Source organism: Clupea harengus, chromosome 2 (genome assembly GCF_900700415.2).
Source record: "Clupea harengus chromosome 2, Ch_v2.0.2, whole genome shotgun sequence".
NCBI classification, from domain to species: Eukaryota; Metazoa; Chordata; class Actinopteri; order Clupeiformes; family Clupeidae; genus Clupea; species Clupea harengus.
In genome coordinates this window covers 26322202-26466380 of record NC_045153.1, presented here as the reverse complement: position 1 = coordinate 26466380, position 144179 = coordinate 26322202, and the positions used below count along the sequence as shown (strand labels likewise).

Below are 144179 nucleotides of genomic sequence, written 5' to 3'. Positions count from 1 at the left end.
GATGTCAAATTGTGAATCACAAAAAACAAATCGTAGGCTGTCTGTGTTATGAATTTGGAATTTAGCCTCCAGTCCACTTTAACTAACGCAACGTCTTACGTAGGGTAAACACTCTTCACACACAAGTTTTGAAAACATTCCAAATTCCAATTTCACACAAGGGTTTCGCCAGAAAGATGCAATAAATAGAGTACAAACAGAACATTGTTCTTGCAAGAGCCACAGAGCTGTTCTGCTATTATTGTGTAGTTGTGTTGAAGCCTGCAGTACCGACAGGGCTACATGCACAGGTGCTGATTGGGGCATATATTCACTTCATTATGACTCACAGAAAGCAAACTCACTTTTTTCCCCCCATGGGAAACCTCCCCAACTCCCAAAACCCCCCCAGGAATCCGGCACATTCTCCAACCCCACAGAACTTGTCTCACAGCGACTGGGAGATTAAAAATGCCAATCGAGCTTTTGGCTCCCCTCCTGCCCCATCCCAAGCCAGCAGATCCAGCAGCACTCAGCACTGAGCACTCATCGCACCTCCCTCTCAAAACGGCCCAGCATCGATCCAGTCCGCCCAGGGACAGTCTGTGCTGTGGGGGGGCAGGATGAGGAGAACGCTGGAGCAGTTCTAGAAACAGCAGCACGGGCTTCACTGAGAGCAGAGCCAGGGCTAGGCAGAGGTTATGTGGCTGGAGCTTAAAGGGACGCTGGCTGGTAGATGACACACTCATCAAAGCAGATTAACCTATTCGTCTAGACTTCTGACTCCAGCATTACCCTGCCTGTCTGCAGCTCTCAAAGCACACCGCTTTTTTTTGTAATCAGCAACACACAAAACCTTTTTGAAAAATAATTAACATCACCATCACATTAAAACGAGAGGGAAAGTAATCAATAAAACATTGAAATCCTGTCCGGTTGAAGCCTGAAAACTGCTTTAATTGTGTTGAGAACAGAGTTTGATTCTGCCACTGCTCTTTACTAACAACAGGCGATTTGGGGAAGGTAGGTCTTAATTACTTCAACAGGGGGAGGGAGAACAGATGACTGGAGATGAAAGTGACTGAGTGTGGGGGCTCTCCCATTAAGCCCAAGGGCTACTTGTCTGGGCGAGCCATTAGAGGAAAGATTTTGAGTCTGTCTCTCACACACACACACACACACACACACGAACACTTTTATTGTGCTGACAAATTGAACCCATTTCACACTGTGGCAAGCTGGCTATTCTGTTTAGACCTCTAAAGGGAAAAATACATTGCTTTTATGGACATTTTTATAGAGCTGGAGGAGCACACCTGCCCACAAAACCCCTTAATGAAAACGTTTTCCCCTCAGGCCAGTGGATTTTCCTGTGAGAAACTTCCCTCTCACTCCTGCAGCCTCCCCCCCCCCCCCCCCCCTGCGCTGGCATATTCAGAGGCGCCGCCGCTCACTCAGATTCTAATCCCAGGAATTTAATCTGAGACGGCCATGTCATATGTGCAGATCAATGGTGAAACAAAACACGGACACGACTCCCAAACTCATCCAGCGTCACTGCTACGCCTGAAGGTGATCGGTACCTTTTGAGTATGTATGTGCGCATGCCTTGATAGGTGTGTGCGTGTGTGTGTTTATGAGTGTGTGTGTGTGTGTGTGTGTGTGTGTGCGCGGAGTGCACTTGTGGTTGGGTGGTGGGCAGGCCACAGTCATCCACCAATAATGCACATCCTCCTGGTGTTCCCCTTCTTCACTTCCTGCATCCTGCTGTGGACATGTGAGGGCCTGCCGCTAACAGAGTCACTGATGCGCACTGACACCCAGACTCACGGCCCCTCAGGCCGGCACGTCCTCCTCTGAGGTGGGAACAGGATGCTTAATCATGTCAGAGAAACACACCACTCATTGGGTTAGACCTGCCAGGGATCACAAGGGGCTTTCACAACAGAGGGCAGCCACACCCAGGACACGCAGTGAAAAGATGTACTCTAAATCATCTAATCATGACTCGAAAGCTCACCCAGCTTGACACACAGGTGATGGTGTGTATAACCTCATACCATTACTGAAGTCTGTCTCAATATAGAGGTATTTATCAAGCTTTCCTGATTAGATTAGTCAAATGGAAATCTCAAAGGATGTGACTCACACACTACAGTGTGCAAGAGCCCAGTTGAGTCTAGCTTCCCCGCTGCAAATACAATGGATCTGCGTTTGGAACATCTTCATCTGATTATCTTGTTGCATAGGGATGATGACATCCCCAGTCGTAAACAACACGCAGCAACACCAGATGTTGAACCAGCTCCTCCAGTGTAACAATGACAAAGGTTCGGCTGGAATGACACCAAAACCTCCCTACCAGCCATCTGAGGGAGCACTAAAGGTCACTAAAGGTCACGCTCTCACTGGCGGAGCGCCGCAGACCACACCATACAGAGAGCCGTCAGACAATATTTGGCGTCGGCCAGGACTTTTCAAACAGCAGTTGCTCAAAGCGCGGAGGGAGGTGTGAGGCCCGACGTTCCGGCACGGCTCCTAAATCATCCTCTATTTGGATGAGAGTGCACCAGTCAGAGCCCTCGGCAGGAACAGCAGACAGCCAGCCTCTGGTTAAACAAACCTCACTGCAGGCACGCACCTCTCACAGACAAGCCCTGGCTAGACGCCTGATCTGTCCCACATGCACTCTGTTGGGGCCGCAGTTTGTAAACAGTCACACTTGGGCATCCACTCGAATCCTTTCAGTTTCATTTGACATTCAGCCTGCAATCGTGTAGAAGTTTTGAAATACAGAGAGATGTGCTTGCTTATGCTTTTTCCAGGTCCTTTTTATACCAGGGTTCAACTTTTACACTGTTTCGAAGACTCTAGTCATAATGGGAAGATACGTAGGATTGAAATGAACAGAAGCCTCCAATTCAAACAACTATATTCCTTATTTCTTTGTCCAAATCTCCTTGCAAGAAAGGGCACCTCCCCAAAACCAATACAGGACCTCACCTCAAACCAAAAGCTATGAACAAGCATTGGACGATTTCATTTTCTGCCTCTTAGTATTCCACTGGACGTTGAAGTATCAAAGGCAGAAGCAGTTTTAACATGCCGCGGAGGGAAAGGGAAACATTTTCCAGACCAGTGCCTAGCACTTGCGAACAGGAAAACACACAATCTGCCCAGCCTCTTTAGAACTCTGCCACTTTGTTATGGTAACCTCCCCTGTGTTTCATAACAGTCGGGTCCTATCGGAGAGAGCCGTCACAGTGGGCGGTTTTCTCATACACAGTCCCGTTCTGCGGCAGTGGGCCCAGCTCAGGGAGAGAGAGAGACGGAGAGCTGTGCTCTATCTTATTCTCAGGGAGTCCACTGGAAAAATGACATGAGAGGCAGGAAGCAGTGGGCACTTCCTGTTTTGGTACGGGTGACTTTTAGAGCAGGGCCTATTGGGGAGGGTGATCTATTTACAAGCCAAAGAAGGCTCTAATATTGTGACACTGCAGTATTTACCCTCAACCCAAGAAGAAAAATGAACCAGAACATAACCTCCAGCTTAATTATTTATTCTGATGGTTCCTAGACAAAAATCTGAACCCCTCATTTGACAAATGAGACTGAACTAAATCCCTGTTTATTATAAGCCTGCATTGAGCAGAATTACATAACTGATCGTGACCCGAGCCTAGACTGCCTGGGAAAACTGTGAGAACCTAGCACTGTGAAATCTGTACCGTCCCAGGGACTGATAGCCTGGGAGTTCTCATTCTGAGGTCTCATTCACCACTCTCCACTTTTTAGATTTGAAACTGCACGGATGAAACAATGGTCAGTTTGGCCTTGATATAAACATTCCACTTGGCTGAGGAAGCTGTAGTCAGAGGCTGAAGAATGCAACTCAGAGAGATTTTGGATGAGTCCTACATCCTCACACGTTTGGACAAGCTCATCTAACTCATTTCATCCACCACAATGAGGAATCCTGCAGCCAGTCCCCCGGAGATGAGTTGGATTGGATTAAAACCTCAACAGCAGAGACTCCTGCCCAGTTCTGCACAGACATTATTTATGGCTAGTCTTCTGGGTGTGTTACACATAGTGGGTTTAATACCTCACAGCATTCATTCACAATGACTCCATAAATCTTCTGTGTTTGGAGAAAATATCTGTCGGCCTGGATTTTTGTCATTCTTTTAGAATGTATTTTATATATTTTTTCTATCATCTTTGGATTCAGATTATGTTTTATAGATTTCAGACACAAACATGGTAATCTCCACTCCTCTTTTTAGCGCCCATATAATTATCCAGAATGACTTTCTGAGTATCTGTGCTTTCAGACAAGCAGGAAAACAACATGCAATTGGCCATATAATGTTTGTGTATTTCCACATTCATCCACTTCAATCAGATAATGAGCATAATTGTCCTGGTAAACATCAAGAGGAAGGAAGCTAAGCAAGGTTGGCTGTGGCCCCACACCGCACCGAATCAACAGCCACTGGACACACAGGAGAGATGGGGTGAGCATGGCTGGACACACAGCACAGGAGAGATGGGGTGAGCATGGCTGGACACACAGGAGAGATGGGGTGAGCATGGCTGGACACACAGCACAGGAGAGATGGGGTGAGCATGGCTGGACACACAGGAGAGATGGGGTGAGCATGGCTGGACAGGGAGCTACTTGTAGCTGGCATCTGAGGCACATTAGGCATCTGAGTGCTTGAACCCAGTCCCCCCCCCCCACACACACACACACACACACACACACACACACACACACACACACACATAGAAAGGAGTGGGCCGCTTAGATGGGCACTTGCTCTGTGGACTCATGAATTATTAAGCCCATCTGATAACCCTTCAGCAGGGAATTTCTCTCGCCCAGGGGCCATCGTCTACTCAACATCTCCCCTCAGTCTCCAACTCCCACAGGAGGCACTGATGACTTTACAACACTCATTTTAGCAGCCAGGGCCAAACCATATTCTTTTGTCCTCCTGTAAAGTCATTACTCTGGTGTTGGGATCCTGCTGATTCTCACTTGTACGGGTTGAGAGACTGAGGGAGGTGTAGGTTTCCCGCTTGGCTCTGCAGCGGTGCTGCCAAGAACACGTGTGGCCAACTGCTTAGTGCCCCAACTAGTTTGGAAGCCCTCTAATCTCCTGCTTACAGCACAGTAACCAACTCAACACCATCCAGGGGGAAGAGTAGAGGATACTGGTGCAGCACGTAACACATAGGCTTATGATGACAAAGTGCATATTACTGTAAGAACAATGTATTGCTGTGGTTACTGTTGTGATGTTTTAATTTCAAGAGGATCCTTAAATAAGCATATGTATGATCCTGAATATTTGGATCCAAAAGACACCCAACACTAAAGACAATTACGATCCTCCAAGAGTCTGAATTCTCAATGTAATCAGGTTACTCTGCCAACAAAGCTGTCTCTGTCCTTGGCTCCATCTTTAGGTCCCTCTCAGCCAGGAGAGGTCAGTCCAGTCATCACGTGTCTATTTGCGGTGTCGATCACGGGTGGCAGGAGGGTGCCAGGGCAGGTGCTGGGAGGAGGGAGAGGGGGCACTGGACAGCTTCAGTAAGTAGATGATGAAGGCGGGCGGGCCTGTATGAAGGAGAACAGGTCCCGGTCTGTGTCGCTGACCTTACTGCAAATGTCAGGAGTCTTCTCATCCTCCACGGACGCAGCCGAGTTTGCTGGTGAACTGAATGTCAAATCATCTTTGAACAGGTTCATGCCTTTATGACAGCCACATAGGAATCATTTGGCTGATACAGGAGGGGCATTACTCACTCCGCAGTTACAGATGGCAGGGTCAATATCCTGTATCAGAGAACAGCCAGGCATGCTGGCTATGCATTGACCTCTGGCGAAGAGGTAACTGAATGAGCAATGACAGCACACTGAGAGAGAGGAAATACTATTGTCTTATTGTCGATGTCATTTTAAGTCATTGGCCAAATGCAAAGGTGAACTTAAGAGGTCATAAAGGATGCAATGAGTGACAGACTAGAGAGAAGGAGAGATATTCCATATTCTACCATTGTGGGTGTCTTTTGTACTGTCTCACTGCTAGACATACTACTGGCTGACTGATTACTCTATCGACATGTGCAACACACACACACACACACACACACACACACACACACACACACACACACACACACACACACACACACACACACACACACACACACACACACACACACACACACACACAGACAGAGTCAGTGTAACTTTCAGTTTGTCTTCTTTACAGGACTTTGTGCTTTTGTGTTTGTAGATTGGTTCTGAGATTCAATTTTAGCTTGAGGACTGTGTTACAATGTCATTTGTAGTGCTACAGATGTAAAGTTGTAAAAAGCAGGACAAGTATCTTCTTAACACACACAATACCAAGCAGTAATCACACCAACACCTGTACTGTTCTGCCAATTCTGGACAATGAAGCAATCAGTCATAATGCTGTTCGATCCCACACTGTTCTGAACACAAACATGATGTGAGCTGCATCTGAGACTATTAGACTAGTCCGAGTGGCTGGACATGACAGCTGACCACTGATCAGTCAGATGATCTAGTCCCTCAGTACAGTAAGAGGATCAAAACAATTGTGGTGGCATCAGTCAGTTTGGCTAAACAATGGCAGGCTTCAATCAGCCCCAGGGCCGAGGAGATTATTGATCCAGTGCAGTTAGCTGTGGAGCAACAGGGCATGGGATTGATCACAATTACACAACTGTCCCCGGCTGATCATTTCCGAATGCTCAACTGATAATAATAATAATAATAATGCAACAGCTGGTCAGAGGCCGATATTCGTACTGACCATAGCCTTTCTTATTCAAAGACCAGGTTTGTAAGGAACCCTCATGAAAAAGAAGCATTTCCTTTAATCCAATTTTGATGAGACCGAAAGAATGCAACATGCTGTTTTGTTTCAAGGAAGAAACAGTGGTGCAAACAGCACAACAAATTCAAAGCTGGTGACGGTCATTAGAGGACTTTAGGCAGGAAAGACTTTGAGCCGGGACAAACAGAGAGACATCCATGTTGTGAGCCCTGGGCCTTTCCACCTCTGCAGCCCTCCACACAGAGAACAACCAGGCTGTGCCCACTGCCCCACGCCGAGTGCTAAGGCCCCAGAGATTCGGCCTCTGGTCAGTGACAGCCATCTTTACTTGGTCTTTCGGTGGAAATAGGGACGATATGGTTATGAAGGCCATAACTGAGTGCAGACAACAGCAAACACTCATCTGCCTAATGCAATACACCTAAACGCAGTGACATCCTGTCAATAAACGTTCTGAGTTTTGAAAATGACATATTGTAACAACAGCCAAACCAGACCTTCGTGAGATCTGATGTCGGTCTCTCCACGGCAAGCTTTTGGCCACAGCAAGTAAACAATACATTTGTGTTTCTATGCTGGTTGAAATACAATCGAGCTCCACTCGGAGGGATTCATGACAATCTCCTCTTTATGTTCCTGAATGGGATCCTTCTTTCCCTCCGGCCATATTTACATGTATCATGGGGGCATTCATTACTAACTGTGTGGTGGTCTTGGTCACACTAACATTCCTGTCCCACTTGAGGGTTTCACCAGTGTCCCTTACAGATGGTCTAGTCAATGTTTTGTTGCCCATGACATGGGGCATGATGCAAGGCTAGTGTTACTTTTCACTGTAATCATTTGGGTACAACCCACCATACACTACACCACATCACTGACTTTTATCGAGGTAAAGTACATATAGTAGGTTTAGTAAATTAACCATCAAGCCCTAATTAATCTATGGTTTCATGTTGTCAACAGAGTGATATAGTAATGTATTGAATGCACACATTAATAACTTTGGATGATTACTTCAACGTTCTCTAAACTTTGTCTGGCAACCTTATTTGCACAGCTCTCAGTTAATATCGGGGATAACAGCAACCGCATACCAAAGAGCAGAGTAAACATTTAGTGTTACATGGAGACTGAACCCACAGCAGGATATCTGTGCTCAGTGTTGTGTTGTCAAGTTCAGAACAATTCTGATAAGTATGTATTATAGGGTAAGGGATAATTATACTAACCTACTTTCAAAATCCTTAACCATACCTCAACCATCAGATAATACGAATCATTTTTTTTTTTTTACATGACTGAGAGATGATCAGAAATCAACAAAATTACATGTGAGCTTAATATCATGAGATCAGATTAATACCATGAGTGTTCTGGGTAAAATGTGATGAGATGTACCCATTAGATGGTGTCTAACTTTTTACACAGGTACACCAGCGGGCAGAAACACACGATTACTGCACTGCACCGGCAGACCTGGTGGTTTGTTTAACTTAATGACACATGGGGCAGCTGACCAATACTGTGCAATTCTGTAGGCCAGTCAGCAACAACAAAACAAAACGTTCGAAGAGAAACCATCCACATTCAAGTAACATTGTAAAGTGGAGAATGTACTTACAACAAATACTGACGTCCTGACTACCTCGGAGACGCTTTGGCGGAGTTCTGCCGCCGTTCCCAGTTTACTTAGTCCCCGTGTAAATTTCCTTGTTTCCGCATGTATTGGAAGAGCCATGGTCGAGCAGACACAGTCATTAATTCGCGTAGGAAAAACTAAATTGTTCGTGAAAAGTGAGAGGAGTTTTCAGACACATCCACCGGCTTCCTCTCTTCCGTTCCAACTAGCATACTAGCGCGCACCTTGAGTTTGTAATTTTATCATGCCGTTTCAGACTCAGAGCCAACCCTTTCAATTTCATAATGCAGTCAGTTTGCAGAAGAAACAGCTAGGCATCCCTCCGGTATGGCCTTTCTCTGACACTTTGATGTCACAACAAGTCATGGTCGCCTCCAAGTGCTGTCACCGGCTCAGTATGAAATCCGCGTCGGCATACACGCTGCGCCAGGCACAGAGCATAATCTGCGTGCCTCGTTCCCTAAACAGGTCGGCGCAGCTCCCTCCCCCCACTACAGAGGACTGCCCACGACTTCGGCACTGCCCGTGGACTCTGTTGTTAAGTCATCTAAACATACGGTGGTGTGGAGGTCTACTTTTTCTATGAACAGCCTATTACTTCATTTTGTGTAGGAAGTGTAGACGACCAAGCTAAAGTAGAGCCTTGCTACCTCACGATGAATGTTGATAAGGGCCAACCTGTCATATCCCTATGCAGGTAATGCTGTTTATAGATGTATGGGTCTGTGTATAAGTGTGGGGCATCTTTCAGATATCCGACAGCTTCCAGCAGAGTGAGTGAGGATGACAAAGCTCATTACTTTGGTGCCTTCCTTGTTACTTTAGCAGTACAGAAACCCTCCTGTAGTAAACAAGGCCAGCTGTTTAAACGTCTCAAACATTTACTAGATCTTGTTAAGCTATTAACTGACCAAAACCCACTTTGGAGATTTAAGTTGAACTAAATTTGTCAAACCCCGAGGATATGCAGTGCGCTAAGTGCACACACTTCTCATATAAAATCGAAAGGGTCTGGCCACTGTTAGGTCCTGATACACATTAACACATACAGTTGTATTGGTAATATTTCCCCCTTTTAAGAGTATTAAGAAAGCTACCTAAACGGAGTTGGATTCTGTTACATTTCTTGAGTAATAGTGCCCTCTACAGGACTAAATTAAAATAACATCTCAAAAATATTCTCTTTCAGTCTTGGAATTTGTTTACATAATAACAACACAGATAAGGTTCAGATGAGTTTTTATTGCTTTCATCTCCAAAAGGCTCTCTTAACCTGAGGAAGCAGGGCTTCCCCGCCACAAAATGGACATCCACATGAACACGTCATTCTGAACCTGGTCTTACTCATCTCATCCATGGCATTTTCACAGGAGAAAGACTAAAACACGTAAGAGGCAGTTTTGTATATGTGGGGTTTCGTAGTTTATATCAAACTAAAACTTCGTGTTTTCTATACATTTTAAAGCTTCAATTCTCTCAGGGGGTTTAATATAAATGTTATTTTTAATATCTTAAAGGTAATGCCTTAGGTGTCAAACTTTTACAAACTTTCTGGTTGACCTCTGGCAACTATACACAATTAGTTAGATCAGTGTAGGAGTTAAAACCTTTTAAATATAGAGTTAAAATGGCAGCCGTGATGAACTAAATATAAATTAAAAACAAATGAAAAGTTCCTGAACTGATCAGAAATGGAAACGGATTTTAGGAAATATTACATTTTCCCTAACAATAAGTTTGTTAATGGTACTGTTACATATTAGTTTTCAACTCTTTTGTGGACATTTGTTGCCCTATAAAGAGTCATCATTTTAAGATGCCTACAGCATGATCGTGTCAAAAATTCTCTTTACAACAGAAATTTACGGAGTCTGTGTCCTCCCACATTTTAAAAATGAATTACAAAGACCACACGGCAAAACAGTTTGGCACTCAAGCTGTTGGACTTCAAAGCAGCTATCGTTATTTAACATTAACAACAGACCATTAAAAAGTTGTGTGGTGTAGCAGTGACATCTAGCTACCTATGAAAAATAGTCCTAAAAATGACAAAACTCTTATTGACAGGTTTTCCATTGTAAAACAACCAATGAGAGAAATGCAAAAACCAGACTGAGAGAAACTGGCATAGACCATTAAAAAGAGTAGAAAATGAGATCCTATAAAAGAGGCTTGAAGGTCCATAAAAATGCAGGAAAAACAACGCAGCGTCTGATGCAGTCTAAACCAGCGGACATGTCACCATTTTCAAAAAGCACCAAGAGTTTGCATGGAACGACTGTAAGAATGTGTCACAGCTTATGTGTGTTTTGTTTGTGTTTGTGTTTGTGTGTTTGTGTGTGTGCGCGTGTCTGTGTGTATTTCAGAGATAGAGTATGTAAGAGTGTCTTCTACTGGTTTTTATGTATTAACAAAAAGTAAATGGATATGAACAAGAGTCTTATTCAAGGAACTGAAGTGTAGTGGAAGCTTAAAAGAAGTTGGAGGAGCCTCAGGAGTTGGACCCATGTGGATAAGGATAAAAGCAGGAGAAGAGGGATGCACAAGAGGAGGTCACGGGGAACACAGAGGAGGGCGATCCATTTGGCTCTTTGGGTCAATGAGCCTGAGCTTCTTCCCGGCTTGACACTGCGCCCCGCCCACTAGTGGCACTTTGGATCACCTCAATCCACCTGAGGGAAGGAACAAGAAAAGACAAGGATCTGTCTGCTGTTTACACAACACATCTGCAGGCAACAAGTACTCAGGAACATCTAGTCATCAGCGTCTAGTACTCTCCTTTTCACACCACCATCCATCCATCCATCCATCCATTCATTCATTCATCTCACAGCTTCCACACCAGCATCAGTCTATGGGCATGACTACCATGATGACTTGTCTAAGTGAGCATTATCCCATGAAAGCCACAGGCACTTAATGAACAAGTTTCACCTGTGTCCACGATCCTCCACTATTACTGGACTACAGCACCAGGCACAGTCATGCACCGTGAAGGGAAACAAAGTGGAGAGTTGAGTGTACCTCTCAAAACTGTATTCACTCTCTGATCTGAAGTAGTACACGTGGGACTTGAAGTGCAGTTTGAAGACGTAGTCTTTATGGATGTTTTCTGACTCGGTAGGTATAGTGACGGAGTAGCCAAGGAGGGGGAGACTGGCCAGTGGGTAGTCATCCTGCGGAGGGGAGAACAGAGAGCCTTCAGCAGCCACCACAGGCTAATAATACCACTGAAAAACATACTTGGGAGAACTAGTGAGGCCCGGCACAAATCCCATGCATCGCAAGCCATTCTGAAATTCCACAGGAGGCTGTGAATGTCTTAGTTGAATGGGGACTAGTGTAAACACTGTTGGAGCGGCTCTCACCTGATGGGTTTTGTAGAAGAACAGGCTGAAGTTTGTGAACACCACCCAGAGCTTCTGCCAGCCATTGCTGTTCTTGAACTTCCTCAACAGATTTCCAGACAACTGATTCTACAAGAAACATGGTTGACTTCAGTTGTTGGTTAAACAGCACATTTAAACAGATAGTATATTAGATATAGAGAACCAGAATAACATCAACAGAAGCTTAATTTCGTATTCAGTTAAATTTCGATCAATTTTGATAAATTAGCAATATTTCCGTGTTACAGCAGCAGACTGCCCTCTCCCATCTTGAACGAAGCAAATACTAATTTGGAATATTGGAATGGAAAATTTGGTGCCATCTAGTGGAGAAAACTACAGGCGCACTTCCCCTAAAAATGACTGCTAGGTCAGCTTAAGCATACCCATTCAAGGGAGCAACAAAAAGCAAATGGACCCAGCTATTAAATGCTTTCATCTAATATGGACCATTTCACATGCATGTCTTGATATCATTTAAACAGCGTGTACATTTTGAAGTAGGTCATTGGGGACTGAGTTGCAGAGATCAGCTCTGATCAGCTGTGATAACCACCAATGACCCTAAGAAGCTTGCAGTGGTGCGGTGCAGCAAGTCTAATCCTTTCCAGGCCTGGCTCTTTTACCTCCAGACTCCTGCAGGTATCACTAAAGGAGAGGCTGTGCAGCCTGTACCAGCAGATTAGAGAGAGGGGCACGGGTGCCTGGCTCTGGCCCCTGCTGGACCCACTCACAGAGGAGGCCTCAGAGTCACTGACTGGACTAGGGTCCTCTACCACAGAGGACAGAGAGAGAGAGGGAGAGGGACAGACAGCGAAGGAGAGAGAGACAGAGCCCAAGAGAGAGCAGAGAATGTCAGAGAGAAACAAGAGAGAAGACAGGAAGACAGAAACAGAGAGACGAACAGATGGGAAACACAAAGACAGAGAGGGAAAGAAAGGAATAAGAGGAAGGACTGAGTAGACATGTCCACATGCATGGAGGAGACAGTGGAGCCCAGGCACTGTGGGCCTGCAGGGACAGCCGAGGGAGGCTCTGGAGCAGGAGGAGAGAAGACAGAGATAGCCCCACCTAAGAGGAAGAGGCTGGGTGAGGCCAGTATCCCAACAGTCACGCTTATTGTGTTTAGACATCTCTTTAGAGTGTGTGCTGTCATGGCGTATGGTTGAAGGAAAAAGCAAATTGTAGAATTAAAACTGAGCAGCACCTGAGTGGATTACAATAGAAACGTAAAAGGTGCTATCTGCGTTTCTGGCGAAATGTTTACACCCCTCCCTTCTTTGCTCCCGAGGCAATGTTGATTGGCTGGAATTTGTTGTGGCTGGGTCTGAGCCACAATGTTTGTTTCCCATTTATAGAGCCAGGAGTTAATACAAACACTGGAGTTTTTTGTGGCTGGGAGATTTAGTTTTTCAACACATAAGGACATCTAGAGGACTGTGGCGCTGGATTTGGCAAAAAGCATATTGGATTACATTCGCAGACTGCACCTTTATGAAGGTATGCCTGGAAATATTCAGACTTAAGCACCACACAGATTACAGAGAGCTCAAGAATGAGCCTGAGGAAAAAGCCAAGTTCTGTTCCACACTAGGGTACAGACCAGGGTGAAGGAGTGGACGTGACTGTCTGGGATACTGCTCTCACAGGAGAGAAACTGAACAAGGTTAACATAGATATACACCACACAAAGGCAAGAAGGGAGAGAAGAGAGGTGAAGGGAGGAGACGGTAGGTGCTGGGGCTGGTACCTCCACAGCCATGCTATAGTCCACCATGGACACGCTGGTGTTCCTATGCCAGCACACGTGCACCATGGTGTTACCACGGTGAGGCGCCTGGCGCTCCAGAGACGACCGCGAGGCACTCAGGTCGTCCTCAGACTCCGGCTCCAGGGCGGAGTCCTCAAGAAATTCTGGGAAATTCAAGACGCTGTTATTGTCAGACAAAATAACTAGGAACAGATGGGTGGATGTGAATCACGGCACCATGACACAATGAGGACTCATTTTCAAGGGAAGATGAGAGCAAACTTGCTGGGCAGGTTCTAGGCCAATGGCTGAATGACAAAAAAAAACAAAGCCTGTAGCACTAATCACTGGATAGGTCAAGGAACAACTGAGTGTCATTTGGCATGCCCAGGCAGATCCATGAACTGGTACACACAATCAGAGAGAACTTTACCTCTGGGTGGACAAAACGAAGAACTTTCTATTTTTTTGTTTTTAATTCAATGACTTCCAAAAGCATGCTGAACACCGTAAAGGGCACAGAGAAGAGTGCAGAGAGCACACAGAATGCTCAGATTATTCTCCCCACCCCCGGAGACTGCTATAGGACGGGGCCTTGTTCTTCAGTGAGGGCCAAAGGGGACTGGACACTACTTACTGTGATCGTTCATGCTGCTGGCCATCAGCTCGGACGTCAGCCCGTTGGACGTCTCCGCCTGCTCAGCTGCCGTCTTTATGTCCTCCATCCACTTTTCCATTTCCGACAACGAACTGAGCATGGCAAGAGAGTGAGTGCAGAGAGTGGATATTAAACCATAAGCTTTCAGCTGGCAGACAAAACATAGGATGTTCTCGTCCCTAGTCCTGCCATCTATTCAAGCAGCCCAGTGTGTGAAATATTTTTAATTAATTCAGGATGCAGTACAAAATGGCTTTGTGGAAATGAGCAGGATGGGGACGAGACTTGGATTGCCTTTATCAGACATAGAGTCTTTTTTTCTCCCCTAGACCCCTGGGTTTGCCCCTTATACATATTTCATGCAGTTATTTCTATGAGCATCTGTGCATCATAAATTATGAAAGTGCCTCTGGAGTCCCACAAAGATGCCATTGTAGAGCCTATAGCTATGAGGAGATCTACGCTCCGTGTTCCTGAAAGCACTGCCACCGCAGCCTGTTCTGGGCTCGACCTCTACACAGCGACGCGTGCGCGGGCGGGTTGCTTTACCTTGCTGCTACCACCACTGACTGGCGCTGGGCAACCAGGGTGAAGGCGTGAGGCACACCCCACTCATCCTCACTCCCTCTTATCTGGAAAGAGCCAGGGAGAGAGGACATCAGTAAAGGTCTTCAGGGAAGGACAAGTAGAGAGAGCACATGATACACAACACATCTGGCAAAAAAATCATATTTCTAAAAAATTTAATAATGGCTAATATTTGAGAGAAAGAGATAGATTTGTGGAGAAGTCAAGAATAATGAGTTCTACTTACAGTCATGCCACGTAGTGGCAGTTGACCATGTACTTTAAACTGATTCGTAGCCGTCATCCCTCGACTGGTATATAAAAGAACATCATTAAACTGTGAAAAAGAACAAGAACTTTTCAGCACATTGTAAGAACAGGAGGGAAATATATGCCAACACTTTCATTAAACATATATAACCAGACATTACCAGGAAGAACATGCGCTGTTGGAGGCCTTTTCCGGACAACTTGCTGAGGCACCCTAACCTGATGAACTCCTGCAAAACACAACCCGTCTCAGCATCAAACCGTAACAAACACATCCTGCAATATTAACAGGCTTCAGTATTAACCATAAAACATCACTATGCTCAATGGCCTGAGGACAAGATACAACGCTTTAAAGAGCACAACAGTTTGTTGTACATCTGCAAGCATCATCCACCCCTACCCCCGCATCTCTCATTCCCCATCTCTTTCACTCACCCTTCCTGCGGCAGCGAGATTGTCGGTGCCAATCAAATCTTTCTTGAGCTCCAGCAGCTTCTGGTAGTTCTCTGTCTTGACCATGCTGCTGTGCAGCTGGGTGACCATCTCAGACACGTCCGCTAGAGCCGCTGGGGAACAGGCCAGCACACAACCACAGCTTTAGCACAGAAAACTCCCTTAGGGGCAAAGCTACAAACAAATTACTACCATCTCTCTCCTTCTCTCGGTGGATGTAGGTGTGTGTATGTAGGTGTGTGTGTATGTGTGCACCTGTGAGGGTAAAATTGCAATGTCATCTCTGGTCTGAATGTCCAAGAGCTGTATTGTTATGATTAACAAATCAATTTTCCCAATCACGTCTTTGTCTTGTGCCAAACCCACCCAACTACCCTCCATCTGTGTGTGCAGGCCTGCCCTTCCCTCTGGAGTCTGTGGTTGCCCTCCCTCACCTCGGCAGTCTCTGAAGTCGGCGTGCGCGGGGGGGTAGTGTTTGCACAGGCGCTCCAGGATCTGCTTGTAGTGCAGCAGCCGGTGCAGCGGGCGCAGCAGGAAGACGGTGAGGGGCACGTAGCACACCTTCTGGAGCTCAAAGTCTCGGCACAGCCCCTCCAGCTTCCGCGAGGCCCGGCACGCCTTCTCCAGCTCCAGCAGCATCTCCGACTGCTTCTGCAGGTGAGCGGCCATTTGCTGCAAACGGAGCGAGACACGAGTTAGAGCAGCAGCCACCACTCTTTGGAAATGGGGATGGATTTTTCGGGGATGGAGTCCGCGTACCTTTATGCCCTGAATGTTCTTCAGCATGACGTCACCGATGCACTGGTAGTCTCCTTTGATGTGAGCGTTGGAGCGTCCCTCCCTAACAGAAAAACAAAACATAAACATCATTAGGATTCCAGCAGTCATTTTAAGCAGTCAGCTTTACAGCAACTACTCATGAAAGCAAACAAGTCATACATGATGATTAAGTACCATCACCCAAATTTATGTTCCCGCTAACCTGCAATTTACAAGAGTTCAACCGACAAATGAAAAATCTGTCACTATCTACTCCTCTTCATGCCAGTATAATTCCATATTAAATCTCTTTTCCTGTCGAACACCAAATATCTTAGACTGCACAGTGATTCACAGCACAGCTCTTTTTGACTCTCTAGAAGTGAATGGTGGCCTCTTTTTTGATGTCCGTGTCCATTGATTATTCACTTTCTCCTGACAAGCTGCACTGACAGGCAAAGGGTGACAGCAGGCGTGAGGTTGAGGAAATTATGGCAGAAATGGGGCAAAGTCCTTCAAATTGGCCCCCGACACGAAGACATCAAAATCACCACCAGGTGTCCCACTTGAGCAGAGCGCATAATGTATTCCCTCCTAATGATTCATGCAAACAGATAAGGCAGTGCTTCCTTCAGCACCACCACCCCCCTGCCACGACACGGAATAACCCCTCACAACAAAGGACACATACAGTAGATCTAAAGGAAGACGTCCATAAGGAAATCCTGCCGCATGGCATTTTCCCCTCTCTGCTCTCCGCGACTCCAAACGAGCGGAGCATGTGTCCGCTGTGAGGACGCTCATTGTCTCCGCGGCTGCCGAGGAGGCTGGCTCTCTGCCTGGAGCCTCTCCATGTGTCACCATAAGGAGGACTGGGGTCCGGAGCCTCATCCCCTGCGACAGCCAGACAGAGGGCACCCGGGGGCAAAGGGACCCAGCATTGTGGCTCGGCCTGTTACCGTGGAAACCCCTTCACTCCCTGGGGTCATGTGGTGAACCCCTCTCTGATTGCACGGCGTTGAAAACAGACAGAGCTACAATAGAACCCCGTGCTGGGATCAATGAAAGCAATCGTGATTGTCCTCAAGAGACGAGTGGAGAGCTATCTGTGTGTAATTGAAAAGGGGGGGTGATTTTACCTGGCTAATTTTGCTGCATTTCTATAATGCATGTGATTAGGCATTTGTATTGGAGAACGTAATTGCATCCCTGTTAATTGTGTTTAACAGGGGGCTTGAGCTTGGTCTGTTCACATGCATGACAACGTCATGGACACACACTCACCATAGAGCCAGTCTCTGCTCCACCTCCCTGAGAAAGCCTGTGTGGAACTTGTAGAGGGGCTCAAAATTGGACAGGATCACGTTCTTTAGAGAATCAGGCGTTGCTTCCTCTTTCTCCAACATACTCTGAAATGACTGCAGTGAACAAATAAGGAGAGACAGGGAGAAAGAGAGCGTGAGAGAGAGAGAGAGAGAGGTTTCCCTCAGTGATGGTAATTGTTTAAATTAGGTAGGGTTCAGTTACAGCAGGCGCAGCGCAGTGTTATCTGTTATCTGACGGGGGGAAATACTGCAGTTTTGGGCTGAATTAGGACACCATCTGCTGCTGGGCCTACACTACCCATCCAGCACCCTGCCCGATGGAGTTGGCCGCATTCGCTTTGGTTCAGGAATCACATGTTTATCCTGTGACTTCTCCTGAAATCCTGTAGCCACCATGTGATCGATGCACAAATCAATAGCGCAGCCGTTCCAGGGGCTGCCCATGGGGACAGCTTTCAGTTGTCGCTACCTGATCTAATTAAACGGGGAAACACTGTCTGGTCTGTTATAGTCAGATGGGAAGGGAAGGAGAGAGGTGGGAGGAGAGAGAGGGGAGAGAGGGAGAAAGAGGCAGGGAAATAGATAGACAGAGAGGGTGAAAGAATGAAAGAAAGCAAGGCACAGAGAGATAGATATAGAGAGAGAGAGAGAGAGAGAGAGAGAGAGAGAGAGAGTGTTGAGACTGGGAAAAGAACCCTTGTAAGCTGGTCTGTGGAGAGCCTCCGCAGCTGTGAGGAAACAGGTTGCTGCTGGAAGAGAATCAGCCGTTGAGCAGCAGCTGCCACCCAGATGAATTCCCTTACAACTGGAACCCTCATTGTTAAAAATAGAAGAGGAGTGAAAGGGAAGGAGATGGAGGGAGAGAGAGAAAGAGAGAGAAAAAGAGAGAGCAGAAATGCAATTAAGGGAGGGGGAGAAGAACGTGCTGGAAAATATGATGAACACTGATTGTACCATCTAACATGAAGGAGTGCTTTACAGGAGCTTCCAGTACAAAATAGATCTCAGATTCTGTTCACTCTGACACGCCTTTGTTGTGTTAAAAAGGCACTGCTCTACAGAATATGGTAAAGGCACCGTTTGTTTCCTTCAGACTTATTTACTCTTAAACAAAATGTGGACTGCGCAACCCAAAAACACTATTAGTTCAATGACTTTTCGCATTGTAGTGCTTGATTGCATATTAATAAAAACAACCAACTGAGACGACTATACTGTTATACTGTATTCTGTCTACATTTAGCCATTTACAACAATCATTTAATTCATTCAGTCATTCATTCTTCCATTTGTCTAAAGGCACTGTTGACTTTTCCACTTATCACTGGATAATATCTTCATTCATTCATTTTACAGCGCAAACTGACACAACAACAACAAATCACTACAACATATTGCTCCCTCTGCACAGGCTCCATGCTTGGCTTTCCCCAGTGCAAGAGGCGGTGCCACTCTCTGCCCTGCAGCAGCAGGAGAATTGACCAGCTGTGCTGCCATCACTGCGGGGGCTTAAGCGAGCTCAGTCTGAGCGCCACACCAACACGGCAGGTCCTTATTAACCACAGTTATTTTCACCCAGCACCAGGTCCTGCTCCTCCATCTCGTCTTTCTCCTCTGGGACTGCAGTGACCAGACAAAGATGAGCACAGGCCAGCAGCTTAGGCTAAAAAAAGAAACGGGTCTGGGAACCTCAGTGGCTGGGGCCTGCCAGTGCCAGTGTTCCCGTCCGTGGCTCCAAGGTCACAACCTGCAGTTATCGCCACAATCAGAGGAAGTTGTGCAAAACAACACCTGTGCTCCAGTACATCATTGGGATAACTCATGTGAAGAGTGTTTCCTGTGTGTTCAGTGAACTAGAGTGTACAGGAACAGATTAACTTTTGGCAAGAATGTATATGGCTAAAAATATATAGTGGGACTATACTGCTAGTCTCTGGGGAGAGGGTTGACCCCTGGGTGCCTTACCACTGTTATCACTTCCAGGTCCTTCAGGTAGGTTCTCTCTGTGGTCAGTAGCTCCTTGGCAACGAAGTAAGCTTTATCTGTTGGGAATCGCTGGAAGAAGGGTTTATAAAAGGTCAGGGCTTCCCTTGGAACTCAACACCACATACTAATTCACACACAGGGTACAACACAGCAAGGACATTCCCACAGTGTTTGTAATTGTGTCCGAGTCTCTGCAGTGCTTTCTGGCACGTAATTTAGGCCAACCAGGTCCTTACGGGTAAAAAAAAGATTCAAATGACCCACATTAGACACGGAGACAATATGCAGAAGATTTTTGTCTCTCTGACACACACACACACGCACACACACACACAGAGAGACAGACAGAGAGAGAGACAGACAGAGAGAGAGACAGACAGATAGATAGAGAGACAGTATACACAGAGAGAGACATACAGAGAGAGAGACAGACATACAGAGAGAGAGACAGAGACATAAAGTCCAGTGAGCAGACCCCTCTCTTAATGGCTGACTGTCTGACTCACCTTCCTCCGCGCCTCGTCCTCATCATCGGTACGCGTGGCTGCGTCATTGAGCAGCGGGCTGGTGAGGGGGGACGGCTGGGGGCCGTCGGGACTGTGCCCAACCCCGTTGGCATGGCGCTGGCCATTGACCATGCCCTGAGCTGCCCCTAACAACCGGGGGCTGCCGGAGACCGGCTCTGTGGAAACGATGGAAAAGAGAGAGACCGAGTGAGAGAGAGGCAGAAAGAGAGAGATAGAGAGACATCAGATAGCTGAATTAAGCTGTGTGACAAACCATCTATTCAGAATGAAGTGAGTGGTAGAGAGTGACTACGCTGCAGTGGAGCGCCAGGCTAGCCTACAGCTGCTGATGTGCATTCATGCAGCCAGACGCTGATGAGTCACCGCACCCAGCCCACTGCTCTGGTCTGAACTCAACACACAGGCTGTCTGGCTCATCAGACCGTCGAAGAATTTAGCTAGAGTGTGTCTGAGGCAGAGACTGCAGGTCGAACAAGAGAAGACTTACCTACGAGCCCAACTACTGTACTGCACGCTGCTACTACTACTACTACTAGCCTCTATGGCACAAGGTTGCATACTTGCCCATAACTGAGTCCTGTCCTCTGATTGCACTGATTGTGTTGACACAGACAAAACAGTGATTAGACAACAACATCTACTACCTTCTATGGAGAGGATATCCACCATAACCACGAGACAACACTATGCCAACAACAAGACACACGTACAGACACAGACAAATGTATGTATAATTCACACATTCACACTATACATACATTGCTCCAAAGGATGATAAACAAAACAAAGCCATAAAACTAACTATGACAACATGAGGGACATGGAGAGGGGTGGGGTCTACGGTCTACAGGTGATTATGGGATCATGGGGTGATCATGGCGATGGGCTTTAAAGAAGATTCTTGAGTCCCACTTCACAAAGGCCAGCTTTATTGACACTAGTGCACAACCGCATACAGGTTTCTTTAAAAAAGTGTAGAAAGTTCTTTCAGTGAAGAAGAGAGATAGAAAGAACAGTGGCAAAAGTCCAGTGTGTGTCAAAAAGAAGCACAAGACTACAGTACATAAGAGTGTTACAGTACTGAGTGTGAGTGAGTGAGAGAGAGAGAGAGAGAGAGACAGGAGGGGAGATAAGGAAGGTGCAGTCCCATGGGGTCCAACACAGACACAACATTTCTGTGATATAAGTCCCATTTGTCCCATTAGTCTTCTCCTTTATCTTAATTCTGCACATAGAAAAAAGACTGAAGTTTCTGGCTTTTATGTATTTTGCCTGTAGAAAATGTAGGCCGGAACTAATATTTTGCTACAATGTTATCTGAAATAATTTAACTATTGTCACATATATTATTAAAATTGACAACATTCTTTACCACAGAAACATAACCCACTGGAGGATGTTTTATTTGCACAATGAGACCCTGATGCCACTGACTGTACTCGTATATCAGCGGTAGCGTGGGGGGGCTGGAGAGGACAGGGGTTGTGACAGTGCGAGGTGACGATACAGTGTGAACAGCCAGGGGAGCAAAGAAACAGAACACACACACCACACCATGCCAGTGATCTGGCTTCCCACCCTGGCACTCTACCGCCAGCCGAGTGGGTAACACAAGCTTGCCTGCTGCGCTGGGGACTGGCACAGCAGTTTAGTACTTCATACAGTGATGTGAGTTACAATGAAACAAAGCAGAAGCAGCCAGGATGGGTAAAGCAGTAACCTTGACAGTTTTTCCCTCTGGAGTTTGGTTTGAAGCCATAGAAATGTAAGAGCATGCAAATGGATGTACACGTTAGCTGTGTGCAGTGCTTCCCAATACAACAAAGCCAGCAGGCAAGGGCTTGGTACATGTGTCAGGATTCTCTTAGGAAAATGCAGTGATCCTGTAATGAGCAGAACCCTTTGAATCCCTGCCTGGAGTTTCACATGTCGCATCTCAACGCTAGTGTCTGCGCCGGCCAAATGTAACACGACAGAGACAATCAAAATATTGACCCTGTACTTGCGTGTGAGTGTTAGAAAATGAATGAGGCAGGGCATGCTGGAATGGATGTGAGACAGGGAATAGTGACGCAGAAGAACGCGAATATATAGACGCAACTGTAAATGTATATATGTCCTGCTATAAACATGCTGATTATAACATTATTCTATAGTGATGCTGATTGCTAAAAGGATGTTGCCAATTTGCAATTGGAGCTGTAATATTAAAATATGATGCAGCAGACACTGACCTAGATAATACATAAGGTCCATCTAATATGGAGTTTCTAATGAGGATGACGTGCATTGAACAATGGCTGCCGTCAAGCCCTAAGGCAGCTCAGCCCTCTCAGAGCTACACAAGCCACGCCTGCCGAGAGCTGTCCTTTGCCTCACTCGTTCGCTTCACCCTTCCACTAACTGCTCTTCAGCAACATCACGCTCCAATGTCATGGTCAACTGGCCCTGCGCTCTCTGGTTCCAGGCTAACAGGATCACTGCATTCAAGGGAAGCCAGGTTAACCTTTTCTTTTTTCTTTTCGAACAAACAGTGAGAGAACAGTAAAAGGTCAAGACAGTCGAGGAGCGGGGGGGATACATGCCTGCAGAACTGTGGGGAAGGGGAGAGTAGGTGAGACGTGACCTCCAAAAGTGCATGCTGACAGAACAGTGCTTTACATTGGACAAAGGAAAAAGTCTCTTTTCTGAAAATATTAGAGTGTATTAGTGTGTCCAGATGTTTCATTCCATCATTTGAACCAGCAGAACCACAAAAGAAAAAACAGCAAACATACAGTATGACAATGACAAGAATGAAGCCCAAGCCACCTTTGTTTAATGAAAGAAAAAAGAACAAAGGAATCAGGGAGGAGGAAAAACAAAGAAACCAAAGAAAAAAAGGGGGTACACAGAGTGCCAAAGCCAAAACTCCTTTATGCTGTTTGCAGTGAATGTCTGTGGGGATAGGGGAAAGGTGGGGTGGGGTGCAGAGGGGTGGGGTGTGGAGGGGAATAAGTCCATGTGTTGTACAGACAGGAGGTAAAGGAGCAGACAGAGCAAGCCACATGAGTGGTGGGAACTCAGAAGCAGGATGGCGATGCAGTGGGCCGTCCCAGAGTGGCTTTCCACCGCTGGCCAACAGACCGGCATGTTGTGTAAATCAGTGACAGTGTGGTGTCAACAACAGAATTATACTGTGCACGCCTACAATATGAACGTTTGATTCTATGGTCCCCTTCAATTCCATCCGTGAATCGACTTAAATATAACGTCACAGTGCGACACTGAAAGCCAAAAGTTGCAATACATATGCACACTAAATGGAAAAGCAACCAACCAAGACCTTCGCCGATGCACCATATGTGCAGAAAAAGGGTTATAGTAAACATTAGATATATTGAATATCAATCAATGACCATTGTTAGGATAAACCGCAGACTGCAGGGCGGCTTTCCCAAAGCCCAACACAAACGAACACACTAGAAAGAACTGCTGAAACGGATATGTATTCTTGTTGATGTAGAAGCTATATTAGTTGTCCTCATGAACACTAGTAGACATACAATCAATACGACATGTAAACATTCTAAGCTACTGCATAAGCTACCTTTGTGTAGGCAATATGCCTGATCCCTCCCAAACTCATTCCTCTACAGTGCATGCATCTAAAACATACAACAAATATCACGAGAATGTAGTTGAAAGTACAAATAAGCAACAGCAGTCAAATGATCTAAAACTGAAATCACTGTCCTGTATTTGTGAAAAGAGAACCATTTTACCAAAGAGAGTTGAAGGCATCTGAGGGATGTGCTCTAGTCTACTAATGTCAAAATAGTGTGGAGCAGCGCTGCTCCACAGGATAATATGGCACTAGACATTCTTTGAGGCTCTCTGGCAAAGACAGAGCCGCAAATACAATCAAAATGGAATAAACATGCAAGCCTCATAAAAAAAGTTTCTCATACAATAAAAAACAGCCTGCTCCAAGCATCTGCAAAGGTCCACAATATCGGTCTCATGGGACAGAGCCCAGGAACAGCCGCTTCATGCGAACCCACAACAAGTGCACTGAAACCGGGATGCACGCCCCAATGCTCCCATGCAGGGAGCCAAGCCTCTCGGCCCTCCTGACCGAAACCACCCATCTATCTCCTTCCCACTGGAATGACATCTCTGACGTCCCTGAGCCAAGAGGCTCAGCCACTCTTGTTCCATTCCACTCCTTTTCCATGCTTACCAAACCCAGCATGCAGGCAGGCCAAATGCCACGACAGCTTATTGCTACTCTTTCCTCGGCCGTCTACTAACAACTGAACACCTGCGCCCCGTCCTCTTCACTGAAAGTAAGGCAGCCGTCCTCCTCCGTCTCCTCATCCAGCTCCAAGCTGCCAAATGAGTACTTACTCCGGGGAAGGCGGGGCGAGGCGTTCATGGCCATGGGATTGCCGTAGGCCAGAGGCTGGCCGCACGAGCTGCTCGACTCGGCCTCGGAGTCGCTGGACTCCGTGCCGCTGCTGGTGGAGCCGTCGATCATCTGCACGGCCCCGATCTGCTCCAGCCCGGGCCGGCCGTGGGGCCTTAGGGAGGGGCTGGAGCGGAGCATGCCAGGGGGCGTCAGGCCATTGGCCATCATGCGGCGCTCGAGGGCGGCCATGCGCTCGACGCGCGACAGCACAGGCCGGGAGTCGCGGGCCGGCGTGGAGGTGGCGGGGCTTAGTAGGTAGGGGTCGGTGTCGGAGCGGTTGCGCGCGTTCTGCAGCTTCTGCAGCTGCGGCGCTCGGCTAATCATGGGGGAGTAGTTGCCGTAGCGCTGCGCCTGGTTGGCCGGGTGGCCAGGGCGCACGTTAATGCCGTGACCACTGCCGCCAACGTAGCCGTTGTGCTCGGCGTGGCTGAGCGAACCCGTCCTGTTGAAGGAGCTGAGCGCAGGGCTAGAGGTCAGGCTACGGGTGCCCGCCGCGTGACGGGACGGGCTGTTCCGCAAATCCGCACCGGCACGCAGCACATCGTCTATCACCGTGCTGTGGAAGGGCCCGCGGGCGTAATAGGACACGTCAGACAACTCAAAGTCGTCGCGCTCTTGCCCTGGGGCGTCTGGACTCGGGGGGAAAGGAGGTGTATGCCTGCCTTTCATTTGGCCCGTGCCTCGCTCCCGCTCATATTCCCGCTCTGCGTGGCGCTTTCCGTTTTGGCTGCCACCGCGGACGAACCCTGGTAAAGGATCCCCGTCCCCGTAGCCACTGTTAGCGTTGGAATGGGACCGGGTGACTCTGCCCTTGGCAACGTCGTACTCGCTATCTACATCACTGCAGTCTATGTATGGGATGGAGGAGCTGCTGCCCTTAGCAGCCCGTGATGCTGGACCTGTGTTGAGGGGCTCGGCTGCCTGGTGCCTGCTGCTGGACAGTGTTGCTCTCCCCCCCTCTTCGTGCCGATCCTCGCGGCCGTTGCGCTGAGACGAGGGGCTGGCACGATTCCGCAGGGCGGGCGAGTCCTCCGCGCTCACCAGCGCCGGTTCCTTCCAGTGATGCTTGGCTGGGGAGCTGCTCCTCTCTCGGGCAGCACACTTTGCACTCTGCTTAGAAGAACACGAGACAAGACACAAGCAAGAACATTGTTAATCGGTGCAACAATGTGAAGACGCTGAACTTAAGACTTTGATAGAGAACAATAGAAGACTTTAGGTGGGAGTTTTGTCCTCATACAACTCTACTGATAAACATGTAACACAACAGGCGGAGGCACTGACTTCTTTTGGCACTTGGGAGCGTAGTGAAGGCAGTGGAGAGTTACTGTTGCACTGGACTTTACTGTGTTTCCTGGAGAGAAAATAAAAAATAAAAAAATGCTGAAGCCTGAATGCTCAACACCTTACAGACTCTCATGGACAGGTTAGTGAGGCCTCACCTTTCAAAGGGAATCTTTTTAAATTCTGTGTCTTTCACAAAATCAATGACCTGCTTCTGTGTCCGACCGCTGGTAAAGGAATAGAAGTGCATTGGAGGAAAACAGAGAGAGAGAGTCAACAAGAAATGTCAGAACATGTGCTCAGTGTGTCTGTATCAATGTCTTCCATACAGATGCAGTGTTCATCACACAACAGCCGTCTACCTGAATCTGAAGGAGGATCCTCGGCTGAACAGAACCGGCTTAGGCTTGGGCTTGGGCTCTTCGAAAAGCCGGAAAAAGGCATGATACTCCACACAGATCTTCCAGAACACCTTGCAGCAGTCGCGGCTGGCCATCATGAACTCCAGCGTGTCCTGGTATGCACTCTGCTACAGGGCACAGGTCAGACAGGGTCAGCATCCACATGGCTCCAAGCACATAATCAGTCACAGAGCCAAACACTGGTTGGGGTGACTTACATTCAGGTCTGGTCTGAGTTTGATAAGAAATCTTTTCCGCTTGAAACTCAACTTCCGCACTTTGGACCAGTTGAAGGCATTGATCTTTGTGTGACCCTACAAGACAAAAAGAGATTTATTTTTTCTTTAGTCTTCAGGAGGACCTAAAACATAAGAGCCCCCACCACTGAAACAGAACCCCGGTATGAGATGAATGAATCACCTGAAAGACGAGGACGCCAGTGTGAGCCACTGATAGGCTGAGCTTGGAGCCCTCTCGGTCCTTGGCTGGGTGCAGGCGGACGCCATACATCTCCAGCCTGCGAGCCACCTCCAGCAGTTGGAAATCTGACACAGCTGGCGTGTGCCCTCTGTAAACACAGATAAATGTCAACATAGCATCATGACTGGACATCAAGCTGATGTGGACTTATAATACAGCTTATACAGCTTATATAGAAACATTAGCAGTTAGAAAACACTACACAATGTACACACACACTGGATTTGAATGCTACTCCTTTTCAATTGTCTTACAATCTTACAATATTAGGATGAACTTCAAACCGAAGTCCGGTAAATGCCTCAGCCAAGTAAGAAGGTGTTCACATGATTTAACTGACAGCTCCGCGGTTGCAGGGAAACAAAGCCGCTGAGATTTGCCTCGCACAATCTTATCTTTGCGAAGCTTTCCTGTTTCCTGCTTAATTAGAGATTTAATTCCCAGCATGGCTCTCTCCCAAAATAACTGTGGTTTGTGTTATCAGCTGAAAATGAAAAGACCCAGAAAAAGAAGAACAAGTCAGAGAGGCTTGTCCGAGCCAGCAGTGGGCCTTTCAGCCGTCAGCTGCCTGCTGAGCTTGCATTCTTCCCTCCTTGAGTGAGTGTCGTGAAGGTGAAGTTCTTATTTATGTTTTGGCCCACTTTCAAAGCATGTCCACATTGATGAGGGGAACAAGGAAATTGTGGGAAAGGAATACTTTTGCACTTCTCTTTTTCCTGCGGAGCCACAGAAGCGCACTGTTCCATGCGGAGAGCACTGACGGGTTCACTGATGACATTTAGCACAGAGGCTCAGTGAGGACCAGACATTATTCAGCACTCGCCCAAGTTTCAACACGCACACAAAACATGACCACAGAAACGCTTGCTCATCAAAAGCAGGCCAAATCCAACATATTCCCTTTGTCCTAGAGGCAGACGCTGTAATGTCTGTGGAGTTTCCACCTGAAGAGCGCAGATCCAGGTGGCTCCTTGTCTTCTGGGGTGTGTAGTGCATGTCTCTTTGTTATTAGAGCAGGCAGCCGGAGCACTTCCCTGCCACACACTTGCCTTCGGGCTTAAACCACAGAAATGATGAAGGGGTGGGGTAAGTGGGGGCGGTGGGGTGGTCTAACTCAGCCGAACACGGAAAGACAGTTCCTCACGATACAGAGAGCTATTAAAAGAGCTGCGAGCTCCAAGCATGCGTCACTCCAGATTAACACAGTGCCTGAGGATGTGGTCTGATACTCCGCCCACCCCTCAACCCAGTGATCAGTGGGATGATGGCGGCAACCAGCGAGTCTACAGCACAATGTCACATTGTACCAATGAGACTGAGCACAATGAGAGGATGGGAAGAGGGTCTGAACGTACACATGCTTGTGGTGAAACTCCATGATCTTGTCTATGAGGGCCATCTGGTCCGGAATGTAGCTGTTGTTCAGGAGGTGTTGCCGACACTGAGTCTCCTCAAAGTCCCCGATTTCAGCTGTGGACAATTAAACACAGAGATTAGCGAAAGCCGACGGATGTATATTTTCTACATGTGAGTATGCAGATCTATGAGAACATTAGAGATGAAAAGTCAATATGTAGTGAAAGATTGTGTGTGTTTGTTTTCAGGAAACTGCATCTGATCACTGAATACATTTCATTTGTAGACTTAAAGGTAAACTACAAGCCTATATGGAGGCACCTAAAATATCCCCAAGTGTATCATGAATAATTGAGAAAAACATGCATTCTCCATCACTGTTAGCTGCTCGCTTTGATTAGGGCTACTTTGACAGCCAACTGTCAGAGTCTGGCCTATTTGGACACGTGGATGAGCTGTTTCTCAAAGGGCTTCAAATCTCTCCGGATAGAGAGCGACATATTTGCCTTTACTAAAGCTGCCTGGCAGATTTCATGAAGCGAGAGCTCAAAAGGTATCCATGACAACAAATACCATCTGAATTGGTTTTTCAACGCTGCAATGTGAAACCTCAAATCTCCTCTCTACCTCTTGGAAGAGCCCATGACTAACCCCAGCATTTCTCAAAGAATCGTTTCAATCATTCCAATTCAATCATTTAGGCAGTTAAATGAACAGAACAGACACTTCACACCTAGTTAACACATGCAGGCTTGGCCTTCAAGAAAACCCCTAAAGGAAAGCAGCTGAGTATGACTCACATTGGATGATGTGGGAGACTAGCAGAGCAGCACTGCTGTCATTGCAGGTAAGTCGGCCGCAGGCCAGGTCATACTTTATCTGCAGAGCAAACAGGTACCTGGGGAAGACAGGACGAGACAAGACAGTCAAAACAACAGCAAACACTACATTCTCCAGACTATCCTAGAGTTAGTCCACATAACAAAATGCCCAAGGAAGAGACAGAGAATGCCCAAGTAGTCACAGATTACTTGAGTACTGCTGCTTAGCAGACAGTGCACTATAATTTGTCATCATTAAAGTTATTAATCCAAGATAAAAACCAAGCAGTGAAGAGGTCCAGTGATGTGGGGTCACAATGGCGAAGCAGATATTATGTTGGTCGACATATTAATGACATAAATCTGCTGGAATTTTGTACCACGGGCATCTCCCTATGCATTAGCGGCCATGCTCTACTGGTGCCTGGATCACTTAATGCACTTAACCACACAGAGACCAAGTGCCAATGGCACGGTGCTTTTGTAGAGGTGCTACGATGGGGACTGTGGATGACAATTGGCAGACTTATGACAGGTATTGGCTCTGGATAATCCTATTGAGGCTTACTGTCAGTAGTATGTCAGCTGCATGAATACAATTATTCTAATGAATCAGGAAAGGGAATAGATTAGGCAGCCCAGCCGCTGCGGATGTTTTGATTTGCATTCTCTGGCATATTCCAGGCTTTCTGATGCGAAACAGGAGGGTGACTTTGAAGCTCTGGCCTCTGCACATAAAAGTGAGCAGGCAGATGAAGTCATTTGGAGGCAGCTGTAGCTCACCTGGTCAACTCCTCCAGTAACTGGGCATGGTCCGGGGGGAAGAACTTCACCACGAAGCGCAGGACACATTGCTTGGGCCCTGTGAACATGACATCAGGATTATACTGGCAGACTGGAACATCAAAAGAGTTCCCATGGCAAGATACCACAGGCGAAATTATTCTCAGCTTTTTTTTTCTTCTTTTTCTCCAGGTTGAATCGAAATGAAATGGCCAAGTCTTGTGAAAGAAACTTAGGAGATCAAGACTCCCATTGCTAAGAAGCCCATGCTGTTCAAGATAAGGTTTAATCTTTTCTGAGGCTGACTGCACAGAAAGAGTCTATAAAAGGTTTCATTGGACCACCTCCATGCTTAATTGTCCTTTTCTTTGATCTGGTGTTTAAAGCGACATGATGTCACCATATGTTTTGGTCATGATTGCTTCCACTGGCTACACTGCAGAGGCGTCAGTGGAGGGTAGAGGTGTGTACACGTGTGTACGTCAGGAGAGCAAACGAGTTAGTGTCACAATATGAACTACAGATTGGATGAGAGGAACAATATATTTTTCTTGAGAAGTCAGTTAAACGAGCAGTAAGCAACTGTGGAAAAGATTTTAAAACACAATGTTGACTTACGTCTGATCTGCTTTGCGATGGGTTTTAAGTGGTCTAGCCAAACCTGTAAGTAAAAGAGCATCGAGATAATAAATCTGTAAGACAAATCCTGTTCCAAACAAATGTCACACATCTCTCAATTTTCACATCTCTGACTGTCTACAATAAAATAAATTAGGCAGACTGAGCTGCAAGAAAAAAAGCTATATTGTGCTATATTAATTATGTCTTATAGTGGACAGCTTCAGCCCTAAAACGTTTTGATGTTCATAATAATATTCTTCATGTGATTCAGTCATCAGACAAGAGCTCATAGAGTGCTTGAGCATAATGGCTGTTCCATCTCCTACATTCTTTTCTTCTGACCTCTATTAAACCTTAATCTCCTTACATTCAGACCTAAAGATAATCACTGGGACCCTCTCATTGTCATTAATGTGATTAATGTTCTGATCATGGAGAGGATATCTAAATAACACTGTAGGAAAATGAAAAGATTCAATCTAATCAGATCTTGGCTCGCATGGATACTCTATCTTTCCATGGGCTTGACAGTATGACGGATTAGACAGTCAGTTATACTCACCGCCATTTTCCGATGGTCTTGAAGCTCCAGGCCAAAATAGTCTCCTTCGACGAGGTTCAGGTGAGTGCACACCATGTCAAACAGCACCTTGCCCGATGCACGTTGCTACAAACAGAAAAAAGAGAGAAACAGTCAGGATTAACTAGACGTCACATACTTTTTGAAATTAGGGCTAGGTTCTAAATATTTTTGACCAAAGTCTGAAAGCTGAGCTTTTTATTCATGTGTGTGCTTGCCTCTTGGCTTCCGTGAATATATCAGATTCCTGTGGCCAAAACCAGAAAGTAAAATATCTGACTACCCAGTCTGAACTCTGGATAAACAGCTCCAGGCCGAGGTTTGAAAAGCACTTGCTTTGAAAAGAGGCTGATTTACGGTTGTATACCTTGCCCATTTTCTGACAAGAAAACCTTTCCAACACCACCTGCAGCCCAGTTTGCATGGACAGACTGCCTACAAAAAGTCCATGTCCTGTTTGTTCCACAGATGATAACTATTGAAATCTCTGACAGAAAGTCAATGTCAAAATGTCAAAAGCCACCATGCCATGTCATGAAGTTAAAATGTCCATTCAGTTGAGTTGAGCTCCCAGAGAGAGAACGAGTGAATGAGGGGATTCAGTGGCGCCGGGGAATGAAAAGCAGGAGGAAGACACATCCCTGGCTGATGGCTCCCAACACTCCCAGGCTGGGTGTCCGACACAAAGGCCCCTTGAGACAGGCAGAGGAGGTGGAACACAGAGCCAGGCCAGGGGAGGGAGGCTGACAGAGACGGTCGCCATCCACAGAGTAAATCTGACTGGCCTGCTGCCTTTGATGCTGATCTCCTGGCACCCTCTCTCGTAGTGGGTCCATTCCACCAAAGGCCAGGGGGGACTCTCTGAAGTCTGAATCATTTGGCGTCTATTCTTTCCTTTTTCGAAGAGGAAAGAATCTGACTTCACAAAGCCAACTATGTGTGTATGAAAAAGGTCATTATTTCATTAAATAGTAATGTGTATAAGAATGATTTACTGCCTGCAGCACACAATCCTGCTGCACGAGGCACACATACAAGGTTTACAACTCTGAAAAGTATGTGACAAATGAAAAAGAGCCAAATGGTTTGTATGTGTGAATGAGACTTGGAGTTGAATAAATGACTGTACGTGTATGTGTTTGGAAATAACTCTAGCTAGGGTAATGACCTACAATCTCAGTAGTTCTCTCTCCCTCCTCTATCTTTTTTCGATCCTGTGCCTACCGCTGTCCTCCACCACCCAGCAAGAGAGCTGAGCTTCCCCTGCGTGACAGTATGAGGCCAGACACACTGGGGACTCACAGAGGAACTACACGATGAAGAGCTTCAAATCAGAGGTCCCTAGAACACGCTGGAAGCTTTCTTTAAGTATGGAAAGTTACTGGTACAAGGGTCCCTAACGAAATTACTTGAACAAGCTTTGTGAGAAAACCATGAACCTCCATATCAGAAGTTGGAGCAAAAGACTAGCTACTCTTGATGACGCAATCCTTCCAAAAAAAAAACACCAGAAGGGAAAACCTTGAAGAATGGAAGTTAATCTCCAGGCTTACGTCATAACGGCGTGGGTGTTGATTTGTGCTGGTTTGGCTATAAGCAAAATGGCTGCATTTGAAAAACCATACAAAAAATCCTTCATTCCTTAATTCCATATGCAGTAAGTAAGGGAACCAATCATCTTCTTTCCAACTCACTGTCCTCACTCAGAGGCTCCAGGCCCCTGCTCCGCGGTGCCAGCCTGGGCCTCAGACGGAGCCCAGAGAGCCAGCTGCTTGCATGGGGTGGAGGGGGCTGCTAAGCAGGAGCAGCACACAAGAGCAGGAAGATATGGGGCACCAGCCAGCTGCCAGGGTCAGAGCCTCACACTACCCAGGACACAAGCAGAGCCTCACACTACCCAGGACACAAACAGAGCCTCACACTACCCAGGACACAAGTACAGACTGACTGACAGAAAGACTGAGCAGCTCCAGTGGCGGACAGTGTGGTATTCACTGTAAAGCTGTATGTATTCTTAAAGCCAAATCTCCTTATGCCTTCAAATGTTTTATTTTGTTATTTTTGTATAAGACTATAAGAAAAAGAGGCAGAGCTCAGCAGAAAAACACTGAATGGAAAATTGGTTATGTACATGAATATATAGTATGTGTGTTTTTTTTTTTTTAAATAACAAAATAAGGCACTTCTATAATAACTCCCATGAGTGCAAATTACCTTGCAGTTGACAAATTATCATTTAAAATTAATTTAAAAAGTAACCGGAGGCAGAAGGAGAAGTCTGAGGAACCTGCCCAAAGTGCCCATGTTGAGCAGTGTGGGAGCAGAAAGACATCCTGTGAGGTTGAGGACTCTCTGTCATCCACTAACAGTCTCTCTCTCCAGAGCAGCACAGAGAAGGAAGATGAGATGTGAGCGGGGTGATTAAGAGCTGCTGTGGAGCACACAGACAGTGGAGCCATCTGTGGCCACAGCCAGCAAGATGAGAGCACAGAGCCATTAGAGGGGCCTCCTTCAGCTCCGGAGATTGATCGCTGAGTGGCCCTGTGTGTGCACCATTACAACTCATGCATGTCCCTATCTACCATGCAGCAGTCATATGCCAGCCACACACACACACACACACACACACACACACACACACACAGACACAGACACAGACACAGACACAGACACACACAGACACAGACACAGACACACACACACAGACACACACACAGACACACACACACATACACACACACACACACACACACACACAAACACACACACACACCCTCTATTCGGGAACATGCAGCACACCCAATTACAAAAAGGTCACATTCGCAACCACAAATATCATGCGTGGCAGCTGACATTTCAGACCGAGTGATCAACAAATATGTATGGGGGAAAAATGTCACGTAACAAAATGGCCTTAATGTAAATTAATTTGGGAGTTGTGCTATGCCTGAAATTGGCCTTGAATTTGCGACGGAGTCCAAATGTGCCAGAACAACATGTTGGAAAGATGCTCAAGTGAGGTTAAATACCTTCATGCTCGAGCCATTTGAGCGCTCCTCACTCAGCATTCCCATCGCCACGCTCAATCATTCCCTTATCGGCGCTGTGACCTCCAGTTGTAAACAAGCAGTCTCTGACTGGAGGTGGATAAATAAATCCTGACAGGTCTTGTGGAGAACGTGCCTCCTGGTCCAGTGAGTGGTGATCAGTGGCACCTCCCCCAGCCAGTGCGCTTTAGATCAGGTGTCAACATGTGTTTGATCTTGCCCCAGATCTGCTAGGCCAGGTTTATGCGTGGTTTACCTCCCTGAGCAGGTCACATAAAACCTCATGTCAGCACCCCCCCCCCCAGATAAACCAGCACTCAACAGACCATAGGGATGAACTGATCTCTTGGGAAAGACAACGCCTCACCAAAGCCTAGAGGTGGACATAGTGGGACTGACAGCTAGAGAATATTTACACTGTTATGTGGGCAGGATTGGACACCCAGAGCAGACTTTTGGTTGAATAAATATGTGGCAACAAATTGCCCAAATTGTTTGAACAAAAAAAAAGAAGCTAATATTATCAATGTGCAAACAGAAAATCTGCATCAGTGGGCAAACATGGAATTAATAGTTTCCAAGTGTATCCTAAACTCTGCATCAAAAATAAGGGCCCTGCCTCTGGGGCTAGTCTACTCAGAAACAGGCACCTCGGTTTCCCCTTTAACTATGATAGCATGTCAAAGAAAAGCATATGGAGAGCTTCGGAGAGGCCAAGGGCAAACAGGCATGAAAGCTCTTTTGTGTATTTACATGTTTTTTCCCTACATTTGCCTTGGCAGCACAGAGCTGAGATCACAGGCTGGTTACAGTAGCAGATTCATTCCCATCCTGGGCCTGATTGGATTGGAAGCAGATGTTCTGGGAGAGAGCCAGATTAGATTCGCTGGGGTCTTCTTTGCTCTCTTTTAAAGTCAACAGCTGGGAAACAGCTATCTAGCAGTGGGAAACCGGGACACAAAAAAACGAAATGTAGAAAGAGAATGAGCGTAAAATGCAATGCCATTAAGACAAATGCTCAGTGTCGGCCCCAACGGAGGTTTTAACCAATTTCACATATATCTCTGCTGAAGGGTCAGTGTTACGCAGTGATAGTCCTTATATGGCTATGGTTATATTTACAGTTGACCATGTAGCATCTTGATATCCAGAAGAGCTAATAATCCGAATGAGTATCAAAAATAAAAAAGCAATATTTAAGTCATGGCATCACAATACAGGTCTACCAGCACCTCTGCAGAGCTCAAGCCCTCCCTGACAAGTGGAGGTTCAGGCTGAACTTCATTGAGATTCAGGTCAGGCCCATCTGCCCAGGGTGACTCCTCTGCAGCTGAAGCATGACAATAGCAGCAGAGACAGGAGGGTGCCCTGGTGATAATCCCATCATCCATTTCACCCACACTCCTATTCACCATGCTGTGGCGTGAACAACGCGGCCGAGTCTTCATACCCACCGAGGCCGACACAAAAACACCATCTATTGTGTCAGGGCAAAACAAATGAAATGTCACTGTTGCATAACATTCAATATGGAGTAAGCTGCAAGCAGCCTGTCTTTACGACACCATAGATGCAGATGCACCAGTCCATGCTCACATACACACAGACAGACAGGCAGACACACAAACACACACACACACACACACACAGAGACAGACACACACACACACACACACACACACACACACACACACACACAGTCCAAACCAACACTTGAAAATAAAAAACAGGCACAGCAGAAATGCGGTTTGGTCGCCACAGCTGTCAAACTCATTACTGTCACACCACCTCACCCTCCAGGGCTTGAGAGGCTAGCCACGGGAAGGCCGTCCGCACAAATCGTGCTGGGGTGAAGGTGCTGTGCTGTGATAAGCCTTGGCTCTGCTAGCGTCCTCCCCACTTGCAGCAGCCGTGCTCAGTGTGCGCTGGGTCCAGGCGACTGAGCATATTGATTTTGCATAAAGCTTAATGAAGTGTCCTGTTGTGACTATCACTGTGCCCAGCGGTAAACACTGCAGTGTTACGCAAGTCCCTTATAGTCACAGATTCAAAGAGCCTCCAAAGACTGTGTTTAATCAACAGATATAACTCACTTTATGCTCAATAGTCATTTAAGCCATTGGTTTATTGAGGATTCCAGAATGAATGGAGAATTAAAGACAACATTTTCCAACCTGGGCCCTATTTTTACTAGGGACAAAAAGGATTGGAATTGGTCCAGTCCGATCCAGAGTTAGAACGTTATAGTCAACCATAAAACGGCTATACAATGGACTCCTATAGAGCAAGCAAAGAACGTCAAAGTAAACAGGAAAGGATCCACACAGATACATCTGCGGCTGTTTACCTCAATAACTTGTCTTGACTTGTGTTTGTACAGTCAGAGTTTTACCTTTCTCTTCGACCAGTCTCTGACGTAGCACCCCATTCAGTGCCTGTAATGGATTGGCCTATCATGTGTCAGTACAAACAGTCATTTTCTACAGTTTCTTTACAGTTATTGTGGTAAACAGACACATGTGTATCTTTGTAGGGATCCTTTCCATGTTGTAAGACCCGTATAATAACATTAACAAGCCTGTGGCTAAAACAAGCGGTTTACTTTCATGTGTATCTGAACGATTTTGTCCCTAGTAAAGATTTGGACCCAAAAAGATCCATAAGTTTTTCTTTACTATGTAAATATTGTGAAATTTGACATTTCAATAAGTTTGTCTGTTGTGGATCAGCCTTTTCATAGAAGAAACCTCAGCAATTTTAGGAATTTTATGAACAGTACAATGAATCAAAGTTCACATTAAAGACCAAAAACGCCATGACCAGAAAAGCCATGGCTGCCACTTCACCATAACCACCAGTTTTGACTTCAGGGAAAGACCACAGAATAGGCCAAGAACCAGAACACTTCACAGCCAAAAGCTTTCAACTTTCTTTACCTCTTTCAATCGCATTTAAGCATGCATTAGACTCTGGCACCATGCTGGTTCACTGAAATTGCTGTCTGAAGCCACTTTAGAAGCCAAGGATTACGGTCCCACTGATAAGAGTGTTTTGCATCAGCGGCAGACATAATTTTGATTCCTTGGCCGTAAACAAGCACTAAGCTGAGCAGAAAAAAAATAAACGAAATGTGACAAATACCAACAGAGTGTCAGTAATTTCACAAATATTTCCGTCGAAGCCTAAAATAACACCAACACTTCTTTTGCATACGGACATATTATAGTTCTCCCAACACCAACGATAAGATTTGAGCTTCTTTACCCAACACACAAGGACATCTTTTATATAGTTGTAAGATTGTTGTGTTATATGTTGTTGTGTTATATATTGTCCCTCGTCGCACCAACAGGAGAAGCACTCCAAATTTCGTTACAATGACAATAAAGGCTTTTCTATTCTATTCTATTTATCTTCAGGACTAGCCTTATCAGCATCAAGCCCGCTTTGAACTTCTTTTTCGTTTGGCCACAGTGCTATGTGTAAAATTCCAGAACAAGTATACATCTGAGTGCAAGAAGTGGAAAACAACATGGACCCTCACATGGAAATATATCACTCAAGAGATTGCTGGAAAGATCAAACACAAACAGACTGCAACAGCAGCCACCTCAGGGTGCAGTACTGCGTAGCTGAGTGTACAGTGAGTCATTACATACTGCGCCAGTCCCATCTCCTGACTATCTGGATGAAACTAATGGTAATATTTACCAGAGCACTCAACTCGAGGAGAAAAGCAAGTGTCTACACTTGTGATCTGCTGTAATGTGATTTAATATGCTGAGCAGCTCCAAACTGGGTCAAAGAAAATCACATGATACTGATATGACTACATTTCTCAGCCCTTCAACGAATCTCCCTCCACAGTATAAAACTTGGACCCTAATTACCCTTATTATTACACACTGCCTTATGTGCAACAAAATATTCGATTAACAGAAGTTAAAAAACAGTGGAACAAACAGAATGAAACGTTTTGCTGATGTCATATTATGAGTGACGACGTCCATGTTTAGCTTAAGCTAAACGCTAATGGGGAATTTCTCCCATTTTGGTGAATATGGCACAGGCTGCCAAGGGTTAACCTTTCTGAATGAGCTCATGTGATTAGGGTCAGAACAGCCAAACCCACTGAGAAGGCAGTGTGTCAGTCCGATCGGCACCGCAGAGGCAAGAGTGGTATGAGACAGTGGGCCAGCATGCCAATCAGTGACCACGAGTGATGCGATAAACACGTGTGAGGGATGGCCCCATTTTGTTAATAAAAAAAAACAGACCAAAGCACTAACGTGGCATTTTGTCCATTGCTAAGCTAAAGAGAGAAGGAGGAAGGGTGTGAGAGAGAGAGAGAGAGAGAGAGAGAGAGAGAGAGAGGAATGGAGGGAGGGTGAGGGAGAGAGAGGAGCAGAAGATAAGGAGAGAATACTAGAGGAATAGCAACATCAACCACATGTGGTTTGATTACCCAAACCTCTGTGACCACAGATTTAGCCCGGCGTAAACAGGCAGAAATGGGGCTTTGAGGGAGAGTGCATCAGCAGGTCAACACTCAGAGCTTCAGCTGGGGGAGCAGGAAGTATTGAGTTGCAGGTGAACGTCTCATTTAGAGGGATCTCCACAGGTGGGCCTGAGAGAGGGAGGGAGTACGCAGGAACTCCGCTGAACCACAATATTTCTCTCTGAAGCTGCATCAGACGCACCATATACCTCTCTATAACCTTGACATTTCAAAACACTGAAGAAAAACAACTGAATAACAGCCAAAACTGCAGCATGTCCCCACTATGGCCCCAGTAAAGATAAATAGAAAGGCTATATTAGAGGCAGTCTAGTAATGAGCTGTTTCAGAGAAAATGGTTCCCTTCCATATGATCCGACGGTGTATTTTGAGCCAGTTCTATTAGAGGTTGGCCACTCATCACACTACACGAGCCAAATTACTGAAACAACAAATGTCAGACTCAGATTTAAACCCTATCCACCATGGCTGACACTATGCTAATGATATCACACTCAGGGAACCTACCACCAACATGTCTGGAAACTCAAAGCCATTAGCACAAAAAACGTGGCTAAGACACAACAGGGCGGGAATGTTGTCACCGTGTTGTTGAGCTGTGCACCCAACACAGCCTCTCCCTCTGACAGACACATCCACAGCAAAGACTGCACCGCTATCTGGCACCGAGCAGGGCTGTGGGTGATGCCATGTGGGCTGGCATGGCATGGCATGGCCCAGAAGTGGCACCAGACGACAGGGCACGCAGGCTGGTGGGGGCCTGTGGCTCTGTGTGGTCCTCTGGCTGGGCTCTAATCCTCCTGGGTAATAAACGATGACAGCCACAGATGCTCCTCTCCTAGTGAGACCAATCAATTTGCCTTCTTCAGATTAACGTAAACGACTTAACCCTCAGTGTTACAAATCCACCAGCATTCTACTCTCCTGAGTGGGGAAGGACTCCACATAGTAGGTAGTGCGAGTGTTCAGGCAACACTCTTTTTGAATTCTCTGCAGCTGAGGCTGTTGTAGCACCACTGATCAAAGACAAATAAAATAAAATTAGATGGATTAAACGGACATCTTGAAAGAGATGAGCACTGTAGTAATGAAATAATGTAATTTGCAATGCAATAATGTAATTTACTGAAGAATGACTTCACAGAAAAAGTACTATAATTATAGCTTCTCCTTTAATTCAATACTCGATATCTAAAGGCTTGTGCATTTCAAATCCCAGTATGGGAAAGCATACTGCATGAGACAAATGTCAAACTAAATGATTTATTTTTGAGTCGTCTACAAATAACATTTACCCTTAAAATAGTAACTGGCATCAGGAGCTACTGCTGAGGCAGAGGTCAGTGTGCCTTCCCTTAGGTCTTAGGATTAAGGTCAACAGTGATGAAATCATTTCCTGTAGTTTACAGTGTCAGCCGTGCGTGTGGGTTACAGCTAAAGGTAAGGCGTGCTCAATGCACCCAACCTAATTAGTTCCTACCAGTGAAAGCACACAATGCTTGAACTACAGTCTCTAGCCATCAAACGCATTCCTGGTATCTGAGAGCTTCAATCAGATCCCTGTGAACAGTATCTGCTGTGTACAGCCAAAAACTGCAGAAAAACAGACAATTCTCTCTTGCAAGACGTGTCTCTCCATAAAGACAATACTGAGTACCAGTGGCAGAAATGCAATGCGCTAGCTGGACTAACAATGTTACATGTCTACCCTTTATTTAACTAAGTGAATTCAACTGGCAACAACCTCACAGAAAAACATCTTACAAATTAATAAAATAAGTGACTTCAAAACAATGAAGGTATAAGGTGATCATTGGCAAAACACCCTCAGACTTGTGCTGCATGACGGAATATACTGCTCATTTTACGAGCAGCATGCTATGGAGTTCTGCCTCCAGGCCATAGTTTGATCTTTTTTTGCAATGCAATGAGATATTCTCCAATTATCATACAGCCTGCCCCCAGGAAAGTGGAGTCTGGCTACCCTCCCATGGCTGTTGGCCCTTGGGTCCTCCCAGGAATGTAGGGCTTTGTCACAACTGAATACAAATTCTGCACCCTCAAGAGGAACCTACTGCTGTAACTATGGCAACCATAAAAAGGGGGTTTCATTTTTAATCCCTTAATATTACGGTGAGATTGTTTTGAGCCACACAAATGTTTTGGGTTCACGCTAGGAGGTTCGTTATAGAGTGAAGACAAAACGAAATTCTTGAGTGTAATTGCTCCATTTTCACCCAGAATGATCCTCTAAGGATGAAAAGCATTCTTGTACGCTCTATGACAATAACCACTTTCAAATTAACAAATGGTCTATGAAGTATGAAGTAAAACACATGGCCCTTCCTCTTAAGCACAGGTGATTGTGAGGCATTGCTGAGTGTATCGAGAGAGACACCATAAACCACACATACCTCAGACCAGGAATCAGAAGCACACCATTACCCTATGACTCAACGACTCAAAACAATCAGGGCCGACCCTGACTGCAGCACTGAGCAAAGCATAGCAACTGGTGGCATTTCGTCTCGGGCGCTGCACAAACAGCCCATTGATGTCAGTGAGAGGAGCGAGAGCATCTGCCTGCCCAGAGCCCCCTTAAGATCTCCCTGCCGCTCACAGGCCCTCCCTCAGCCCCTCAACCCACTCAGGCCACTCCTGTGAGAGTGAAACCCACTGATGTTTAAGAGCCTGCCTGCAGCCTGCTGTAGCTCACGCAGAGGCTCACTCCTGCAAGAGAGACACCGAAGAGTGGCCAGCTGCCTCCACAGCCAGATGCCTTAAAGTGTTCTCAGCATAACTCCATACAAATGACCCTTACGGAAACAAAGAAGGGAAATAATCATTCTAAGAGGATATCAAATTGTTCCGAAGCAAAGAGCTGAGAAAGTGGCAAGATGATGAGGGAATTAATTATAAAAAGGAATCAGTAGAGCAAAGACCACCAGATCAGATAAAATGATGGCACGGCATGTCCTGCCAATGTCCTCACCATTCATCATCGAGTTACAAGTTACATAACCACATCTGACCACAGTAAATTAAAGCAACTTCATTTGATTGAGTTCAGAACTTCCTCCGCATGAGTCTTCCATTCCACGGTGAGAGGAACTGGAAGGGACGAGAGTCATAACTGGAAACCTGGCGGTACAGTTTTCACCTCAGGCCAAATTAAATCTTCTCTTTCACCGTCCGTGGGCTTGTGATGTGATTAGTTCCTCCCGAAAGGCTTACGCAACACTGCTCTGATTGGAGGAGCGCAGCCATCACGTCAATGCATCTAGTGTAGTACTGACACTGACAACGAGATAGAGACACACACACACACACACACACACACTCACGCACACACAGTCACACACACACACACACACACACACACGTACAGTCACACACACACACACACACACACACACACAGTTACACAGTCACACACACACACGTACAGTCACACACACACACACACACACACACACACACACACGTACAGTCACACAGTCACACACACACACACACACACACACACACACACACACACACACACGTACAGTCACACACACACACACACACACACACACACACACACACACACAGTCACACACACAGTCACACACACAGTCACACACACAGACACAGCTGGGCCTGTTGATCCTAAGCTAGACTGATAGGTCTCCAACCGATCGTTACTCAAAAGCTACTGAAGAAGGACTTTCAAAAGGAATTTACAGGTATGGATAAATACAACAGTCAACCTCAACCTCTGTGAACCTGAGTGGAATAAGGAGTGTAGTTCAAGAAGCCAACAATCACATGATCAGGAAGTTATTCGTAGGAGATTAGTGTGAACAGAACTTCAACAGAGGATTTCATGTTTATGAAAAAAATAGATTACTCTATTGCATATAGTGTGTGAGGATTGCTTAGGATTGTGCCAAGACATCCCACTTTTAATATGTATGACACATGCAGTGAGAATCTGCCATCAAATGGAGGGGTACCTGTGGAGCACAACATGTCCACGATTGAGCATGTGTGATTTCATGAGGCAATGCTATTTTGCCATAATGTGTTCCCACCATATGAATATCAATCAGGAATTCATAATTGATCAAAGTGCTAGCAGTGGTGTCTCCCAGTAGAGTAGATACTACTGCTCTATGCCAGTAGTTACATCTGTAAATCTGTTTTATGCGTTGGACATGAGGTATTTAAGCATTGAGACTCGTGAAAATACAGTGGTGTCTGCTTAGATGCTTTGAAAGTAGGGCTGTGTTGACAGAGTTTATTTTCTAATGCATCTAATTAATTTTGTGTCCCAAGTTCAGCATCCCCTCTACAGACTGCCTTCCTCCATTTACATTTATTCATTTCAAGGGGTTTACTCTCACTGCACTGAGCCCGGCATGGAGGAGAATCGCTCTGGTTTCCATAGGAACCGCTACATTTATCCATGCTGCAATCTCTATTCTGCACAGGCCATTTCACTAGAAGAAAATAGAAAAACAAGCTTTATTTTGAACAAACAAGCTTTCGCCCGATTGATTGACTGTGACCTTTTACAGCAGGTCTGCGTAAGACTAGGGTGCAATTCAATAAAGTGTGGCAACTGTAAACGGTAAAGTCGTAGTCTTGTGACGCACAGAGTACCATGCTGAGGGGACACACTGCCAGAGTATACTAACTGAACTCCCATGACAAGTTACTTTGGCCTTGAATTGACATACAAAAATCCAGGTTGAATATGCATTACATTTCAACAAAGAGTAGAACCTCCCAATACAAAACCCCATAAATCCTGAGCTATTCCTCATGTAAATCAACATCACAGAAAGATTAACATCCTAGAATAGCCAAGAGTACAAATCGGACCCTCTGTTCTCTAAGGCGTCAGATGAGAGCTTCACACCCATCAATATAACATAAACATAATGGAGGCTTGATATCGAACACAGCTCAGGCGGTTATCATAAACAGATTATCAGCAGCAGGGCTACAGGGGTGCTCTGAGGGTACGTGTGGGGAGATGAGCCAGCACAGAGCTGATATGGTGGCACTTCCGGGTATGTGAGATGCAGCCAGGGCAGAGTGTGGGTGGGGCAGGGAAGCACACCTGACTGAAGGCATTGCCGCCCTGCTTTGAGAACAGTGGATGGGATAACGATGACTTGAACATAGAAGGGGATTTTAGCAATGGGTACATTATGGTTTCTCTAAGCTCCGCCTGGCATTTAAGGAAACAAAACGTGAGCATTCTGGTGCTCATGAGCAAAACAAACCAGTGTGCACTCAGACAAAGACACGCAGAAACCCCCAACCAGCAGAAATAGGTCAAATGAGGCAGACAGCAGAGAGGGTTAACCTTCAAGGAGAAATGATCACAGAGCAACAAAACAGGGATCATGCCATGAATGTGCGTGTGTACACCACTGAGCTCCAACTATGCAGCACATGCTGAGGAAAAAATAAACAGGTGAAAGCAGCTCAGAGAAAACCCCAAACATGATGGAGAGAACCGGAATCACTGATCCCTTCAAGCCTCCTCTGCCAGCTTACAGTGTCGGCCAGAGACACAGCCAAAAGAATCGCCATAGCAACCTTGAGACAGACAGGCAGACAGACAGACAGACAGACAGACAGACAGACAGACAGACAGACTGAACGACTCACTGGCATGGCACTCTGCCAGAGCATACATACGGAGCGAGGAGGCGCATGCGAGCTTGAGGAAATAAAGAACGCCCTCTGTGCCATCGGGGCACTCGTCCCAAAGCAAGCAGCAAATAATCAGAGCTTAATAAGAGCTAGATGAAGAGGCCAATCAAACAGAAAAAGAAAAATCATGAATCAGTCATCAGATCTTTTGAAAAAAGAATGACTGACTGCAAAAAGGGTGAGGAGGGGGTAAAAGGGAAATTTAAATGCAAGGTTTAGTATAATCCACTCAGTGTAATGCCGACAAGAGTGAAAGCGAGCCTCCCTGAGGATAACTTCCTGGAGGCTCAAACGCCTCTGACAACAAAAAATTCCATGACGGCACATCAAAGATGTTTTTTTTTTTCAGAAGAAATCCCATTGGGAGAGAGAAATCATGTCGGCTCCCTTTGTTTCCATCATTCACCATCACACACAGATGCTCCTGCTCTCAAAAACCAACCCCACTTACCCTCAGACATCCACTAGAATGACAAATCCATTCACCTGGTGTTGCGCCAAGCCAAACCCCTCTACCGTAACAAGTAGCACTACCGAGTCTGAGCTCCCGATATGAGTGTGAAACAAGCTGGGACACAGGCAAAGCATCATTGCAGGATGCAAGAGAAAAACTCTAAGACTGAGAAAAACACTAAGCACATCAAACACTAAGCACATCAACCACTCCAATTTCCATCTGCCAGCCAGATCAAAACACACCCATCAGTCTCTTAAACAGCAGGTCAAAAGTGTACAATGACTTGACAGTCTGTCCTTCCAAATGTTCGACTGCAGTTTAAGTCAAGCTTTTCAGGACACACCAGCTGCCAATAGCACACACAACATTCAAACTTGCAGCACAACTGTAATCCTTATAATGTTATTACCATATGAGAACGAGAGAGGACACAGGCCAACATACTGATATGACAGGGTATACCAGAAAAATGTTCTCAATGCTGTTCATATTTGATGCAGTGAATACCAACTGAATAAGAATTGCGTTTCATGTGAACTAATGTCTTGAGACTAATGCATTTCAATCTACAGCGTGAATCAGAGCATGTCTAAAATGGTTTCCTGCATACACCACACATTCTCCGCTTTCACAGAGGGTAGGGAGGGGCAGAGACTGTGTCTAATGGAAAGGCGGTCTGTCTGGCAGGACCCGGCATTTGACAGCTGGATATCCATACCAGCCGGTTCTCTAGATAGTGCTACATAATTTCCTTGATGGTCAATAGCCAACTGGTGGGACCCAGCGGTTCCACCTCACGGTGGCTCTACTCATCCAAAAGAGCTTGTTTTCCTTGTTAGCATTCATCGGAGAGCAGAGAGCCTCATGGACGAGTTGGCCGAGGCTGTAATTACTTTGCGCCTCACATGAGTAATTGTGTGCTGTGCCGAGAATCGGTGAGCTGATCACTGGACTTGCCATGTTTGTCCAAAAGTGACTGGGAGGTCTGCCATGACCCGCTTTCTCGTCCGTTCTGTTACTTTGTGTTTTTGTTTTCCCCCTTGAGGCATGTGAATGGGGTAATGAAGCTCTCTCAAGTGGCTTGGGAGCACATTAGAGAATGGGTCAAGGGACAAAATGAGCAACATGTTGAGGCACGACCAGGCTAGGCTAACATAATGTGATATTGAGCAATTATCTCAATTCAGCAATTACAGTCAATTATCACCACGTAATAACAATGAAATGAAATGCTTTTAACATTGTTATTATGGTCCCTTTGCATGCACTTCTCTGCTTTGTTCACGGCTAGTGTACTACAGGCTTTGCTCTGACCTATGGTGTCCTTTCTCACAGTTGAGAATGTGGTACAAGGATGACACACACAAGGACAACAGTGGCTTAGCTGGATTTTCCCGGGTGAACAGTAGCGTCCTGTTGGGTAAACTGAGCAGCCTTGTGTTGTTGCTTTCCTGGAACGCACATGTCTCTGTGAGAACACTGACCTCTGACCCTCTCAGCCAAATAGGCCTAACGTGAGTCGAGCGTGGCCTCACAGCGCTGTGTTAAGACAAACCCCAGCAAGATAAAAGAGGATGGGTCGCGTAGGGAATTAAAAATCACAAAAGATTTATTAGGTTGCATGTAAACCCAGGGGGCAGGAGCTAATTAACAGAAAATTGTGCAAGTGGTAAAATAGCAGAGGTCCCTTTTAGAAATAATGGGGGATGGGGAGTTGTAATCTTGAGTCGTTCATTAAGGCATTGCTCAAGTGATTTAAATCTAGAGCTAGACATGATTGTAAAGCTGTTCACTGGATTATCAGTAGGCATCATCTACTCACTCACTTTCTATCAATGATTACACCAGAGCATGCATTCATAGCGCTTGTGTATAATGCTCCAGAGGGTTAGCACAGACAGGATTTAGTGTCAGAAACAAAAGCAACGAGTACAGAACCTGGCATTCTGTCTTGGGATCGAAGAGTGAATCAAATTAGTAGAATGCTGTTTATGGTCTGGGAGTGATGACAAAAAGCAAAAAAAGAGATGTGTGACATGCTGAATTAGGCAACACATAAAACACAGTAAAACAGGTGATTGATGAGGTAGGAGGCCTGGGCAAGGACCCTCGACTGTTCTATTATTTAGGGTGTTGTTATAGTAAAGGACTACACGAGGAACTGGTGGAGTGTCATAAATGCGCTCAATGGATTGAAATGTAACCTGGTGTGAGGCCACGCTGTATTTGGAGGCTGAAAGACAGGCTTTAAGAGGGGGAGGGGTTGGTGTCAGGCTCTCAAGGGCAAGACGTGTTCATTATTGTGCTTGTGTGCTGTTGTTGTTAATTCAAGTACATTTTGTAAATGACTGCAGACAGTACATAAGCATCTGCCTAGGTATTAGGATGATGCCTATTTGTGCTCATCTTCTGACAAGGGCAAGCAGACAACCGCCGGTCAGGAAGACAAACACGCAAACAAACAAACAAAAACAGGAAGCCTGATGCACTATAGCGCTATGCTCAATTTCACTTGAATCTGAGGTTACTCAAATCTGCATGGTTTCCCATGGATAGTTCTTTCCCTGTGACAAATATGGACCATCCTCATTCCCCACTCCAGTCCCAAGAGACTCTCCCCTCCCCCTTCACTCTACATTGTGCTCTCCAGCTGACATCCAACCAAACACCAACACATGCACTCGTAGTTGCCTAAAATGTTCCCAGGGTTGTGATCAGAATAGCTGCATCCTAGGTGAAACTGCTTATCTGACCCCCACTAAGGTCCTTCAAACATGGTGTTGCAATAGCCAGTTCGAAATCAATGTTGCTAAGACAAAGGAATTCATCATCTGCACAAAACAAGACCTGAAAATAGGGCAGTTTCACCTGATGGCCAACACATTGAAACTGTGGGGAAATTGAAATACCTTGGTACAGGCTCTGAACACCCAGGTGAGCTTCTCTGAAAATACAGAGTATACTTTCGATGCTTATAGGGACCTAATCGTCTCATAATGTAGTGGCTTTGGCGTTAACTGATCTTATAACTAGGTTACAAAGCTATTGTTGAGAGTGTTTTCATTTTTAACCTTCCAGCCTGGTACAGTCACCTGAACTGAAGATTTAAGAATACAACTTTCTAGAATGTTTCAATATCAAGCGAAATAGTTGTCAAACCCAAAAAGCCCTTGACTCAACCTTTCACAGAAAGGACGAGGAAGAGGGCAAGAAGCATCCTGGCAGATAGCTCCCATACTCTCTTCGTCCAGTTTGAGCCTTTGAACTCCGGGAGTCCATTCAGCAACTCAAATGTATTTAAAGTCCTTCTCCCTAAGTGCAATCAATATTCTTAACTCTACAAAGTGCCTGATGAGACTCAAGCCCCATATATTTACAGGAACCTTTTAATGTGTAATGTGACCTTGTCTAGGCTATATGTTTGTTTTACTAACGGCTTGTTTGTTCTGTTGCCGTTTCTGTGTCTGGTGAGCCGAGGAAACAAGGCATGCAGCTCTCTATGGTCCTGTATTGGGGGCTTCCAAACCTAAAGTGAATATCAATAGATTCATTTATAAATGTATGTATTTAATTAATTAACCTGTCAAGTCAACTGACACAACAGTGCACCACCTTTAGTGGAAGCCTATTTAGACAAAGGAATCATCCCTCCATCAATAATCTACTAACTCAAGTAGCTCAAGCTTTCGTCACGGTATGGGTCTCCAGAGAGACATCAAATCCCCCTTCATCAAGGCGCGGAGCCTCTGACCACAGGAGACAAATAGAACACTGCCACAGCATAGAAACCTGTTCAAGCAGGCCAGAGAACTGTTGGGTCCCTGGACAACATCAATATGTTAGGCCCAGCGGCCTACACAGCCAAACTCATGCCACCCAATTTGGAGAAATAAATATTTTCCATCAATCACGGCTGCCTCTTGTTATTTTCCCATTAGTCCCATCCCTATTAGGATGCTGCTTCCAGCCTCGTGTGTGAGTGGATGGCTAGATAGCTATTACATTCACAAATGTAACAGAAGAGGGGTACAGATGAGCCTATAGCAGACAGGAAGGACAAAGAAAAACTCTTTTCTGTGGGAGCTCCAAGAAATAAGTTCCCGTGGTGGGTAAAAAAAACTGCAGGATGGGAGACACAAATACACATTCCTCCTGGCAGCTATTAGACAACACATTCACATATGACTAAACCCAAGCTTGGTCATCACTACTACCTCACTTGTAACCAAAATCTGTTTGTTGTGTTTTGAAAGGAAGCCATTTTGGCCACCTTTAGATCCAGTCTACGCCTACCCCAGAAAAATGCACTGCCTACAGAACACTGTCCATAGCACTATCCATATAGTCTCTGTGGCCTTCATTCACACTATTCTGTGACCAATATCAGTACTGCAGATTGCACACTTGACATACTGTAAGGGTGGGGGAGAACACCCCTCGATATGGTACACATATGGTCTTCTGAAAATGATCTTGACGTACATGATACAATTTCATGGTCACCAGAACCAACCCATGATGAAATCTATGATCAGGTTGGAGAGGGGCAGGGTGGGAAAGGCAACTGAAGAGATTGAATCTGGAGTAAATTGAGTATTCCAAATTGCTTTGGATCTGCAGGCTTTTGCTCCTCTCCTATCTCCTGAGCAATCTGTCCTGTTTACATCCAGTTTGCAGAAGTGGCCACAATGTCTAGGGAAGGAAGATTCATCACCACACTATGAATGCTGCCTTCACACAGCATTTTGAAAAATACTACTTCCGTCACAAAACAAGGTCAAAATGTAGGCAAACTCTATGCACATCACTATACCTGAAGGTCTACATTGTATCTGGAAATATCCAACTTGTATTCTGTCAAACCCATGAACACAAGGGATCCTCTTGTATTACCTTGTAAGACGGCTTGGTGCATGGGTTACTGTGTGGCTGACAGCAATGCTGGGCCTCTTATAGTACAACCCTTATGCAGAGGAAGAATGTCTTCATCACAATACAATGCTACATTCAATAAATGAGGATGAGTTCTATGGGAAGTGTTGTTTGTTAGCCTCAGTGGTTAGATTTGGTAAGATAAAGACAGAGACATCACCACATAAGAAGAGGGCTGTAATTCAGCAAAGCCTTAGGCTAATTAAGCTGCAGTTCATGACCTCAGATCACAGCCTGGAGGGATAAAATTACATCTTTCCCACTGCAAAAGCACTCAGAAGATTGCTAGCTCCATCATTCCCATTGTAGCTTTCAGAAATACAGGTCATAGTTAGTGAATGTTCTCACTGTTTGGCCAGTGCGTGCTTTAAAAAATACATTTAAAAATATTTTAATTTTACATGAGCATATCTGCATAATGAGCAGCAGCAGCAGAAACTTAAATCATGGGCTTAATTTCAGTCTGCTGCTACCTAAACTGTGTAAACATATGGTGTAAGTTCAGATGTAAGGTAAAGGTAAAATTGACCCAGTGGTTGGGGTGAGTCTAGAGCAAAGCAGATTATGGAGAGGAATCAGCCTATCCTCTCCTTCCTAATTGTCCTCCTCGTGACAATTGTTTGTCACGCAAATGTAAACACCCCAGTTCTCTTGTGACTCACTGTAGAAATAGGGCCTACAAAGGAAGTTGTATCGTGAACTGTGGGAAATAAAGTTAAGCCCAGTGCAACTGGACAAATGCCAGATAAAACTTTTCAGTACTCGCACAATTCTCTAAGGTATTCCTCATTTAAGAGTTTTTCCCCCTCCATTCCAACGCTCCCCTTATCTACACACCACTTGCTCTTTTTCATACCTAGGCCTTTCCTTTCTCTCTCCCTGAGTCTGACTCTTTGTGAGGGCAAGGACCTGTGGTCAGGGGAAAATGATAAGTACCCAACCGCTACGAAAATAACATACCATAGTTCTGTACTTCCTCTCCACCCACCTCAGAGAGGCTGCTGCTATGTTTGGCACACAAATCAGCAAGGCTGTCAGATTCTTTCAAAAACACTACTTCAAAAACACTATTTCTTTAAATTCATTATTATTAGATTGGAATTTTTTTTAGCCGCCAGTGAATTCTATACATAGGCCGTCAGAAGATTTTACAGGTGTGATATGATGAAATAAAAAAATACACATTGCTTTCCCGCACTAATATTTAACATTACCCCCTTGCAATTTAGTTTGTTAGCATGTCATTTGGAAAACCCAAGTGAAGGCTACAATCAAACATAATAAACAGCATAAATAAAAACCTCAATACCATAATTACATGATTTAAAGAAGTTTCTCTTGGTTGTGCCCCAGAAGCACAACTTCCGGTGATGTGTAGGCTAGTTCATTGACTTGTTCCAAGAAACGTCCACCATAATAACAAGGTCATCCACCTCTGCAGCATCTCTATGCTACCAGACCGCAAAGAGATCATCTCCTGTCTCAGTGGATGTTCAGGGTGTGCATTAACTCTATGAGCTCGCTAGGTGAGAGGAGATGGTATTTCCCAAAGCACACATATCTGTTCATGAGCTCAGGAAATGTGTCCAAGCCAGTCCACAGGAAATAGCTACAATGTGACAAATTCTGATCTGAATATGGAATTTGTGCCCTGAAGCATGACATTATATTAAACATTTGAACAGAATTCAAAGAGCAGAATTCTTTCTGACAGTGCTTCAAAACACATTTTACTATATTGTCATAGATTCAAAGGGAATTTACAGCACAGAAAAATAACTGTAAAAAAAGTTCTCAGCATGCAAGGATCTGCCTGAGCATTATGCTGTGGTGACACTGTCTCCCCTCAAGGTCATACTGGCAGTTGTTATTTCACTAGCTATACTCTACACAATAAAATTGTTATGACACTATTTAAAATCAAATTATAGATATCTAAATGCTCATGGTCTCTGACCAAGAATAACTCCCAAATTTCAAATCGCAAGCCTTGAAACACATATTTCTTACTAGTTCAACCCATAACCGCTAGCACATGAACAACACATTCCATTCCAACAAGCGCTCATGTCGAGGACATGAACAGAAACCAAATACATGTAATAAGCTTCAAACTGCAGCGCTCTAAACAGTCCCAAACATATCTCCAAAACCTCCCAACCAAGCACATCCTGACATTTGTATTTGTACCACAGCATGTGAGGCAAGCGGAAAGCCAGCGCAACACTCACAGAGATGTCGAAGAGCTCCTCGGTTTCATCCAGCATGCGGACTCTGGCGGTGATGTGCCGGCCTGGGGGCATGACAGGCGGTTTGAGGCCTGGAGCCAGCGTGCTGATGGCCATGGTCTCCGGGGTTCCCAGCCGCTGGCCTGCAGAGGCTCGAGTCTCTGGCTCCACCATGGCGTGTCCTCAATACGTCCTTCAGTCCTGCACATTGAGAGGACACATCTTACATTTGTCTCCATCTCTTGGGCTCTTTGTGCTGCAGTGTTCTAACACGATGACTCAATGGAGACGGTGCAGAGCAAGGGAGAGGGCTTTTGGCCAACAACAGTTTTCAAGAATGTAATTAAGGAATTAACAGACCTGGTCATTTTCAGGGAGGCAATAAAGGAAAATGATGAAACGCTCTCTAAAGACTGCAGAAATTATATGGCTGAATGCATGTTTAAAGACAGAGATAACTCTTTGAAGACATCAGTCATCTCCATTATGAACAGAGAAATAGCGGTCTCCTTACTTAACTTGTTATGACTGCAGGAGAAATTCCATTAGCTTTCTTCATTTCACACATGAGGCCAAACTAAAAAGAGGAATTCTAGCAGCAGCAGCAAATCAAATAAAAATAGGCTCATAGCAACACATTGATTGACGTTATTGTTCTGGCAGAAAAAGGAAAATGGCAGAAATGCAAGGGAAATGTCAAAATAACAGCACGGTAGCCATCATGGCAGCAGTGAATGGACACACCACCCACCAGCAAGTGCTGCAGAGTTCAAACACAGCCAGCTGATAGGCAGCTGAGGGCCACTACCAGAAGCCTGCCACTGGACTGCCATATGGTGCTTCCACTGATATTTTATCAGACTCAGCAAGCAAATTTCAACCTTCTTTTGTTAATGGCAGGGGGATACAAAGAGACAAAAACCTACATCCTTGACTTGTTGGTCCTGGACTAAAAACAACAACTATTGATGAATATCTTGACAAGCCGCAGGATTAGAGAGGCAGGGCAATCCTTCCCACCCCCACCTCCATTCCTCAAGCCTACCCAGAGGGTCTGGATGGTTCCACTCTGTTTATCACACATTCCATTGGAGTGATGTAACCTCAAGACCTGAATGAACTGGGCCAATTGAGTGTGGGGGCAGCACGTTTGGGAAGAAACTGTGGAAACTTCACAATTAGGTTGACTAAAGTTCAACTTTAAATGATAATGACATCACTATACCTCAGGTGTTTTCTGGGGAAGGTAAACACAAATGGTGTGGTTATCTACCCACCCCCCCCCCCCCCACACACACACACACACACACACACACACACACACACACACACACACACACACACACACACACACACACACACACACACACACACTTCAGCTATCATATTAAATGTTGTACAGTGTGATGCTTATGATCATCTCCCAAAAAAGTATTTCACTAAGAGATGATGTGCCTACTGTCCTATTCCTAAGGGCCGTGAAACTATGCTCCAAAAAGTTTGCCATGTGCCTCCGGTTAAATGATGGCTCTGTTCTTTGGTCCCAAAGGTCTGAAGAGACTCAATGGGCTAATAAAAACCATGCATCATTACTTTGAATGAATATTCAGCACATCACAATTAGGCCACCGGACAACCTGACATTCTAAATAGTACTCTGGTGGAAGCAAAGCGTTCATAATCACCTGCAGCTGTCCACAGCAGTCACAAAGCCTACACACACATACACACACACACACTGCCCATACACATGCCCTTATCAGACCAAGACAAGAATGCCAGGAAGCCATGAATATTACCATTCTCAAACACAATTCCATTCATTTTTGATAAGAACTCTACACAATGATCCTCAAAGACATTAGTACCAATGTGTATACCCTGTAAAAGGCAGAGATAGAAGATTCACATGTGACAATGATGCTTGCCTGCCCTCAAGCTCATCAATCAACAACCCTGCCAAGCCTTCTTCCCATATGGCCAAGCGGCCCAGGAGTCTAGAGATTGGGCTCTTTACCCTACACATGCAATAGCTCAATGCAAACACATCAGGATGCCGTGCAGTTTAATGTCAGAGGCAATCTTCCCCTTCCCTGCTCACCATAAACTACAATCAGTTGCCAGTTTATTAGGAACACCTAGCAAAAACGAATGCAGTCTAATGCAACAGTCTAACAATAAATCCCCCTTCATGTCTATTATAAGGTTTAGTTAATGTTGAAACAGTTTAAGAAGGGTGGCGAATCAACTGTATGATCATTTTGGAGGATGCAGTTTGCGGCGCTGTTAAACTGTATTGGAAAGGTGTCAAAGGAATCAAAGGAGAAAAACAAAGGTGTTTCTGTTATTTGGCCTAACCTCACTGATTGACATGGGATGGTCAAAATAATAGAAACACACCTCAGTACAGCGCAATACAATTCAACATCACCACAAACAACAGCCTCCAAAATGAGCACACAGTTGAATCAACAGCTCTCTAAACTATTTTAAACAAATACTGAATATTATAACCGTCATGACACTAAGCTTTATTGGTGGACTGGTGTATTGGACTGCATTAGTTTGAACTCAGTGTTCCTAGAAAAATGGCAACTGAGTGCGTGTCAACCAGAATGTAGAAATGTCCCATCATTTCACTGCATCTTTGAACTTGTTTGCATCCACATTCCCCATAAACGTGCAAGAGGGAGGAAGTAGACATGCCTATAAGTTTAGAAAGGAACACAGAGCCCTCTGTTCGGGCAATGGTCATCTGTCAGATAATTCACAAGTACTTTAAGCTGCACAGCTGCATTGTGTATTAATGCCTGGTTGAAATTCAGTATTGCTGGAATTGTTATGCATGATCATACGCAGCACTTAGTAGCCTACATATAAGGGTGTGGTTCTTAAAAGGTCAATAAACATGTTAAGCCTCAAACCAAAATTACACCAAAGCAATATGATATCTTCCAGGATTGGCTGTTCAAAGCCACAAGGCAAGCTGTCCATGTTATGCTATTACACTGTTGCATGCTATACGGCTTGGAGAGGGGGAGGGGAAGTGTTTGACAGGTCTTTAAGGCAAGAGATCGGACGTCACCAACATCATGCAATTTACTAAGTCCACAGCCGGTTCCACACATCTGCAGGCAACCGTCGTGTTTGTCATTGCCTCAAAGAAATGAAAGCTTTGGTGATACGATTACTGATGGATGTAACAGGGATAGTTAAAGCGACGCCAGCGACCAACTGAAATCATCATTACAAATTAACTAATCACAAAAGCTCTTATCTTCTAACGTGACATTTAAAAGCCATTCATTCACTAGACTAACACTGCTTATTGCAAAGAAACGTGTCTCAGTAGTATTCAATGTCTTCATCAAATGTAGGTTAGCGGACAAATCATTTAGGCTACACGAAAAGATCCCCACAAAGGTAAGATAAGGCTCTTCGTGTGGAGGGACAGACAAAAAGGATAATTAGTTGTAACTCTCACCGAGAAAACCTAAACGAAGAGAATAACCGATCATGAGATCAAAATGAATGGCAGCGTGCGGCGAAAAACGATGCTGTACCGGCTCCCCTGCATCCCTCCCAACAAATGCAGGGCATGTGTGTGGAACTTACATGCATTTGCGGCGTTTAAACACCGTGTAAATGATCATGTAGGCAACATTGCAATACAAGTCCAACCTGAGACATATTCTTCTTTAGGTCTCACGGTGTTGTGGTTGTCTATTCAAATTGACTGTTTAAACTGACAAAAAAAATCAGTACTCCCTCCCCAAAACTGCTTTCACTACCGATGGTCTGGCAGTGGCATAGGCAAATAAAACGTTATAACAATTAAACCGCTTAAACCAAGACCAACAATGTCACAAATACCCCCAGGTTGTTCTCGGCTTTACAGCTTATCTCCCTTAGAGACAGAAGTTGTAGCACTACCGTTGTCCATTCAAGAAAAGGGACGATATGAAATTACTTACCCTGCCTGTAATTCTGCTAAATCCACGTGTAAGCGTTCCAGGGGTAAAAGAATAAAATACTCAACAGCAAGTTGATCAACCTTTCTGCCTTGCCCAATTCAGATGGTTCTTGCAGCGTTGAGGACCTTCTTCTTGGTCGCCATGTCGGACGACTGCCTGTGGAGACAGGATTACATTGAAACGAGCGGCAGATCCACACTTAGCTTGTTACTCAAACAATAAAAGGACGCACAGTGCCTCCAGCCATTGTAATTGGCATTGCAACTGCAAGAGTCCTCAGCCAGGCAAAAGTAATTCCTTAGCACCATCTTGCGGTTTTGAGAGGGAGAGCTCGCGCTTCAGCTTCTGTCATCTTGCCACATAATTGTAGAGAGCAAAATATGAATAATCAATCAGTCTATCAATTTATCTATCTATCTATCGGTCTGTCTGTCTGTATCGAATCAGGCAGAAAACTTCCTTATTTCCAAGGGTGGGCACAAATAATTCAGATCATCAATATTTACAATATTTTAAAATGTGTCAGTGTTCCTTTTGCAGAATCATCCTGGTGACTGAATCTGTAAATGGAACGCTTTCTCTGATACTACGTTGTATGCGTGTCATGTCTGGGATCACCTTTAGGATGCCCAATATTTCATGATACAGAATAAGTTGGGAACTGTGATGATAGACTTCACTTCATTTTTACAATAAAAAACTGCTAGAGTTTGGAGACGGAAGCGTTCCATTGTAATCTGCTCCATATAGAAGAGAAAGAGACACCTTTGTGGAAGTGAACCTTTGTTAACCACATAATTAAAACCATCATCCATACAATGCGGAGACCTCCAACTCTGTGTAATTTAGCAAAAACGTCCTCTGGCTTCTGTTCACAAGTTTCAAAGTATGATTAATGATGCCCTGTAATGTCTGCTAAATGGGTTTGACACAATGGTGTCATGGCAATTCCTCAGAACTCAAAACGTTCATTGCAGTCAAATATGCCTGAAAGGACAGCTGCCATTGCATGTGTTGGAGCCCATTTCCCTGCCCACCTGGTGTATTCTTCAGGAACGATATCTCTGGATGGCTTGGGGCATTAACTGAGGCTGAGGCCTTGATGACGCCCACCCACGCCTCGTCTACATGCAGCTGAGGCAGGGGAGGCAGATGAAAGGCCCAAGCTATGTCGCGGAGGAGCCAGATTCAGGCTTTACATTCCTTTGCTGTCCGCCCACCCCCTCACTGACTGGCACTGAATCCTCATTTGCCTTCCGCACCGCGGAGAGCCCTCTCTGCCTCTCGGAAGCGATACAGACCTCTGAAAAAACAGCTAGGGCTGCACTGGTGCTTTAAGGCTCTGATAATGAATCAGCTCTCTGCAGTGTGCTCATGGCTGTCATGGCCTTTTTCACTTTACACTACTCAGCTTTTGAGAACATGGACTCATTTCTTCTTATAGCTGGCTGACTAAAAGCTGACTCGCAAACACTGCCTTTATATACTAAACGTTCCAAATACTGAAGAGGGGCTCAGTGGTAACAGTAAAATATAGCTACATCCCATAAGTAATTCACATTTATGGGGGATTATAGACTCATGTACTGTGAAACATCAATTCATGATCTGCATTTGGGCCACTGATGTAAACCAGGCTAAATGAAAAATCACATTGCACAGTTGAATTTCATAGTATGCTGAATTCAATTAACCGTCATTTATATCTCATTTCTTCATTGAGTCTGATGGCATTAATATCTACATCAGTTCTTGTTAACACATGTCATTTCTTTCATGGCATTAATGCATGTGTCCCACAGAAGTTGGCAAGTACCATTTGTTCTACACATATTGTCATGCTGCAAATTCATTCCAGAAAATTCACTACAACATGTATCTAGGGATGTCCAAAGACACGCTGATTTGCGTTGTCATCTACTGTTATACAGTGGTATTCAACCCCTCCGAAGGACATCACCATTTTCTGGTTTACAAAAGATACTTACACATATTTTTCCAATCAGTATCTTCATTGTGAACACTTATGCTATAGCGTATCTGTAAAGGCTGAATACGTTATTTGTCTACTAAAATTAAAAAGGAATACATTAAAAACTAATAATTAACAACAGGTTTTCTTGTGATTAATTTATTTCCATTTATTCTCACTTTCATTCTGAAAAGTTTCCCCGTTCCTGCAGACAATAAATATCCCCACACCATGATGTTACCAGCGCCATATTTCATGACTGGAATGGTGTTTGAGCCATTAGCAGCGATAGATTTATGCCAGATAAAGTGCTTTCAGGATTAGCCAGAGAGCTCATTTTTGGTCTCATATGACCACATCTTAAAATAACCTCCATACATACTTTAATATATCTTTAATAATCTTCTAAAACAATGTTTTTTTTTTAGCAAGTCCAGTTTTATGAATAGCTCTTAAGATTGTGGACTCCTACACCACCCAAATTCCAGCCACTGAACTTTGTAGATTTTCGGGGTGATGGCTGGACTGTGGTGGCCTTTCTCACCAGTAATATCTTCCTTGGATGTTTGGGGGACAGCCTTTTCTGCAAAGCATCTAGGTGGTGTGATGCAATTTCTAGTTTTTTCTTCTAGATCTTGTGGTGCTCAACGGGACATCAAAACACTGTAATCTTTTCCTCACTTAATCATTTAAATCACAGTCTCTCTTCCTCTGTTTTTTCACAACCTGACTGATGACCCTTCGACAGAGTGATTTTTATATCTATAATTGCATATAATAAATATAGTGATTTTTATATTTTTCATATTTTATATCTCACTCATAGGTAGTACTTAATTATGATTGGTTACGGTTAAATAAGTGGCACCTCTGTATCGTTCGCAAATAATTTGTCATCTGCCTTAATCTGGAACTGAGGGGTTTGAATACTTTTGCAAGTAGTACATTTCAGTTACATTTGCCTTTGGAAATATACTAGAACATAAATGTTCGCAAGAAAAAATACTGATTGGGTAAATATGTGTAAGTATCTTTTGTAACTGTAAAATGGCGAATACTTTTGCAAGCTACTATATTCATTTCCTTGTTTAGTGTCTTGCATGTTTCATAATACAATATACTTCATTCAGTATTAAGTAGATTTCTTTCTGTGTCTGAGTAATGACTGTTTTTGTTCACATTTCAGCCTGAATGCTTGCTTGGAATAAGGTCCAAAACAGAAATGTACCATAACCTTTATAATTTATATCATGTCGATGCTGAAAGAACATGCTTTCAGGAGCTACTGAATGTCTGAGTGAGCCAGTTGCAGGGTCTTTGCACAAACTGAAAGTGCTGTTAGAAGCGACAGCATGCAGACATTCTCTCTGAGGAGGGCTTAAACTTAGAGAACACTTCCCAAAGCAGACCAACCCCTCATGGATGTCTGCGGGCGCGGCTATGGAAGCAGAAGCATCTGATGTCTGGTGCTGGGTGGGTCATAGCTACTCACTGACAATGACTCATTGTGGCGATAGGGTGGATTGTCCTCCAGCTGTCTCCCAGCTTTGGGGGAAAATATGTCTGAAAAATTAAAGCAGTAGAATAGAAAAGTGTGGCTTTCATTTGACATATAACTGTCATACAGGAATACCTGAAGGAGTAACATAGAGTGGAAAATCAATTGTAAAAATACAGAGATAAAAGACTTCTCACTTCACTCTAATTTAGAGGTTTTCCCCAAAAGTCAGCCAGGTGGGGTGGTCTGAGGTAGGGTGATGAAATACTGTATTGCGGACAAAGGGAATAAGTGATGAAGATGCCAAGATATGAAAAAATATCTATATGTAAGATATATCTAAGATCTGCTATGATGCAACCATGTTAATCAGGTCTCTCTTGAAAAAAATAGATTTTAAATTGAGAGACCATATTATATTATATTGTATTGTATTACGATTTGACCCAAGGATGGATAGAGGGAGGTTGAAAAAAAATGGTGGTTAGGCATTGAGGAGGTAGAATTTACAAAGTTGAGTGTGCTAATGATGAACAGGAAGAAGACAAACAAGATGAGGAGAGAGTGAATAAAACTGTTTAGGAGCAAACAGGCTGAAATAAAATAACATGAATACCACACATTAGATGCTAAACAAGCAACAAATGGCTACATGCTGTGGATTTCTGGTCACACACACAATGCAGAAGGCTACTCCCTCAGTGATGGAATTTCCTCCCGGTCCTTGTAAATACCCGTCACAGTTTATCAAGGATACAAGATGAGAGGAATGGACAAAGTGAAAGAAACTTAGACACGTAGGATACCAGACTGAAAATACCTCAACCTGGATCAAAGTGGAACTCAAAGCATAACTCTGGGTTTTTAAGGATACGTCCCGTGTTTGTAAAATGTGTAATGCCAAAGCCCAGTCAGACATCAGAAAAATGTGAAAAAAGGGGGCACACAATAATCCAGAACATGAAAGGGAGAACCAGCCTGTGAGGGCTTTGAAATAAGACATAATTGAATAGGTGCAGTGAATAACAGGGGAGGGCTGAATTCCTTTAAAGCCGTCTCAGATACAGGAAACACCTCACCCCATTAAGACAAGAGGACTCTGAGGACAATGCTCAGTCTTGACCAGGGAGGGCGCTATTGTGAGTGAAAGGGACAAAAACAGTTATTATAACCTTTGAATGGGAATGTGACAGGAAGGTGAATTAGAGGGCAGAATATGGTGATGCAATATGATCAGGTAGATTTTACAGAGAAGAGCAAAGATTGTCCCCGCTATCTGCCATTTAGAATGAGAGACAGACTTAAGTCTGAACAAAGGGGAAGATATATGAAACAAACATACTATAGGTGTTCATTTATTACCTATGTGCTTATCTGTGTATGAACAAACATGATTTTTCACTTATACAGACAAACTAATGTGTTTTATAACACATATCTCTTTTATAAGACATATCTCTGAGAACATTTAGCAACATGCCAGCTGTGATACTTCTGCTCACAATGTCCGTATGCTGATGGAAAGAGATAAGAGTGGCTGGTTTCTTTGAAGATCCCAGTGAGACTTCAGGATGGATGTGGGAGAAGCAGCTTCTGATCTGTTGAACCTGAATAGTATGTTCTGTGAGAAGCCCTGAGGCCAGAGAACTGTTTGATTCAGTGCCCAAATAGAAGTAGATGGCATAAGTGGGTGATATTTTTGAAGCCTGTGGTATAAACCATAGATTTCTGTACCACTGGCAGTTCTCAAAACATCGAGGCCCTGGCTGCATCTGTTTTGTTTCTGTGTTACTATATGTGTATATGACACATATAAGGTGCTTTTCCACTGCAGGAACTCGGGGCACTTCCCAGGTGGCGAATGTTTCCAGAAACGGCCCCCTACTCGGCCCTCTCAGCCTTTCTGATTCCATTGCGGTGCAGGAGGTATGGACCTATAATTGACATAGCCTAATCTTTGGTTGTTCGATTGCGACCTCAATTCCAAGCCTAACACAATAATGATATATCTCTCCAGCAGCAGCACCAACAATAGACGTTAAACCAGAGATTCTATAGATAGCATTAAGAGTACCTCAAGGTTCAATTTTGCTATAAAGTTGCTAACACTCGAAGAGTGACAACTTATTTCATCCCCGAAAAATGGCCCTGGAAGAGGTCCTACAGGGGGCAGTTCCTGCAGTGGAATAAAGGTGCCAGCCCCCCTAAAACAGCCTGTGAGTTCCTGCAGTGGAAAAGCACCTATGGTGAACCCTTTCTGCTATAAGGATATGTAGAGTATGAAAGAAAGTCAACAGAAATGGCATCATGAAAATAGAGAAATAAGTTGGTGGTGCAAAAACTTCTTTATCCAAAACAAAATAAACAGTTCCAAGAGACGCAGTCAAATCCTTATCGATGTTGACACTCCAGTGTAAATATTAGGATATAATTGTTCTGCCACTTTTCCAAAACAGTAAACAACTCGATGCAAGGACACTGCCTTTCTGTTGACTCCCTGCCAGTTGTCCTTTCCTGCTCAGGGAGCCCTTCATTCCTCAGTCTGAAAAATGCCTCTTGCCAGTGCGGCTCATGGCCATAATGACAGAGGCAGACGGAGTGGAATGGAGCGGAGCGATCGCGGCGCGGGGGAGGCGTCTGTTGCCTCGTGTCACCGCAGACCTACAGGATGCTGCTGCATTGTTTGTTCAGGTGTCTGAGAGGGGAACGCCGCATGACAATGAAGGCAAGACCAAACAGGATATCAAAAACACTGCGGGGGGATCCGTGGTCAAAACAGCCTGATTTATCTGTTACCTATGCTTTCTGACAGTGGTAAACAAGCTTCATACTGTATCATGTCTGGTGTGGCAAACTGCTGTGACATGAATGGAGAGCCCATTTCACATAGAGATGCTTCTCTCGTGGGCATCGGGGGAGAAATGGAGCTACGGTAGAAAAACTCCTGCAGTACTGGAAAAGATGAATGCAGTAATTATGCAACCAGAAACACATTGAACGCCTGCTATATAATGGCCCAATTTCTGACTGAAAGGAATGAGCAAACATCGATTTAGAAAATAAATGAATTATCTATAAACGTATTACTTACAAATGTGATTTCCACAGCTGTTACTAAGATCAGAGTTGAACAGAGTTTAGTTTCTATGCTGATACATTTTTTAGTATCTGGCAACATCCAGGGATCTTTCCTAACTCAGAAATTCCTGGAATGTAGGAGTAAGAGGGTACACACACACACACACACACACACACACACACACACACACACACACACACACACACAGCTGATCAAACTGTGAGGAGAGGAACCCTATGAGCGCAGTGGGGATGGGGACTGACTAGGTGTGTTTGCCTCCCACTCAGTGCCCCCCCTGCTGAGGCCCCAGCTCCTGAGTCTGAGGGGAGCAGCGGGGTGCTGCCTGCCATGCCCCATTAAGGAAACCCAGACACAGCACATATGCGTACTTATAGAGCTCTATCTGACACGGCACATATGCCTACTTAGAGAGCTCTATCTGACACGCAGTCAAAAAAGAGACAGAACAGACATCACATCTCAGTCTGAGTCTCAGCTCAGTGGTATACACAGCATGGTTAAGGTTGTAAATTAACTATTTCTTAATATATTAAGAAACATATCGGAATATGAATTATTATATTTGTTACAATATTGGAAGACAAAGACATTTCACTATCCTGTGGAGTTGGGCCGCTGCTGAATCATGCTATGCCAGTCACCGTCTAGGTTCACTTGGTGCCTTGAGGAAAGCACCACCTCTACATGAAACTATTCTTATGTGTTGTGTTTTCTCTTATCTTACGCCAACACTAGTCTCCAAGTATGGTCAAAATACATTGCATCTACCAGCAAACCAGCTAATGTTGGTCTGTGTGTTTAAGTACAAAGAGCACAAAAGGAAGAGTTCCATTTTGCACCAGCAGAGGGCCCTGTCACAGTCCACACACACACACTCTTGGACATCTCGTCATGGAGAGGCCTTTGCATCTGCACAGCTGCAGGCAACCTTACTCCTTTCCTTCTGGGGTTTGGTGGAGAGGTTTAGGACATGGTCCCCTAGAGAAGGACACTTCTTTTGGAAAGGCGTCAAGGAGAGTGCTAAGGACAAAGGGAGCATTGTGCTCGGTGGGGTGTACAGTCATGCCTCACTAAAGCAGTAGGTCTAAAGAGAACACCACTGATGATGAGATGGCCAGTCAGCACTGAAAGCTTGAATTGACTGATACATTGGTGTGCATACACACACACAGTGATACATTGGTGTGCATACATACACACACTGATACATTGGTGTGCATACATACACACACTGATACATTGGTGTGCATACATACACACACTGATACATTGGTGTGCATACATACACACACTGATACATTGGTGTGCATACATACACACACTGATACATTGGTGTGCATACATACACACACTGATACATTGGTGTGCATACATACACAGTGATACATTGGTGTGCATACACACACACACTGATACATTGGTGTGCATACATACACACACAGTGCTACATTGGTGTGCACACACACGCAGTGCTACATTGGTGTTCATACACACACACTGATACATTGGTGTTCATACACACACACGCAGTGCTACATTGGTGTGCATACATACACAGTGATACATTGGTGTTCACACACACACACACACTGATACATTGGTGTTCATACACACACACACTGATACATTGGTGTGCATACATACACACACACACACAGTGTGGCTCCTCTACCTAGTTGTGCTCCTGTTCCATGGTGGCATTTTTGCCCTGGCAGAGCTTTTAATCCACAGATGAAAAATGCATAAGCACAAGATGGAACCCGTCCACGATGCTCGTGTTGATCTTCCCCCCCACACTAACTACACTAACCACACACACACACACACACACAGAGACACACACACACACACACACACACACAGTACAGCACAGCATAGACTGGCTCTGTTAATTCCTACAGCTGCAAATTAGACTGTGAAATTGACAACTCATGTATTGCCATCTGGTTGCCATGACACCTAGTCATTAGGGCTTCATGACAGTCCTACACGGGCATGTGCTTCATGCTGCTTGTGCCTCTTCCACACTGTTTCCCACACTGAGGGTGCTTGGACTTAAGTCCAGCTCTACCTGGAGATAAAGAAAGAAAAACACATCCAGGCCATGAATACAGCCAGCCAGCAAACACTCTGTGTGGAAGTGTGTGTGTGTGTGTGTGAGGAAGATTTGCCACTTAACTATATTTTGTCCAGGGAACGGACAGCCGTAGCACCTCTGAATGTGGGCATATAGGCGGAATCACAGCTGCTGTTTTTATGGGCTCTCATTACCCAATTAATGAAACCTTAACAGACGACTGTTAGAGTTGATCTGTGAGCGTCTGCGAGTCATTCCTCCAGAGCAGCTGCCTCATTCCAGCGCGGGGAGTGGGGGGCTCCTCTCCTCTCGGAAGGCTTGGGGAGGAGGGAGGTGTCCCACATCACATCTGGAGAGACAAATAAACTCTGGGATCACAGAGAGCTAATCCAGACCATCCTCTGTGAACTCCCTCACCTCTTCAAAACCACCACCCATACACAGACACACAGACACACACACAGACACACACACACACACTCGCGCTCTGTGGCGGTCCAAAGAAACCGCATTCCTTCCTTGCATTGTGAAAATATTTTTAGAGGAGAGGAGCAGAGCGGACTCTCTCACAGGCTGAGTGGAGAAGTCACGGACCGCTGTTCCCTTAGTGACAGGGGAGGGGAAGAGGAGGGGGGGATGGCGTGACTGGCTCTTCCCTCGCTGCTCCTCCCTGGCTCAGCGTTTAGCGGCCTGTGATGAGTTTCTGAGGTGGAACAAACACTGTGTGTGTCACAACCCGTATCCTTGTTCTGGGGTGCACAGGTACACGGTGAGTCAGCTCATCACTAATACATGAGGCCAGGCTTCAGAGTGGGTAGGGTGGGCGAGTAGGTGGGTGGATGGGGGGGTGCTTTTCTGGAGCACTTTGAAGAAGCTCCAGTGTCCCAGAGCTTTGAAAACCTCCTGGTTATGCAATGCATTATTTGAGAGTCCACCCTTCACCGCCCCTCTGCTTGTGCTGTGCAGAGAGGGAGCCACACACCCAGCCATGACTGCGGCAGGCACAGACAGAGCGGGGAGGGCGGCAGGCCTCTTCTCTGCATGGAGGACGGATGTCTCACAGGGTGGGCGGTGACTGGTGACAGCTGTCTCTGTAGAGATGCTGGGACTCTTCACGGGTGACATCTTTGGGTCTATTAACAACTTTTCCTCCTGAGGGTGGAAGGTGGTTCCTGTGAGCTCTTGTTTTCTTGTGTGAATGGGGACAATCTGTGAATTAAACGGTGAGGCACGAGCAAGGCATGGGAGAGAGCCGATCCGCCGGGGATCAAAACTTTTTATCATTCCTTTCAAGTGTCTCATTGTTACATCCAACACTCGGCTCCCAACCCTCTCCGGGATGAAGGATTCGTTTTAAATTAGCGTGGCCCAGAAATAGACGGACTATAAAAACATGAGTCATTTTCAGCTTTGATTCAGATCAGCGAATAGACCTTATCCTCCTGCCCTTCCATTACATTCTCTCTGAGAGGACTGTCTCATTTCCAGTGACGCCCCAACCCACTGAAGTTGCTAATCAGACCAACAATGCGGCAGTGTCCTCTGTAAGTACCGATGAAAAGAAGCTGAGACAATTTATCGGTGAAAGTGCTAGCAATCTCAATAGTATTTAGCTAATTGTCTAATTCCATTATCTTCCGAGGCTGTCCCACTGGATTGTGGGTGCTGAGCAGGCCCTAATCCTGGCCTGCTGGCTGCTGGCCCTGTGTGGGCATACGGCTCTGGAGCCGCTCCAGCAGGCCCCCTGCGGCTGAGATGGAACCCGACCAAAGGCTCCAAGCTGGGGCTGCGAGTGGAGGAGGGGGGAGGGATGGAGGAGGGCCTGGTGGCAGAGGATGAGCTGAGCCCATCACTGTCGGCTAGGATCAAGCATGGGGGAGTAAAACTGGGACATTAGCCATACCCTATATGGATGATGGGTGGGGATACATAATGCTACATGGCCATGAACTGATATGAACTGCAACAGGAGTGCACACAACCATATACAAAAGAGGACAGGGTTATTAAAAAAGAAGTGTATGTCTCAAATTGCAGGACTGGCGCACACACGCAGATGTTTGCTCCACATTGCACAAATGGTTATTAACAGCACCCCAGAGTGAGGTTAGTGTTTTCTGTTTGCCCAGCTGTCTGCCTTTGACAGCGTTATGAGTCTCTCCCAGCACCTTCCCCCAGGCTGTTAGGGGCTGGGATACTAATTGGCAATATCAGTATCCATGGCTGCAGTCAACTAAAGCTCCACTGGTGCCATTACTTGAGCAACACAGGCATCCGACCCACACTTACATCCTGCCCTATATGTAGCCACCTGCCCCTGCCCGTAAACAGGAGAGAGAGATCCGGCACTTTTGATCATATGAGCAGGGAAAGGCTAATCATCCGCTTTTGGTTTCTGATGCAAAATTAAACACGCTGCTCAGAAATTCACGGGGGCAGAATTGTCCTGAGAAAAGCAAAACTGTTCTGCCTGCACTAAAATAGGTCAAGTCTGTCCTCTTTCGAGCAACATCACCAGAGAAAATGCAAGGGAGACCTGCAGAGTCGTGTTGAACACACTTTATTGTTCAGATGCCAAATGAAACTGTGTCACCATTCATTAAGGGAGGGAGAGAAAGTAGATACATAAAAAAATAGAACAGAAAATCAACAATGAGAATGGACAGAGGGAACACTGCCCTCCCTCTGGTTATCACAGACGTATGGAGCAAACCAGTGTCCCGGGTCCAGACGTGTGAGTGTTTGGCTGGCGCATTTCGACCTCCTGAAAAAATAAATCTCAAAATGATCAAGTTCTTTTTTGTTTGTTTTACTAGCCATGCATACATGAGTGTTAAACGTCTGTGTCTCAAGAGGAGCTGGCACCTTCCATACAAAATTATTTACACTACAGTTAATTACCGTTGTTATTAGCATTGTCATTATTATAACACTATTATTACTATTTTTTTTTAATGAATACTCGGAATACATAAAGATGAGTGAGAAGCTAACAAGCTCTCAGCACCTCAAAGTATCTTGATACCCAATCAGAGAACATGACAGAAGTGGCTAGTAGAACAATTGATGGCACCTTATGAGAAAATGTCCTCCATTCCTGAAAACTCAAGTTTCCTCACTCCAGACTGAGTCCAGTTCCAATGAGTCACTGGGAAATGAAGTCCTTATTCCACTGTGTGGAGTCACCCTCAGTGGAAGCAGAGATAAACCTGTGCACTTTCTTAAAAGATCTCAAAAAAAAAAAAAAAAAAAACTGATGGTAAAGACATCATTGTACTGATGTTCAAGGACAGAGATGGGCTTCCACCCTCCTTTTTCTCAGAACAAATAAAGGAAAGAAAAAAAAAGAGGAAGAAACAAAACGACAAGAAAGAACTGAGGCGCTTTCAAGTCGCCTCTTTGGTTGTGACAGTGATGAGTACTAAACATCCTCTCAACTGGAGGTACGGTTTCTTTAGTTCTGCGGAGAGAAACCGAGCACATAAATCAATTACCCATCAATGTTTAAAACAAGATGATCAAGGGGGATAATCTCTTCTCTTGGGGGCTGTGCAGTAGATGGCGGCCGCGGTGCCTTGGTGACTTAAGGTTTTTTTTCAAGCAAAAAATAAACTAAAATGTGCACTGAAAAACTGGGTCATGTCAACAAAATGCACACACGCTCTCACACACCCACACATCCATACGAGAAATGAAACCCGTTTCAATGAAATATTACCAAATCATACCACAGCGGAACATAAAAAAAGCTTCTTAAAAACCAGTTTGAAAATCCTGCACTGAAATCTCAATTTCCTCGACCATAGAAAACAGGATGACATAAGGCGAGTGCTTTTTTTTTTTGTCCAGTTCCTCAGGTCTTATGGCTAACAAAGATGTCTCTTTTTTTCAATAAACATAACCATTTTCATTTGAATTACTTTATGAGGGATTTTTATGCACCAAAAAAAAAGAGAACATCCTTTGCAGTTCACCACTCAAGTGAGTGATTATTTTCCTTCTTCATCCTGTCCGGAGATTCCTACTATGTCCTCGCTGGCTCTGGGGCTATTGTATATTGCAAGAGGAGCAGCAAGGGTCGTCCTTATCCGGCTGGGCTGCGTAGTCCATCTGTCGCACAATCTCGGCGAACAGTTCATCTACCATGGTTTTGCTTTTGGCTGAGGTCTCCATGAAGGGGCAGCCCCACTCCTCTGCCAGGGCCTGCCCCTCGCCCGCCGACACCTCCCGCTCGCTCTCCAGGTCCACCTTATTCCCCACCAGGATCACTGGAACCTTCTCATACCTGCCAAGAATAAAACAAACCTTCAGCTTTATATGTTTTTTCATTTCATTTCATTTTCATTTCAACATTTCATTTTCATTTCAACATTTCATTTTGTTCAAAAACCTTCACCAAGAATCAGCTAATTATTATATCATTTGTTCCCATCTTGTTAGCGCACCTCCCTAAAAAGCACTAACCAGGAGCTGTAACATTAACAGACATTGACAATACATGTACAAATACAGAATCTAAACTGAATAAAATGAAATTATAGGAGCTCTTAGAACTCTGCCTTGATGATAAAGACATAATGGTGGCTGCAGTCTATAGCCTCCTCTTTAGCAGGAAGTGGGCGTTAGGGTGCAACAGTCCCTAAGGAGAGGAGAAAGCCTTAATTCACAGCGCTTTGAACTCCGAGGCATGGTGAAGAGGATGGCATCCCTTGTGAGAATGCCCCAAACTGTGTGTTACATCAGTTGTCCTTCCTCTCCGAATCATGTTATGTAACGTGGAAACTGTCTACAACCTCAGAAGACTGTGTAGGATGTGCGAACTGTGGTTGCAATGTGTAGGAGCAACCAGTCTAAAACAGAGCATATTACATATGAGCCCACACCTCCTTCAGGTCATAGGGGAACTATTCCTGTACACTCTGAAGATGACTTCGTTGTTGCACTAGTAGGATTTTGTGAACACCTACCATTTCTGTATTCGATGTGCAGCACCACACAGAGGAACACAGTGCTGTCAAATATATCGATACCAGTTGTTTCCGAACCGCCTCCCAAACAGTGTATCATTAAAGGACACATGACTGTCTCTGCCTGGCTTTCTCACTTGTCAGATTAGTAACGCCACACTAACAAATCCATGAACAGTGTTGGGTAAAACGTTAAAGCAGTAGCACACCCACTATCTCCATCCAAAGATAACATGATTTAGAGTGCACCTTTAACAACAGCTTACTTTTATTCCCCTTTTGTGATAGCTTTCCTGTGCCAACACAGTATTTTCTGGATATAGGACACTTTAATGACAGCATAAGGTCAATACTAGTGCACTAAAACAGTGACTGACCATCTCTCATACAGGGCGAAACAATGTCTGGGCCACAGCAAGAGATGGAGGGAGTTCTGCTTTGCATGTTATTGACAGCATCACAAGAGAATTATCCTCTCAACCACCTCTGGGCACCAACCATTACCATTTCACGAGGTTAGCCTTTTCAAGCATGAAATATTCATGCCATTAAATTATTAACCGTTAGAAAAGAGCAAAACAGATACAGCTAACTGATGGCCCTAACAAAGAGAGGATGAGATGCGAATGAAGAGAGGCGGGGAGGGACAGAGAGAGAGAGAGAGAGAGAAAGAAAACATCAGAGTAACTTGTGTGGGGAGTCAATGACCACTGCTAGCACCTGGCACCTGACGGCCAACAGCAACTGTAGACAGAAAAGAGAAAGTAGAAATAGTCTAAGAATAAGGGTTTGCACTCGTCACTTCTCACTGGCTTTTCAATTTCCACCAAGGATTGTAAAGCACTGCCTTGCTGCTATAGGCCTTGGCTAAGAATAACCACTTGGTAACACTGACTGACAACCGCAGCAGAGGGGTCTTGACAGGTGCGCTGACAGTATGAAAATTGCTCTGGTGTTCTATGAACATAACCTACAACTGGAAAATCAATCCATAACGCAAGAGAATCAATACATTCTAATGTCTAAAGAGCCAAATAGTACACTGAATTCAGTTTCTGATTCTGAAATGATTTTCTTCTTTGTGATACCGATCCTCCAGTCATAAATGCAAGCATAACCCCACAGCATATCATAAACACCATGGTAACGGCGCTGATCAAGCATGTCGTGCTTACACGAGACAGAAAAAGAACACCAAACTAAGCAGTACTGTGGGTTCATCAGGCCCATACTGTACACAGTGCCGTTTCACTGCAGGCATGAGGGTGCAGGAACAGTGTGCACCACAGTCTTCTGCTGTCTTTTTCTGTTTTTAAGGAAACCCAAATTACACAGTGGTGGTATGAAGACAGGAGGGGGTTCAGACCATACTCTGTGGCGACGGCCCGTTCAGACGCACGCTGGGAAACGCCTTGCATTTTGGGTTATGAGACCGACACGCTCCCCCACCGCAGGCTGTGGTGGTCTATTCTGAACAGAATGGTGGAATAGTGATGTGATGAACACCTCTGTGAGTGACTCCCCAATACACACGCCTGTCTCTGAGTGGGTTAATACCATCACATGACTGCAGATTATAGGCTACCCTTGTCATGTTTAACCAATAAGTGCCACCCGGCAGTTTCAGGGCCGCACAGAAGGACCTACCCCAGAGTAACAACGTATTTCACCCCCGAAAACAGTCTGCGAGAGAGTGTGAGTGTGTGTGTATATGTATATGTGTGTGTATCTGCGAGAGAGTGTGAGTGTGCAGAGCGGAGAGCATCTAATGGCAGGGCTGTGCCCCCCGTCAGGCTCTGGAGCTGGGTCTTTACCGTCTGAGCTCGGATATAACGAAAGGATTTCTGGAGCGCTGATGAGATTGTAACTCTGCTCCTCTCCCTGGTGCCACCGTCACGGCTGTCTGCCTCTCTGTTCCCGAGAAAGAAAGAACTTTCTTTTTTTTTTTTTTTCTACTGTAAAGACTAAATGGAAAGCACTTGCTTTCACTGTCAGTGATGGATGGAGATCTGAACCGTGGATTTGCTGAAGGACGGCTAAACATCGCTTCGCCCCGAGGACCTGGGAAAATAAAAAAAATGTATCCCCACCGCCCAGTGGTCCACCACACGGGCAGACAATAATAGCCGAGTGGTGGGAGATGCCAGGTGGCTGGAGCGTCCTCCCTCCGCAGCGGAGTGGAGCGGAGCGCTGTGGGGCCCTGGAACATGGGAGCGCACCGCCCGAAACGCAGAGCACTGCAATCTGGCGCCATTGGAGGAGAGGCTCTAAAAATAGCCGTAATAACAGAGGAGGGAAACCTGCAATCTCGGGGAGGTGTGTGAGGACGGCTGCCACAGACAGCAGTCCGCGCTGGGAGGCTTTCGCACGGAAAGTGTTGGGCTCGGCGGGAGTAGGCAGGTTCTGAGGCCAGTTTCACAACAGACCCCAGTCCACCCTTTTTCTCCCCCCCCCCCCCCTTCACAAAGCCCCCAGTGCCCACTGAAGAGCTTTCAAATCCACAGTTTTACACTTGACACCCCCCCTCCCTCCTCTCTACCCCCCCCCCCCCCTCACCTCCCCAATCCACTCACTCTGCAGACACTGCCACTGACACCCCGCCTCTAACTATTCACCCACACATAAATTGGCGAAGAAAAACCCACTCACACCGATACTCTCATCCACACACACACACACACACACACACACACTGCCTACATTGAAGCACTCTCCCTGCAAATACCCACAGCACCTCTCCCAGACACACCTTATATATAATGTATGACGCATTAACTGATATAGCTGAGGGGAGGTGGGAGCTGCTGGCCCCTGATGCTAGCACTAGGTCCAGACTGTGGGAGGGAGCCACACACACACACACACACACACACACACACACACACACACACACACACACACACCACACACACACACACCACACACACCACACACACACACACACCACACACACCACACACACCACACACACACAACCTGCATGGCCAGACAGCAGGATTTAGAGCACTGCAGCCAAGGCTGTGCGGACAGCTAGAATACATTGGGTCTCGCGCTGCTGAAGGCATGTTTTTTCAAATATGCTTAAAAGAACGTTATTGTGGATACATGGGCCCAAAGGCCATTTTAATGAACGCCACTGACAATAGCGTGATGGAGATATTCTCTTATGTTGCACAATGAGCCTTGGCCTTGAAAGGAAAGGAAGTGGAGGGAGGGAGCTGAGAGATTCTTTCCCAAACATCTGGTTAGCACAACGCTTAATTGCCAGGCCTTGCATCGTGTAGCTTTAAGTGTAATGCTTCACACTAGCCTTCTACACCGATGTGATATATGCTATAGCTTTTCAGGTGATTAAGAATCGACTCTTGGAGGTATGTCAAATACCCTCTCCGCTTGGCTAGTGCCAGGATGCCTCTACAGCACTTTGGAAGTGGTCTGAGGACATGACTATGTCAGACCACATAAATCTGCCCAAACCTCCACAAAAATCAAATACTGAATGGCTTTATCTACGCCAGTAATCACTGCATTTTGCTGGGGTGGGAAATCTGGCCATCTGCTTTGGAGCTGTACGGCAAGAGCTTTAGCCGGTTGCTTGAGTCTGGCCCCTAACTAGCTGAGCAAAGAGGCTTACTGTACGAGGGCTGCTGCGTCATCGCATGATGAAGCACGCCAACAGGAGCCTACTGGGTGATGCTGGGATGGCCGAATGATAAAAGCAGACAACAGCTGACACATAACCTCCTTCTTCCCCTCTGTATCTCAACAATGTCCCTATATTCTCTATCTGCGGTGTCAGGGCTGCTGGAGGAAACCACTTCCTCCATGGTGTTTCCTGTGAACCCTCAGATACTATTCTCAGACTGGACAGAGAGTTGAGAAGCTGGCTGAGTCTGTTTGGATCAAAGATCACACACACATTTGCTATTAAGTCAGTGTAACCTTTGCAAAGCAATAATGCTTCAAGTGTAAAAAAATGGACATTTAAAAAAAAAAGAGACAGAAAAACAAGAAGGTAAATGTCATCTTATGGTTTACTTGGGAGGCTTTTCGTGACAATTTGCAAGACGAAGTTGGAGTGTGCCCTTTGCTTTTCTTACAATGATGTGCCTCTGTAGACTTGCCATTTTTAACAAAGAAAGAGTTTTATGAATTCTGTTCAGATATTAAATAGGTTTGTCACACGTTCCATGCAATCATTTCAATTATCGCCCTTTGAGCAGTACCACTGCACACTGACATCCTAGTTCTGGCACTGTAATTATTTGTCATTGCTTTCATCAGATCTGTTCACAAACGGCACAATCACTGCTCTACACCTTTGAACGGTCATGCTGAAGTTAAGTTGGGAAAGACAGACGCCTTTTTCAGTTCCCGGAGTGGTTGCTTCCAGGAGTCCTTGTGTATAACATGCTAACTCTGTGTGCTCTTCAGAACAGAGCACAAACCAAAGCAGGTTTTGACCAAACTGATGCATCAACTAGGCCTACTGACTACTACATATTTGATGCGTTTTGTGTACTTATGAAGGATATAAAAATCTAGATGAGGAATGTGAATGTTTTAGAGGAAATATTTAGTGCATTATATGGCTATTTCAATATGAAATCCACTGATGTATTTTTCATTTGAACGAAGGCACTTGTATATGACATAGTCCATTCTGTCTATTGAGGAGAGTACAGTGTGCTAATAATGACACACATGGAGCGTGCACTTGAGGGATTAAATAAGCAAAGCTGAGAATCACACATCCATTCTTCATCACAGAGAACGATCGCGGGAAGCAGCTCTAATATCCCCAATGGGATTAAACGCAGAAAGTAATAAGGCGGCTTTCTCCAGTGTTTCATCAGTAATGGCTCTCCCTCCGATTCCCTCGCTCTGCAGTCGTCACGTCCAGAGCCGGCTGTCGGGAGCCATCACCTGCAGCACGCTAACGGTGCCTGAGCTCTGGGCCGATGAGCCCCGCGGCGGCCCACTGGCAGCGCCAGTTCATCATCCGCACCCATCAGCTCCGCTAATAACGAGCCGTGACGCTGCACGGCCGGACGCTGATGCAGCGTGACAGGGGCTACGGGACTAGTGTGACACACGCCGGTGCCTTTGACCCGTTGGATGGCCTCTCTGGCTGCGGAAGGGGAGGGAGAGGTGGTGTAGCCAGCAGAAGCGACAGCTGCAGAAGCCACAGGCTGTCACCACAGGCAAAGTTCATCAATAAGGTGTTTGTGTGTGTGTGTGTGTGTGCGGTAAGGCTGGTGTGTGTACAGATGTGGTGTTTGGCATGAAACTTAGTTATACTGCAGATGAGGTCTGGAGAACCTGTGAGACAGAAACATCAAGCCGAAATCTGGGTCAGATTTGAAAAGGTTCTAGGCTAAAGCCTAGACTCAACAGGAGGGCCTGAACCCAGATTGCCTGACCTTATTAGGTTGCGGGTTTTGCATTTATTGTACTATAGGTCTTCACTAATCACACAATTCACTTATCATGCAACATGTATGTGCTACTGCATCCTAGAAAGACATGTCTCGAGTTAAGAAGTTTGTTGTGTTTGTATGCGTGTGTCGACAGAAGTAATAGGCTATAGTTTTAAGACAGGCAACAGAAGTAGCGGTACCCTAATGAGCACAGCCCAAGGAACAAACACTGCTAAACTCTAAATGTCAGCCCTAAACACTACTGTTGGAAACAACCACCAATTTAGCATGTTTGTAAAACGCTTCACAGATGGTGTGAGTACCGGAGTGAGTGAGCAGATGTATGAACCCAACAGCCTGAACCCCCACCTCCCCCTCAAACTTAACATTTACTGAGTAAACACAGGGTCCCGTTCACATTACATGTTCCCAGCCTGCAAACAAACAAGCCCAGGCAGTGACTTCTTCCTTCCCAACACTGACTTCTGACATCCTATTGCGACCTCCTACAGAGGGCAATGCCATTGGGAATACTGCTTTGACTTGAGCTGTGTCACATACCATTGCCATGCACCGTGATACGGTTTATGTATGCAACTCTAAGATATGCAGCCACACAACATTACAACAGACTAATACTAGAGCAGTCAATATCTATTCTGGTTTCTACACATACAGTTTGACATCCATTTGTAAACTTTGAGGATAAACGATAATTTGTGGAACTGCAACAACCACATCCTGAAGATTCATTGTTGAGGTAGTGGAGCAAATACCATGGCAGACAAGGATAATTACCCCAAGAAATGTGCAGGCATGGACCCCTGTCCTTGGCCCTTGTCAATACTATGCGATGTGATTGATTATCTCTCACTGCTCTCATCTGATGTGTACACAGTGGCTTGGTGATTCAATAGAGCAACTACTATGCAAGATGTCCATGTAATAGCAAATGAATGTAATCTGTCTGAATCTTCGAATATAGAGGTGGAGCATCTTTTGTGCCAAGCCTTGCTAATGGACTCCAGAGGGCTGAATCCTTCACAAACTTGTGAAGAACACGGCAAAGCTGACGGTCTTAAGCCTGTTGGCGCGTGCCACACAAATTACCTAGCCAATTACCCAATCCAAAGATACTGTAGGCTAATCTTTCAGCCTTTCACTGGGAGACAGTTTAAATTAGCTTTTCCAGATGATTTATTTGTCAGTGGTGTAAGTTTGAAGTCTGCCCTGAAGTATGAGCCTCAGTGGGTTTTTCCTTCACCTTCTCAGCTCAATACTGCAGTTACCCCCCACCCCTGAGCTCACTTCACACTTTTCTCACCAAAACAATTCTCTTTCTATGAAGATCAAACTGAGACTAGGAATACCAGAGTGGTATGAGGAGGCATCTACCATCTCTGAATGGTCTGCTATGAGCATCACGTATGGCTCAGCACTAGAGTAGAGATAGTAGATACCTGTAGATAACAACTAAAGAAAACTAGGAAAACTGAGCTGAGGTATAGACAGACATTTTGGACAAAGTCGACAAAAATACTCATCTCACATTCATGATGGAGGTTAATGAAGTCCAGAACACAAGAACATTGTTGTGTGTTGAAGGGGCGAGTTAAAGGAGAAACTCATAAGTCAGCACATATGGAGAGGGCAAACACTGATGTGTGTAGTGCAGTTGGCTGGCTTATGGGCAGCTTCAACCTGGATTGTCTGGCCCTAGCTGGTATGCGGCTCTGAGGATGAGAGGGGGGTGGCGCGGACGTGCACCCCTGTGGAGATGGCAGGAGACCTGCAGCGTCAGTAATGGGAAAGAGGCCCTCAGTCTTTCAGCAGAATTTATTGAATGAGTTAACCACTTCCATTTCTTTCCTTTGTCTTCCCGCCATTACTGCCACCCACAGAACAACGGGCAGTAAAACTGCAGAGGGCCTCTACATAAAGGAGGCACACAGCACAGCAGGAATGCCTGTGCTTGCTAAACAAAACCAATGCAACAGCCTGCTTACAGTACACAAAAGCCCAAGGTAAGAATGTGAGGTTGAGGTATGCGCTTTTGTTGGGAAAAGAGAACAGCGGTTCAAAGTAAACTATGCTAACCCCCCACATAAAACAACAGCGGAGCACAAAACCAACCACAACACAGTAACCTGGAGCAACACCACGAATTGAGAATGACGAGCGAGAACCTCCGTCAGTCCATCCGGTGTTTGGTGACACGAGGCTGGGCGTGACAACCACAAGACAAGTCTATTATAACACGATGCCCCCTCAGTAAGACTATCCTGCTTAACATGGTGACTCGCCAAATTCTATTTTATGATTAATAAATACAAAGTCTAGCCTGGATCATACGGGGGATGTACACTCAGGGGTAACACCGCCGGCTGATGTGTAGGGGATAATGACAAAGGCTGAGCCCACTAAAGCCAGTCCAGCTCACCACACCGACACCTTGGCGTATGAACCCCTCTCCGTGCTGCTGAATAAATCTGTTGAACGGCCTTCAGTGCTACCAGACAGGATTTTGTGTGTATCTTCTTAATACTTATTTACTATGGCGGGGAGAGGCATTTCCCTTCTGACTCAAGCAGACAGGTCCCTCACGACTTAGAAGACAGATCATTTTACACGTGTCAAGTCGCTCTATGAGTACCAAAATGGTGTCACAGGCATCACAAGGTAGAATGCTTCCTGTCATCTTACAAAAGTGTGACCTCATGCAAGCAGTATCCACTCAACACTAGTGAAGCAACACGCCACAGATGATTCTTGTTTGTTCTTTCCAAATAGCTTGTGCTCATTTTTTAATTAAAAACATCACTCTCTCTCTGCAGGGACTGGCCTTTCTGTGGGCTTTTTTTTTTTTTTTTTTTTAAACCCTACCCCTCCTCCAAATTTAGCCACTCCTAACCCTGTACAGCTTTAGCCCTATTCCGGGATGTGTTGCCAAAAGCGTCCCTCCTTCTGCAGGGTTCTGAGTGCACTGAGTTCTGGGTGCCTTGCTTGGGTCTCTCAGGGGGGCTGCAGTACACAACTACGGTGGACAGCTCATCAAACCAGAGCTCCACACACACACACACACACACACACACACACACACACACACACACACACACACACACACACACACACACACACACACACACACACACACACACACACACACACACACACACACACACACACACACAGAACACTCTAATAGAAGAGCAGAAGAGAAAAGAGCCCAGTCAGCCAAACATGTTCTGACAGACAGGAGTATTTTGGTGGGGTCATACACAAAGGGCAACATATGGTTTGGGCCCAGATTAAACTGTCCACGGCGTGATGGTGTTACCAGACTATATGAATGCAAAAAGCCTTGATGACACAGTAGGTAACTGTCAAAACTGCATGCTGGACCACACACACACACACACCTAAGCAGACCTGTAACTCTTATGCCTTCTAGGGTACTTGGGCTCCAACAGGTGAGGGCCGTAGCTCTGTGGACTGCGTAACAAGTTTCAATCAATACTTATATTATCATCACCACACCAGCACTAGCTGGTGAAAATATAAGTACAGTCAACATTCTGTTTTTCCAACATGTCTAGAGGGCCTGAGCTGTATTTTTCATTAGATTGTATGCAACATAGCCAACTTGGTAGATTTGAGTGCATCATCACAGACCAGAGGCAGGAGTAGCATCAATGAGATGTCTTCTTTAACCACTTCCAAAAAGAAACATCAATCTGTTATGAAATACTGTTCTTCTGCATGAGTGGTTTGGCTACATTAGATGAAGCAATCGCTGGCCACCACGATCAGATGGCAGACCATCTGCAACAGAGTAGCTCACTGCATTGGCTATCCATTATGTCAAGCCGTTTCATATATGAACAAGTGATCCCCTTTCAATCCCACTCACCTTTTAACTCTGATGATCTGATCCCTCATCGGTTTGATGTCTTGGAAACTCTGTTGGTTGACGAGACTGTACACCAGAATGAAGCCTTGGCCGTTCTTGATGTAGAGATCCCGCATGGACGCAAACTGCTCCGTACCAGCGGTGTCCAGAATCTCTAGAACCGAGGGCGAGGAATCCACCTCGATTTCTTTACGGTAAAAATCCTCTATTGTAGGGTCGTACTTTTCAATGAACGTCCCGGTGACAAACTGCACCGTAAGGGCGGATTTCCCGACCCCACCGCTTCCGAGGACCACCACTTTGTACTCGCGCATCGCTCCCGTGTTTTAACGGATAAAACAAAAATACTGTCGGACACTACCACTTACCATTCGGCATTGAAAAATTAAAACATAAATCGCCGTAAAAACACTGGCAATCAGGCTACAGACTGCACCCCATTCTTACGGGAATGAACAGACTATGGCTACCTCGCTTACCACTGCTTAGCTATGAGAAATAAACAGCCAGAGCACAAAGACTTGGTGCCCAGAGATGGGTTTCATTGTAAAAATTCCCCGAGGCAGCCTAGACATTGATAATGATTTGAGTTCAGACGCCTGTAATTCCCCGCATACATCAGGGTAGAACAAAACGACTCGGCAATTAATAACTTGTGCTTTTTCATCAGTTTAGCTCGCCACTGTAAAGCATCATAAAAAAACAAAACTTGCTCCTGCGAGGACATTAGGAGGAAACCTGGAAAGACCCCGTTTTTTCCTAAGAGATGCGTGCGTTATCCGAATAAATACCGTTTAATGGTCATGAATCTCAAGAGTTGATATAACAAGTTTAGCCTCTTTGATTTCCTCTCATCGCTCTCCGGTTCTTATTCGCACAGCAATACATTCCTGGCCGCCATACTCTCGGGTGGAGACCCACCGCCGCCGCGCAACCAGCCACTCTCCTCTCGGCTTCCGTAGCGACGAAAAAGAGACGTCTTTCTCCTCATTTAACAGATCTCTAAATAGTCCAATGGCTGCGTCCAGTCTCCAGAAACCTCGCCCACGGACCGATGAACTCCACACCAAACCGACCAGTACAATTTCAAGGGCTGGATTTCCGTTTGTATGTCAAACCCCTCACGATTCGGTTGCCACAGTGACATCTCTAGAGCATTTATCCAATAGCAGCAGCAGCTTGGGGATGTGTATCCAAGAAGAGCCTAGTGCGTCGGATGTTGTTGCTATGGTAACGTTGTTATTGAAGTCGTTTTAAAACGTATTTATCAAACAATGTTTTATTTAAAGTTGGTACTGAAGTTCACCAGGTATAAATCATTGGACGTGCCAAACAAACATTTTCGATTGTATTAAGCAATAACACTAGGCTAAGGTACAGGCTGGGGGTGGGGGGGAAGAACCTCAGTCCTGACCACTTAGGTCTACCTAGGTCCAACTTCCTCACAGTAAGGGGAGGCCCTAAACGCCTCATGAATAAACAAGATCAGATATGGACCAAATCATTTTTTAAACTGAGATATGTCCTAAATTGTAAAGTTGACAAACGCACACACACACCTAATTATTTCATTTTTAATTTATTTTGTTATCATAACTTTTACATATTTTCAAGAGAAACTCAAAACAAACTACTTAATATGACATGAACAGCACAAAAATATGCACAAATAAACCACCAATAAATTGTCAGACTGAAATTAAACTCTGGAGAGGGCCCAATATTCCTCTCTTATCTTGCGGTGCAAAGTGCTACTTCACTGATGGAACTATGTGGCACTGTCGACAGCTGAGATTAGGTTTATGCAGTCACATTACAACCATTTACAAAGATAGAATGAAAAACATAAAGGTGAAAATTTATCTCCATCAAGCTTCGTCAGGAAGTGCTAGACAAGATTGCCTCCTTCACAACAGTCTACTATTTTGGCCACACAATTAAAATCACACTTTGTTTGATTTGTAAGACCAATTACTGTACTTCCTATTTTAAGAGCTCTATAACATAGAATATAAGAACAGTACTTGTAAAGGTAAGGCAAGGTTCACACTTACTCCTTGTTAAGTCCAAAACTGCCAAGAATATTGTGCATGTTTGTGTGTGAATGTTAAGTCTTAACATTCGGACATTTACCATCACTATTTTCACCATGTGATCTGAAATCCAGCTGAAGACATTACTTTTATTCTGACACAAAGACACTCGGCGGAATGCTGAAAAGAACGTCAACAGTTACAACCGTTTTCAAAAACGGTTTGTTAACACATTTTAATGTGTAACGTCCCATGCCCACTACTTAGAGCCATTCGTGAAAATCACTGCCAGCTTTGCAAGATCACTGATCACTTAGTGAAACAACACATGAATAAAATGCTGACCTACAATTCCTATCAGTCTCTAAATGATGCTTTCATTTCATTGCATGTGTCCCTTGATGTTCGTGAGCCCTAATTTTTGAACTGGGGTGAACCCTGGCACACTGTCTCCCTGGTGTATATGGAATAATCATGACAGAGGTAACTTTATGTCAGATGTGTCACTGGGTCTGTTGTGATAGGATAAGAAATGTTCAGAGAGCAATACACCCTAATTTAAAACAGTGCTCTAAAATGTTAACAATTACATCATTTACAAAAATACAGAACTTTAGTCATTGTCATTTTCAGGTTGCCACACTGACAAATTAGTACTTTTATAAAATAGTCACATACTACAATGAAACTTCTGTATTTTTTACCCCATTGTTTTCTTCCATGACCTATACAATAAAACCTTTGTAGATAATATAAGCAGTTCTGCAGCCTTGCTTCTACTGTAGTGCGCTGTCTTGTGATGGTGGCAAGGCAGTGATGTGTGAGATCTGGAGGCCTAAGCGGACCTATCAGAAATCCCTCTACATCACAGACGGCTTTCAGAGACCCTACTGCCAGTACCGGCTCTTGCAGGGACACCAGCAGAAAAGGGCCTGGCATAATAAATTACATTCATTTTAAAATATACTTGGTTACAACACTGTGTAAATGACTAACAAAGAACAAAGAATGAAAACAAAATACACTTAATAATATATTTCCATATACACCCATAAGGACATTTTAAAATATATCTTAACAGAAGAGTAAGTAACAGTGCCTCATCCCAAGACTTAAAGGAGACTCAATGCAGATTGTCTATTAGTGACTTTCTTTTAGTCTCTGTCAAATCCCCATGCAAGTGTGCACCCACGCAAATGCTCTCTCTTTCTTTCTCTCTCTCTCTCTCTCTCACACACACACACACACACACACACACACACACACACACACACACACACACACACACATACATACATACGCACAGAGAGAAAGCGAGAAGGAGAGAGAGAGAAAAAAAAGAGAGAAAAAAAAGAGAGGGAGAGAGAGAGGGAGGGAGAGAGAAAGAAAGAAATGTACTATACTGAAAAGTTAGGACTAATGTTATAATAGATACTGCATATAATGATGAAATCCACATAGAATGTTGTTCAGTGCTTAATGCATTTGGAAAGCTCTTAGCTCTGAAATAAAAATTTACATCCAAGGACAATAGAGATGAGAGAAGTAACTTGTCAGTGACAATGTGGATGCAGTATTCACACTTACTTTCGCAGTTAAAACTGGGAACAATTTAAAAAGTGATTACATCAACATTTATTCTACCCCAAACATCATGTCATACTTGTTTTTGCCCTATACCAACACAGTTATATCTCTAATTGCAGCTAAAGGTTTTAACATCTCACTTTAAAACAAAAAAATAAACCCAATAAAACAAAATGTTTCCCACCTTCTTCCATATCAAATAATATTGACACAACACAATAAAAATGGTGAAATGTGCTATGAACATAAATCATCTTAAAATGTGTGTTTCTGTAGATTAAGAACTTCAGGCACTTCTACAGTTACTCAAACGGATGAATCATTCATTGACAGTGGTTGCCTATGACAACTTCAGAACAGACCCACCTGAAACTTATGGATGCCTTTAGTCTGTCCTGCTATGACTTCCTCCTTTTGGCCTCTGCCAGATATATTATTCCTCCCTGGCCATTTCTGTCTGCCTGCAGACACCCATACTATTCAGCCACATAATCTAATTTATTTTATTTTATTTTATGTCCAAATGGCACTTTATGTGGATGTGGGTATATGCCACTGTGATGGGACTGAAAAGGATTTGACAATGATGCACGATAAGCTTATTCAAACTCTAAACAAACTACGAAAATTTGTTGAAACAAATTAGAAATGTAGAATCTGTTAACCGCACCATCTACAAGTATTCATGTCATTAATATTTGTATGAGTTGGTATGGCAATTACCTATTACTTTTATCTGGATGGTAATTCAATAAGTACAGGAGGCCAGGACAGATTTTCCTCCACAAGGGGGCACTGTGCTCCAACATAACAATTACTATTATTATTGTTGTTGTTGTTAATATCATTATTATTACTACTAAGAGAAACAAATAAAAAAAATAAAACATATCAGGTCTTGGAGCAATGGTGCTTGATCATTCTCTAAAGTGGAGACACTAAACCGTCTCTGTAACATTCGTGGTATTAAGGAGAGGAGTAGACTCAAGCCATGTCCATAGTGACCATAACAGGTCTAAGTCTGGGTCATTACACAAAGTTCTTCTCCATATAATTCTTACACAGCACATGGGATACTGCATAAAACACCAGTCATGTCTTTCCTGAAAGTGCAAATTAAGTTTCCTTGGTACATAATGTTTTAAAAACAAATATGAAACAAAAATAAAACTCAAGGTTACACATTTCCATAAAGTCTCCACATTCACAAGTTTTGTGTATGTACATACAATAGTTTGATTGTGTCAAATACATGTACTAGTATGATACTAGTATTCATTCTAGAATTACGTTACTCTTATTGGTATAGTTAACATTTGAAGTCGGCATTACTGTAAGGAAAAAGGTGACTGCTTCTTAATTCTTGTCTTAGCATGCATGTTGCTGCAGATCTTGTTTGAAGAACAGGTTATATTTACAGAGGAGCTGTGGGGGACCTCTAAGTGCAGCATGATGACACTCCATTTCTTGTTGATTAGCTATTTCAAGATTATCTGTTTCAAGGAAGCAAACAGGGTGAGAGGTTGGTTACTTATAGAGATGGAATGGACCCGACCACTAAAAGACAATTTGGTTATTTTCCTATTCAACATGAATGATAACGTACAGTAACAGCCTAGATACGTTGCCCTAGTGACGTGAGATAAATATAGATTTGTGTTTGGAATGTGTACTTAAGGACACGGGACGCTGTTCAGCCCTGGACAAATGGGTATGACTTATCAAGTGCTTACTCTACCACATATTCTGATCCACTGAAGAACATAAATGACATGAAATATTCAGTCGGCATGTGTGCATTTATACATCATGGGAAGAAGATGATATACATTTCACACTTCACTAACTTTTTCTTAAAATGCTCATGAGAAACTGCAAAAAATCGTTTGATGCAGTACGAGACATAATCGAGTCAAACATGATGGATGACCTGCTTTGTTTGGTAATAGAACTGGTCATCATACGAAAACAAAAATGAGCACTGAAGGAAATGAATACAAACAGGTCACAGAAATGTACCTACATATCCACTACATTTGCTCAACCTATTAAAACTGCATACACTAAGTTGGATTTAGTGGACCACTGCTCCTGTCAAACACAGAGTTAGATTCAACCAGAGGCAGAGTTTTATCTTGTAGCTGAAAGAACATCTGCATAAAAGAAAGTGTAAGAATGCTGTTGTCACTAATGTCAGCACTGCGCAGTAAGTCCATGAATCAAAGCACACCGTAGAGTCTGAGGTAATACTTCTTTGTGTACGGTCAGCTCTGAGAATCTACACCATTTTAGTAAATGATGAATGAACGGCACTGTTTCCTACTGTTTAACACTAAAACTGCCACTGCTCGCTTCCTACACCCCAACAAACTGCTCTATTGTTGCAAGAGGCTGACTGGTCCAGTGTTACCTAATTTAACCTTGGGTTACATTGCCTAACATTGCCAACAGGGGGCAGTAAAGCACAGGAATCTGGCTCTTTTAAAGCAGGTATATCTCCATTTGAAGAAATATCCAAATAAGCACCTTTTCAGAGCCATAGGCTATATGATAAAAGCTGTCAGAAATTACAATAATCAAATATAATATTCATTCATACTGGATCAACATCTCAGGGATGACTGACTGATGACTGGTTGACTCGCTTGACTGGCATCTTGCTATTACGTATGAAAATAATTATCAGTAATTATGAAACACCATAGCTTTTCACTCATAGGTATCTCCAAGAAGAAGATGACAAGGTAGTATCAATAGCCCCAGCATTAGTGCATTTCTGTCCTCTTTTATTGCTGTTTGCATGGATCTCCAAGGCAACAGATACAAACAAAATTGCTGATAAAAAGGGAGGTCATATAAGCAAAAACATGCAAAAAAACAATGAAGGAAATTAAGCAACACAACACAACTACTAATCGCATATGTGGGATCTCTAAATAAGTGCTTAGCATTGTTTTTTATTTTTAGATCCAGTTATATTATTATGTCCTTATTAAATTTAGCCTGACAAATTGTGAGTAGATGTAGGGTTTTTAAAGTAATCCTGATTGTCTGCCCACAGGACTGACAATGACTGGCATCTCTCTGATTTGTATGCATGTTATAAATATTAATGTCAGGAAACGCGCACTTATTTAGAGTTCAGGGGTCTATGAAAGAAAGCTTCAAAAGGAGCAAACCTGATTGGCTGGTGCTGTTGCTGCGTAGGGGACACTTGTGGCAGGAGTTGTTGCTGCAGAGAACGAAGCAGGCGGAGCACTGTACATCATGGGTACTTTTTTCAGGAAGGGAACCATGGAAGCAATGAACAAGTAGGTGGAGCATTATGGTAACCATGGCGACGTTGTTTTTTTTTGTTTTTTTTTTGGTTGTTATAACCAACACAGCGGCAAGCCATCGTTAGGTTAGACCAGCAGATGGCATGCAACAGAGCAAAGCAAGAATAAAAGAGAAATACAAATAAAGCACAGGAGAGAAATCAAAGCAGAGAAGCAGATTACAGTCACAACACAGTCAAGAAATGAGTTAGAATATCAGTGAATTCCCAGAGCAGTTTTAGCATGATAAACGCCAAATGCGGGGAGACCCTCAGTTGTGCGCTTTCAAACAACTAATGCGGTGAACCTGCAATCTCGTGTTACTAATGCAATCTTTCATTTCATTTATCATATTTAAACAATTCCATTTCCATTTCTTGTTTCTTTAAAGAAGAATATTGGATGCAAAAAATCTCTGGGAAGCTGATAAGAGTTTCCTGAAGAATGGGACACAACAGCGTGGAATATCTACAGTATGTGGAAGGGCGTGAGGGTTGGGAGGTACTTATTGTGTAATAATACACTACTGGGGAGTGTGACAAAGGGGAAAAGGTATGAAACGGCGCAACAACAAGGGCAACATTCATAAGACTAATTATACACCAGAGACTGATCGGGAAGAGCAGATAGCCATATGAAACACAGACAAGAGACACACACAATTAAACATTATGCATACAACTGGCTCTCTGACAGCTGGTTTAAAATGCCTGCATGGAGCCATTTGTAAGCACCCCTCCCCCCCCAAACAGTTTTCCCAATCACCTTCACTCCCCCAGTTATGGGGGAAGTCAATCAAGACGGTCAAATCTAGAGAGGCCTTTTAGATCAACTGTGAGAGCGCGCCAGTCGGAGCCATCCGTCAGAAAAGACGAGAGAAAAAAAGAAGCAAGGGACCTACCAATGCTGGTAGCAGGAGTCATGCACAAGACTTGCCCTGGATGATTGTGCAGTGGAGAGTGAACAGAGGGTTAATAAGGGGTAAAACAGATTAGCAGAGTGCTCGCTCTCAGCATGCTGCCCGTCCTCCCTCGCGCCATCTTCACATGTTCATCCTGCGCTCCGCATGCACACAACAGGCATGCCACCCTGCACTACAGGCCGTGGCCAGTCTGCAAGGGAGTGTGTGTGAATGTGCATGTATCTGTGTGTGTGTGTGTGTGTGTGTGTGTGAATGTGCATGTATCTGTGTGTGTGTGTGTGTGTGTGTGTGTGTGTGTGTGTGTGTGTGTGTGTGTGTGTGTGTGTGTGTGTGTGAATGCGCATGTGTGTGTGTGTGTGTGTGTGTGTGTGTGTGTGTGAATGCACATGTATGTGTGTGTGTGAATGCGCATGTATCTGTGTGTGTGAATGCGCATGTATGTGTGTGTGTGTATGCGCATGTATCTGTGTGTGTGAATGCGCATGTATGTGTGTGTGTGAATGCGCATGTATCTGTGTGTGTGAATGCGCATGTATGTGTGTGTGTGTGTGTGTGTGTGTGTATGCGCATGTATCTGTGTGTGTGAATGCGCATGTATGTGTGTGTGTGTGTGTATGCGCATGTATGTGTGTGTGTGTATGTGTGTGCGTGTATGAAGGGGAGGGCTGGGTGTTGAAGATAATGAGTGGTGAGTGTGTGTGTGTGTGTGTTGTCGGTACCTAGCTTATGCCAGTGAGCAGCATGCATGTGTGCGTGAGTGTGTTCGCTACTCTGTGCGCATCCATGTATGTGCTTGCCATGTGTATACGCGTCTTGCTTTCTCATGTGTGTGAATTTACAGGAGTGATTTTCACGTCAACCTTCAGGCATGTGTGACTGGAGCATGCGGAGGACTGTCACGTCCCACCACCTGACAGAGACATGGCTGCCAAGGGCTGGGGAGGAGAGGAGACAGAGGTCTGACAGAGCAGCGAGCGGCGCTAAGGGGCTAGGAGGAGCTGGAGGCAGTGGGAGCTCAACACAAGCCTTGGAGAGGCACGTGAGTGCCACACTATAAGAAAGTGCTGGGTGAAAATCAGAGATCAAACTAGACTTCTGTCAATGACGGTTTCTTTTGCAAAGGCCCCCTCGTCATCTAATTAACACTAATTGCTCTGAGAAATACAAGTTGAAAAAATTCCTCTAGGGAGATAGGAGCATCATGCTTGTCTGAGCGAGGTGGAGGACAATACTGGTAGACATTCACATCTGATGGTGTAGCATGCTATGGCTAATTGGCCCTGTTCTTTATGTAATATTGATATTTATGTGAATGTTCTGTCGCTAGATCTTGCTGTGCTTGCATTGCATTCTCAGACGGTATTGAGATCACACAAAGACAATCAATGACTTGACCCAACAATGACATAAAGAAGCCATTGCACCCTCTTGCTATCCTGTCTTCCCTTGTATTGATTCCCTTGTTTGTTTTTTTTCCCTGTCCTGGCCTGGGAAAGGGAGCAGTGACCTCGGGCTTACCGTTGTGGAAGAAGGAGTGCTGCATCTGCGCGTTGGCCAGAGCCTGCTGGTACTGCAAAACACTGTGGTTGAACAGAGCGCTGGCCCCGTTACTCTTCTCAAATGCTTGTCTCTTTGGTAGGGGCTGCAAGACACTGTGGGGGTAAGCCTGTGGGAACAGAGTTAGAGAAACAGTATTAATGCCACAAAGCTGGTAAACATTTCACACAAACACGCACAGACACACACACACACACACACACACACACACACACACACACACACACACACACACACACACACACACTTTACTAGTATAAAGTATTGACATTTAATCGGCCAGCGCAAAATTGTTTTATATTTACATGCACACTAAACACATTCTAGATTATTCAGAAGATTCTAGAAATGTTTCAAGTAATTATGGAAAAGGTATTCACTCTGGGACGATATACACAACATTCAACATATTTTCACAACACATTTTCAAACAACTATTATTATAGGTTTTACAGGTTAAATGATAAATGGTTTTGTACACATACTGGATGATTCTACTTGTGACATACACAAAAAAGCCAAATCAATTCTGTGAGTGGCTACAGTACAATTAAAGCTACATGCAAAGCGAAAGGTGAAAGGTCCAAGTACCAGATCTACAGTTGCCTCGATGGGTCGCTTCACTGCTTTGGCAGTCGACTGAGTCTTTAAATAGCAGGCAGCGAGCACATGATGGCAGTGGGCCAATGGGATTCAAGCGTATTAACATACAGGTAACAGCAAGCAGAGGTGCGTCATGGGGGGACAGCATTGCATTGTGGATAGGTGAGAAGAAAGAAACAACAAAAAGGAAAAAAACACAAAATAAACCGAATGCAGAATACCAAACATACTGAAACAATACGCATGCTTATAAACAGAAATCAGCACTTTAAAGAGACACGCCCCGAATTAGTGGGTGAGCAAACTGCGTCTGGTACACCCTTGTTAAAAGCAGGACACATTACACACATCTTGTTCAGCTTCTCAGACACTTGCTTACAGTAGAAATAATACTAAGTACTTATAAACAGTAGGCTAATGACATCTAGAGTATATGCATTATATAACTCACTCAACTCAATATAAAAGACTACAAAACAGTTCAGTGCATTTCTACTCCGTCTACATTTAATATTGCTCAATGGACTTTGCCAATCTAATGTACACTGGCTTTAATAACTGATCCAAGGACTACCACATGAAAAAATGCAGTCTCACCCTAGACTACCTACATGCACAGCAGTATGAGCAGGGACGGACACTGTGGAGCTCTGCTTGTTCTCATGCTTGCCCATGACGCCTCTTTGTGTTATGGGCTTAAATCATTGGAAAAGTCAATTTTCTGTACTGTCAGATTTTTGTATTAATATTTCGTAGGAGGCAAGATGACTGGAAAGTGAGAACTAATTATTCCATATTATACTCTATGGTAGGTCTGCTGGTGAATTTGGGGTTGATTATGATTATTATTTTCCAGTTCCATTACTATTTCACATTTGCCATGAAAGGCATCTTTGCGTGAAATAAGTATTTGTCATTATAATATTAAATAACACTGAACAATGCATGATGCAATGATAGCAGCACCAGAAAGAAAATGAGCAAAACACGCAAATTCATGAACTTGAAAAAGTAAATGAAGTTCATTGTAGATGATAATGGTATGCAGCATGAAAATAAATCAAAAAGAGCATGACTGGCATCTGAATTCAATTCTGAGTATGGAAAACGAACAAAACCAGAACATTTTTAACTTCATTCTGATAAGATTGGACATTTGTGTTTCCCCCATACAACAAAGCGCTTTAAATCAGGGATCAGGGGAAAGTAGTGGGGATCTGTCATGTGCAGATATGAACCGCAAAAGACCAGCAGGGGTTGGCTCATTCATATCCTCCAGACAGTGCTGAAGGCCAGCCTCACACATCACTAGTCAAGTGCACAGAGAGTCAGGCTTCTCAATGTGCAACGGTTTGCATGAATGTTAACATACAAACCACAACTCACATTTAAACTAGACAGCAACTAAACAGTCATCAGTCCTCTCGGGCGGTGTGTGTATATCTTATGTGCTAAGATTGTCCTGCAGTAGCCTACAGTGGGTGTTTGTTTGTTTGTTTGTTTGTTTATTTATTTATTTATTTCACGGGGCAATCTCATGTCACTAAAGCAGGGCTCCACATGTGTCAACTCCGGTAAGTCACCAGTATTAGACCCTCACTGAATAAGGCATTTAATATGAATATCTCATAATATGAATGAATAAGGCATTAAATATGAATAATTCTATCAAGTCTATCATGGGCCTTGAAGGGTTTGCTGGAGACGGGCTTACCATGGCTGCAGCGGCAGCCGCATGCGCAGCCTGGTTCTGGGTGGCTTGCTGCTGGGAGGCCTTTATTTTAGCCAACAGGTGAGCCGGCGGGTGGAAGTACTTGCACTTGTCGCGGGAGCAACGGCTCTTGACGTAGTCCATGCACACGGTGACGGTGTTGTCGCTCGTGTCAATGGTGGGGCTGTCGCTGGGGTGGGCAAAGCGGCAGTCCGTTTCGCCACGCGCACAGTTGCCACGCTGGAACTCGCGACACACCTGGCCAGCAGACACAGAGAGTTGAAAGATGAAGGGGGGAGAACAGAAGAGGAGAGGTCTCGCTCAGCAATCTTTTGAATGGACTGAGATGATTTCAAGAATGATGGATGATAAGAATGATAACAGGGAAAGCTGTTCTTTTTTTTCATGTTGGTGCAAAGAGCGCAACCGCAGGGCAAAGTCAAAATCACACAAGCGTGTTTTCGATGCATCTTTAGTGCAAATAGGTTGCTTTTGAAGTTAGGAACCAGAGGAATAAACTACACATGCCTACCAACCTATTGGGATCACATAAAATACTGTCACCAGTCTTCACACAATTTCCTCAAATTAAACTCACTGAGCACAAGAAAGTGTACACAGTGTCTTCATGTTTACAGGTCTTACACTTCAAAGATTCTTCCCCAAGGTATTGCTTTCGCTTTCAGCAGTGAAGCTAAGCATCATTTTGCTCTTGATATTATTATTGCTACACTGTAAACATACAGCTGCTTTCAAAAATCAAAGGCATGAGCAGGAAACAGCTATACATATTTACTTTAAAATAATCAAATTCACTGACAGCCCAATTCAAAACCAAATCATAAACCAAGGACAAGCAGTCTTCAATTATAGCAGAATATTTTCTAATGTCAATGACTAATGTCAATATTAGAAGCTAAGAACCATATCAATCATATAAATGTACATTTACATTATGATTTGATTTCGTAAAGACATTGATTTGATTTCGTAAGGACAGCCCAATAACATGATTTAGTTTGTGGCAAGATTATAACAGTCTGAAAAATGACAAGTGCAGCCAATAAGTGAGTAAATTTGATTTTTGTCTTGAAGTTACATTGGCAGTGTTTCTGAACAGGATGGGGAATGGGCACCTCAAGTTTGTCGGAGCGCAGAGCCTTCTGGGTAGGAGAGGATGAAGAGGCGCTCTGGACTGTGACGGGGGGGCTGCCAGGCATCATGACTTGGGTGTTGGGGAGCATCTCCGTGGAAACCAGCCCCATCCCATGAGTCATGGGCGTCATGTAGGGGGAGTAGCTGATGCACGGGCTGCTCCCAAGACCCTGGTTCATAGAAAACGTGGGCTGAGGAGGAAACAGACAGAAAAACAAGGCTCAGTCTTCTGTAGCATAATGCTGTGAATGCTGTAAAACACTTCATTTAGTCCAGGGACATGACCAATACTTCAGGTCTCAGCCACAGATCATTAGTTTGATACCAAAACCTTGATTGTCTGGCTTTTTGTTAGACCAATATATTAAGAGCAGCCTCTGACTTCCTCCATTATGTACTTTACGTTAGTTCACTTAGCAAATGAGAGTTGCGTACATTATAAGTTATGCATTTATTTGATTAGTCTGTGTACACCTTGGGTATCGAAACCATGACCTTGGTGTCGTTAGCTCTTTGCTTAACCAGTTATGCCTGACAGCTGTAGGGAGCTATGACTAGACAGTGAATCATCATTCATCTCTAGGTAAGGTGTAGGTCAGTAAACAGAAACATTCAGAGGGCCAGTGCTTGATGACCTGGACTGTCATCTGGTGTAAGATAAGCACACTCACGACTGGGGGCATGCTGGCGCCGGGTATCATGAACTGCATCTGCTGGGCCAGCATAGCGGTTGCCGTCTTCTGCTGAATCAGGTTGTTGCGTCCGTTGATCTCCAGCTGGGTCTTCAGGTGAGATGGTGGGTGAAGGTACTTGCAGTTCTCACGTGAGCAGCGCCCCTGCCAATGGGAAGCGATTCAGTGGATGAAGAACGCTAATTGCCTTAGATTGACAAACACTGCCAATAAAACTGTGTGACAAACGGTACCTTCCACTCAACCTTCCTGTTAGGAAGGGTGTCATGATCAGATCTGATAACGGCAGATCATGTAATGTGGCCACATCAGCACCACCCACTGTCAACCATTAAGTTGCCAGCGTGATCGTGATCGGTCAAATTACATATGCTAAGTGTGACATTGACATGTGATCATGAGCGGTCACATTACATATGCTAAGTGTGACATTGACATGCACACACAGAGGTCGGAGCTCATCTCCATTTCACATTAAAATCCAACAGTACAGATTTCACAGATTTGGAAAGATTATAAAACATACATGTTAAATACTGAATTTGTGTTTCTCAAAGTAGCCTAACAAATCTGATGATCACTGACTACATCCTCACACAACTGAAAAGAGGAATATCACCGACCAAGGTCACTACAAAATATCACAAGGTCATTACAAAATGTTATTTTTTTTCTCCAGTCTTGGTGGTGCTGCTGGAGAGGTGTGGCAGCAGACAGCTTTGTTACAGCTGACTATCGCTGAGCACCGTGATCAAAAGACCAGAGTGTTTTACACACAGCTTCCCCAATGCCAACCCAGCAGCAGTACTCCATCTCATACGCTAAAGCTCTTCAAGCAAGGCTTCTATGGGAAAGAATCTGACGAAAAATCTAGTCTTGATGGTAGACAGTGTTAGTATGGGAACGGCAAAAAAGGCTGTAAGCTGCAGGGCCTTTAGGATGCTGCTACTGCCAAGCTAGAGCACAACTCTGTGAAACACTGGAGAATACAAGAGCTGACTGCACAGAGCAGAGCCATCCACTGTGCTCTAATAAACTCAGTCTAATCTAGGCATGATAAGGATTGATCCACCATTTCAATAGTTTAGCAGTACACCGTAATGGTCCCGTCTGACGGTCCTCCGACAGGGGTAGCTCTCTGAACCAACCCTCCCCTAAAAGAGGCTTAAAGGAACAGCTGAATGGCCAGAAAATGACTGTGTGCCTGCGAGCGCAGATGGGGGATCTCTAAGCACTGATATCCTACACTCCCTTTTGTTGGGAGATGGTCGAATGAAGTGCACATTCCAAAGAGCAGACTGACAGCAGCCTCTACTCCCTGCTCTGCACTCTGACTCTGACTCCTGTCCCAAGCTGAGCTGCCGGAGCCAGTTCCACACTGATGCCTGCAGTACAACAGGGTGAATAATAAAGGGGATTTAAACAATAAACAATGTTATTGTATGACTAATGAGCTCTGCGTCATCCCTGACATTTTTACATTTTCAGCATTCATAAGCAATTTGAGTCCACAGGGATATCCACTTATTTCATAAACACATTACGGAGACGGTTCATTACAAAAGCAGGTTTCTCATCAATGCTTAGAGGGTTTGGACGCTCACAGCCCCATCTCATCATATCTCAAACTAACATTCCCAGTGCCTCTGATTTAGCATACTACTCTAACCTATAGTGCCTCTGCTTTACCATACTACTCTAACCTATAGTGCCTCTGCTTTAGCATCCTACTCTAACCTATAGTGCTGACTGTCCTCTGTTGGTTGTTTTTGCTGCACTGCCAGTGAGCAAGTGCTAGGTAGGTCTGGCAAATGGAAACTCTTCAGGATAGAGAGCAATTTAAGTGTGTGCAGGACTACTGGTGTACGGCTCAATTCATTGACCTGGCTTTTCAGGAAGACAGCCTGTTGGGAGAAAAAATTGACTTTTTCTTATGAGAAAAGGCATTTGCATTTTATTTCAATTTCACTCTATTCTAGATTGTGAAGAGCAGATTGTGAGAGAGAGGAAAAAAAGATGAATTGTTTATCTTGCCAACAGAGAGGGTCTGACCAAATCAGAGGTCTGTATCATCTGTCCTTTGAGAAGTCAAGAGTTTAAGTTGGGTTTGTTCAAGCTGCACATAAATTATGTGGGTTCCTCCATTCATGTAGCGGGAGTCTGAATTATTGAGTGATGCAGAAAGCTCCCATGCAGCTGGGGCAAGCACAAACTCCCTATTCACAAACGTGAACAAAACACAACACTGTATTTGTAAAACTGAGGCGAGGAGAGAAGGGGGGGAAAAACCTCCTCAAACAAATGCCATCACCACTTTAGTAGGTATTAAACAATGAATGGGTTTAATAGCATGTTCTGGTCAGGCATTTTTCCCATTACTGACATGTAAGTGAGGGATGGTTGCCCTCTGCAAATCTATTTAGCGGTGGAGTGCTAATCATAATACCTGCTTGTAATTAAGCTATGATGCTCGTTCAGTAGGAATTGCATATTTGTTGTAAACAAGCGTACTGTTTTAGTAGTCGCATCTCAAGCCATCTGGTAGGTGAAGACCGAACCACTAATGCGTTTTACATTTCCAATTGTGCATTTGCTCACACCCTGCATAACGTAAACATGCACATACTCCTCCACAATCACACTGAACAGCAGACAGACTTCTTAAGTGCTTTGCAGAAGCAAGGTTCCATGGCCTAATCCCACCCCAACTGCCACTACGGGGGTGGCAAAGACACACACACACACACACACACACACACACACACACACACACACACACACACACACAGTGGCCAGGCACAGTGGGCCTTTATTCCAAGGCGTGTGGTTCAGTGGGGGGGTGGGGTAGTCACTGAGCTCACCCCCACTCATCACTCAGGAGCTGTGCTTGGTGTTCTGTGATGATCAGAGCATCATTCTTTTAAAAATGACTTCTGACAGATCTTATCATTCAGTTTCCCTCAATCCACCATGGAGCAGCAGCGACCATGCTAGAATTGACTATGATAGTTCTGGTGCAATCTGGTACAATATATTACTCCATGCAGCTGCTTCACCCCAGTTCAGTGCAAGTGCACATTCAAGGGTAACTCTACTTTGTCTGACATTAAGCACTGTCAAGATGGGACAGACACACATATATCTTTATCATCTGGATGATAAATAGAAAGAAAACAGTGGCTTGTCCACACCTTGATCTGCATTATGTTTGACTCCCCGAGAGCTAAATGGAGGAGCATATTGTGTTGGCGTAACATTCCCTAATGGAAATCTATGGCCTGAATAAAAGGGTTATTGTTCAGCCGGTGTTAAATGGCTCTGACGGCTGCAATGGCAAGAACTCCATATTGTCTTCATGTACATAGACCCGTGACAAGAAAGACAAACATATATCTGGAGTCTACTGTGAGTGTACCGGTGAGTGTTTCCATAAAGGCTGTTACACAGTAAGAACACCTAATATAAGAGGGTTAATGCTTGTCTTTAGCCCCTCTTTAGTACTTTTTGGCCTTCATTCACACATGCGCATAGTCTGTATCTTTTCCCCTGAGGTCATTAAGACATGCATTTGTTTACTTCACTATTAAACCCCCTACAGATGGGAAGCAACAACAACTGCTGACATGCAGGATATTAATACCCCCAAACAATAGCTTGTGCGTAAGTGTGTTAGTGTGTGTGTGTGTGTGTGTGTGTGTGCGTGTGCGTGTGTGTGTGCTCAGTCAGCCGGTGTCTCCTCTGCAGATAAAGTGCAACAGTAACAGCTCCACAGCTTCCTGCTGCTGCTCGTGTTCTTGCACAGCCATGGGATCTGCAGTGGGACCCTGCAGCAGTCCATAGCTCCCCCTACCCTACCCTACCCTACCCTACCCCCCACCCCACCGCCTGGCCTCCAGCGAGGGTGCTTGCTGCCCACTGCCTCCACGCAGTGCTTCAGAGGACATGAGTAAGTCATGTCTACTTAGGCCCCCACACGTCACGCCAGCGTGGGCGTCTGCAGGCGACGGGGTGCCCAGCAGGTGGCTGTAAAAGTCCAGAAGGCTGGCGCTTCACTTCAGAACGAACGCAAGAGGTGACGTGGGACTGAAAATGACCCTACAGTTGATCGATTCCTACTGCCCCGTGTCACGTGAGGGCTTTTGATGTTGTTCACAGGATGATGGATGACCCCCTTGAACTCAGATCTATATGCCACTGGGCATCACCTGAACCAACACTCACCATCTACTGGTTGGCTGGGTCACTGGCTCACAGGCAATCTACAAACACTACACCAAGGAACTACCGTGTTTGGTCCCGAGTGCTTTTGACACGGGCATAAAAAAGCTAACATTGGTTGAAAGCAGCTGAAATAAGCCAGACTGAGGTGAATAAATATGCAATGTTGTTGTAGGACCTGTTGTAGGGGCGCGCCCAAGGAAAAGAACAAACATGGTTCATTCATTGACCATGGCTGATTGAAGTCAATACATACATTCAACAAAAGTAGGAAAGGGAGGAAATGTTCTAAAAAAAAAAAAAAAATCTGAAGATTAGGTTTCCAGAGATTTATTTAAATGCAAAAGTCATCCTGTTGAGTAAATATTTGACATAGCCAGTAATGACATGAACTGCCCAGACAGAACCCTGTGCTTGGGGGAAGCCTGGGGCTCCATGCTCTCACTCCTAAAGGTTATCGAAGAGGAACTTCCCCTGAAGATTGCATCACAAATAGACTTGGACAGACCTGGAGCAAACAAAACATGGCCTTTGTATTAAATTTCAGCCAATTCAATTCAAAGACTGCTTGGCCTTTCCTTTTCAGACAGAGAGAAGGGGAGGTCTATACAGGAAGAATGAGGCAAACAGCAGTCTGAAGAGCCAGTGAGGGGGGGCTTCAAAACTGACAGCCTTCCACTGATGAAAGACATCTTTGTTTTCCAGCAAGGAGGGCATGAGTAAACACAGCCATTTTAGGACAAACATGTGGTCAGTTTCTGCAGGTGTGACAGTCAGTATGTTGAGCTGGCAAACCTGCTAAACTGATGATCAAGATTAATGCGCAACTAATCATCTTGCCCCAAGCATGTAGTCATTAATGTGGCTTAAAGGGTGGCACCCGAGACAGGTGGTAGATGCACCAATCTCTAACACACAAACCACATACTGCAAGTGCAAAATATCGAAATGAAAACATCCAACCTCCATTTGTGTGGAAATTAAAGTAGGAATACAAATATTTTCATCTATTTTTATGACAACAGCACATCAACAGCGCTGATCTAGGGGGCCATTTCTGCAAACAGCATCTATCTATCCACAGCAACGTTGAGTTTTCAACTGCCGCATTCGATCAACAAATTAGACTAACACTGATATAGCAGCATGTGGTGTGCTGGTCACCCCACCCACACACTGAATGTTAAACACTAGCGTGCAATAAACAAGATAGCCTGGGAGGTGACTGGGTGCACAGGACACAAATTTGCATCAGCTCCTGCCACTCTGTACTGAAGACAATGAGGGATATGAGGCCGTGACAGTGAGGGAGGTGAGGCCGTGTCAGTGAGGGAGGTGAGGATGTGACAATGAAGAAAGTTAAGATTGTTGTGGACTGTATGGTGGATTAAAACTAGTACTAACAGCAACATTGTATTCAATACCGCTTTGGAATAGAAAAAGAGGCATGTCAAATCCATACACGTCAACTTTTCTATCTATTCTCTGCAAGCCCAAGAGAGATTCTCACAGCTGTTCTAGCGGCTTGGAATAAATAATCCATTATTATCTCAGCTCAGAATGCATCCGACACGTCACTCCACAGCTCACCCACAAACCCTCTCAAGGACTTCACGCTGTCCGTTACGTAGGACTGACTCACATCAGCTTGAGAGAGCAACTTAACCCTTTCATCAAGCTCAGACAGTGGGCTGCAGGAACATGCTACAGCCAGACGACAGTCGCTGAGCACTGTGATGTCACTGTCATTCAAACACACTCCAGCCCCAGTCTCCCCTCGCCGCCCCAATGACCCAAATGAGCTTTAAAAAGAAAAGAGCCTTTAATCAGCTTGAAAGTGATACACATTGGCCCTCCCCCACCTGAGCTGAACAGCTCTGGGCCTGTCTGCTTACACTCTGCATCATCAGTATGCCCTGTCTAGGCTGCCTCAGCACTCTCTGCGTTACTCCCCTCCCCCTCCCACTGTCACTGCGTCCCCAGCTTTCCTCTACCTCAGCTTCTTTACAGGCCCAGGGGAACGCTGCAGCCAGCAAGGAAAACAGCTCTTTTTTCGAGAGTTGTCTTAACTGACAGGAAGGCCAACTAGGGTGCAGCAGTGTAGGCCGGTGTGCGACCTCTAAGCCTTTTCCCCCAAAGCCAGACCCGGGGGCAACACCTCAGTGGTTACAGCATCACACCAGACCAACACTGACTTCTGGAGAAGTGCATTTAAATTTAAACCAAAAACCTTTGAAATCTTTAGTATGTTCGTTACTGAATAGCTTGGAAAAGCTTGTTTCCAGATGTCAAATGTACATTCTTTGCATCCAAATATCAGAAAAACTAGTCATACAGCAATCCCTCAATTTACATGACTACGTAAGCAAGTACTCATAGCTCACCGGCATTCTATTAACTCTTGCCATACAGTTATACCACACACTGTCATTTATATGAACTAATTTACACGTGGGGCTCCATTTTGAATTACACTTCTTCCTAGTAGACAAAAACTACATAGCATCACTCTTAGCCTGCTGGAGAATAGCCAATGTTGATGTCCCTTCAGGGAGTGCCATTTGGGTTAGCAATGACATTCCTCCTTCAATATCAATTTTACACATTTCAAGCATGACTCAGATAGTTTGATAGGCCAAGCTCACCCATGAAATCAGACCTCTGAATCAATTAACCGTAACCATTTACCAATAACGTGATGTTGACGTAACCATATGCTAAGCATCATACGCGAGTCCTGCATCTCATCTATCGTTGCACTTTCTTTTCATTTAAAGGTTTTGCTGGAATATTCAGTATTCAGCAAATGCATTTCAAGCAGGTGTGAATTTTTGGTTGCTACATAAGTGAGGGCTGACCCATCACAACCCATCCAAAGACACACACCCAGTTTTTGGGTTGGGTGGTTTAGTGTATGGCCAGTTGGTGTGCACACCCCTGCTTCATTTAATCTAAAATAATATTCTTTGCCTGTGGGCATTGGTGTTCCTCTATGAAAGTATACTTTAATTCAAAAAGGAAAAAGAAATAAGGCATACTGCCTATGAGGGAGGCCAGGGGATTGAAATGCTTAAAAGGCTTGACATGTTTAAAGTAACACTATGTAACAATTTGCCACCTTTTGTATTGTGTTTTTAAAGGCTTCTACTTTTGGTCTCATTTTCAAATTCATTTTAGTGAAGGTAAAGGTCAGGTATTTAGCAGACTTACTGTCTGCCTGCAGCGATCGGGAATGGAGCCCGGGTCAGCCGCCTGCAGGGTGGTGGTGCTAACCACTGCACAACCACACCCCCTATTTTGATGGGGAAAACGGTCGTTCCCACTAGCCCTCTAGGCTATGCACTATGGAGTTATGTGGTCCACGTGAAAATGTAAGAGAAGCCTTCACTGTGTGTTAGCAACTGGGCTGCTAGTGGTGTTTGCAAGGTGTTTGCGTCTGGATGCTTTTTAGGTAGTTAGCTTGCTAGTTTTACACCTAAACCCCATAATCTTGCTTTAAGTCACGCAGATGGGAGAACTTGGTCATTTGGTGCAGCCTACAATTCATGTACAACTACTGATGAGTCATAAAACAGTGCCCATGATGCTCCTTTTCTTGGCTGGGCCCTACCTTCAGACACGAATAATGCATGTGTGTATTTAACATCGTGCTGAAAATAAGTTAAATCACAAGGATAAAGTAAAGTCTGTTGCCAACAAAGATTTGAATGCAGAAGAAAAAGGGCAGCTGTATTTATCTTCAAAAACACATTTGTGACCCCTGACAAATAGTTACAGGGAGAAGCAAACACCTGCCTCATGAACCCTGTGAGATGCAGAGGATTCCATTTAGGAAGGCCAAATCAGGCCTGAAGACTCATGCATTAGACAAGGAAACATAATGAGAATGCTGTGCTGACTTGTCCAGCACCCCCCAAAATCCCTAGAACTGCGAATGAGCTGCTTAACATGTCAGTTATCAGCCAGCCCTAAGGACAAATGACAAATTCAATTTCAGCAGAATCACTCGAAGCCAAGTGTGAGGGCCTGCATTTGCTAAGCATGTCAAGGAATTTCTGCTGTGGGTGCTGCAAACAGTAGGTATCAGTGGAGTTCACTAAATAGCTGTGAATTGAGCTGTAATGAGTCTCATACAAAAAGACTTAAGGCTATCAAAAAGCTCTTTTTAAAAACTGTAAATGTCTTTGTGACATTTTAGACGATTATTATAAATATAAATATCAAATTTATTAATCATTAGATTCTAATGGAACAGTAGTATTGCTGATCTAACAACTTTAACTCCCTAATTGCATCTCATTATGCACCTGGAACTCTGGAACTATTCAACTCTCAACTGCCATGGCCATCACAAAACACCTATTGCTGTAACTGAATAATCTACTTACAATAATACTTGACATAAACATGATTAAATCAACTTGAATATTTGCATCAGGGTCAAAATAATTTAGTTACACAACTTAACATAACATAACATAATTTAGTTTACCTCATCTTAAAATGTGATTTTTAAAGACTTAAAATCTCAGCAGTTTAATGTGGGATATTATGCAGAAGTGGGCTTGGGAAATTTATTGTCTGGTCGTTTCAAAGAATTGTGCATGACATTCCTTACCTTCAGTGAGTCGAAGCAAGCAATAACTCTTCCATTTTCCACCTGGCAGCTCTTTGGTGGGTGTGCAAATTTGCATTCCTCATCACTACGTGAACATGTCCCTCTCTGAAACTGCCGACACACTTCTAGAGTCAGCCATTTTGTGTCACGTATTGAACTCAGGTTGAAAGCCATATCACTAGCAAGGTCTGACTTTAGCACTAGCCTGTTGAGATGAATCTGTAAGCACACTTAAAGATGGCACCAATGAGGAGTCTGGGAAATAGTTCTGACAATTGTGAGATCTGGTGAGATCTCAAATCATTGGTAGCAAATTGATTGAAGTAGCAGTCTTCCTGAATTGACAGTCAACAGAGTATGCGTTCTGGATGGTTCCGTCCTGTTGAAAGAGCACTTTTATGAGACAGAGGCATTCCCAGTGCGCTCACTGTACAGACGAAGCATCAGTACCAATGCACCGATTAGGAAACAATCATTCAATTTATACCACCGTAGTCAACGAGGTGCGCTTTAGGGAGACCTCAGTGCTAACACACTGTCGTAAGTTCTGAGTTTTCCACTGTGTCAGGTTTTTCCACATTGGCAATTCCTCCTTCTCCACAGTAAATCTTTCTGCTCGAGTTCCTTCACCGATGGAATCAGACAGGGAGGCCAAAGATTTGCAACCGAGGGATCGCCGTCTGAGCCGAGGTCTAGCAAAGGAGTGCTGGCATTAGATGCAAACATGGACCGGCGAGAAGTGTCGGGTTAGCGCTGGCATCTGAAAGGCACTTTCTGACAGAGATCTGTGAAGAGCAGAGAGAGAAAAATAAGGCTGAGTGTGAAAAGTCTATTTCAGCTCATTAGAATAGCACAGGCCCAGGAGTACTGGTGGAGAACATTACTAATCCTATTAAAAGAAAGTGGTCTTCACTCTAATGAGATTTTCAGAGGGAATCTCTGTCTGAGCCTGTGGTGCATTCATGGACACTTTAAGCACATCAACAGACACAACCAAGCCATTCTCAACTGGACGTCTCATCCTACCGTAGAACGCTTTAACATCTGTGAGGCCTCCAGTCTTGTGCTCATATCACATTCATACAACCTGTTATCACTGAAGGATGGGGCAGACCTCTTGCAAACTGTTATGCTAGTGTACTGTTACACTGCTTCCCTGTAATTGCACTGATTGACATGCTATTATGGTGGCCCCTTTCCCATTCAACACCAGCAACAATTCCTGAAAGTGAAAGTTTACAAAAACAATCCCCATCCTTGCCCAATGATGATTTAAAGCAACAACAACCTAAATAAATTGGCTTGTATCGCAACTACTTGAATATCACCTCTGTTCCAACAGTAGAATAAGCAGCTTAGACTATTCTTGACAACAGGTAGAGCGCCTGATTAAAAAGATAAAGTGGGAGCAGTGCCTGATAACAATGTGCACTTTAAACTAATAGTATACCTGATGTTTTATACAAAGTTCAAAATGAAGGAGTATCATTGATGGGGGATTTATTTGTCTAAATAACTTAACTATAAAATGTTATCACACTATTTTGCTACATAGCTTAGACAATTTCAGATGACAAGTTTCACTCAACAAAAATGAAGTCTGCTGCTCAAATTCTTCTTTGGCTAAAGACTTTTAAAACATGGTGCAATGTGTTCTGTGTTCTGACATACAGAGCAATCGGATCTGACCGGTCTTATGGAATGTGAACATTGTGGCAACTCAGAGGATTGGGAGTCCTCACGGATGGGAGGACGCCATATGACACCCCAATTAAACATAACACGATGCATAACCTCACACACCTGACCTACTCAAGACAAAAATCAGGTCAGTGCAGAAAGCCTTTGAGTTACATGTGTGATTTCACAGAATTCTAAGACCCTCTCTCATAGTAAAGATCCATCCTATACATTGTGAATATGCTATATTCAGGCTTCGTTCGACTTTTTACTCTTGACATTTGCCACCCTTTACTACTGTTTGGCAGCCTAGGGGGATTTTAACGGCAGCTACTGAAAAAGATGATGGTTAAGTAAGATCACTGCTGTTTTACCAGCTGTTGGCAGTATGGCTAGCAGAACTCTAAAAAGACCCTGTCCAGCTCCATTTGCATCTCATCTTCTCGTCACATAATGGACGCCGACTAAATCGGAATTACATGTTTGATTGATCAGGACTACTGCCCTTGAATGCTTTTCTGACCGGGGTTTATTACATTTCAATTTAACACACTCGATGCTCAGCTGTTGGCCTATATCACAAGACAAGAGCCATACCCTGAATTTACGACAGATGTTTTTTTTTATATATAAAGGTTGAGAGCAGACGAAGATATCCTAGACTCAAAACACTAACTCTTAAATATGGCCCTTTCAAATTCAGAGTAGGCTAATTTGTGGACAAAATATAGAACCAAGACTGAACTGTTTGACTGCAATTATGCCTTCAATCATCCCCGCAAGCAGCCTAACTCTGAGGGAAAATTAGGCCGAGTACCATCCCACTACAGACAGGCATCGTTTAATTCAACAAATTAGACGATTTTTATTCCCCAAAGGCTTGGAATGCAAGCTAACTGGGGTAATTGTGTATATTTTTTTCACCCAGGGAAATTTAAATAGCTTGTAGAGAGCACTCCTTAATTGGTACTGTGGGTTTAAACATCTGCCTTTTCAGGGGGAAAAACATCTAGCCTAGGTGATGCGTAAGCCTAAATTATCTCGGCTACAGATAAATCAGCAACAATGGAAATATCAGTCTTCCAATCGTGTCAGTCAACACTGAAATTCTTTTCAGAGACTCTTGGAGTGCCCTTTCAAACATGGCAGATGTTTTTTCTCATATGAAACATATTTTTTCTCAGTCTACCAGTTTTGTGGCATTAGGAAAATGAAGAGAACCTTCAGAATCTGTACAAGACTGGCATGCTACTATGGCAAAAAGCCTTGGTAATACAGACCATGGTTTTATTCATTACAAGGAGCTGCTTAACATTCTGACCTAAAATGTTTAAACAATGCAATGATTTGCCAACATCAGTGCTATGGAATGAGTTACCTAATAAAAAGTCATTTTGACTATTAATTGAGTGTAAAAACAAGATTTTGGCCTAATTATAATATTTTTTTCGATTTAGGCGTAAAACCAATATCCAATGAAGAAAATGGAAAAAAGTGTGAAAACTTAATCATTTATTAATAAAGGCCATCAAACTAAAACTGGGGAATCATTTAGTAAGGAACCATACCATTATTTAGGCTGAAGCCATAGAGTCATATTCATCATCACAGCTGTGGTTTGTGTGAAAAGTAAGAGGCAATGCATGCAGCACTTTCCTGTGTCAGCAAAGTTAAAAGCAGAACACTGCTGATTTTGACCAAATCTCTTTCAACCAAACAAAGATACTGTATGTCGAGGTAGCCTACAGAGAAAAAAGAAAATGGGAAGAAACTTGCAAAAAGTAAAAAAAATAAATATCTCTTCCAGAATGCTACAGCACACTCCAAACAATGCCGCAGCAGTGTCTCAATTGCTAAGAAAAGACGTTGCAGGCTACAGTAAGTCCATAAAATGATCTGTGAAGGAACACAGTCAACTGTCTCAAACAAACACTTTTCTTTTATGCAGCTTTTGAAGGCTTTGAAATGCAGCATCATTCTCTCCTATTATGAGGAATGTTTGACTTGGTGAATTACTGCAGAATGGGAGCCATCAAAAACATGTGCAACTCATTTCTTTTGGTCTGCCAATGTTTTTTTTGGTCTACCATGTCATTTTTGAATAAATCATCAAAGTTTTGCTTTAGGGGTAAACTGAGATATTCTTTCCAGTAAGGTTACCTCTCTGATTGATGCGGTCTGTAGTGCTTATCTATCGAAGACTAACCAACAGGGAGAGGAAGAGTAGGCTTGTGGCGATGAAAAAAATAGGCCTACTATTTCGGTCTGCCTGCTGGCCTATAAAAAATGTCAGTCTTGTGAGATCACTTGACATCAGGCATGATGACAAACACACTGCTGTTTGCCAATGAAAACACATAGCATATGAGGGTTGAGAATTTAACAATTTGCATCCAATCTGGTAGGGGAAAGGATAGAAAAGGTGATGCTATATGTAGCCAACCCAAAATTAAAGTGTAGCTATAAAGAACTAAGACATTTACAGTCACTGTCAGGTGGCAACTTCATTATTCTTCACCCATTATCCCTGTAAATGTACCCTTCATCTTGCAATTTGAATAACATTATTACACACTGCAATGTTAAATCAGTTATGACGGGACACAGGGCCCTTGGCTGAGTCTGCCCCAGGATATCTAATCTATCTCTCCTTGACAAAATGAAACCGTCCAACATGAGGGATAGGGAGTGAGAAAGAAGGTGGAGGAGTGGGGTTCAGATGCAGACACCGCATCCCAAGCTTGTGCGGGAGCCCCACAGTAAGTTGCAGAGAGCATTAAGGGGCACCTTTATCTCTCCAGGGGCGAGGCGAGAGGTATGCTAAGGTTCCCCGCTGTGAGCAGAAGCAGCCTGAATGCAAATGGTAGCAGTGCTGCACCAGCGGTGTGCTGGGAGACAGCACATTCTAGCAACCTGTGCCTGACTTTAAAGGTATCCCATCCCTCATTCTCTTTTTCAATCGGGTTTCCTTGTCCCTCACTGTCTCTCTCTCTGTCCAATCTTGACTCTCTCCAAACCCTCAAATGGTTAACAGAACAATGCTGTCCATTTTGATCTAAGCTAAGTAAGCAAAAGAGCAAAAACAAGCGGTTCTCCCACCTCACATAGTGCTGCAGATCCTCTCAAGTCTCAGTGGATGCTACTGAAGCCACAGAGATGACGACAATTTGTTTCATCTACTTTAATTCAGAGCACATTAAAATCTCACTCGTATGGTGTCGAATCCAAAGGGTCCATGCTCTCACAGGGATTTTCTTTCACCGACAGTACAGGAAAAGACAGTCTGCTTAACTCTGTCCGAAACATTTTTGGCCACCCCCCTTCCTGTGAACCCAGCCCGCCTGCAGGAAGGACCTCCCAGTGAGGTCTGTCCAATGGCAGACGACATACAGACCTGCTGTTTGAAGAACAGACAGACAGGCGAGGCTGGAATACACCAACTTCCAGTAACATCACATATCCCTTTAATTCTGATGGCTCTTCTTGTTTGTTGGAAAACTAAATTGAAATGTTGTTACATAACATATTTTCATGGAGGTAAATGAGAAATAAAATATTTTGTACAGTCAGTAAAGGGCAATTACAGTTATTAAAGATATGAAAACTGATAAATGAATGCAGAAGTTGGGAAGCCAAGCTTCTCAGATGACTATGCGCTGTATTCAGAAATGTTATGTTTATATTGACGATAGAGAAGTAAAGTAAACAAACGTCACAAAGTGAACCGGTTGTGACGTTACTGTCTGTCCTAAACAAATCTATTCCCCAAAAAAAAAAAAAAATACTTTTCAGCAAAACTATTTGTTCAAAAGAAAAGTGATCAGTTAACAGCCCCGCGTATGTTAAAGCGTGTAACTGTCTAATATGTCTGACGCTACATTATGGTTGGATGGCAATAACGTGTGCCAATTAATAGACAAGCTAGCTAGAACGCTGTGCTCTAAATAATACGACCGAGTTCCCACTAAACGCAGACTCACAGTAAGTCGTGAAGTAATGACATCGGAGTCCTAGAAAGTCTGTAATCTGTCAAAGGCATTTCATTAGACGTGACAAACCACAAGACAGTTACTACTGTGACAGTGTGGAGATTTTTGCTAAAATGTAGATGGCTGCTTTCCACCCACTTTCAATGCTAGCAAGTTTTCCTGCTACGGAACATTTAACGTCAGCTAGCATGCTAGCTTTCAGTAACCTGAGTGCATGGACCAATAACGTTACCCTGCACTAACACTGCCTGGAATGACAACGGTAAGGTTATGATGAAACTAATACTTACGTCTAGACTCCCACAGGGCTGTTTACATAAGCATTATCCAATGACGTATATAATCAAAAGTACGCTTGCTTGCTAGCTAGCAAGAATATTGACAGTCCTGCTTACCTCATCGTCACGAATCGCTTCTGATGTGCTCTGCTGCTGTACTGCTGCAAGCTACCAGTCACGCAGACAGGACGGAAACCAACCCTGCGCCTAGACCAAACAGAAAAAAGCTCGACCAACTGATTCAGCAGGAACTATTATATCTACAAACCTTGGCGCTGTAATTAACCATCAACGGCCGCTTAAATCATTTCGAGGGAATTCGGCTTTACTCGTCGATAAAATCGTGGGGAAACTATTTTATAGAGGTTACGTTAGCGCTAGTATGATCAACAAGCATCTGACAGCTGATAGGGCTTTGATATGAACGTGAGTTTTCATTAAAGCAGTTTTGTGCGTCGACTACAAATTATACTACGGACATTTGCACAAACCAATTTATCATAGCTTGCACTTAAATCCAAAATTACGTTTTCCTCCACAAATAGGCCTACTGGACCATTGCCCTTGTCCGAGCGATGTGTTCAAACTCCCTGCAATCTGGTTATGGTACGACCCAACGATGCAATGGGTTTGCTTGTTACCAGGGGAACCAGAAGAAACGGCCTAATGTTAAATTTAATATCAAGTCTCCTTCTAGAAAGAGGGAAAAAAGGCCCACTTGACCATAGACATGTAAACGTTTATATGTATATGCTCTCGATTTTTCTGTTCTGATTTTGTGTTAGGTTAAGTGATATTACTGATATGCTCATTAACTTTGTTAAACGAATGTCAGACCTATATAATAGCATAAGATACATAATAACAATAACACCAACAATCTACTACTACAATTATGCACCAATGCCTTCCATGGCTGAGCAGGCTGTTTATCTGTATTAGTCTACATTGAATTTTGTGTGAACATGGTCATTTCAATACACTGAATAGGCCTACATCACCGTGTAAGATTATTTTCCAGTATATGGGTGGGCACAACATGTGCCTCAGGGAAGGCAATGGCTAAATAGTGTAATCATTGGAAACTCAGCATAGTACCTTTATTGAAGAACATGTGACAACTTTCCTATGAAGGCTAGTGTGCCAATGACCCGGCATTATTTGGTCTTTAGAAATGTGGAGCAGACTGGATCAGAAGCAGGCTACCCTCCTGATCAGGCTTCACTGTTCTGTTTAGTCTACAGTATAGCACCCTCTGTGTCGACCACCTGGCTGTGTAAAATTATTAATCAATGCTGCATTTATGAAGGATTCTTTTTTCCCATCCGATAATTATTTAATTTAAAGCAACACTATGCAACGATCAGCCACATTTTGAGGGATGTTTTCATAGGCCACTAGTTTTGGTATTATCTCCAAATTCATTTTGATGCAATGTGATCATGATATGACAGACAATTACATGTGTTGTTCTCATTAGCCATCCATGATATGCACTATGTAGTTCTGTGTTCAGGGCTGGAACACCCTCCAAAAATGTAAGAGAAGCTTTCACAGCGCAACAATGCCAACTGTATTGGCAAAAGACACCAGTGAACATGTTTACAGCTTTTATCAGTGCCAAATAGGCTTTTGGTGGTGTACTATATGCCTTTTAAATAGTTAGCTTACTAGTGTCAGACCAAAACTCCTTACTGCTGCTTTAAGCATGAAGTTATCTTCAAGCTATAGCAGGAGCTGCCAATAGCAGCATGACTGAATGTATGTGGTCTCTTTAAACTGAAATTAAATATAGAGGGGATTTTCTAACTTTGATTTTGCCATATTGGCAGTCTTTCAAAGGTAGGGGGCAATGACATCAATGAGTGGAGAGGTCACCTCACACATGAGCAGACATTCAAACAGACTGGAGAATAAGCATTGAAGGGAGGAACCGCTTAAGCCTCATATAACACCATAGGCCATTTCTTTTGTATAGACCAGCTGTAAAGGACAAGCGCAATATAGTAACTTTGTTTCCAGTGCATCTTCTGTTGGTGGCGGACCTCTTAATAGACCTATTTAGGATATAGATGGCAAATGTTCTGCTCAATGTTTTGATAACATTGCTGATATAGCATACTAAAAAGTCACAGACAATGACATTACAATTGAATCTATATTATGACTAATATAATGACATCAACATATAAAGTAGCACAAAAGAAAACATTGTAGCTACCAAGAGAGAAAACTGAAACCAACTGAGTTTTTGTTTTCCCTACAGTTACTGCTGAACTAAGAATAATATCTGCCGTTAGTGGCATGAGTTCTCATGATTCATGATTGTTTTCATACACAGCGAAATATTACTATGTGATACAGAGCACAGATCTCATCTTTATTCTCACATTCACAAGCTACACCTTCTCTGGATTTTATTGCTCAAATTTAACTTTAGCACCATCTAGCGAAAGATCGATAGCCGATAGCGCTGTAACCCTAAATATCCCACATAAGTAAATAGGACCCCAATGCAGACATTTTTAATTAAGCAAATTAAAATGTTTATGCACTGTTACTTCTTATTTCATATGCAAAAGTTTGAACACCCTTCCACGTGATAAGTCTTCAAACTCAACATAAACTTGCCAGGCTTTGACTTGTAAGGCAAGCCAAGTATTACCATCTGGAATGAGAGGGAATCTCAGAGGCTGAGGAATTCTCTGACTCTTCAAATATTGTGGAAACACTCAAACATAAGCTCCTCAAAACAACTGACAGAGTATTTGAAAAATTTAACTATTAATTCCTACAACACGGGTAGAATAAAGAGAGATTAAAATACTTCTAGCTTGAAATCCTCACCTACTTAAATCTCATTAATAATGGACTGTTTTGGTCACAATGAAAAGATGAAAACGTTGTCAGGAAAACACTTTATACCTACTTACAAGAAAAAGGCCAAGTAAACCCCCATATGACGCATATGTCTGCTTGCACAAACAGGATCTACCAGTAGGGTCAGAGGGAAACTGTACCAGCAACCTAATAACAGAAGTCTGTGTGCAAAGAGAACAAAGTAACATCTACATAAGCCAGAATCAATTGAAACAAGTGCTGTGGATAGATAGACTCAAACACAGTCAGCAAAGGTATGTTTGGAGTAAAAGGAGCAGCAGTTGATGAAAATAACTGAACCCATTGCCACCTGTTCAGCACAGGAGTGGAAATGTTATGTTTTGGGATTGTGTGGCAGCCAGTGGCACAGGAAACATTGTAGGAATAGAGGGAAGAATGCATTCCAATAAACATCATCAAATTCTGTATGCGAAATGTCATGCAGTAAGTGAACACACCGAAGCTGTGGAGAGGTTGGCTTCTAGAACAAGACAATGATCCAAACGCATACATTTGTAGAAGGTCTTTATCAACTACAGTGAACACTGATGGCAGATGTGTCATTGTTTAAGGCTTGCAATACAAATGGGCGGATTATCGCAGAATAACTTGGTTACTTTCAGGATTCGGCATGTGGGATATACTAGACTGTGTGGTTCTTTTCAACATAGCCCTAAAGAAATTATGGAAATCCATTCAGTGGGTGCCTGTGGAAATATGGTCACATCGCAAGACATTGATTGCCAAGATAGATGTGGGAACTTACCAAGACTGTCTGATACACCTGTGAAAAGGAGGAGGACATACAAAGGACCTGCATATTGGCTTAAAGGAAAGCTAAAGGAAAATACATGTGGATTTGGCATGTGGAAACACAACACAAAGCAAGATGCCAACGTTCTACACACTAAAAAAGGAAGAGCTGTCAAGAAAGTGCATTGATCTGTAAATTAAAACAGCACACACACACACAGTGTGTAAGGTAAGAGTAAGCAGATGATAGGCTTTACAGGGCCATAAGTATCAGAAAACAAGCAGGGGAATTGTGACAGGAAAGCATAATTACACATGCCATGCCACACGTACTAAGCAACACCAAGTGTGAGGATACTGTGTATTCCAGTGGACTGTTTCTGACAGTATGCATCTTGACAGAATATGACCTAGCCTAGGAGGTTACTATATGTGGTTAAAATACACAGAGAAATCATGTAAGAAGCACATCATTAAAGTTCAGCTTGGAATTAAAAAGCTCCATGTTCACTTTATTAAGCATCAACTTTGCCTAAAAAAAGAAATAGCCCTTTAGCATCACCTTCTGGCTGGAGGTATAGGTAACATCACAGGCTGAATGAAGACAGTAAATTCATTTTCACCCCAAAACTCTTAACCAGGACACTTGAGGACTGTGAAGTAGACCTCTCAACAAATACATTTCCATCTAAATCTACTGCCAAACCAGTTTGATGTTCAGTATCACTAAGGAGGGGGATCAAATCTCTTTTTCCAGAGACTGGAGAACAGTGCACCATGGAGTCTCCTAACTCACTGAACAAGAAAGACGCATCTCATTGGGAACGCATGTACAAGACATTATATCCTGGGTTTAAAATATTTCATAATTATCATTTAATCATTAGATTCAATTATTATGCAGGTCATGCAGAACTGCTGGTCAATACAGTATCACTTTGTAATGCCTTCATATATATCACAGTTTATGTGCACACTTTAGCAAAAAGAACACATGACACTCACTCACATATGAATGCCCATTCTTGTTTTTCCAATTCCACAAACTTACTACTGATTTATAAAACAGGACGCGCTTTTCATGTAATTATGTAATCATGTAACAGATTTCCATTTTCAGTATGGCCCAAAAGAATTTAGAAAAATCCATTCAGTGGTTGCATCTGCCATGTGTGAGGAAAGGATGGAAACATACCAAGGACCTCCATGAGAAGTAGGAGAACACTCAGGTGTAGTTAAAGGTGTAGCAGTGGTTGTGGCTCCCTGGGGCTTTTGAGACAGAAATAGGCATGATGGCTAATTGTACTTGTACTCAATGTCTCTCGATCGCAACAATACTCACACACCAGGGCATACCAGCAAAATACAGCAACCCTGTGGCTGCTCTGCCTTAGGGAGAAAACATACGTTAGGTGTTTCTGTGGCAATGGATGAGGAATTTCAGCTGAAAGGACAATGTTTAACTTTGAATTTACTGTTTGTGACTCTTCTTACCTAAAAAAATGAAATTACTAACCCCATCTTTGACACTATGAAAGGAAAACGTCACCACAGTTCTTTTCCAAGACAGCTTAGAAGATACCAGGATGTATGTGTCTATAGTGGCACACATGTGTACAATAATACAGCTTTAGATTTTCATCATAACCATCTTCAAATCTTAGAAAGAATCTTAAAGGTTAGAGAGAACAAACTTGGCAATGCCTGTGTCATTCTGGAAAATCTGCACTTCTTGATTGAGTTTTTTTGTTTTTGACGATGTCATTCGACAGTCATTTCTAGATTATCCATTTGAAGACAAGTTAAATCTAGATTCGACAGGAACATGTGCCATCTAAAGGTTCTCAACATTCACAACAGGGATCACGTCTAGCAGGCCCTACCAGAGCACTTACTAAGTCCGTGCCTGATGTGTGTGGAATGGACGGACACAAACCAAGGACCTGTATGAAGAGCTCAGGGAAACCATTTTGTATGGCACACAAAGTAAGAAGGCGTCACTCCTCAAAAAAAGAAGGAAGAGCCATCAAGGCTTTAACGCACACAGAGGAGTCCATGCACACCTTGCCAGACACATTGCAGATGACAGTTTCTCTTTATATTTTCACATAAGACAGGGAGCCCCTGATGAGTTATCTGTCGGGATCAGTAAACCTGTAACCAAGGAAACAATTGTCTGACTTACTGGTAAAAAAAAACCTATTGGCCACAAAGAGGACAACCAAGGGCATGACCACAAGGGCAAGAGACACTGTGCGTCTCTTAAAAGCGTGACTTTGATAGTTGACATGATGGTGCTAGCTGACACGATAGGGCATCCAGCGTAGTAGGGAGGGCTGTGGAAATATAGCAGTTTAGACAAAAGTACAGTTTTACAAAAATATTTACACAAGTATTGTTAAACACCACAGATAATATTGGGGGAAACAGAAATATTCTGTCAAAACCTCATAGCCTACTTGCATACACAATATGGCCAAGTCTAGCATACTTCAGTATTTAAAAAAATATTATTAATATCTGACAAAAAAACTGTTGTCTTGACATGTTAGCACCTATAGCCCAGCACAATTGAGAAAAAGGCTGTGCAGGGGCTAATCACATCAAACCAATTCAACACACATAAGGCAGCTGTAACATTATGCTTGTGTCAGACAACAGAGTTAGTGTACATCATGGCATTTGTTCTAACTCTTCGGGAGCTTTTACAGTTTTTCACAATTGTTAACACACGTTTTTCAAAACAATAACGGCTTTCTCAAAACTGAACACAGAAAACTGAAAACCTCACACACAAAATGCTAAACCTGACACTCCCTTTGCAAGATGACTCTTTGCCATCAAATCTCTTAACTGTTCACAAAATGGAACTCGTGTTTTCATTTGGTACACACAGCCATATTTTCAAAAGACACACACATACATTCATTGAGTACACACAACTAAGCATTTGCTGCACACTACCAAGCATTTAGAGCACACTGCAGTGCAAAATTGAAAACACAATCATCGAAATGGAACACACCATATGAATGACAATGACTCTGGAGAATGAGCCATTTCTCCTTTTGTAAAATGTCTCAGTGTAGGCCTACTTTTTTCATAGTTAAACATAAAACAGCACACAAAGTTTTATTTCGGTACACACAGAGAACAGTACAGTACTGTAAACCGTGTGATACCGTTGTTCTCACAAACCATATTTACAATTGGTTTGGCGGTGAAAGTGTATGTTCTTCCTCCACGGTGTGGTTCACTTTCAGTCCTGCAAAATACAAATACTGTGAGCACAATGTATTCTATTGATATGCAGTATTACAGTACACAAGGCAAATAGATTTCGTACCCGTTCTCCATCCTGAAGTTTCTAATGATGGCAGCAACTGTGAAGCGGCTGAGATTTGGTTGGACACTCTGACCAGCCTCCCTCATTCTCAAACTATGGTTGAGCACATGGTCTACCCCAGCGGCCCAAATTTCATTAGAGATGATCATTCTCCTTCTTCTTTCTCCTCCTCCTCCTCCTCCTCCTCCTCCTCGTCCTCCTACTCCTCCTCCCCCTTGTCCCCGTCCTTCTTGTCCTCCTCCTGCAGTCCTCATTGCAAATTGCTCAACAGACCTGAATGTTTAGAGATTTGACTATTTGTGTGTTGTAGGTTGATGCTTTGAGATTTTACTTGAGAAGTGTGTGCAACAACTGAACATTGTGTGTAGTGTTTTGACAACAAGGTGAAGTGCAATTGACATCAGAGTGTAAACAAGGAAAATCAGAGTCTAATGCAGATAAGGGAGTGTGAAGTAGTGCCAAATTGGGTCGAGCGATTGGTACATGAAGTGAAGGTTGTGTAAATTGTGCCGAATTTTCGCTTTTTGTGTGTTAACAACTGTGAAAAACTGTAAATGATTGCTTCTGCAGCATCTTTTTCACTGTTGATCACAGCACTTTGGTCAACGTGAGTTGTTTTTAAATGTGCTTTATAAATACATTTGACCTTGACTTTGATTGTTTGCATTGCGGTCCTCATCCATCTGGTGCAGATCTGCTTGATGACCTTTCCTTCCACCTCCTTTCCATATTTAACGTCGGTCATCTACCTGGCCTCTTCATTCCTCTTCACCATCCTCTCCCCACCTCAATTTCCAAGATCACTTCCTAATATGCGACCCAGTCCCCCTCTCTCTTCAGGGTCTGATGGCTGAGGTTCCAACACTTCCTCATGGCACTGGAGGTGGGATTCCCTTCAAACTACTCGAAGTACAGAAGAGTCACTCATTGAAAGCTGCAGTGGAAATGAACTGTGAGTGCAACAAGGATGGAATTAGTGTACAGTAATGAGTGGTTGTATACAAATCACATTATAGCTCAAATACGACTTAATAAACAATGTTTAAATCAGTGCTTGCTTGTTTAGCAAGATGGTAAGTAGGTGAAGCAAATACCTTTGACTGATATTTAAGGACAAATTTAGTCCATAGCCCACAATAACCGCTACTCACATAAGCTTCAATGTGCACACACTGATTTATCATGCTGCTCTCCTACAACACACCAGTATTCCAAGAGCTCTCCATCATGGTGTAGTTCTGAAAGTATTAAGGGGCTTTGCCAAGGCACTTAGTCATTGTCATTGTCCACACATCAACTGTTTCCTTTTTAGCAATGTTGGACATCATTTATTAGTGTTGACAAATGTCCACTTCTTTTCAATAAGGAGTCGGAAACTGTTTCCTCACTGGCCAATGATTGCCAAGCAGCTTCTCGGCTTTTGCGAGGCCAATTCTGATTCTGTCCGCTGCTGAGAACTCCAGGAGGAGCGGGACCTAATACAAAGACACCTACTGCTTCAGAAGGGTTTAGTTGACCAGAGAATGAAATCTCATCAAAACCAATAATTAAGTAAGCACACAGGACACTCAACTATGCCAAGTCAAGTGGACTTTTTCTTTTCTTTCTAAAATGATCCAGGACACAATACCTATGCAGAGACAAATGTCTACATCACAGCCCCTCTAAAAGGGCTAGCAGGTCAGTACTGTAAACATTCACTGGTCTGTTGCACTGGTGCCTTCTGGCGTCCCCATAGCAGACTATGTGCATACAGACAACTGACTTACTGAACATAAAACAAGGTGCAACCATGCATATAATTTAGCTACATAGGTTACCATCCTGTTAAATAGAACATGGAACAGGATGGTAACCTATGCAGAGCTAAATTATATGCATGGCTGCACCATGTAGAATAACAGTGAAATACCATGACGGACTACACAATTGGGTTACAAAAAAGCAACAAAAATATACATTACTAAAGATAGGATTATAAAAATTGACTTAATTTTCAATTACACATCATGATGCTCTTTCAATTGTTTGTATTTACCTCTGTCAATACAGTGTTTATAATGTTTCATAAAGCTTGTATGTACATCCTAATAAACTTCTCATTCTTGTTTTTCCACTGACAGAAATCACAATTGTACAACACATTTCACAAGCATTGCTGTGTAACACAAAATAATATAAGAAACAACAAAAAGAACATTGTCCAGCCTAGTGGCTTACATGCAAGGCAGAGAGTACCCTACTTTATCAGGTTTAAATAGACACCATATGTCGTAAATAAACAAAAATAATTTAAGCAGCAGACCATTTAAAACAAGCCTCCCTCAGTTCATTCATTATACTTACATGGTCACCAAAATAAAAACAAATCCATAGTAATTATCTTAAGAATAACCGCGTTTGAGCTTGGAGACCAATAATCATATAAACAATCGAAACAGCTCACATTTTGCAGGTACGATCTATGTAACTTGGAGAAGTTATCATGAATATCACATTAACATGATTTTTTTACTGACATCAAGTATGGTATCTTTTTCAAGTGGTTGCAGCTTTTTAGGAGTAACTGAAAAAAAATTATCGTAAATGAATCTGAAGCACAGGGTCACTTAGATGAAATGCGTGAGTCTACACTGTTGTTGTACAGGCTACACTGACCCTCACAACATCCTGTCAGAGGATAGCTACCAAACCTGTCATGTTAGGCTGAGCCCCGTTCTGTGGTATGTGGTTTAAGATTAGGCACATGTTGCCGGGTCATCAAACTCTCCCATTTTGGAGAACCAACAGATGCAATGTAATCCAGTTAACCAATCCAAGTGTGAAGAACAGGGCCCAGGTCTGTGTGGCCTATCTGTTCAGGACTAAACTGACAAACACAATCAACAAAACATGAATCTACTGAGGGTGTGCATGAAGATGTTTGTTAGAATCAGTAAACCAGTGTTTGACAAAGTGATATGATTTATAGGTAAACCTCTGTAATGGCCAAAGAGTGGGTGATAAAGGGTAGGAAAGCATAATTACACATGCCATGACACACGTACTAAGCAACACAAATGTGAGGATACTGTGTATTCCAGTGGGCTGTTTTTGACAGTATGCATTTTGACAGAATATGACCTAGCCTAGGAGGTTACTCTATGTGGTTAAAATACACAGACAAATCATGTAAGAAGCACATCATTAAAGTTCAGCTTGGAATTAAAAAGCTTCCCATGCACATCCTTGCTTACACATGCTATGCACATCAAATGGTTATCGTGTTTCTACTGTTTCCATGTTAACTTTGTTAAGCATTGACTTTGCTCGAAAAACAAATACAGCCCTTTAGCTCCATCTTCTGGCTGTGGATATAGGCTACATGACAGGCTGAATGAAGACAGTAAATGAACACACACACACACAAACACACACACACACACACACACACACACACACACACACACACACAGACAGACAGACAGACAGACAGACAGACAGACAGACAGACAGACAGACAGACAGACAGACACAAAGACAGACAGACAGACAGACAGACAGACAGACAAATACCTATGGTATATCATTCACCAGTTCTCCACAACTCTAATTCTAATTACCTCTGCACTACAAAATATACTTACATGTCATTTTCATTTCAAATACATGATCATAAACTAAAGAAAATACCAGTGCTTGCGAAGCAAAAAAAAAGTCTACATTTGAAACCGGCTATAGTTTGACCACTTTTTATGTCATCAGGAAGTTGGTTCAAAAGCTGAGCAGCATAACAGCTAAAGGCTGCTTCACTCTGTTGCTGCTGCTGCTGCTGCTGCAAAGGCTGCTGTTTAGTTCTGACAGCAGGTATTACCAACACATTTTTGTCCAGTCATCTGAGAGGTCTAGCAGGTGTGTACAGCTGAAACATATCTAAGGGGTAATTGGGTCCTGTCCCATTTAGTGATTTATAAATAATTTAAAGTTAAAATCTGTGACTTACTTACAGTTCTTTTCATTTTCGTGACAAGTCTGGCAACTGTATTTTGTAGAAGCTGAAGCTGTTTGATGGTCTTCTTAGGAAGTCCTGTGACAAGACCATTGCAGTTGTGAACCACATGAAGATAAAGGCATTCATGAGTTTTTCTAAATCATGTATTGACATAAGGACTCTAAGTTTGGTATGTTTTTGAGATAGTAAAAAGTTGATTTAGCTATTGCCTTCACATGGCTGTTAAAACTGAGATCCCAATCAATTTAGATACCAACGTTTTAAACAGTGCCCTTCACTTTAAGTCCTTTTATGTCAAGATTAGTAGCAATCCTAAGTCTCTCCTCACTTTTCCCAAATAGAATTATTTCAGTGAAAAAGTAAGTTTGTTTGCTTAAGTAAATGTGGGTGTCATCAGCAGAGCTATGATAAGAGCTCTTATTGTCTTTAATTATTTGTCCAAGTGGGAGCATATACAGGTTGAATAAGTAAGGCCTCAAGATCGCCCCCTGGGGACAACACAGGTGAAGGATGCTGGTGTTGCGGTAAAGTTTCCAATAGCAACAAAGAAGCTAATGTCTTACAGGGGGGTGTTCGTCGTAGCTCGCTAAGCGGTTTAACGAGCTAATTTCCAGGCTAAGATAAAAAACGCCCCTCTTTTTGGTTCATGGAAGCAACTTTCGATAAATCATCATAGTAACATATCAATTAGCACTAACCTGCTCCAGCGCAGGCTAACTTAAGTGTAGCTGGATAAGCTTGCCACACCCCTGGAAAAAGGAGGGATCCCATTGACCAAGGACTGATATTAGATAGTTAGATTAACCTAGGGAGAGAGTTCTTTGCGATCGCCAAGATCCATTATTCCATTATGATGAGTTCTTGTATGAGCGCCACCGATTCAGCCGACAAGGAATAATTAATTTACAAGACCTTCTCGAGTCATTTATTGCAAACACCACAGTCGAACATTGACTGTCTTGCACTTTTTTGCGAGTGGTACATTTTTGTAGTGTCAGTGATGCGGAGAACAAAGCACTCCTAATTATATGAGTGTTATTAGTACACCATAGCATATCATTATTGTAGAAAATGATTAAGGTGGACTCATGATAAGAATAGAGAGAAATACAGACAATTTATTTTCACTGCTTCAATTTGTTGCATTTGTTATTAATACATTTAGTCATTTAACAGACGCTTTTATTCAAAGCGACTTACAAGGAAATGTAAAACTACATCAAGGAAGGAGGTGAGGGGATTCGAACTAGCAATCTTACAGATTCGACCCGGTAGAGGAAACCTCTGTACCAGTTGACACTTGCCGTCAGGTATTCATGCATAGATATCACCCTATAAACATCCCAACACACCTTGCTCTCACAGCAGTGGCGGTGTTGAATTTTGCCATCATTATGGTCTTGTGTTCTTCATAAGCGTTCATGTTCATCTCCTGCTCGCCAGCGGAGAAAAAAGAGCCCTTTTCTTTGAGTTTAGAACCATTATACCGTTAGAAAATCATGGTTTTGGTGATCGACCTTTCCTGCCTTTTGAAGTAGGACGTGCACGCGCAAATGCCATGATAACTTTAGCCTGGTTGAAATTAACCACATGATTTGGATGCGGATCAGCCGTTAACGAACCGATATTTGCTGTTCTCAATCAGCTCGCTAATCTTAACGGGCTAAAAGGCCAATTGATTAACTTAGCTTCAACCCTACGACGAACGGGCCCCTTATGGTGTTTTCTTTCAGTCTTCCTACACTCTCTTTAACAGTCTCATTTTTTTATTTAAATAATTCAGCAAATCGTCGACAGAGTCTGACAGTTAATAGGCCAGGCAAATTAACCCTTTTTGGAGCCAATAATAGAATTAATTGTAAAAGAATTTTTTTCAGCATAGATCATTTCTATGAGGTGTCCAGAACAACATACTAAAAGTCCTAAGAAATCCTAGTTGAGGAAATATGTTTAATTCTCATCAATCTGAGATGTGTGCTAATAATGCATGGCAAAAATACACCTCAAAAATGTAATTTTTTTCCTTTACTCCTATCAAAATGAAACTTTACACAATGAAAGTACCCATGAAAAGTAACATTTTTTGTATTACAAGTTTCTTTGAAAATGAATTTTAATATGCAAATGAGCTATACACTAATCGAATATGCCCAAAATACATCCAAATAGGCTTATTTTTTTCCTTTACTCCTACCACAATAAAACTTTACATAGTAAAAGTATACATGAAAAGTAACTTTTTTTGTATTACAAGTTTCTTTTTAAATGAATTTAAATATGCACATGAGCAGCACACTTATTGAATATGTCCTAATTGCATAGGCAGAAACACCATACCCCTGGCAGGTACTACCAAGCCAGGCAGTTTTCAGGTTAGAGGCCAGTCTAAAAGCAGCATTGCCATCTCCCATTGGCAGTAGGATGATTGGATGAAGATTGGGCCGATGTATTTGTCATACATATGAAGGTGTTTCTGCCTACGGACATATTCAATAAGTGTGGAGCTCATGTGCATATTCAAATTAATTTCAAAAGAAACTTGTAATACAAAAAAAGTTACTTTTCATGTATACTTTTACTATGTAAAGTTTTATTGTGGTAGGAGTAAAGGAAAAAAATAAGCCTATTTGGATGTATTGTAGCGACCTGTATGTGTTGATGTGTTAATGTTAATGTTCATTGTGATGTCTGTGTGCCTGTGTGCCTGTGTCCTTGCTCTCTGTCAGCCGCGGCAGCTCATGTGTGGGTGGCTATGCGCTGCGGGGGGCTGGCAGAGTAGCCGGGGGGCGGGGACACCTGGATAAGATAACGTGTTTCTTGTTGTTGAGCCTCTTCGTGCTCGCGGTTTAGTGATGAGCAGTCAGAGTGATTAAAGTTCCCATGGATGTAAACAATAAAGTAATCATTCACAGAAACCCCTCTCTGCGTAGTGCCTGAGATCGCTTTGGGCATATTCGATTAGTGTATAGCTCATTTGCATATACAAATTAATTTCAAAAGAAACTTGTAATACAAATTGTTTTACTTTTCATGGGTACTTTCATTGTGTAAAGTTTCATTTTGATAGGAGTAAAGGAAAAAAATTACATTTTTGAGGTGTATTTTTGCCATGCATTATTAGCACACATCTCAGATTGATGAGAATTAAACATATTTCCTCAACTAGGATTTCTTAGGACTTTTAGTATGTTGTTCTGGACACCTCATAGAAATTATCTATGCTGAAAAAAATTATTTTACAATTAGTCTGTCGTAAAACGCTATTTTGCCTGGACTATAACTCGATGTCCTTGAAAGTGCCTGCTTAAAGAGATCACTCGTGATCATTTATGACTACCGTAATTTCCGGACTATTGAGCGCACCTGAATATAAGCCTCACCCACTGAATTTAAAAATAATTATTATTTTTTACATAAATAAGCCGCACATGTCTATAAGCCACAGGTGCCTACCGGTACATTGAAACAAATGAACTTTACACAGGCTAAAATGAATATCAAAAGTAATACAATAGTGATGCATATTATTAGTTTTGCCAGTTACGATAAGTGCACTGTTGCTTTAAGAGAGCAAGAGTCAATCAGAGGCTAGAATGTTAGATTGAAGACAACGAGATAGAAGAAAGATGCTAGTTTGAAACCAGTGAGCTAAATAACTTGAAAAGACTGGATTTGTATTGTTGTAAACTTTTTTTTTATGGTCTAAAGTGTTTTGAGTTGAGTTCTGTCTACGCCGGTAGACTGAGGTTATTTTGACATTAGTTAAGTTATTGAGAGATACTGAGAAATCGCGTGGAGCTAAGCATCCATGCGGCTGCATCCATGCTAGCATCCTAGCTCCACAAAGCCACCGTAAACACAAAGACACCGTATACAGTCACAGGTATAATAATCCATAAATTAGCCGCGTCATTGTTTAAGCCGCGAGGTTATAGTCCGGAAATTACGGTATATATCTTAGTCATAGAACTGGGGAGGAGGAGCTAGGGTACTGCTCTTCTTGGGTGAGATCTGAGGGCTGGCAGCGATGGAGAGAGAGAGAGAGAGAGACAGCTTGGTTCCTACAAGTAGTGCAAGATATGTGCATATTGCAGGATACATAGGGGACAGCCAACAAAAAACACTTGGAAGTGCAAAGCGTGTGATGTCTACCTTTGCCTTCTACCAGAGAGAAATAGTTGCGGACTAATCATTTCTGTCATCTATTGAGTAGCCTACAGCTTTTATACTCTTTTGGACTTTCAAAACTGATGGTTGTGGGGGGCCCATTACCTTTTGGCCATTGTCTTTGACAGATGGGCCATAAGCAGTGACAATGTGGAGGGGCAATCAAATGTTTGTTTGCACCTATCTCATCAATATTCATTGTGTAGGTACACTGGTTTTGGAGAGGAAAGGTTACTCTAAAGTTACTAATATTTAGTAGTGAAACCACAGAATATCTGAATGCTGAAATCACCTATGTGTAGGGAACACCTATATTTACAACGTTCAAGTCTTGGCCAGAAATCTTTACAATGTGTTGTAAGTCTCAAGTCTGAGCTCCTCTGAAAGTAGGTTTTTGTAAGGGTATGTTTACATTTGATTTAAATAAAAATGTATTTACTACATTCCTTTTACTCTCATGTTATTGCTGAAGTTTTCTACAATATAACCATAAATGGCACTTTAGGTGAAATTTACAAAAATATCAAGGTATGTCAGACTACCTCAAAGAGTCTGACAGGCCTTGGACTGTGGAGTGGTATGGAATGTAATCGGAGCAAACATGGTGACATATTTGCAGTTCAACGAAATCAGTCAACGGCTGTTAAACTTAAACTTAAACTTCAGCTAACCTGAGGAAGATCTCAGGACCATGGACAGCATCGCCCGTTTGTAGCTGTTCGGCGAACCGGTCCCTGACTTGACACCAATAGGTCTTCTTGTAGGCTGCAGTGAATTCCCAGGTTCACAGTTTTATCAGCCTCAAAAGAAGCAGGGGGATGATTATTGCAATATAACAACGACAGCGGTCCTAATTGAAGACGGAAACTTGCAACATAGGAAACAAAGCTGGTGTTGCTGGCATATGAAAACCAAACGAATGGAAAGAATTATGCTCAGAGTTTTCCAATGAATTTGCAGCAGACATCTTTGCCTTGATAAGCTCACCTGATCTAGAACAGGGGGCTTTCAGTTGAGTAAACATCTCTACAAATCTTCAACCGATTCATGAAAGCATGTACTACAAAACCAAAACAGTCTTGCCCTTTAAATCAATCTCTCAAAAGCAAAGGCAACATAACTTTACTACTGCACATCTTTCTTAGCTTTAAAATGAACATTGCAAAACAGGTCAAACTTTTTCAACTGATTAAAAGCCTGTATATTTCTCCGGTCACCTAATGAAAACATGTCTCTCTTGTGACCTACTTGTTGTAAGGTCTTAGCTCTGAAGTGCTTGACTACGCCACCTGGGGCCTTTCACACCAAGATATACGGATATGTCTAATTGTACCTTTAACAGAGACAAGCGGGCTCTCACACAGATACGCTCCAGTAATGACAGAGACGTGGTATTTCAATAGAAAAATAAACAATATATATGAACTCCATGAGGAAGAAGACAAGACTGAAGGAGGGAGGGAAACAGGGAGCTAGAGAGAATGGAGAAGGGAGGATGGAGAAATAAACAGTAAAAACTGTAAGGAACTCAGCCCAACTCAACACAGGACTGAGTGGCTTACAGAGTTAGCTCATTTCTAGGTTTCTATGGTCTTCATTAGTACTTAATTAAAAGACAAAACATACTGACTTCAACATTGGGCCACATACCATATGATCATCTCATAAAATATGTGTAGACTTTCACTAAATACCTGAATATTATATCTAATATCAATATAATACAATATGCAGTTGTGGTGAGCAATCAGTGAAAGGGTGGCAGAAAAAATATGAGAGAAAAAAAACAACCAGGGGCCCAAATGCAGCTTCAGCACCCAGTGTAGCTCTCCTTCACTCCCTCTCACGTGCCTCTCTTTGGGTGGGAGAGGTGGGCTCTTCAGGGTCAGGGACCAAACTGTCTTGACAAACCAACTAATTTTATTCCTCAAAACGAATGGTTATACAATACCAGAGTGAGGTTACATAAGGATATTAGGCTGATTTTTTCCCCTGTGTGATCTGTAAGAGGTGACAATAATTTCCCTAAAGAACATCATATTTGTCCACTTTCTAATTTAGCTCAGTGCCCAAGGACGAATGGCCAAGTGTTTGAGTGTTTTGTCTGATAACGGCCTGACACATACCAATAGAACACTGTAGTCAGTGGATTTGGCCGTCGGCTTGCTGTTTTGAAGCTCAGTGTCCCTCCCCCTCTGCCTGCATGCCCTACAAGCAACCCGCCTAGATGTTGTCTTACCTAGGATACATGATTTACAGGCAGGAAGAAACGCCTCATACTACTCACTGGTTAGATGCTGATTACATTTCCTCACTATTGTTTGTGTAAACAATTGCAGATCTACCTATTTCGGTTCTAAAAACAATGAATCTGCCCATAGTGGTAAAACAATTTGGAAAGAAGGATGAAAGCGTTATGGATCAAGGAACAACATCCTCACAAGAATAACAGGTTGGTATTTCCATCATATCATACGTGACTAAACAAACAACCATACCAAAAAAATCACCATATCTCTTGTTTTTCCAACATCCAATTCTAAACGTTTCCTTGTTAAGTCTTTATCTTTGGACAGACTTCCCTCCTATCTGGCATTACATTGCAGCCTCAGATGAACGGAATATGAAGCCCCACCTGTCCTACATTATGGGTGACAGGTTTGTATTTTCCCACAACACTGATGTCCTGGAAAATCTACAATTTCTAAATCTAATCAGTGTCCCTGGACTTTATTTAACCTCAAAACTTCATGAAATTTCTTACATAATGAGTAACTGAGGCATATAAAAGAGGGCGTCTCAGGAGTGAGACTAACAACCTTCTACAACTATACTACTGCAAATACTACTACTGCTACTACAAAACTACTGTGTGTCAGAGAGGGAGTGATGTTAAAGATGAGGGCTGTCATCACACTGCTGGTGCTGCTGCTCTCCATGTGTGGATCTCAGACTCGCAGCACCAAGACTGAAGTTCACACAGAGAGCCAGAGCACTGGGGCTGCTGCAGTCACTACCCAGCTGGATGTCTCTGCTGAGCTCAGGGAACTCAGAGACATGGTGGACAAGCAAGGAACTAAATTGGAGGCTCTGGAAAGGGTGAATTTAGCACAAGATTCAGAGCTGACAGATGTGAAGACCAGACTGGCTGGTGAATCTGAGGAATGATCTGAGGTCATTTACTGAGAGACTGGTAGCCACTGAGACTGACATGGAGCATGTGAAGAAAGACACTGCAGCCCAACCCACAGACCTGACCACTGTGAAGGCTGAAGTGGTTCACCTGAAGATGGAACATCAAGCACAAGACACACAGATGACTACTATGAAGAACAGACTGGCAGCAGGTGAACTTGAAATTGAGGATCTGAAGAAGGAACAAGCAGCTCAAGAGGCAGAACTGGTAGTGCTGAAGACAAGGATGGACACTGGTGAAGCCCAAGTGAAGACCAGACTGGCAGCCACTGAGACTGAAGTAGTGAATCTGGAGAAAGAGCTTACAGAGAACCCCAAGGTGGCATTCACAGTAGGTCTGACTGACTCAGGATACATAGAGTCTGGGAAAAATGATCTGAACTTGGTCTTCACTGAAATCATCACCAGGGTTGGACAGGCCTACAGCACCATTACCGGCTTCTTCACAGCTCCAGTAAAAGGAGTCTACTATTTCAGATTCACAGTCATGGATGTACTAACCTCACGTAGGATGAATATCCAGATGTTTAAGAATCAAGAGAAGGTCTTGTGTATGGCAGATTATGATAACGATAGAAATTACTCCTATCTCTCCAATGGTGTGACTCTGCAGCTGGAGGTGGGAGATAAAGTTAACATGCGACTCCCTGCAGGCTTCAGGCTCTATGATGATTCTAAGAACCATAGCACCTTCAGTGGCTTCCTGCTCTTTCCTCTTTGAAGGGAAAACACTGCTCAACTGCTCATGTTGTCAAATGATAAATAATATGCTTCATGATCATGCTCAAATAAAGCACTTTTAAACTTGAATCCTCCTGTGTCATCATTGGAAATATTGAGCAATGCTTTATCAACACAGGTTAATGCTTATTTTGTCCTGTTTTTAATCAGGACCGTGGTCTTTCAATTTGACAGCATTATTTGTTTGTTTTATTTATCTTCTCTCTTAGACTGCTTGTATAACTTGCTCACTGATGTTTACTCTCTCTCCCTCTCTCTCCTTTCAAAAATGATGAATAATGAGCCGAACAAACATAAGCAAATCAACCATTTTCAAACTGAAATCTTTCTCCATAATCACTGAAAATACTGGAAATACATCATTGAATCAATAATATAGTGAGGTCAAATGTGTAACTAGGGTTAGACAGCTAGAGGACTGGAAGGACCCATTCTCTGAATTTGACAAAACGTGTATTGGATTGGAGTTGCGGACTGCACCTTTAAATCCATGTCCTCCATAGCTGTCGGTGGTCATCACTGTTCACTCTGCAGTTCACTCTTCATTTGTTGTCAGACTTGAGAGTAATTTCCACTTTGTGTAATGCACTTTTATGCAGCATTATAAACACAATTGTTGTATAGTATTGTGCTGCACTAAAATAGTACCGTGCTATCAATCTACTTCCATATGAGCAGGGCATCATGTGAGGCTGTCATGCATGTATAGGGAGAATGGGAAGGTTCAACAGTGTCATTGCGCCATAGTGTCATAGCAACCTACAGACAGAGGTGGCTGATGGGTAAATACAAAGTGACCAGAAAGAGAGGAAGTAAAGACGACTGAAAGAAGAGAGAAGTAGCAAGAGAGGAAGAGAGGAGATGGGAAGATGGGAAACGGAAGAGAGAAGATTCAATTCAATTCAAGAGAAGGAGAAGAGAGAATCAGGAGCAAGCAGATGGATTCATCATGTATCAGAGGATGAAGTAGAAGGAGGGGGAGAAAAATCAGAAGAAGGTGAAAGAGATCAGACAATGGAGAATGGGAGAGACAAAAGAAGAGAGGAGGAAAGAGGAGAACAAAACAGATGACAAAAGAGGAGGAGAGAAGAGGGGAAAAGACACCTGCTCACCTGACACCTAGTTTTTCTTCTGACTGGAAATATTGTTGAATATGGTTGAATATTGATGTATTTTCTTCTTACTGGAAAAATATGTTTTCATGTCTAGAATGAGTTTATTTGCATTAAAAAAAAAGCTGTAAAGTACCTTAAATGATGACCTCACACTAGCTACTGATTACTCAGAGCAGATAATAGTCACACATACAACAAAGTCCAGAGTTCATATTCAGAGTTGGACTGAAATGCACTCATTACAGCAGGTCAAACGCCTCCATGAGTGTTATGAAGTATTTATGGGTGTTACTGTACTCTTGACAGACGTATGATATATTGGTAGCCAAGGAGCCACATTTAGTCTGTAAGTCTCAACGCATCTATTCAATTTGATCTATTTATATTGGGCCGTTATCAATTGACATTGTCTCATACCGGGCACATTTAGGAGAAAGGTCTATGCACCCTTGTGAGAACACAAGAGAGGAGGTCTCTGAGAACGTGAGTCAGTGTGTGTGACAAGATCCCACAGATAACTTTCAAAGTGTTGAAGATGTACAAGAAAGACAAGATCCCACAGATAACTTTCAAAGTGTTGAAGATGTACAAGAAAGACAAGATCCCACAGATAACTTTCACAGGGTTGAAGATGTACAAGAAAGACAAGATCCCACAGATAACCTTCACAGGGTTGAAGATGTACAAGAAAGACAGGGAATTAATTCGGGGTTACATGGGAACACAGTAGATTTGGAGATCATCACTCTCCATCCATTTCCCTCCCTCACTTTCTCTCTCTCTCACACACACACACACACACACAGTTTGTCTTCACCCCCATACACAGACATAAGGCATAATCATCGTGTTCTTCACCCTTTCATCCCATTAGGAGTAATATGGAGGGGCAGGAGCCTCCATGCAACAGCTGCAGTGGCTGGACTTCAGGTCTTCATCCTGCCTTTACCTCGCACACACACACACAAACACACACACACACACACACACACACACACACACACACACACACACACACACACACACACACACACACAAACACACACACACAAATGCACACAGACAAACACATGCATGCATGCACAAACACACATGCACACAATCACACACACACAGAGAGAGTGGGAGAGGTTGTTGTATATCTACATTCGCTGTCCTGTACTTTACACCTTAGCTCCATCATGCATAGGCATAGGTGTTCTGTCTTTTGTGTTTACAAATAGGCCTGTCCAGAAAAGAATATCCAGAAAACCAGCAAAGACTGCAGTGGGTTTGGTCCTGGGTTTGCACGGGTCTATGCCAGATCAATGCCACATACGCCAGATGCTCAGTTGCATGTGTGCTTTAGATATCTTAGCAGATGTTCTAAGCCTGGTTGTCAGAAAAGATCCTGGCAGAGCCTGATGATGCAAGACCAGAGGAGAAGTGCACACAGAGTTGATGAACTCAGCTTTAGAACTCAACTGCATTGACTTGGATCTGGATGGACATGGTATCCAGTGTGTAGTGATTGGCGTAATAGTTATGACAACTCTCCTAAAACTATAACTATTGATCAACTATATCAAAGTAACCAGTTTCAGAGTGCACTATCATTATGTGACAGTGACGGTAAAACCATTGCTAGCAACTCCACCACTACCATTTCAATGGCAAGTCAGATAAGTGATGAATTTCACAAGTTCAACCTAGCAAACAAACTGAAGGTGACTTGCTTGCCTGGCCAGGCCTTTTTCTCTGTATGTCCTTGTGAAGTTTGTATTTCTTTGTCAATGATTTGTCCAACAAAATCTAATTAACCTTTGTCTTCTGTCTTCTCCTGTCTTTCAAACACTAACACTTGTGGCCCATACTGTGACCAAACAGCTTTTGGATGTTTTGAACCTCAGCACAACCCTCCCTCTAGTGTTCTCCCCAAACACACACGTGCTGTTGCCTTAGCTAGGACACAAGACTGACAGGTGACAGGTAGACAAGTCTCCAAACACCACTGCTTATTGATTGCATTTAATCATTCTGTTATTTTTGTGCACTCTTACAGACCTGACCTTTTTGGCTTCTAAAATCCACGTCCTTACAATGACCTCTGACCCCATATTTGATACCTCGTTGTCTGAGCCTGAATCTGTAATTGTGTAATTTGGGGATGTAACATCTGTATCTGTAATACATCGTAATACATCGTATCAGTAAGACACCGTCTTGTCTTACTGTTAGTCCTATGGGTGTACAAAATACACCCCTGCAGCTCTTATCTTCGAATGTGGACCTAGTGTTCGGTCCTAACCGGAACTGGAGTCCCGAGCTATAGTCACTGCGTAGCCCTGGGTATCTTTGCCCTGAACCGAAATGTTTATAATAAAACAACAGACAGACTTTGTAATACTTGGAACTTGGAGTACAGCATCCAAAGGAGGGGGGAATAGCGCTACACAGTGCACAAAGTTGGAGGATGCGCGCACCCAGATGAAAAGCTCTGGTTTAAAACATCTAGCCTACTTGGCTATTTCAAGAAGAAATCATTGAAGGTGGGTGTGTAGCCTAAATTTGGGTATGTACCAGTTTATTGAGTTGTGTTCCATGTTCAATGTATCAAATTAAAAATGTTGACTAACGTGACTAACAAAAGACAAGTCAAGCTAGATAACCCTTAAAATAACAATTAGCCTACTACTGAGAACTGAGAGCAGACAAGTCTTTCAAGTGAAGGTCTCTCTCTCTCTCTCTCTCTCTCTCTCTCTCTCTCTCTCTCTCTCTCTCAGTTCAATTACGTTCAAAAAGACTTGCTGTATTGACATGACCATATGAAAGACTATTGCCAAAGTAAATTTAAGGAATAAAACACAAACAAGACTACGTATAAAGGGATTAAAAAAAAGAATACAGAATTGTTTTCTCTTTTGTCATGCATTTAATCTTAATATTTTGGTAACTCCCCAATCTACCAATGCCAATATCCCTTCAAACAAGAAAAGAAAAGACAAGCCCCAGGCAAACTTGAACTAGCCCCTGATCTTTACGATAGTTAAAAAACACCACTGATGTCGACCATATCTTAACAGTTGCAGTGAGTTCTGCTGTTGAAAGGGGATGATGACCTGGGCCTCTGATCTGAAAGAGTTCCATCACAGTGGACATTTGCTACAACCAAAACCACTACATTAACGATATGGAGATGTCATTTATTTCCCAAGCATCTCTGGTAATTTCCCTTTAGCAGCTACGAACACCGTAGAAATAGCTAACTTTATTAGGACTGTTAGCCAAACGTGATAACGGTTTAAAACAGCCTTGCCTAGTTTTGTGCTAATACCTAAGACCGAAATAAAATAAAATGATTGGTTCAATATGTTGGCAATAATATTGAAGTATATGACTCCAGATAGAGGGTGGAAACCGTACATATTTTAACCAAATAATGTAAGCACACAGTTAAAAACAATTGTTTCATGACATGCGTCAGACCAAAAAGGACTCCCGAAATTAGCTAACGTAATTGATGTGACGTGAGGTTTGAATTGCCATGGAGATTCTTACGCGTTACAGCGATACATTCCAGTCAAAGTAGAATGTTCAATACTTCTATGTTCGATTTACATTCACTTTGATTTTACACTGCGATCGTTACTACACGGTGAGTGCTGTACTCCACAAAAAAATGATAATTTACATCAATTAATATAGATATTTTGGTTAACCTCAATTTTTAAACATTTCAGCATTCAGAATACGATTTAAAATTAAGTATTGACATAATTTTAACTATGAACTGCCTCATTATGAGAACTTATACGTTTTCTATCTCTGCATGTTAGCCTACAGACTGTAATATTATTTCAAGTCTTTTTATGTCACCTTGTTTCAAGGAACAAAAAAAAAGTGTATTGGTGTCAAGGTCAAAATCAGCTATTTTTGTAACCAAGGGTGCTTGTACCTTCTAGCTACCATTTTTACAAAGCTATGAATCATCAAACTGCATTCAACACCATGATCATTCATCATGACAATATTGTCAGTCATGGACCAACCACTGGGATATTTCGGTAACCACAAATTATTATTCTCCTAATTCTCAACTATATTATTCACTTAATGTATTATTATTTTTTTCAATCCTTCCATTATGTGCATTACATCTAATGTCATAACTTTTTACCCTCACAGGGACCCACCTCTGTCTTCAGAGATGCAGGTTGAGACTGGTCAGTCTCCAGTGTCTCTTCACAGTGGTTTCTTGGAGACCAGTTATCAAGACCTTCAGGTATGCTAACTGCATTACCAATTCAACATCCTGATAACTTTTAGTTGACATACACAGCAAAAGACATCCAAGCCAGTATCAGTTTGACTGAGAGCTCAATAAACTGAAAAAAAAATTGAGGAATTGAGGTAGCAGTGCACTTTGTATTATGTGTTGCCAGATAAGGAGTATGTGCGGACTCTTTCAGCTTTGTCAATCAGTATTCATATTTTCACTGTATGTATTTCTTGCAACAGACTGGATCTGAGGTTGACTTGGTTCATCCAGGTTTGGTGGAAGCCAGGCCTCATTCCTTTAATGAATCAGGTCAGTGCAATGACATTCACAACAACTACAAATATCAACATCCAGATGTGGTCAGAATATAAGTCTTTGATGTACATTGATGTGTCTTGTAGCCCAGTGTGGAAAGTATAGCATTAATGACTTACATCAATTTTAATCTTTATTAAGTCCTGATAATGATCGCTATTCACCACTCTTCAGGAATGTGTAACTACGTATATATCCATATCTCAATATCATATGTCCCCTTAGGCACTAGTAAGCCAGAAGTCAGCCTGGACCAGTCCAGGGATCAATTCATTCAGGGAATGACAAAGTCCAACGACTCTTCCCCCATGGACACTGAATCCATTGTTGCCGTCCAAAACCTTATGAATGAGTAAGTATCAATGCTCACACAAATATTCACCATCTCAAATTCCTCCCATCCTCATACATACAGTACCTACTTACCTGTCTGCCCTAATTGGACAAAATCTAATATAGGATGTACATGTTTTTTTGCAGCGACTTTTCCAGCAACCACACTGGTTCCATCAAGAGGCTTGCTGTAGTGCAGCATTTCCTCACAACTTGTCAGCGGTTGAGGGACCTCTGTAATGGATGCTCAGGTTTCAGAGTGTCATTCTTTGGCCGTCAACCTGAGTTGTCCTCTGCCAGGGTCGCAGTTTCCAGTGGTGTTCAAAGTTGTGGCAACATCAAGGATACAGGCACCTCAGGGTGTGCTGATCTGACCACAGCCATTGATGCCATGGAGACTGTAATGGGAAGGATGGTCCTGAATTTAGATGATGCTGCCGCTATCAGGATGAAGATGGAGCAACTTCTGTCCAGTGGAACTTTGAGGCCACTGACAGACATGCTGGTGAATCGCCTTCGACACATCATTCCAGAGTATGACTGCCCTCAAGAGAAGTTTGTGTATGCCATAGTGGAGAGGTCTTTGAAGACTTTCCTTGGCCAACTGCTGGATGGCGTTGTTGCAGAGTTAAATGGTGCTCCTGAGGAGGGCACTCCCTCTTCATCAACATCCATTTCTAATACTGAGATCCACAGTGGAGACTTAAGTCTTTTGACCACCGCGATGACACAGTATATCATGAACAATGTGTCTGGCCGGCCAAGGGACTGCTCAGGCGACTATCCACCCACCAGGGACTTTTCATCCAGGATCAGTGGAACAAGTGATCAAGATTCTGTGGAGAACTGCAAAGTCACTGCCTGCACAGAGTGCCCTGAGGGAAAGGATTACTTTTCCCTAGTCAGTATAGTGTTGGTACAGCTGATGAGAAAGATTGAACCCACCATCGAGCACATGGCTGATTTCACAGCCTTCCACAGTGACCTCACTGAAAGGATCCTCTCAGAGTTTTGCTCTACATCAGGCCTTTCAAGAGATAAGGCAAATCCAGCTGTCAGGATTCAGAAGATGTGCAATAATATCTACAACGAACTTCTAAAGAGCTTTCGCACCAAAGCTATGGTCAGTGGGCTTTTGGCCTATCGGCAGCCTGTGTTGAGCACAGTCCTGACCAAGTGTTTGGTGAAAGAGCTTCTCCGGGTGAGCCAGGAGGAGGTGGGTGCTGAGAGGACGGAAGGAGCCCAGAGGTTCAGCTTCCTCCACAGACTCAAAGCCTTCAAGACTCTCATCCTCAAGGTGCAATAGTTTAAATATTTCGTGACACTAACAGATGTTAATATATCTAAAATATTCTTCATAAAATATTTTCTCTATGTATCTTACGTGTAATTTTGGTGACTAATAGTAATGTAATCAATACTTAATCTCAATACAGAGTAACAGCAGAGTTCAGCCCATGTCCTCAGAAGTCACAGATGCTGAGACTTCCTCTGGTGAAAATGAGGGTAAGTGTTCTAGAAGATTTTCCAGTCAACGATAATTTCAGTCACGGAAATACATACTTATTCATAACATAGCCGATTGACTGAAGAATAGTAGAGTAATGAAATGTCCTGTTCCTCCTCCTTGGAACTACAGGTCAAACTTCCTCAGCGACACCAGAGGAAAATCCCCCTGCATCCTCCTCATGTGACGGAGAATCCCACAACCCAAACCTTTTCTCAAAGATGCTGAAGACCATCACCACAGTCCTGCAGTCCCGTGGGACTTCCACAACACCATAGAGTAGCCTACATCAGGATTTAGGCTGGACATATCATGACAGGATCATAGATCTCTTATCAGGTCACATGGCCAAAAAAAAAAAGAAAGGCCCCAATTATTATTATCATTATGGATCTGTTATCCAGTCACATTGCCGGAAAAAAAGGCCCCAATTATTATTATTATTATTATTATCATTATAATTATTATTGCTGTTGTATTAAATAAATCAATATCTATTTTTGTATTGCTACATCATGTTGTGTTTTGATGTCACATCTTCCACTCATTATAATACCATAAGATACAGCACAATGAGTTGCTTTAAGATTGTGGCCACAGCAGGTTTAGATGAGCCATTAGATGCTCTCCATAAGTACTTGGACTTTCCACATGAAACTTTGCATGATTGTAGCCCCACATAGGATTGGCATTTCTCCCAAGCATACCTCATAGAACAATTCATTTTGGCATTTAAAGCAACACTGCAAAAATGTGTCACTTTTTAAGGTAGGTTTTTTATGAGCAACGCTTCAAATTCATTTTGGCGGAATGCAGTCACGTGAGGGACAGAAAAACACACCTGTCATTCCCACTAGCCATCCAGGCACTACATATTTTTGTGGTGTGGGCACGCAACATTTTTATAAAAGCTTTTACAGTTCAACATTGCCGAACTACATCCCCAAAAGACACCAGTTAGCATGTAAGCAAGCGTGCTGGGCTGCTCACACCGCACACACTCTCAGATCCTTTAGCGTCCCTTAGGAATGCAGTTGTCCCTATCTACGGCCCTACCCCCTGGTGGCACACAACCAGCTAGAGGTTTCATTTTCATTCCCTGTATCACATGAGTCACACCTCCCACTCTCAGACCCTGTAGTGTCCCTGACAATGTCATTTTTCCAGTCTTTGGTAAAACACAACGAGGTAGAGGTCTCAAATTCAACAAACAAGTTTATTTTCATCCCCCGTATCACACATGTGCTGTATATTCATTTATGTAAAAAGAACAGATATAACACCTACTAAAGCCTGTCTGACCCATGCAATTCTTAGACACAGTGCTAAGCTTAGACCTCGGGACAGCTTTTCCAATGAGCAGACATTCATAACGCGTATAATATCCAATTATGATGTAAAGTATGGGAACAATGTGAAATCATATCTCTCACACTTTTAGACCCTGTAGGTTTCCTAACATTACAATAAGCTTAAGACAAGGCATCTCTCTTCCTTATATTGATGTCAATACATTCAATGGGCTGTGCTTTCAGTGGTCCCTAAATGATGACTTAACTTTTGTGGGAGTACAAACCAATTGGGGGGTTCCTAGAGATTTTTATAGCATTTAACCCCCCCGTTTTAATGTCGCTCTTGTCTTTACTGAAACTGTATTGTACAATGAGGGTATTTGTTTGGCTAAGACTTAGAGAATCCCCTGGGCTGAAATAATAATAATAATAATAATAATACTTGAGGGGGAGGAGGTTTGAAAGGTAGGAAGGGGCCAGGTTGTTTAGGGCTTTGTATGTGGTGAGTAATATTTTAGTGGAAGTTGCGTAGGACCGGGGTGATGTGTTCATAGCGTCGGGTGGAGGTGAGCAGCGGCAGAGTTCTGAACGTTTATTGAGGATTGTGTTGGGAGAGCCATAGAGGATGCTGTTGCAGTAGTCGAGTCTGGAGGTTATGAGGGCATGGATGAGAATTTCGGTGGTGGCAGAGGACAGGGAGGGCCGGAGGCATGCAATGGTCCTGAGGTGAAAGAAGGCAGTTTTGGTGATGTGGTTGGCGTGGGGTAGGAAAGAAAGGGTGGGGTTGAGGATGATACCGAGGTTGCAGACCTGGGTGGAGGGGGCCATCAATGATGAGAGAGAAGGTCTGGGCTGAGTGGGTGAGGGAGTTAGGGCCGATGATGGGTATTTCAGATTTATTGCAGTTGAGTTTGAGAAAGTTCTGTTGCATCTATGATTTTATATCAGTGAGACAGGTGGTGAGAGTGGAGTGGGTGACTGAGGTGATGGTCTTGGAGGATAAGTAGAGTTGGGTGTCATCAGCGTAGCAGTGGAAATCGAAATTGTGGCGACGGATGATTTGTCCAAGTGGAAGGATGTAAATGATGAAGAGGAGGGGACCAAGCTTGGGGAACACCGTGGGTGACTGGGGAGGTGGAGGATTTACAGTTGTTTATGGAAATGAAGAGAGAGATATGAGGTGAACCAGGAGAGGGCAGTGCCAGTTATACCAAGGGAGTGCTGGAGACGTGAGAGGAGGATGGAGTGGTTGATGGTGTCGAAGGCGGCGCTGAGGTCAAGGAGGATGAGGATGGTGAGGAAGCCAGAGTCAACAGAGAGAAGTATGTCATTTGTGATTTTCAGTAGGGCGGTTTCTGTGCTGTGTTTTGAACGGAAGGCGGATTGGAAGGGTTCGTGGAGATTATGGAGGTTGAGGTGGGACTTGAGTTGTGATGCAACAGCTCTCTCAAGGACTTTTGCCAGGTAGGGGAGGTTGGAGATGGGCCAGTAGTTGATCACATTTAAGAACTGCTGTTTAATGTTCAAAATCCGGTTTAACCTGCCCCCCCTCCCACCACTATGCAGCCTAGTCAAGTTTAGAACAGCAGCAACCAGTGCTACTCGAGGGGCAGCAAGAGGAGACTGTGATATTCCTTTAAAAAAAAGTGTATTTGGACAGTCGGTTTTCTCAGTTAGGTCAGCCCGGGAATGGAACCATCTCCCACAGAACATTAGAGAATCAACCTCATTCAACTGCTTTAAAAGAAATCTCAAAGCATGGTTGATAAATAACCAAAAATGTGATCATTAGTGGGTAAGCAGTAGAACTTGTATATTGGGATTTAATATCATTTTATTTTATTTTATTTTATTTTATTTTGTTTTGTTTTGTTTTGTTTTGTTTTGTTTTATTTTAATTTATTTTATTTTATTTATTTTATTTATTTTATTTATTTTATTTATTTTATTTATTTTATTTATTTTATTTATTTTATTTTATTTTATTTTATTTATCTTATTTTATTTTATTTTTGATTTATTGTCTGATTTTTGTTTGATATATACGTTAATGCCTTTTTTTAAGGTTGTATAGCCTTTTTCACTCTGGCAGGGGGACTGCCAATGGAAACTAGCCTTTTGGCTATAATTGGGTGCATTTACATCTTAATGTTCATGAATGTACACTGTCCCTCTTGATCAAATAAACAAACTGATTGATTGATTGATTGATTGATTGATTGATTACATTCACAAGCCTGCAGTATGATCAGAGAAGGCCTTGGCTGATAACATTTCCGAAAGATTACTCCTGCCTCGTATTAATAGAACCGTCGGATTAGCTGATCGTGCTGATGTGACTGTCAATCCAAATGAGAATTTCTATTCGTTGACACTACTGAGGACAAAGTGAAGGCTTTGGAGGACAGAGGTCAGGGGTCAGACTCGTGCTTCACAGAGAACAACAAGTGAACGACATGTGGGATGAAATTCGTTCTCTCCATTTACTGCTCCCACACTATTACACCACATGTAATGTAAATGGGTGGGAATCGTTCAGGAAAACGGGCAGGTGCAGACAGATACTTAACAGCAAACTAAAATATTATTTATCACAGCATTATATTTTCTTCAATTTGACCTTCAGAGAGGATTTATCAGGCTCTGACAGTCAGCAATTGGGATTTGCACATTATATTTTACATGCCACGTACCTACCACAGTTAGCTGTCCTTTTTCCCCCTTTAAATACACATAAACAAACTTGGATAAATGTTTAGGTTAGAGCAGAATATTCTGATTGGCTCAACTTTGAAATGCTTTTACCTTTCGATTGGAAAAGCATAGTGACGAAAAACATAGTATAAAAAGTAAGTGCACTTGTTTTTTGACTGAGTTGCTCCATGGACCACCACTCGAATTGAATGAAAGTCTGTACGATTGAATAAACTTCAGCTCATCGCATTCGGTCATCCGACTCTCATTGAAGTATCAACTCTAAGATTTGAAGAGATTGTTTCGCTACAACAATAGATAAATTACATTATTTTAAATGAATTAAAACGTTTAGTATTGTTAAATTTGAGCCTGTCAAGCATTTTAACCCATGGCAGGGGAGGTCTGTGGAATCCAATTTAGCCTATACACTACGATATATATGGTTATGTGTTTATTGAAGAAGGGAATGTACATTTGTAATGAACTTGTTGTTTTGTAAGAACCAAGGTCTCCCTCTGTTGCTCTTGAAAAGGATTCCATCTGTACCCACATGCTCAGAATCAAAGTGTGCTGAATAAATAGTCAAACTGGAAAATAGAAGAAAATACTCTGCTCTGCTTTCAGAAAGTAATTCAAAGTCCAATCTTTTTAATTTCAGGAGAGAAAGTTATTTGAATGTTGTGCAACAATCTTGAAATGTTGTCTTTATGGCAGTTGTTTCTCCCTCTTTGAAAGTGAGAGCTAATAAAAACATTCCTTCATCTGTTCATTTGCAGTCTCAAGGTCATAGAGACTGATGCCATTTTGTGAATACCTCAAACGTATTTGAAATGTTCCAGAGGGGCAAGCTTTGTCAGAGTTTACACTACTTTAGTCTGCAAGTAAATCTAGGCAGGTGGTCCAACCAATTGAACCAATATGAATGAATAAATACTTGTATTTCTATGCTGTCTTCCATGTTAGCATCATGTGTTTCCTTATCCTCCCTTATCTCTTAACAGTCTCCTCTGAGCTACACTTCCTTTGCATTTTCTTAACTTCAACATGACATGGATGCAGCTCTTGATTACATGAGGCATATGCAGGGGTTGGGGAGTAAGTTACATGTAACGGAGTTACATGATTAAATTACAGACGAAATGTAATTGTATCGACAGATACTGAAAAGAAATGTAATTAAATGAGTTACTAATCAAAATGTTGGTGATTACAAAGGGATTATATCCAAATATAATATTTTTTAAGGAAAAAAACACAAAAGAGACTATATAGGGATAAAAAAAGAACAACAAAATAGTTTTCTCTTTTGTCATGTAATCTTTTTTAATATTTTGGTACCTCCCCAATTTACCAATGCCAATGTCCCTTAAAAGAGAAAAGAAAAGACAAACCCCAGGCAAACTTGAATTAGCCCCTGATCTTTTCAATAGCTAGAAACGCCGCTGATGTCGACCATATCATAACTGTTGAAAGGGGATGATGACCTGGGCCTCTGATTGGAAAGAGTTCCATCACAGTGGACATTTGCAACAACCAAAATCACTACATTAACGATATGGAGATGTAATTTATTTCCCAAGCATCTCTGGTAATTTCCCTTTAGCAGCTACGAACACCGTAGAAATAGCTAACTTTATTAGGACTGTTAACCAAACATGATAACGGTTTAAAACAGCCTTGCCTAGTTTTGTGCTAATACCTAAGACCGAAATAAAATGATTGGTTCAATGTGTTGGCAATAATATTGAGGTATATGACTCCAGATAGAGGGTGGAAACCGTACATATTTTAACCAAATAATTTAAGCACACAGTTAAAAACAATTGTTTCATGACATGCGTCAGACCAAAAAGGACTCCCGAAATTAGCTAACGTAATTGATGTGACGTGAGGTTTGAATTGCCATGGAGATTCTTACGCGTTACAGCGATACATTCCAGTCAAAGTAGAATGTTCAATACTTCTATGTTCGATTTACATTCACTTTGATTTTACACTGCGATCGTTACTACACGGTGAGTGCTGTACTCCACAAAAAATATGTAATTTACATCAATTAATATAGATATTTTGGTTAACCTCAATTTTTAAACATTTCAGCATTCAGAATACGATTTAAAATGAAGTATTAACATAGTTTTAACCATGAACTGCCTCATTATGATAACGTATACGTTTTCTATCTCTGCATGTTAGCCTACAGACTGTAGTCTTTTTATGTCACCTTGTTTCAAGGAAGAAAAAAAGTGTACGGTATTGGTGTCAAGGTCAAAATCAGCTATTTTTGTAACCAAGGGTGCTTGTACCTTCTAGCTACCATTTTTACAAAGCTATGAATCATCAAACTGCATTCAACACCATCATCATTCATCATGACAATATTGTCAGTCATGGACCAACCACTGGGATATTTCGGTAACCACAAATTATTATTCTCCTAATTCTCAACTATATTATTCACTTAATGTATTATTATTTTTTTCAATCCTTTCATTATGTGCATTATATCTAATGTCATATCTTTTTTTCCATCACAGGGACCCACCTCTGTCTTCAGAGATGCAGGTTGAGACTGGTCAGTCTCCAGTGTCTCTTCACAGTGGTTTCTTGGAGACCAGTTATCAAGACCTTCAGGTATGCTAACTGCATTACCAGGTCAACATCCTGATAACTTTTAGTTGACATACACAGCAAAAGACATCCAAGCCAGTATCAGTTTGACTGAGAGCTCAATAAACTGAAAAAAAAATTGAGGAATTGAGGTAGCAGTGCACTTTGTATTATGTGTTGCCAGATAAGGAGTATTTCCTGACTCTTTCAGCTTTGTCAATCAGTATTCATATTTTCACTGTATGTATTTCTTGCAACAGACTGGATCTGAGGTTGACTTGGTTCATCCAGGTTTGGTGGAAGCCAGGCCTCATTCCTTTAATGAATCAGGTCAGTGCAATGACATTCACAACAACTACAAATATCAACATCCAGATGTGGAGTCAGAATATAAGTCTTTGATGTACATTGATGTGTCTTGTAGCCCAGTGTGGAAAGCATTAATGACTAACGTCAGTTTCATCTTTATTAAGTCATAATGATCGCTATTCACCACTCTTCAGGAATGGTGACATGTGTAACTATATATCCATATCTCAATATCATACGTCCTCTTAGGCACTAGTAAGCCAGAAGTCAGCCTGGACCAGTCCAGGGATCAATTCATTCAGGGAATGACAAAGTCCAAAGACTCTTCCCCCACGGACACTGAATCCATTGTTGCCGTCCAAAACCTTATGAATGAGTAAGTATCAATGCTCACACAAATATTCACCATCTCAAATTCCTCCCATCCTCATACATACCTACTTACCTGTCTGCCCTAATCGGACAAAATCTAATATAGGATGTACATCTTTTTTTGTAGCGACTTTTCCAGCAACCACACTGGTTCCATTAAGAGGCTTGCTGTAGTGCAGCATTTCCTCACAACTTGTCAGCGGTTGAGGGACCTCTGTAATGGATGCTCAGGTTTCAGAGTGTCATTCTTTGGCCGTCAACCTGAGTTGTCCTCTGCCAGGGTCGCAGTTTCCAGTGGTGTTCAAAGTTGTGGCAACATCAAGGATACAGGCACCTCAGGGTGTGCTGATCTGACCACAGCCATTGATGCCATGGACACTGTAATGGGAAGGATGGTCCTGAATTTAGATGATGCTGCCGCTATCAGGATGAAGATGGAGCAACTTCTGTCCAGTGGAACTTTGAGGCCACTGACAGACATGCTGGTGAATCGCCTTCGACACATCATTCCAGAGTATGACTGCCCTCAAGAGAAGTTTGTGTATGCCATAGTGGAGAGGTCTTTGAAGACTTTCCTTGGCCAACTGCTGGATGGCGTTGTTGCAGAGTTAAATGGTGCTCCTGAGGAGGGCATTCCCTCTTCATCAACATCCATTTCTAATACTGAGATCCACAGTGGAGACTTAAGTCTTTTGACCACCGCGATGACACAGTATATCATGAACAATGTGTCTGGCCGGCCAAGGGACTGCTCAGGCGACTATCCACCCACCAGGGACTTTTCATCCAGGATCAGTGGAACAAGTGATCAAGATTCTGTGGAGAACTGCAAAGTCACTGCCTGCACAGAGTGCCCTGAGGGAAAGGATTACTTTTCCCTAGTCAGTATAGTGTTGGTACAGCTGATGAGAAAGATTGAACCCACCATCGAGCACATGGCTGATTTCACAGCCTTCCACAGTGACCTCACTGAAAGGATCCTCTCAGAGTTTTGCTCTACATCAGGCCTTTCAAGAGATAAGTCAAATCCAGCTGTCAGGATTCAGAAGATGTGCAATGATATCTACAACGAACTTCTAAAGAGCTTTCGCACCAAAGCTATGGTCAGTGGGCTTTTGGCCTATCGGCAGCCTGTGTTGAGCACAGTCCTGACCAAGTGTTTGGTGAAAGAGCTTCTCCGGGTGAGCCAGGAGGAGGTGGGTGCTGAGAGGACGGAAGGAGCCCAGAGGTTCAGCTTCCTCCACAGACTCAAAGCCTTCAAGACTCTCATCCTCAAGGTGCAATAGTTTATATATTTCATGACAGTAACAGATGTTAATATATCTCAAATATTCTTCATAAAATATTTTCTCTATGTATCTTACGTGTAATTTTGGTGACTAATAGTAATGTAATCAATACTTAATCTCAATACAGAGTAACAGCAGAGTTCAGCCCATGTCCTCAGAAGTCACAGATGCTGAGACTTCCTCTGATGAAAATGAGGGTAAGTGTTCTAGAAGATTTTCCAGTCAACGATAATTTCACTCACGGAAATACATACTGATTTATTACATAGCCGATTGACTGAAGAATAGTAGAGTAATGAAATGTCCTGTTCCTCCTCCTTGGAACTACAGGTCAAACTTCCACAGCGACACCAGAGGAAAATCCCCCTGCGTCCTCCTCATGTGACGGAGAATCCCACAACCCAAACCTTTTCTCAAAGATGCTGAAGACCATCACCACAGTCCTGCAGTCCCGTGGGACTTCCACAACACCATAGAGTAGCCTACATCAGGATTTAGGCTGGACATATCATGACAGGATTATAGATCTGTTATCAGGTCACATGGCCAAAAAAAAAAGGAAAGGCCCCAATTATTATTATCATTATGGATCTGTTATCAGGTCATATGGCCAAAACAAAAAAATGGCCCCAATTATTATTATTATTATTATTATTATCATTCTTGTCATTATAATTATTATTGCTGTTGTATTAATAATAAATCAATATCTATTTTTGTATTGCTACATCATGTTGTGTTTTGATGTCACATCCTCCACTCATTATAATACCATAAGATACAGCACAATGAGTTGCTTTAAGATTGTGGCCACAGCAGGTTTAGATGAGCTATTCGATGCTCTCTATAAGTACTCACCTCCCTTGGACTTTCCACATGAAACTTTGCATGATTGTAGCCCCACATAGGATTGGCATTTCTCCCAATCATACCTCATAGAACAATTCATTTTGGCATTTAAAGCAACACTGCAAAAATGTGTCTCTTTTTAAGGTAGGTTTTTTATGAGCAACGCATCATCTTCAAATTCATTTTGGCGGAATGCAGTCACGTGAGGGACAGAAAAACACACCTGTCATTCCCACTAGCCATCCAGGCACTACATATTTCTGTGGTTTGGGTCAGAACACCCCGCAACATTTTTATAAAAGCTTTCACAGCACAACATTGCCGAACTACATCCCCAAAAGACACCAGTTAGCATGTAAGCAAGCGTGCTTGGCTGTTCATACCGCACACACTCTCAGATCCTTTAGCGTACCCTAGGAATGCAGTTGTCTTTATCTACGGCCCTACCCCCTGGTCGCACACAACCAGCTAGAGGTTTCATTTTCATTCCCCGTATCACATGAGTCACACCTCCCACTCTCAGACCCTGTATTGTCCCTGACAATGTCATTTTTCCAGTCTTTGGTCAAACACAACGAGGTAGAGGTCTCAAATTCAACAAACACGTTTATTTTCATCCCCCGTATCACACCTGTGCTGTATATTCATTTATGTAAAAAGAACAGATATAACACCTACTAAGGCCTGTCTGACCCGTGCAATTCTTAGACACAGTGCTAAGCTTAGACCTCGGGACAGCTTTTCCAATGAGCAGACATTCATAACGCGTATAATATCCAATTATGATGTAAAGTATGGGAACAATGTGAAATCATATCTCTCACACTTTTAGACCCTGTAGGTTTCCTAACATTACAATAAGCTTAAGACAAGGCATCTCTCTTCCTTATATTGATGCCAATACATTCAATGGGCTGTGCTTTCAGTGGTCCCTAAATGATGACTTAACTTTTGTGCGAGTACAAACCAATTGGGGGGTTCCTAGAGACTTTTATAGCATTTAACCCCCCCGTTTTAATGTCGCT

At 43.4% G+C, this 144179-nt stretch overlaps 6 protein-coding genes across 21 annotated transcripts in view; 2 read left to right on the top strand and 4 right to left on the bottom strand.

The window, feature by feature from the left end:
• zmp:0000001200 (dedicator of cytokinesis protein 9) overlaps positions 1–9641 on the bottom strand; it is a 78849-nt gene extending 69208 nt beyond the window's left edge. For all 4 annotated transcript variants that reach the window (XM_031558909.1, XM_031558982.1, XM_031558966.1 and 1 more), the window contains exon 1: positions 8482–9641. In XM_031558909.1, coding sequence (XP_031414769.1) covers positions 8482–8598 — 117 coding nt within the window. In that variant the 5' untranslated portion in view covers positions 8599–9641. The remainder of the gene's footprint in view (positions 1–8481) is intronic.
• Positions 9642–9721: 80 nt separating this feature from the next.
• On the bottom strand, positions 9722–56054 carry LOC105908039 (FERM, ARHGEF and pleckstrin domain-containing protein 1). Of its 4 annotated transcripts, none has more exons than XM_012836495.3 (27): positions 55832–56054; positions 51861–52058; positions 30945–31049; positions 30380–30422; positions 29762–29840; positions 28958–29055; positions 28157–28271; positions 26742–26889; positions 26540–26635; positions 26283–26449; positions 26079–26147; positions 25921–25990; positions 25536–25746; positions 20166–20341; positions 19639–19728; positions 17633–17766; positions 16349–16430; positions 16024–16261; positions 15572–15702; positions 15295–15363; positions 15111–15200; positions 14846–14928; positions 14276–14388; positions 12515–12660; positions 11868–11975; positions 11524–11675; positions 9722–11171 (listed from the first exon to the last, which is right to left on the bottom strand). In XM_012836495.3, exons 2-27 carry the CDS (start codon positions 52029–52031, stop codon positions 11096–11098), a joined length of 3060 nt encoding a protein of 1019 aa, XP_012691949.1. In that variant the 5' UTR covers positions 52032–52058; positions 55832–56054; the 3' UTR covers positions 9722–11095. The 4 variants fall into 4 exon arrangements, with proteins under 4 accessions (XP_012691949.1, XP_012691948.1, XP_031414864.1 ...); XM_012836494.3 differs by lacking the exon at positions 12515–12660 and adding an exon at positions 13639–13802 and having other exon boundaries at positions 55832–56053; XM_031559004.2 differs by lacking the exon at positions 12515–12660 and adding an exon at positions 13639–13802 and having other exon boundaries at positions 26283–26446; positions 55832–56053.
• A 10968-nt stretch (positions 56055–67022) lies between these two features.
• LOC105907999 (ras-related protein Rap-2a) lies at positions 67023–80104 on the bottom strand. The gene is made up of 2 exons (XM_012836427.3): positions 78776–80104; positions 67023–68763 (listed from the first exon to the last, which is right to left on the bottom strand). The coding sequence occupies exons 1-2, from the start codon at positions 79087–79089 to the stop codon at positions 68526–68528; spliced, it is 552 nt and encodes a 183-aa protein (XP_012691881.1). The 5' UTR covers positions 79090–80104; the 3' UTR covers positions 67023–68525.
• A 2275-nt stretch (positions 80105–82379) lies between these two features.
• On the bottom strand, positions 82380–107734 carry LOC105907998 (muscleblind-like protein 2a). 10 transcript variants are annotated; one of them, XM_031558825.2, is made up of 10 exons: positions 105968–107128; positions 101189–101973; positions 92332–92496; positions 91642–91851; positions 90509–90763; positions 88783–88836; positions 88153–88300; positions 86614–86649; positions 85575–85669; positions 83740–83888 (listed from the first exon to the last, which is right to left on the bottom strand). In XM_031558825.2, the coding sequence occupies exons 2-10, from the start codon at positions 101360–101362 to the stop codon at positions 83874–83876; spliced, it is 1152 nt and encodes a 383-aa protein (XP_031414685.1). In that variant the 5' UTR covers positions 101363–101973; positions 105968–107128; the 3' UTR covers positions 83740–83873. The 10 variants fall into 10 exon arrangements, with proteins under 10 accessions (XP_031414678.1, XP_031414681.1, XP_031414672.1 ...); XM_031558849.2 differs by having other exon boundaries at positions 85575–85627; XM_031558818.2 differs by lacking the exons at positions 85575–85669; positions 105968–107128 and adding an exon at positions 107253–107734 and having other exon boundaries at positions 82380–83888.
• A 23569-nt stretch (positions 107735–131303) lies between these two features.
• LOC116223233 lies at positions 131304–134117 on the top strand. The gene is made up of 6 exons (XM_031579247.2): positions 131304–131366; positions 131488–131584; positions 131821–131890; positions 132122–133526; positions 133666–133735; positions 133869–134117. The coding sequence occupies exons 4-6, from the start codon at positions 132357–132359 to the stop codon at positions 134012–134014; spliced, it is 1386 nt and encodes a 461-aa protein (XP_031435107.1). The 5' UTR covers positions 131304–131366; positions 131488–131584; positions 131821–131890; positions 132122–132356; the 3' UTR covers positions 134015–134117.
• A 5121-nt stretch (positions 134118–139238) lies between these two features.
• Positions 139239–142037, top strand: LOC116222910. The gene is made up of 6 exons (XM_031578104.2): positions 139239–140140; positions 140263–140359; positions 140596–140665; positions 140894–141020; positions 141144–141575; positions 142022–142037. The coding sequence occupies exons 1-6, from the start codon at positions 140058–140060 to the stop codon at positions 142035–142037; spliced, it is 825 nt and encodes a 274-aa protein (XP_031433964.1). The 5' UTR covers positions 139239–140057.
• Positions 142038–144179: the final 2142 nt, after the last annotated feature.

Bases quoted from the DNA above. Each gene is read 5' to 3' on its own strand.
- LOC105907998 (XM_031558818.2), bottom strand. From the start codon at position 101,362: ATGGCTTTCAACCTGAGTTCAATACGTGACACAAAATGGCTGACTCTA. The intron at 91,852-92,331 runs GTGAGTGTGCTT...TTTCCTCCTCAG, and splicing joins GCGCCAGCATGCCCCCAGTC to CCCACGTTTTCTATGAACCA. The intron at 88,837-90,508 runs GTAAGCCCGTCT...TGCTATTTAAAG, and splicing joins CGGCTGCCGCTGCAGCCATG to ACTCAGTCGACTGCCAAAGC.
- LOC116222910 (XM_031578104.2), top strand. From the start codon at position 140,058: ATGAATCATCAAACTGCATTCAACACCATCATCATTCATCATGACAAT. The intron at 140,141-140,262 runs GTAACCACAAAT...TTTCCATCACAG, and splicing joins CCAACCACTGGGATATTTCG to GGACCCACCTCTGTCTTCAG. The intron at 140,360-140,595 runs GTATGCTAACTG...TTCTTGCAACAG, and splicing joins CCAGTTATCAAGACCTTCAG to ACTGGATCTGAGGTTGACTT.
- LOC105907999 (XM_012836427.3), bottom strand. From the start codon at position 79,089: ATGCGCGAGTACAAAGTGGTGGTCCTCGGAAGCGGTGGGGTCGGGAAA. The intron at 68,764-78,775 runs GTGAGTGGGATT...TATTCTTGGCAG, and splicing joins CAGATCATCAGAGTTAAAAG to GTATGAGAAGGTTCCAGTGA.
- LOC116223233 (XM_031579247.2), top strand. From the start codon at position 132,357: ATGTACATGTTTTTTTGCAGCGACTTTTCCAGCAACCACACTGGTTCC. The intron at 133,527-133,665 runs GTGCAATAGTTT...ATCTCAATACAG, and splicing joins TCAAGACTCTCATCCTCAAG to AGTAACAGCAGAGTTCAGCC. The intron at 133,736-133,868 runs GTAAGTGTTCTA...TTGGAACTACAG, and splicing joins TTCCTCTGGTGAAAATGAGG to GTCAAACTTCCTCAGCGACA.
- LOC105908039 (XM_012836494.3), bottom strand. From the start codon at position 52,031: ATGGTGGAGCCAGAGACTCGAGCCTCTGCAGGCCAGCGGCTGGGAACC. The intron at 28,272-28,957 runs GTGAGTCATACT...AATTGTCCACAG, and splicing joins AGTCTCCCACATCATCCAAT to CTGAAATCGGGGACTTTGAG. The intron at 19,729-20,165 runs GTGAGTCAGACA...CCCTTCTTCCAG, and splicing joins AGGACGAGGCGCGGAGGAAG to CGATTCCCAACAGATAAAGC.